General features: G+C 42.1%; 9 protein-coding genes and 4 non-coding genes across 16 annotated transcripts; 9 read left to right on the top strand and 4 right to left on the bottom strand.

Moving 5' to 3' along the window:
* Positions 1–4036: 4036 nt before the first annotated feature.
* rnaseh1 (ribonuclease H1) lies at positions 4037–8105 on the bottom strand. 4 transcript variants are annotated; one of them, XM_070925816.1, is made up of 9 exons: positions 8000–8105; positions 7598–7699; positions 6769–6893; positions 6154–6333; positions 5777–5876; positions 5528–5582; positions 5312–5396; positions 5031–5155; positions 4037–4319 (listed from the first exon to the last, which is right to left on the bottom strand). In XM_070925816.1, exons 2-9 carry the CDS (start codon positions 7660–7662, stop codon positions 4236–4238), a joined length of 819 nt encoding a protein of 272 aa, XP_070781917.1. In that variant the 5' UTR covers positions 7663–7699; positions 8000–8105; the 3' UTR covers positions 4037–4235. The 4 variants fall into 4 exon arrangements, with proteins under 4 accessions (XP_070781917.1, XP_070781916.1, XP_070781915.1 ...); XM_070925815.1 differs by lacking the exon at positions 8000–8105 and having other exon boundaries at positions 6154–6325; positions 6779–6893; positions 7598–7888; XM_070925814.1 differs by lacking the exon at positions 8000–8105 and having other exon boundaries at positions 6154–6316; positions 6761–6893; positions 7598–7887.
* Positions 8106–8241: 136 nt separating this feature from the next.
* On the top strand, positions 8242–13894 carry rps7 (ribosomal protein S7). The gene is made up of 7 exons (XM_070925786.1): positions 8242–8261; positions 8956–9041; positions 9600–9671; positions 10071–10214; positions 11477–11541; positions 12515–12665; positions 13784–13894. Exons 2-7 carry the CDS (start codon positions 8967–8969, stop codon positions 13859–13861), a joined length of 585 nt encoding a protein of 194 aa, XP_070781887.1. The 5' UTR covers positions 8242–8261; positions 8956–8966; the 3' UTR covers positions 13862–13894.
* Positions 9742–9961, top strand: LOC139302742 (small nucleolar RNA SNORA73 family). Its single transcript, XR_011598917.1, has one exon. It is a non-coding gene; the product is annotated as a small nucleolar RNA SNORA73 family (small nucleolar RNA).
* LOC139302754 (small nucleolar RNA SNORA73 family) lies at positions 10907–11126 on the top strand. Its single transcript, XR_011598928.1, has one exon. It is a non-coding gene; the product is annotated as a small nucleolar RNA SNORA73 family (small nucleolar RNA).
* LOC139302753 (small nucleolar RNA SNORA73 family) lies at positions 11907–12126 on the top strand. Its single transcript, XR_011598927.1, has one exon. It is a non-coding gene; the product is annotated as a small nucleolar RNA SNORA73 family (small nucleolar RNA).
* On the top strand, positions 13170–13389 carry LOC139302752 (small nucleolar RNA SNORA73 family). Its single transcript, XR_011598926.1, has one exon. It is a non-coding gene; the product is annotated as a small nucleolar RNA SNORA73 family (small nucleolar RNA).
* Positions 13895–14196: 302 nt separating the features above from the next.
* Positions 14197–50831, bottom strand: cnksr3 (cnksr family member 3). Its single transcript, XM_070926291.1, has 22 exons — positions 50802–50831; positions 38032–38195; positions 32687–32889; positions 31774–31861; positions 30081–30122; positions 28112–28231; positions 27696–27755; positions 27436–27504; positions 27097–27246; positions 25374–25504; positions 25098–25279; positions 24073–24159; positions 22891–23187; positions 18948–19018; positions 17920–18135; positions 17577–17650; positions 17257–17328; positions 16633–16688; positions 16277–16359; positions 15965–16187; positions 15414–15586; positions 14197–14766 (listed from the first exon to the last, which is right to left on the bottom strand). Exons 1-22 carry the CDS (start codon positions 50806–50808, stop codon positions 14590–14592), a joined length of 2745 nt encoding a protein of 914 aa, XP_070782392.1. The 5' UTR covers positions 50809–50831; the 3' UTR covers positions 14197–14589.
* Positions 50832–69199: 18368 nt separating this feature from the next.
* Positions 69200–88483, top strand: LOC139302732 (serine/threonine-protein kinase D3-like). The gene is made up of 17 exons (XM_070926446.1): positions 69200–69329; positions 71622–71753; positions 73831–74006; positions 77584–77773; positions 77962–78039; positions 78628–78790; positions 79166–79289; positions 80009–80086; positions 82369–82645; positions 85504–85556; positions 86220–86292; positions 86494–86600; positions 86866–87027; positions 87260–87358; positions 87468–87735; positions 87816–87901; positions 88310–88483. Exons 1-17 carry the CDS (start codon positions 69215–69217, stop codon positions 88481–88483), a joined length of 2355 nt encoding a protein of 784 aa, XP_070782547.1. The 5' UTR covers positions 69200–69214.
* Positions 88484–91467: 2984 nt separating this feature from the next.
* ndufaf7 (NADH:ubiquinone oxidoreductase complex assembly factor 7) lies at positions 91468–98605 on the bottom strand. The gene is made up of 10 exons (XM_070926447.1): positions 98430–98605; positions 97990–98150; positions 97505–97585; positions 97221–97331; positions 96477–96690; positions 96245–96303; positions 95725–95838; positions 93703–93846; positions 92627–92800; positions 91468–92127 (listed from the first exon to the last, which is right to left on the bottom strand). Exons 1-10 carry the CDS (start codon positions 98509–98511, stop codon positions 91906–91908), a joined length of 1362 nt encoding a protein of 453 aa, XP_070782548.1. The 5' UTR covers positions 98512–98605; the 3' UTR covers positions 91468–91905.
* Positions 98606–99824: 1219 nt separating this feature from the next.
* On the top strand, positions 99825–109636 carry cebpz (CCAAT enhancer binding protein zeta). The gene is made up of 17 exons (XM_070926445.1): positions 99825–100007; positions 100655–102138; positions 102675–102906; positions 103172–103331; positions 103523–103614; positions 104620–104673; positions 104777–104879; positions 105040–105099; positions 105196–105262; positions 105869–105975; positions 106239–106299; positions 106402–106601; positions 106851–106892; positions 107175–107270; positions 107384–107448; positions 107640–107721; positions 109039–109636. The coding sequence occupies exons 1-17, from the start codon at positions 99885–99887 to the stop codon at positions 109197–109199; spliced, it is 3189 nt and encodes a 1062-aa protein (XP_070782546.1). The 5' UTR covers positions 99825–99884; the 3' UTR covers positions 109200–109636.
* LOC139302734 (protein CEBPZOS-like) lies at positions 108224–112191 on the bottom strand. Its single transcript, XM_070926448.1, has 4 exons — positions 112087–112191; positions 110750–110867; positions 110598–110642; positions 108224–109317 (listed from the first exon to the last, which is right to left on the bottom strand). Exons 2-4 carry the CDS (start codon positions 110865–110867, stop codon positions 109235–109237), a joined length of 246 nt encoding a protein of 81 aa, XP_070782549.1. The 5' UTR covers positions 112087–112191; the 3' UTR covers positions 108224–109234.
* A 3040-nt stretch (positions 112192–115231) lies between these two features.
* On the top strand, positions 115232–117836 carry LOC139302262 (hepatocyte nuclear factor 3-beta-like). Its single transcript, XM_070925909.1, has 2 exons — positions 115232–115306; positions 116706–117836. The coding sequence occupies exons 1-2, from the start codon at positions 115232–115234 to the stop codon at positions 117834–117836; spliced, it is 1206 nt and encodes a 401-aa protein (XP_070782010.1).
* A 13785-nt stretch (positions 117837–131621) lies between these two features.
* On the top strand, positions 131622–134264 carry LOC139302494 (uncharacterized). Its single transcript, XM_070926200.1, has 8 exons — positions 131622–131726; positions 131936–132259; positions 132394–132666; positions 132784–132855; positions 132955–133041; positions 133141–133169; positions 133391–133501; positions 133822–134264. The coding sequence occupies exons 1-8, from the start codon at positions 131690–131692 to the stop codon at positions 133948–133950; spliced, it is 1062 nt and encodes a 353-aa protein (XP_070782301.1). The 5' UTR covers positions 131622–131689; the 3' UTR covers positions 133951–134264.
* The last annotated feature ends 7980 nt before the right edge of the window (positions 134265–142244 follow it).

The raw sequence follows: 142244 nt of genomic DNA, 5'->3' as shown, positions 1-142244 counted from the left end.
AAATTAGATATGATCTCAGGATTGGATATTAACTCTGAAACTTGGACGTGACCTCAACAACTATGACATGAGCTCTGCAGTTTAGACATGACATCAGCAGCCTCGGCGACTCGGACATTAACTCAGAGACTCGGACGAGGCCTCAGCAAATTAGACGGGACCTCAAAAAGTCATGACATGATCCCAGAAACTCCGGACATGACCTCAGCTTGAAAATGAACTCAAGAGACTCGGACGTGGCCTCAGTGACTCGAAGCTCAGATCAGCAACTCAAACAGGACCTTAGAAACCCAAGACAGGATCTCATTGACTTGACCTTGGAGACTTGGATATTAACTGGTTTGGACATGACCTCAGAGACTCGCACATGAGCTCTGCAACGTAGACACGACCTACGCGAATAAGACATACCTCAGCAACTCCAAACATGATCTCAAGAAACTGAGCTTGAGGTTGAAAGTTTAAAGCCGGTTGAGTGCGGTCAGAAATGTGCTTTGTTGCACCTGTAACCACACCCAACAGTGATGTCACAGGGTCCTGGAGTACACCTGTACATCACTGCAGCAAGGTGAGAAGTTAACCCACTGGAGGTCAACAGAAACCAGATTTTCAGGGGGTGTTACACTTGGCAACTTAACTCAACAGTTTGGACGCAAGCCTTGCAAGTTAGACATGACCTCAGTGATTCAGACATGACGTCAGCGACTCGGCCTTGACCTCAGCGACTTGGACATGTGCTCAGCGACTTGGCTGTGACCTCAAGGACTAAGTCATAAGCTAATAAATCTGGATGTGACCTTGGCGAGACCGCAGCAGCTGAGATATGATCTCCGTGGCCATACAGGACCATGACTCTGAGGCAATCTCTAACTTTGTGGGACTTGGACTTTAGCGACTTGGCTACAACAGCAGCATAGTCTGGGCTTATTTTCTGTCAAGCAGCTGAATGTCTGCACGAAGTTCTTGTACCCCATCAAAACTGCGAGCACTTTAGTGAACATCCCCCGCTCGGTGTCAGACGGTTTGTGGTGTCAGAGAGTTCTTCAACCCCGGCAGAACATTCTGGTTTATTTTAGATACTGTTGGTCTAAAAATTGACAAAACCTCTTACTGAAGTGTGAGCAGGATGCTTCTAATGTCTGGTTTGTTAAGTTTCTTTACAGTTTGCTCGGTCTTCTTCCCCTCCAGCAGGGCAGCGGTGGACCAATGCCAGAGCTCCGTATGCCGAGGAGACATGTGTGTGTTGAGGAGGAGTGCTAACGAGGCTCAGCCAGCGAGGAGGTGAAGCTGCTGCGGGGTGACCTTTGACCTCCAAGAGGCGCTCTCTCTCAGACTGGGTTGCCTCTGGCGGGGTCGTGGCACCCCACGCTCGCCGTGAGGCAGCGGTCGAGGTCAGAGCAAGGAACCCCGAGCCTCCGTCCTGCCGTTTCCAACATCGACACCTACCGATCGACCGGCCGCAGGAGGACGGAGGAGGACGGAGGAGGAGGAGGAGGAGGAGGAGAGCAAGGGAGGCGGGGGGAGTCTCTAATTTATCTTTCTCTCTGTTTCCATCAACAGAAGCAAATCATTTTTTACAAACGCGTACAGCAGGTCTGCCGGAGGGAAGCAGACGAGAAGCAGAAGAAGAAGAAGAAATACTCAGATACTTCACTAAAGTAAAAGTAGTAACACAACAATGTAAAAAAAAAGCACTGTCAGAAAAATATACTTAAAGTATCAAAAGTAAAAGTATTCATTATGCATTCATTGTATTCATTGTTTTACTGATGCAATAACGTGTGCTGTTGTAGTTGGTTAAGGTTGAGCAAATTTGAATTACTTTATAAACTGTTGGGAAGTTTAAACTTCAAAATCCCCAATTTCATGAAGACATCTTGCATATAATTTCAAATTCTCCCAAACAAGTGAAGCAATCTGTCAGTGCAGTAAGATATTCAACCAGTTTTTATTTTGAAATTTAAAAATGCGCCTGTAGCTGAACAAAACTTTTGTTTTAGGAAATAATTGAATTATTATTGAATTATTTGGAACATAATTGGAATTTGCGTAGGTTGGATCTTTTCAAGACTTAAAGACTGAATTACAAACTAAAATGACTTGATATGGAGATTTTTTGCACTGAACTTTGCATTATATCTTAGTAACGGACGTTTTGTATAATTAAAGGACAATATTTGCCTTTGTAGTGAAGTAGGAGCAGAAAATAGAAATACTCCTGTACAGTACTTGGTTACTTTCCACCACTGACAAGAAGTAAAAAGAGGAGGAAGGAGACAAAGAGGTGAGGAGGGTGAGGAAGGAAGGGGAGGAGGAAAGAGAAAGAAAAGTGATCCACATTTTACTCACAAGTATTATCACATGTATTATTATCTGAAACTTTTGGAACTCAACTACAATTAGAAATAAAGTTGTGAGGCAGAAAAAGCAGCTCAACGTGAGTTTGTAAAGATGGAGCCGTTAGCGGGTCAGCACAGTTTTAGAGTTAAAAGAAAACATGCACCATATCTTCTTTTAAGCTCCACTAATTCATATTTTGTTTGGATCAATGGATCAAATGTCTAACTGTAATGTGAGAGGTGAGAATTATCGACAACTCTGCAGCTTTTTAACCTCATGATTTTTGCTTTATGGCACATTTACTGTTTTGGTTCAGTCTCAGCGCTCTCATCAACGTCGTTTCCAGCAGCAACAGCAGCTGTTTTCATCAGACAAGCTCTGATAAACCCACTGTACACTCCCGACCCAGCACCAAACAGCAGACAGACACAGTTGGAGACCAGCTGGAGAAGAAAGTGGAGCATCCAGCAGCTAAAGAGACAGATATTTTTCTCAGAAGCCGGTGGAGAACAAACCAGAGCTAAACGAAGACTTTTAATATCGGACTTATATTCATCAGGTGGACACAAACATGGACAAGTGTGCCGAAACAACTTCATAAGGTGACATGTCAGGGATCGCTGTGTGGTGGTAAAACAGTGAGCAACTTTAACGTACTGTAGTGGGGTTGAAAATGTTGCCTAAAGTTCAGAAGATATAACCCAGAGTGCAGACACTGTCTGATTTTTCCTTTACAGAATCTGCTATCCTGCACCTGACCTAAATATAGCATTGGGTGTGCACACAACTATCTCTCTGTGCCAGGAGTTAATCTATTTCTATCTCTAGACATCTGCTGTATCTGTCACCACACATTAATATGTCATACATTGAACAACTGAATTGTTATTTCTTGGCTCTGTTGTGATAAAAATATCGGTTACTAAGTCTTTTATTTCTGATGAACACGATTAACATATTAGGCAAGCTAGAAGACATTTATATTGCTGTCTTCTAGTACTGAAATATAGGAAACAATGTAAGTTGATAAGTTTGGTTTATTGAAGAGTTCTTGACATATGAGGTACTTAGAAATGTTATATTACTTACCTGTAAAGTGTTTTTTGTTGTGTTGTTTATTTCTTTGTTTATTCATTGTTGTTTTTGTTTTTGTGAGCGGGAATGATTTTACCTGTTAATGCGGTGTGAGATTGGATCCCAGAGAGAATAGCTGCTGTTTGATGACGCTAAAGGGGATCTCAGTCTTCTTAAATAAGTCAATCAGTATTCAAACAGGTCCTTAAATAAACCCTGAATCCTCGTGTGTGCTTTATCTGTCTGGGCTCTCACAATGTCCTGGAGCTCCTCCTGCTGGACGACTGACTGTATTACAACTACACAACTAAAACCAACTCATATTTTCCTTCTTCCCCAGATCACACTTCCTTCACAGAGTGCTCCTGTTTTTAGCTTTTTAGTCTCATCTCCCTCTTCCTTATCCTTCCTCCTCTCTCTTTGAATTTCATTCACCCTCCACAGTCTTCCTCACCTCTGCCAATGCTGCTTTCCTCATCTGTTTCGCTGCATTCTCTCTCATCCCTACTCTCCTTCACTGCTTTCTTCAGAAAAACAAAAAATAAAAACAGCAATCTTTAGAAGGAACCCCGTACTGATTGACTTTGATTTCATGCTGCATCACAAAATACAAAACAGGCGGTTAAAGCAGAAACATAAACTTTATTTAAAGGCGGGAAACACAAATTAAAAATCAACATTTAACAGAAAAACACACTAACACACCGACTCCCCCGCCTGAGCTTCGGTTTAGTCACAAACGCTGTATCGAAGCTGACAAACCAGAGCGAACCGTCCTGCAGCAGATCTCTCCAACCGTCTCTTTCTTCATGCTGCTGCTACTATAAAGGCTTCGCTGCTCCTTCTCTCGACAGTCTGTCGGCCTCCTCGTTGCCTCTGTAGCCTGCGTGACCTGGAATATGCAACTGGAGGAGGACGAGGAAGAATCAGTTTTCTGACCTGGTAAGTCCTTTAACATTTGGTGTTATAAACTCCAGTTGAACAGTTTATATTCTTTGTCATCTCTTCCGTCTCTTCATCTTAGAGGGTTAACACTAACCAGATGTTGGATGATGTTTTGCTCTTTAACCACTTGGGAGTTATTATAATTACAGGTTTCCCCTCTTGTTGATGTCAACATTCAAGTCGTAATTAAAACTCGTGTTTTTCCCAAAGCACTGATACATCTGACTTCGCACTTAATAATAAAGAAGTGCCTGAAAAAACAAACAAATATGACTTCCTTGAGTTAGCTGAAGTCCATTGTTTAAAGTAATAAAACCCAAATGTAATTTTATAACCTCAAGATTTTGTGACTCTCGCTCACTGACACCCCCTTTTCACTCTCAATGTAATGTGCCTCTAGCGCCCCGTGTGGCCAAGTGTTGTGAGATTGTTGTGCCTTTCCAAGGTGAAATCAGTAAAATCACCGCCTCACAGTAGATGGTGCTAGACTGCAAAAACAAAACCTTGAATAAAGGATGGCAAGCGGCACAGAATCAGGCTGATAAAACTGTGTTGTCTTTCTTCTGCTCTTCAATCTCTTTATTGGTGTAATATCAATTTAAAAAATCCTTATGGGTTCTCTCATCCTGTCAGGCTTTTTTTAGGGTGAAGTGATGCAGGCTGATATTTACCCAGACAACCTCCAGCTCTGCATTCAGCCTGTCCAGCTTCACAAAGTCGTCTTTGTTGATGATCTGACCTCCAGATTTCAGCCTCCAGCCATTCAGCTTCCAGTTCTTCACCCAGCTGGTCACACCTGCAGCAAAAAACACACCACAGACTTGAAACCCTTCAACGTGAAATTCAAAAACCTGGACCAGTCACATGTTGGAGATGAACATGACTTTGATCAGAGTTAAAAATAGTACATTTCATGTTCAGAAGCCAGTTGGGTTTTTTTTTTGCATCTCACCATTGATCGTAAACTTGCTGTCGGTGTAAAGAACCAACTTCTTTATGTTGTTCTCTTTGGCTTGTTCCAGCGCTTTGCAGGCTGCCTGGTTCAAACACACAAACAGTGAAGACACTTAGTGCAGCAGGTCAGGAGAGAGGTCATTTATTTAATCTGGCTTTTAAGATTTTAAGAATCTGGCACTTCTGCTGAGATGTGATGAGACTTGAGGCTTACCTGTACTTCTGCTCGCTGGTTGGTTTGTCTTCCATGCAGCCGCTCTGCAACATTTCTGCAGGAAAGCAGCCATAAATGTGACAAATTAATGGATTTATGAGTTTGCAGTTCAAAAGCTAAAATTATTTAAATTGAGGTGTAATTCAGTTACAGTCTAAAGTTGTCTGTTTACAATGTGTGTGTGTGTGTGTGTGTGTGTGTGTGTGTGTGTGTGTGTGTGTGTGTGTGTGTGTGTGTGTGTTTTCTCACAGTGGGTGGTTGCAGCCCCAGTACACTCCGATGCCGGCTCGGGCGCCCTTCCGTCCATTGGCCGAGCAGCAACCGTCAGTGTAAACGACCACAGCATCACCTGCGCAGAGGAAGAGCAGCTGAGTGACACTGAAGTGAAACACAAGAGCCTTCTCGAGTTCACGTTTTACTCAACATCCCCATTTTCTCCATTTGCACTTTTACAGAGCACAGTTTGTGTTAATTAACAGCTAAAAGGATCCGTTTACAGATTATCCTCCTACGTTTCTGATCAAAAATGCCTCTATTTCAATTCAAGTTGGACAAAGAATGACAGTAAAAGCTCCACATCACAATTCCACATTTATCTCGTTTCCACAGACGTTTGACCATCTTACCCATGTATGTAAATCCGTCTGTGCTTTCTGAAGACGAGCTTTCTGACTGTTTGACTCGTTTGGGATGGGACTCGGCCTCCTCGTCTGAGTGACATCTCTTCTTACCAAGAGGAATGTACTCCAGAGGCTCCGGGCCTCTTTTGGGAAGCAGAGTGACGTCCGACTCCACAATCTGAGCCACTGAAAGCAAAAAAACACATCATTATTTTTTGCATCTTAAAGTTTTGTAAAATGCACCTTTTAGAATTTGTACCTGTCTTATTTCAGTGATTGTCTGGAGGTATTGAGCCCTGATCCAGAACTGTATACTACGTATCAAGATCCTGCATCCTGCATCTCCCAGAACTTGGATATTTCAGTCACAGAACCGCTCATAAGATTTGTTGCAGGATAAACGTTGAAAGTACAAGTAACACAAAACAGATGTCCATGCAGGACCGTGATATGCAGTACACCGTCTTGTATCAGGGCTAGGAGGGACTGAGTCGAGTGTCAAGGGACAATAAAGCTGACTGTAGGAGGATTAACCTGCTGCTGGGATCACATTTACAACCTCTAGAATAAGTTGTTTATGGGAGGCTGTGCAGAGGAAAATGTTGATCTGGACCAGCGTACCGTTCTTCACCTCTGGAGCTGTAGAAAGTTTGTCTCCTCTGAAGAACGCCCAGGCATCTCTCTCTGATGCAAACTTCTTGAAAGAGGCGGCTGGAAATTTGTCCACCTGGCTCTTACATTCATCCCTAAATAAAAATGAAAAAAATATCATCAACAATTTGTTCAAGAAATCTGAACAGGGAACTTTCCCAGACCTCATACATACTGTACATTTCTTCTTCACATGCGTACTGAGCTGAACATTATTCTTGATTAGTGCAGATGTTGTGTGTGATCACAACCAATCACACTTTTAACAACAGAAAATACACACCTATACCTTTAAAACTCTTTATTCTGCACATCATTCTATTGGACATGTTTTTGTCATTTCTTCCAATAAAAAACCCACATACCCCAATTGAGTTTGGTGCACCAAATCTGAATTACAATTTTGTAATTGTTTTTCAACAGCATCACAGATCATCTTCACACTCTTTTCAAATCATTAGGGTCTTTTAACAAATTCAGAAATCAAATACGTTGCACAAATCACACACGTCATCCTTTCATCCAATGTTTTGATGGAGAAAATTAATTATCATTCAAACTGTTGGGTTGCTCGTGTATTGCTTCTAAGACGAATTTAAGAGATGATTGTTTTGATTACAAAACTCTTTTAACTTATCTTTTAACTGGTGTGTTGTTTTGCTGAAAATCAAGGAGACGTTGAATCAGCTGATATCTGAATGGAATTTGGCGTGTACCTCCTCTCACTAAAGATAACGCACTTTGAATTTGAATTTCTTACAAACAGATGTGTTAACATTCAGATGTATTTGAGTCTCACCATGAACTGTAGACTCCAGGTTTGAATCCTTTCTTTACTGCGTAGAAAAACTTGCCCTTCGCCATGTCGTCGGCGGAACTGCAAACGGTCCTGCGTGCTACTCTGAAAAGACCAGTCAGTCTAAACATCACTGTCTGCCAAGGAGCTGCCGTGAAGCGGAGGTGGCTAACATCATGATGTCAACTTTAACACGATAAAATATCATTAAGTCTGACTGGTCAGTGTGTGTTTTGCTATGAAACCATAAAAATGTGTGGCAAATTCAGAAGCACGGTATACGCACACAGCCAGTAAACGATATCGAAACTAGCTAGTGCAGTTATTAGCTAGCTAGTTTGCTCTGAATAGCAAGACACATAAACGCCAAATAAGTATTCCTAATAAACATAACAACAGTATAACCTCAGCTGCAGGTCTTCTATGTCCGGAACTAGGCGTTTATTTAAAATGTGTAAAGCGCTGCAACAAAGAAATGACAAGCAGAAAGTGATGTTGACAAGCCCAACAGTTCACCTCATCTGTGGTCTCACAAAACTCTCGCGATGTTCTTATGACTACAAGCGTGGTCTCCAACAACTCTCGCGATATCAACATGGGTCGCCCGCATTGGATTAATACAACTCTCGCGATGTTCCGGCCTCTTCCTTGGCCGTCGTTGACAGAGGTTAGTCGTGCCATTCCTCACTGGACTGGGTTTTCTTTTCCAAAATGTACCTTTATGTTGTTTAATGTTTGGGCTTTCCTACCGTAAAGCATCATAAGTCTCTGATACCTTAGATTATGTGGCTTGCGGTGACGGATGGCTGTTTTATATCACAAAATGAAGCGTAGTAGAGATGCTCCGGTGAATGGGTTCTTGTAACAGGGAGTAGTTAGCAGGCCGTGCATGTGTTCAGATAGCAACTACAGCAACGACCAGAGAAAGTTGTAGACGGAATACACGAAGCTCTGTAAAAGAGTCGTTTCATAAATAACACTTGTTACTGCTGTTTGCCACATGCCACACTCCAGCTAAATTGTAGCAGAGATAATTGACAGCCGGCTAAGTTATCTTAGCTAGCTAACGTTCCGTCTAAGCTAGCTGTAACTTATTCTGGCTAACCTGCAGTTCGTTTTCAGGGGCTGAGAGTCGTGTCTTTATTTGGGGCTGTAAGTTTGTGTTTTTTGTCAAATTGTCTACTATATCGACTGTCCTTGTGAGTCAGCCTGATGCTCCCTGTTAGCATAGAGCTGGTTTGCCTGTAGCCTAGCGCGGTACATGCTGGTTTGAAGGAGCTCTTCCAGGATTCGTGTTAAGAGATGCCAGACTACTTGTGTGTGTATATATGTAACCCACATATCTTTATTCCTCTTCGCAGAGACAAAGGCCATGTTCAGTACCAGCGCCAAAATAGTGAAGCCTAATGGCGAAAAGCCAGACGAGTTTGAGTCTGGGATCTCCCAGGTAAGAGGACCAGGTTTCAGGTAAAATCATGTTTAGTCAACTGTAGTTCTTGTGGAGCTGCAGGTAGAGTGACTGTACAGTAATGTCCACAGAGGGAGATAGATAAATCACTGTAAAAGTCAAACATGTTGTCTTGTTCTTATGGATTGTAAAACACTAATGTTAATCCAGAAATACTAAAATCCACATTACTGGTATTCTGCTTCCCTTATTAATGAGGTCAGTCTTAACTAAACCAAGTATGTAATAGTTATATAATCAAGATATGTATAGAAACAGAATTCAAATCCAACAACTAGAGTTTAAAGTGTCTGTTAGAAGTTGAATGCTGAAGGGAATTTGTCTTATTCTACTGGACTTGTTGAGCTTGTCACTGATTTTAAGTAGGAATTAGATTCTACTCAGTTGCATGTAAATAGAAATGATATACAGAATAGAAACTGCTATAGACAAAGTCTGCCCACACAGACAATATTGATAGATAAGCTGCTGCAGCACATGTAAATGTGTCCAGGGGTTGTGAACAGAACAGTGAAGATTTGACTTGTCTGCCTGCAGGCTCTGCTCGAGCTGGAGATGAACTCTGACCTGAAGGCTCAGCTGAGAGAGCTGAACATCACTGCAGCAAAGGTAGGAAGTTTACAGGAGTCTCACTGCTGAAGCATTTCCACTCATCCCCATCTCTTCTTGGAACTGTGATCCGACGTGGACATCCAGCGAGTTGCTTTCCTGGCTCTGTCCTGGTGGCGTATGGGAGCGTAGCCTTTGGGCTGAGACGTACAGTCCCGTTCCACATCGTCGGAGAGAAAGCTCTGTCCCCGGCCGCTGGTCGGTGAGGACGGGCGTCCTGCATATTCCTACATCTTCCCAGAGTCCTTTTGGGGCCGTTACTGGGGAGCTAAACCATGCAGTGCACATTGACTGATATGGATGTTTTTCTGCAGTGACAAACATTCACTGGCACTTGCTTTGTGTTTGTAATAAGTAGGGATGTTAATGTCATTAAGTCTGTTTTTGTTTTGCTTTTAGGAAATCGAGGTTGGTGGCAGCAGGAAAGCCATCATCATCTTTGTTCCCGTTCCTCAGCTGAAGTCCTTCCAGAAGATTCAGGTGCGTCTGGTGAGGGAGCTGGAGAAGAAGTTCAGCGGAAAGCACGTGGTCTTCATTGCACAGGTGAGGATGATGTCTGCCTCAGCTCCGCGCACCTTGAATATGGATACTGCAGGGTTGTGTGGTGGGGGTCTTGGCCAGTCCACGTGTTTTATGGACTACTTGAAGGCTAATGATCTTCCCAAGGGTGTGCTGTGGGGCCATTTTGGATGCAGAAGCTATTGCTCCTTGTAAAGCCAGAGTGGGGGCTGCATCAGTAGTGGAGCTGTCGGTGTTTACTAAATTTCAGAACTTGTCGGCTTTGTCCAGATTTTCTTTTTTACAGGAGTTGATGTCGGTTACACCCACTTATTTCATAAAATGAGCGATCTCTAGATTTGGGATTGGTGGGGTTTCTGCTGAGTAAACCTTGCACATTGTAACTGATGGGTAGAAATTCTGCATCTTCAAATTAGTTATTATTATTATTATTATTATTATTATTATTATTATTATTAAAATGAACAGTGTGGGAAATTCATCCCACTTTTCCCACTGAAAACCAATTGAATTGGCTGTAATTATCTCAAATGTCACAGAGCTTTGAAACAGAGTTCCTGTTTATGGATTTTCTCCACATGCAGCAGTCAAATTTGGTTTATTTGACTTTCAGTAACAACTTGCAAGAAAGTTATCTAGCACAACAGAACCTGCAGTAAGAAGGGTGAAGGGGATGATGTGAAATTGGTCTCCTTGTGTTTGTCTTCACTGTTTATCCGACGTGGACATCCAGCGAGTTGCTTTCCTGGCTCTGTCCTGGTGGCGTATGGGAGCGTAGCCTTTGAGCTGAGACGTACAGTCCCGTTCCACATCGTCGGAGAGAAAGCTCTGTCCCCGGCCGCTGGTCGGTGAGGACGGGCGTCCTGCATATTCCTACATCTTCCCAGAGTCCCTTTGGGGCCGTTACTGGGGAGCTAAACCATGCAGTGCACATTATTTGACATCAGGGTTCGGCTGATATTGGCGATTAGTTTAGTTTGAAATTGATTAGCACTTGTCCAGAAACAGTTTCGTGTTCATGATGAAACTGTTGAGATAACATTTTCTATTAAAATATTTTGTTTGTGTGAGCTGTTTTTAAATGCAGACAGAAGTAAGGTTGAGACTGAAGCTGTCGAGTAAAACATTAATATCTGCAGATTATGTCCAGTATTTACCCTGAATATCGGTCTGACCCAGATTTACTTGGTTTATGATTTTGTTTCCTTGAGTTATTTGAGTTTCAAACTGTTTAAAATGTTTGTAAATGTTGAATGGAGATTAATCAGGCAATGATTGTTTTTCAGAGGAGAATTCTGCCCAAACCCACCAGGAAAAGCCGCACAAAGAATAAGCAGAAGCGTCCCAGGAGGTGAGTAGAACGTCTCAGTTTAATGTCACACAGAGGGAGATTTATTCTTGTTACACAATGAAAGTAATCAGGAGTTTGTCTGGCATGTTGGTTGGGATAATATCTCTTTATAGATTTGATTTTCCTTTTCTTGTCTTTACTACTACACTTTAGTTCAGTACTTCACTTCAGCAGCTCTTCAATGTTTTTAGAAAAGTCTGAACATCAAATGTGACTATTGAATCCCTGTGAAGGTCTCTAATACAGTTTGAACATTTTAGTTTTGGCAAAAAGGATTTCTTCATCTTAAAATGGCTGACAGAATAACTAGTTGACAAATTGAATCTGACAGTTGTGATCATGTGAAGTATAAACCCAGTTTTTATCCGACGTGGACATCCAGCGAGTTGCTCTCCTGGCTCTGTCCTGGTGGCGTATGGGAGCGTAGCCTTTGGGCTGAGACGTACAGTCCCGTTCCACATCGTCGGAGAGAAAGCTCTGTCCCCGGCCGCTGGTCGGTGAGGACGGGCGTCCTGCATATTCCTACATCTTCCCAGAGTCCCTTTGGGGCCGTTACTGGGGAGCTAAACCATGCAGTGCACAAACTCTTTATCACGAAACTGTAATTCAAATAGTGTTTCTATATTTTTATTTTTAAAGTTAAACCCAAAAAGTTGAGTAAATGTTATTTACAACATGTTTTCCATTTTATTAGAAAGATGTTTGTAATTTGACATGAAGAACTGTCACAGTGAACATCATGTAGCTGCAGCGAAACAAGTAAAACCTGCATTAATATTTTCTCTCGGTCACATTTTAGAAGATAGAACTGAGAGACTTGGCATTTTGTGCTTGATAAATGACTAATCAGAATATTTGCACATTGATTTTATGTTCATCACTTAATTGTTTCAGGTTTAGTTATTTAAGCGCAGACCGCTGAACGCAGGAATGTTATTGGTATTAATGTGATTTCTTTGGTTTCCTCACTCAGCCGTACTCTAACCGCGGTCCACGACGCCATCTTGGAGGACCTGGTGTTCCCCAGCGAGATCGTGGGTAAGAGAATCAGAGTCAAACTGGACAGCAGCAGGCTCATCAAGGTCCACCTGGACAAGGCCCAGCAGAACAACGTGGAACACAAAGTAAGTTCATAAAAACAGGCGGATTGGACGTGTTCAGGTGACACGATTAGGGCTGCAACGATTGATAGATTAATCATTTGCTCTGTAAAACGTCAATCGTAAATCCTAAAGACAAAGGTGACGTCATTAAATGTCTTGTTTTGTCCGACCAACTAAAAGATATTCAATTTGCTAGAAAGCAAGACCCAGAAAAGCAGCAAGTTGTCACGTTTGAAAACCTGGAACCATTAACTTTGGAAGTTTTGCTTGATAGTTGCAAATGAATTTTGTTTATCAATGACTGATCAATTAATTGGCTAATAGTTGCTGCTCTAAACGTGAACATCAGGGTTTGGTAGTGACGCGCAGTAATAGAAATCTTATTTGTAGTGTTTCATGTTTCTGGTCATCTGATGATAGTAATGAACCAGGAGTGATCAGATCAGCTCTTGGCCCACAATAGACCAGGTTTTAGAAAGCAGTCACCGCCCAATCAGAAGAGAGTATTCATGAAACGGTTTTTATCCGACGTGGACATCCAGCGAGTTGCTCTCCTGGCTCTGTCCTGGTGGCGTATGGGAGCGTAGCCTTTGGGCTGAGACGTACAGTCCCGTTCCACATCGTCGGAGAGAAAGCTCTGTCCCCGGCCGCTGGTCGGTGAGGACGGGCGTCCTGCATATTCCTACATCTTCCCAGAGTCCCTTTGGGGCCGTTACTGGGGAGCTAAACCATGCAGTGCACAAACTCTACATCTCGCTGACATTACATTGACTCAATATAATGTCGTCCAGTACAACACCACATGTAACTGTGGCCTCAGTAACTGCATTGAATTGTACAGGTGTACCTAATAAAGTGGCCACTGCGACATTTGCTGCTTTTATCTTCTCTAATGTGAAAATGTCCGTTTTTTTATTCATGGCATTACAGATTGGCTTCCTTTTTGTCAGGCAAATGGAAGACTGGACTCTGGTCATTTGTCACTTTTGAAACTCTCGTAGAGTAAATGAGGAATGATCAGCAGAGGAATCTGTAATTTAAAATGTTTAGTTTGAGTCCTTTCAGTCAGAGCAGTGGAACTCTTGATACTGGTTGATGGTGTGAATGTAACTGGTGTGATGTTTCCTGTCGTCCTTCAGGTGGAAACCTTCTCTGGTGTCTACAAGAAGCTCACAGGCAAAGACGTTGTGTTTGAATTCCCAGAATTCCAGCTGTAAATGCAGATGACAAAATAAATTTGTTTACTGTCATTATTGTTGCTGGTTTGTCTTTTTTTAACTTTCCCGTACAGAAAATCCTGTGATTGTTGGTGTGATTACAGGCACTAAGGTTCCCTTTTTTGGGAGTGTTACCCCTTTTTTCTTTAACATTTCTAAAAGTGAAACTTTCTCCAGTCTGATTCAGCTGCAGGACTTCAGCCTTTCAATTCAAACAGGCGTTATTCACACGGGAAACAGACATTTACATTGCCAAAGCATGTGAATAAAAAACAAGTACATGAACAGAAGAAGTGTGATTTTATATACACAGATAAGTTAAAAACAACTTAAAATAGAATAAAATACTGCTTTAGTATTTCCTCTGGCCAACATGTGAATCTTTGTTTTGAGGGTCAAAGTTTAATTGAACAATCAGATGTCTGACACAAATATTAATTTAAAGAAACTGTTTGGATACTGTACAACAATAGTGATCGTGGAGCAAATGAGGCGACATATTGGACGTTAAATCCTTCAGCTATCTGGCAGTGATGGTAGAAGTATTGGGATCTTTTCAGTAAAAGTAGCAATACTACAGTATGAAAATACTCTTATTACAAGTAAAAGTCTTTCATTCAAACTATACAAAATATTAGTATCCAAATATATTTAAAGTACCAAAAGTAAAAACTAATTATGCAGAGTGGCGCATTTCAGCATCATGTCGGGGAGGTCCAGCTTGTTAATCAGGCGTGAACGTGCTCAGGAGGTCTCAGCTCTGCAGCGCCTCCTGCTGCCTGGTTGCGTTGGATGATCTCCTGCAGCAAGAGGAAGTTGGATTGCCTCCACTTCCTGTACGTGAGCGCCGTGAGAGTCTGGGGGGTCAGGATCTGCTTCACCACCAGCAGCTCCGACTCTTTGGCCTAAAGGACAGACATACAATCTAAATGAGCTTTCCTCTAGCGCCACCAGCAGGTCAATGCTTGTCCAAAACTTTGGTTTATGAACAAATACCGGCAAATCTACATTCCCATCAGCCTCAGCTCTACTTTGTGTTTGTCGCTACTTAGCAAGTGTTCGCATGCTAACAGCTAAACTAAGATCGTGAACCTGGTAAATATCAACTGCTAATGTTAGCATTTAGCTCAAAGCTAGCAGGTTGCAGACGCTCTTGTTTTAGGAAATTTAAAGTTGAAACAATCACAGGTGAAAGTCTATAGCAGAGAGCAACGCTGCAAATTTAAAGTAATGACGCAACAGAATGGAGATATTTCATGCTTTTAGTCAAAATGTCTCACAAATACAAGAGAAAAGTTATGATTTCATTGACTTTATTACACAAAAGTCAAACAGGCGTGAATGTTGTGAAATTACTGTAGTAATTAAAAAGTAAAAGCAGCAAAGTTTTACTGAAACTTCACTGTAAGCTCAATCAAATATACAACATAACACATAATACGTCCACTGGCTTCAATCCAGACCGCCAGGTGAACTTTATTGTAACTTTTCTCCTGTCAGGTTCACATGATCACATGATGATTGAGATCATTTTCCTCGCTTGTCGGCTCACCTTTAACGTGCTGCTGAGGATCCTGAGCAGGTGAAGCTTTTCGTTGACTTTGTCATTCTGACATCGCCTGATGAACGACGCTCTGAAGTCCCTCGGACTGGACTGTCCAATCGGAGACAGGCTGGCTGCCTGCAGGTGGTTGTAGAGACGCTCCATCTCATCAGGTGGCTTCTCTGGAGAGAGAAAGAGGTCAGAAACTTAAAAGAAGTCTTTATCATTTCACTTCATAACACTGATGTAGTCAAGATGGCCAGTTTAAAAACAAGGATTAAAATCGATGCAGCAGAACCAGAGAGATCGTCTTGTTCCTTGTCAAAACCGGTTGCCTACATTACCCACAATTCAGCCCCAACGACGCTGACCCAAGTGACATCACTGGAGGACATTCATCAGACTTCACACAGCTCCCTCTGAGACACTGAAGGCTTTGTGCTACTTTTAAAACATGAGCCGTAGAGCTCCACAACACCTGCAGACGGACTTTTCAGGGTAAAATCGCTGGAGTTCCCCTTTAAATCAGCAGTTGCTATGGTAACCAGGTGTGGTTTTACCGTGGACGACCTCCTCTTCTCTTTCTTCTCCCCCACGGAGCAGAGGGAGGGGCACTTTACTACGGGCTCCATCTGGCCCGCGGAGGTCCAGCCAGGACAGGCGTTCACCGCTGGCTGCAGCTGGTCTTCTTCTTCTGTTTCTACTTAAAGTCCCGCCCTCCGAGGTGCTTCTGCATCTGCTCTCATTGGTCGAAGACTCACAGAGAGGCTGAAGAGCGTCTCCCTGTGAGGAGGACAGTACGGGTTTTTTAACAGACTGTGTGGAGGATTTGAATAAATGTCCTCGGTTACCCTTCACACATTGTTACTCACGTTTTCAGCTTCTGCCGAGTCCAGAGAACGGGAAGTCGACTCACACTCTTCACCTTCCTCTTCGCTGCCCTCACTGTAGCACTCTGAACACAGAGAGGAAGAAACAAGTGAAGAGAGGAACGACGGAAGAAGAAGGGACCGCATGAACTAAGAAAGGACGAGAGACTGAGATGGAGGGACAAGAAAGAAAAGAGAGAGGGGAAAAGGCAGGACGAAAGAATGGATGAACGGTTAGAAGAAGAGAGGAAGACAATAAGAGAAGGAAATAAAGGAAGGAAGGTTTGGAAGAAGAAAAGAAGTCGCCACAGGAAAGATGTGAAGAGGGGACCACAGTAGGAACAGAGCTCTGAACTGACCTTCAGCTCTGATCAGTTCACATGGCTCAGCTGCTTCTGACAGTTTACTGATCCACCTGCAACGTTCAGCATGAAACACAGCACAGAACAAGAAGCAGAAGAACCACATCTGCATCTAATGTGGGAACAAAGAACCGTCTGAACTATTGAACTGTTGACATCAAGTTGGTTGTTTATGGCGCCGCATCTCATTTCTTTAAAAAAAAAAAAAAAAGCGCTATCAGATTTTAGTTGCTTATTTGGGAGGGATGCACTTCCTGTTTCTGATGACATCCAGCTCTTGTTCCTTTTGAATGCACTTATTTTAAGTCGCATTGCGCGCTTGACGTGCTGAAACAGCATCAGAGGTCGTCTCTGATTGGCTGTTCAGAGGAGTGAACCTGTGATCACAAGACTCGGAGCCTACAGCTAAAGGCTAACATCGGCGTGCTAACATGGTCACGATGACCATGTTAGCGTGTTAGCATGCTAACATTTGCTAAATTTGTCATTTTCTTTGCAGTAATTTGGTCATAAACCAAAATATTGGACAAACTGAAATTTTGAGGTGACGATGAAACATTAAGGAGTCATAAAAAGTCATTAGACTCTTCCAGTCCTACTAAGATCAAATCAAATACTCACTTATTCATGTCTATGAAGCTCTCTGCAGCAATGAAAACGGTCACCACCAGAGGATGACTTGCTGTTATGGCACTGAAACACAACACTGAGCGGTTAATAACTAATATATCAATCTGTAAACTGAACGAAGAACGAGAGAAGAATAGATTTGTCACCACCTAAATGTGACTCTATGATTGAGCAGGATGTGTTCAGTATGTTTATACTCGCAGAGTGAAGCGAGTCGAGAGCAGCTGACAGTTTGACTGTCTGTGGTTCTCAGACCGGCCTTCGCTTCATGTCGCCCAGAGAAAGACAAACAGAAACCAAACACCTCGTACTGTTTCTTCCGGCAGCGTTTGGCCTGCTCGATGGTGAAGCCGGACAGGTTGATGAAGCCTTCTGCTTTCTCAGCCTGCAGCGAAGAGACATAACACCTCAGAGATCATCGTTTATATATTCACACTCGTGCCTGTAAATGTGAGAAACACGTTCTCGGTGGTCTCTTTCCGATTGTGTCACACCTTTATTACAAGAAAGCCCAACCACAGTTAGACGAGTTATACCATCAGATAAGAGCAAGAAGTGACAAACAATTAACTCTAACGAAAGTGATTAAAAACATCAGACCATAAAGCTCTAAAAAAGGCTAACAAAGGTTAACAAAGTCTTGCTGCGACTCACCATCTTGTCGGTGTACCAGTACAGAGAACTCTTCTTCAGGACAAACCAGTATCTCTTCCACTTGCTTCTCAGGAAGCTGCGGCCCTCCTTACTGCGGAGAAGCCAGCCCTGACAGTCCAACACCCCCAGATCTTTGACCGAAACCCGCCGCCGACTCATGGCTGCAGTCGACCCAGAGGGGGGGGGGGCAGATAGTGGGTTCAAGTGTAATTCACCCTGAAGTGTTCAGAGGACAGAGGCAACTAGTTAAGGTGCACACACATTTTTAGATTCAGAAAATATCATTATCCCTAAAACATGCTTATCCCCAAGTAGAAGTAAGACAAAGGTTTTTGTTTGTTTGTGTTTGGATGTATTCACACATTAAACCTCTGCTCCCGATCAGCTGCTGTATGACACACGGCTGATGAGAGGTGTATTAGCTCGGCTGTCTTTTATCTTGGGTTCTTGTTGGAGTTTCCTGTTTATCTGGGTTTCTCGTGTATCTGTTCGGTCACATTTGTAAATAGGGTGCCGGCATTTTGACAGCATTTTGAGTCAGGTCAGATATGTCAACAATCATTTACTCCTCCGTCTACAGACGTCCTATGTTAGCATGATAGCGTTCGTTAACTGAATTAACGGTTGAAGACATTTTCTGCTGGAGAGAACTGAGCTGAGAGGTTTGACAACAGTTTTTAGTTTGGAAAAAGTCTTAATTTACCCAGAATTCATTGCAAACTAGCAGCAAATTAGCTGGTGAAGATTGTGTGATATGATTGAAAGCTCCAGAACAGCTTTGTAAAAACACTTTAGATCAGGTGTGTCTTCCAATCCTCTATAATTCACCCAAATATGAAAAACATATCTTCTTACGTACCTCTCTAGTGGTTTCTAACCATGCTTATAGTTTTTTAATTTTCCATGTTTTTAAATGTATTTCTGCCTAAGCCTCTGTACGATGGAGGGGGATAGAAGAGGCCTCGCTGTCTACATTAAAGTGACATCTGACATTTGCCGCCACAGAAAGCGTTAAAACGAGGTCTTACCTGCTGCAGTCTGGACGTCTTTGCAGCCGACTGACACTCAGCAGAGGAGGAACGACAGTTTGTCAGCGCTGCTGTGAGACTTTATACTCCGCGACCTATCGACCCACAAACAGACCACAGAGACAAAATCACACTCGCACATACATACATGCATATACCCACACCTTCCTTCCTGTTTCACATGTTCTTCATGGTTCTTCTGCTCTGTTCTGTTTCTCAGAGACTCTCTGTTCAGGAACTTCCTCATTGTTTTCTAGAAAATAAAACATGTATGCAGCTGCTGTCGTTCGAACAACCTCTTTATTCAGCAGACGTCTCTTTTTCTATTGTTGTCGCTGCCGAGACGTATTGAGATTTCAGCACCTTTGACCCTGATCTCACGCCAGCTGCCTCTAAACTGCCTACAGCAAACAGCAGCTTCACACATCTGTCTGTGACTTCTGTCTTTCCTCTCTGTACCTGAAATGTAATGTTAGTTAAAGTTCATGTTTATTCTGTAGCAGAGACCTCGGAGTCATCACTCAGATTTTGGCTCATGGCCTCATTTAAAAAGCTGTGGTGTTTTTCAGATCTACTGATTATGATTAAGGGGAGGAGAAGAATTCATGCTAGTAAATGTGAATCCGTTGGGATCAATGGGAATAAAATCCTTCATCAAGTTTTTTTACTTGATTTGACAAAACCTATGTTGATTTGTCCTTTTACTTACAGTAGCAGACATTGTCCACTAGATGGCGCCATTAGCTTTAACGTCGTCATCTGTTGCACTGCTTACCAACCTATTTGCTTGTGACCCCTTACAGCCAAACTATGTGTAATCTCAACCCTCATCACAGGCTAAGATTTGAATAGTTCAACCAATGAGTGAATGTCCTTCCTCAAACCGTTTCACTTTAAAAGCTTTAAGAGATTTATTCATTTTTGTTCCTCTTTACTTTCCGTAAATGATCTTGCAAACCATCGCGGGGTCCCAAACCCCAGACATGAATTCCAGTTTACCATCTCACCAACAACAGCAAAGAAAACACATTATTGACTCACCGTAGATGGATATTTTTAGTGTGATTCACCGATAGTTTGAATGTATTTGATGGATTTTAAACTGAACTTTACAGCCAAATAAATATAATTTGAGGTTTGTTTCATTAATATGGATCCTACATGCAACCCAGTGTACTCACTCCTTAACTTATTAAACACTTTGTTTCTCACCTTTTAGACTGTAAAGCCCCCTGAGACGAAGTAAAAGTTGAAATCTTTCAAAATAAAATTGCACTTTATTTTTTTATATTTTTCACAAAGCATCACAGAGGCGTCAAACTGCAGAGCTGTGGAATAATTCAGATTTACATATGAAGAATGAAACCAGTTACAAAATAGATTCAAATGATGATACATGTAGTTTGGCAAAGTGATGCAAACAGGATCATCCAACAATAAACAAGTGAAGAATTTTAATTTTAAAGTGAGACTACTAACTTTTGCTGAACAGCTGCAACTGTGGATACAAGTGGTGATTACAGGATGTTGGCTTTTCCTACATTTCCCATGATGCTATTCAGCCCTCATTAGGTGATCCGACGGAGTGAGTGGAATGGGATCATAAGCAGAAAATAAAGTCGGAAAACTGATGCAGTAATATCCGTCTAGTTTGCTAACATTAGCCACCATACGCTACTGGTCAAACCAGACCAAGTAAGGCTTTAGCAGAGTTATGAATGAGTGTTATGAATTCAGTAAAGGTGTTTCAAATTAACAATTTTATATTCCTTCTTTAAAAAGTTGCATCGTCTCACTTTAGACAGAAATGTGATGTTCAGAAACCAAAATTCTAAATATTATCCAGCACAGATCATACGAGGTCGCCCATGTGATATTTACAGTTATTACACTCTGATAATCTCTTGTACAAACTTTCTGAGCTCTTGCGTAATGTTTTGTTAGTATAAAGGCACCAAACACGAACCAGAAACACGCTTTACAAAAGAAAACGGAAGGAGCTTCTCAGATTGTAAACATCAGAGGATCCAAGACGCCTCCCTGAGGAACTCCTTCAGAAAGGTTTTCATAATGAATATAAAGAAACCTCAAACACACAGGAGTTCTCCAAAGAACCTTTAGAAGAACCACTGAAGTTTATTTAGAGTGCAGTATGAGCCGCACCTGAAATACATAAGATCAGTTAGTTTTACCTGAAGTTTTAAGCAGCTTCCAGCAGACCTGCGTCAAAGACAACTCTGCCAAATGAGGGCAGTAACAGTTTTCAGAATAAACTCAAGTGTAGGTTTGAGATTTAGAAGGTGAAATCTCTAAAGGACAACATGGCAGTTTGGAATTAAACACTAAAATCTCACTCTTAAACCAAAATGTAAGTTGGACAACATTTTCTCTTTGTGAACGTGAGCTTCACCAGCTGCTGTGAGACTTCATGTTTACTTCAGTTTGATAAAAACTGTTTTTATTTACAATAACCTTACGACTGCTTTAATAAAAAGTATGTAAGTCATAAAAAAACCCTGTTGGTAAACTTTGTGTTGATTAACATCATATTAATGCTCCCTGACTGAAACGATTCATTATTTCTCCTAAAAACAAGTTTATATTGTTATTACTGTTGTAACGAGACTTCCGTGAAGCTTCAGAAATATTTCGTAATGATGTTGAGATATACTGATTTTCTTAGATAAATCTGGTCTGCAGTGATAAAATAAAAACGCTCTACAAAACATATTTACAAAACAGTAAAAGTCTTGACACGAGAGGCACGAACGGCTCCTGAGATCGAGAGGAAAAGGCAAGATGATGCAGCAGCTGTGATGTTTAGAAATGCTTCACCATTTTTAAACTACAAATACACTGAGGTTTGATTATTCGCTCTTTAAATCTGAAACCGATGTCAAGGCCTTGAATCGCCTTACTTTTTTGGGGTCTTTTAGATTTTACTGATTCTAATTCTGGTCATTGATTCTAGAGTCTTAGAACTCAAACAATAAAAAGACACCAAAATCTGTTGAAAACAAAAACCAGCTTCGTTTTCAGCAGAATCAGGCTCCCATAAACAGACATTTTGAGGTATTTTTTTGAAGGGGTTAAAAGTAAAACTATATTCAGTTTTCATGCACGAGCTGAATGTTTTCCACTTGTTTTTCCTTGAGTTTGACGTCCTGTATGGAAGCTCAGCAGGTCCAAACTGTTGTTTTCGTATATATTAGAAAGGTGGTTCTAATTCAGAACTGGTGTAGATATTTCCATACTTCTTTGATGACACTGCCTACATACTTTCTATACCAGACGTTGATGTTTCAGCAGCTAAATTCACCTCCTGAGTGTCTTTAAGGCTTGAAGAGAGATATGTTTTCAGACGTGTTTGTCTTGAAGAGTCTCGGCTTCCAAATGTCTTTTCAAAATACTGTGAGAGACGTCACAGACGTCCATGTTGTCATTCAGTCTGTGGATGGACCAGGTGATCTGCAGCAGTCAAACTGTGGGAAACATTCGGATCCAGCAAACTGTCCATCATGTCCTGAACTGGATCCCAGTTCACAAACTGGAGTCAGCTACTCGGTCTGATGCTTATCAGTTTAACCTTCTTTGACTCTTCAGTGTGAAGTTCATGGTGATAACTGAAGCTTTTAAACTGTCCTGGTCTACGTAGGAAAAAGCGACTCATCCAAACACTGTTCCTCTGTGATGCTGATGTTTCTTTGCTCTGGCGTTGACTTTTTCAAACTTCCTCCACCATAAGACCTTTGGTTCATTCCAGAAGTTGGTTTTCAATGAACTGCTGTATCACAGCTGCTGAAGGCCTCGAACACAGACATTTAAAACCCTTTTTCCTGTAGACGTCCTGAGGATCCGGCTGAGAATACATGATCTCCTGCAGGAGCCACGTGAGAAGAACTTAAACGTCTTATAGAAAACCATTTCAACCACGTTCACTGGCTGAGCAGCCTGAGACGAGCCAGCCAGCCTCCGAGCAGCGACGTCGACGGTTTGGTTACAGCCAGAGGAGGAGAAGCAGCAGCCGAGGTGGAGGCGGCAGACTTTTTGGACGCCGTTTCCTGGTAAGGGATGGTGGCGCTGTTGTGCAGGTCTGCGTTGATGAAGCACTGGCTGCCTCTGATGTGGTCGACCCCGCGGACAGTCGGGTGTCCTCGGTACGGCAGAGGGAAGCATGGCTCCTCCTCTGTGATGGTGCTGATTCCCTCGTTGCTCAGATATCTGTGCAGAACGTCCTGTCCTGTTCAGACGAGACGAGACGAGACGAGACGAAGCGTTAACAAGTCAGTAAAAACTGGAACTATTCCTCAAATCACTCTTATGTTTTTAATATCAGAGGATCTCCTGGTTTAACTATTCTTTATGTTTGTAAAGAGACAGTCCATGATTCTGTAATAATGCCTTCAAATCACAAAGTGCTCCTCGTGCTCACTGTCCATATTCAACAACAGTGAGCTGAGAGGAAAGTAATCCCTCAACGCACCTCAACTGTAATCCCCCTTTAGGTTTTACACCAGAAACAAGGAAACCAGATTCAGGTGAAAAGCTGTGGGTTGAAATATCGTTTCTCTTGGAACAACAAATGAGTATCAATTAGTAGCTTTTCATGATTCCAGTAACACTTCAACATGAATCAGGTCTTTGTTCAAAGATCATGTGACTTCATTCAAGAGATTAAGAAGAAAATAGAACAAAAACAAGACATTACTAGAAGCTGAACATTTTAAAAGATGAAGTCATCACAGCAGCCAGTTAATTCTTCCCTTTCAGCGTCAACGGAAAACAGTCCAACTCTTAATGTGTCTTTGTTTAACTGCTCGAGTCCATTAACAGCCTGCTATCTTGGACAAACTGCCCACACACACACACACACACACACACACACACACACACACACACACACACACACACACACACGGTTCCTCAAGGTGAAGTGCTCCAACAGCCGACTGAACTGATACTGAACTGAGATCAGCGCCGTCGATGCAGCGGCAGCTCTCAGGGTTAATTATCGACAAGGTAAAAATTCAAAGCACGCTGCAGCCCGTTAAGTCCTCAGCTGTTAATGAGCCAGACAGACGGCCGTCAGTGATAACGCTCAGATTACAGGACAGGTGGAGCTTACCTTTCCTACCGGGAGCCCCGGGCCTGGAGGAGCGGTCGGACACACCTGAAAACGACTCCACCGGCATGGAGACGGGTCGAGGTCTAGCTGCAAACCAGAAACAACACGAGTTAAAGACCTGCGACAGGATGCAGTGGAAAACATGCACGTGCAACTCATGATGCATCTTATCTGCTCCCATTAGTCTGAACTGACCAATAAAGTTTTTTAAATCTTTTTTTATCTTATCTGTCATTTTTTGTTTTGACTTCAAATTAGATTATTTTCATGCTTGAATTAAAAAATACCTGGGAGAGACACTCTCTTTCTTGCAGAGTTAGATGAGAACACAGATACCACTCTGATATCTGTACGGTGAGCATGAAGCTACAGCCAGTTAGCTTAGCTTAGCACAAAGACTGGAAACGGGGCAGCTAGCCAACAAAATACACCCACCAGCACCTCTAAAGCTTTTTTAATCTGAAGTGTAAAAACTATAACTTGTGGTTTCATGGAAGTTATATGTTGTGACGTCCTGGACTTGAGTCATCACTGTGCAGTTGCCAGGCAACGAGCAGAGATTCAAGGAAGTCACTGTTCAAGTTTTGTCTTTGTGCTAAGCTAAGCTAACCATCTGCCGGCTGTAGCTTCATATTTAGCGTTCAGACAGGAGATTGGCATCAATCTAACATCTAACTCTCCACAAGGTAGCAAACAAGCAGATTTCCCAAAATGAACAATCGTTCTTTTAAAAAAGATGAGACCGGAGTTTGTCAACCTCTGGGACAGGACCCATGTGGGGTCACTTCTTTAAAATAAAATACAAAAGGTCACCACAGTCAAAGTCACATGACAAGAGAACACTTTCTCTAATTGTTTTGGTCAAAATTAAAAAACAAGTTCATGGGCTCAGAGCATCACGGGACACAAAGGCTTCCACAGAAACCAGAGAAGAAGAAAGATTTATACATCCTTGGGTACACTTGGTTTTAGGCTTAAAGTTAGAATTAGGTTCAGGTTAAGGTTGAGAATAATTTATCACTCACAGCGTGTGGAGGAGCGCTGTCTGAGGCACACAGCGATTGGCTGGTTGAGTTCAGGTGGGGGGCCGGCGGACGTCCGGTTGTCGTCGGCAACAGTGAAGCGTCGCCGCACGTCTGCGTCCAGAAACGAGTTCGGAGACTTCGGCCTCATTTTCACACCTGGAGACACGTTCATGTTCGCGTCTCTTCAGGGAGGGACAGAGCGGGAGGAGGAGGAGGATCACTAAGATGATGAAGATAAACGAACTTCGTCTGCAGGTGAATCAGTCTGGTACTCACAGCGGGACGTAAGGTGCTGCAGGGGGAGGAGGCATGTACAAATCCAATATGGCTGCCTTCCCTCTCTTCCCAGGAGCATCTGAGGTTTCTGGCTGTCGAGATCTGCAGAGACCCGGAGCTCCCTGAGAGGTCTGGACACAACGAGAGAAATTATTAAAAACTTTAATTATGGAAACAAACAAAACTTGACACCTTTGCTCAGCAGAGCTGTTACCAGCATCTCCGACACACAGCAGAGGAGGTAACGGCTCCTTTAAGGCCGTTTATCATAAAACAACAGTAAGACGTTCCCGCTCGAGAGGAGAAACAGCGGACGAAGCTCTTTGGTTTCCTTCCTCACCTTCAAAGCTTCTGTATTTCCATAAACACAGGAACTTCACTCAGCTCCTTTTCTGCTTCGTCTGTGTTGCAAAAACACGTCTGAAGGAGTTTAAGACGCAGCTGGAAACGGTTTCTCTGCTGATTAAAGATTTATTCTAATTCATTTAAAGACAAGTCTGATGTATCTTCTTCCTCTGAGCCATAAAAAACGATTAAAAACACATGAATGAGCCTCACTGTGTCACTGGGTGACATGCTCCTTCATCACCATGAACACACACACTGCAGTTTATTTTCCTGCTGCCCCAATACTCACGAGAGCAGCACATGTGGATTCATCCGCCGCTGAAAATAGTCCCCAACAAAACAAACAAACCAAAAGAATTTTATAAAACTGAGAAAATCTGGAACCAGAAAATGTTTTGCCTTTTTTTCTTGACAAACATCTTAGATGACACATTTATTATGAAATAGTTGTTGTTGAATGTTCTGATGATTGATTAATCCAAGACTGAGCTTTTCAGCAGTTGTCATTTTTGACATTTTATAGAATAATAACGATGGATTAAAAAGTAATTGTTTAATGAATCAACCGTGAAAATAACCGTTATTTTCAGGTGGTGACCGGGCTGAGTACAAGTAGTGGAGACGGTGATTAACGATGACCTTTGAACTGAATGGTGGGAGTGACGGTGAGGTAAAGACAGACTGACTTCAGATCTGTTTTGATAGCCGAGATTAGACCCCGAACGCATCAACCGGGCTGTCGAGGGGCATTTCAGACGCCTATCTTCCCTAAACACACACATCCTGGACCTCAGTCAACACAAAACCCCTGAAGGCGCTTTGGTGAATTCATAATTGTGACATTGTGCAGTGACGAATGAGTCACCTTCCAAAGAGGTCTGACACAACGCAGCCTGATGTTTGGAGTGTTTCCTATCCCATTTTCTCTCCAGGAAAAGGGAAGAAAGGATCCATTGTTCCCCCACACACCTCAGCAGCAGCAGCAGACTGGGTGGCTGCTCACAAACACAAACAGCTTCACTCAAAGCTACGATGACGGACGCAGAAAGCACCAGAGGGGCGCTTCATTTACCCACAGGAGGGTTCCTGAAACAGTCTGCTTCACTCTCATACAGTGACGTCAAGTCACACCTGGGAGCCGACAGCTGCTGGGCGTTCAGAGCCTGGATCAATAATCAATCTGTCAATAAACATGTGAAACCTGTAGCTACTTTAAATAGAAACGCTACAACTACAGCTCATGTTTACGTGTTAACGGCTCCTCAAATGTCAGCCGCACAACCACAGAACAACCAGCGGCTCCAAGAACTTCTGTTAATTATTAATGATAATGAAACGAATCAGGAGGAAAGAAAATGCAGTGGGGGCAGCTCACCTGTATGCGCGGTGGTTTCCAGCGCAGGTTCTTCAGCGGAGCGGGAGCGAAGCCACCGCATGTTCCAGACGGCCTCTTCTTCACCACCAGGACGACGCCTCCGGACTCCGCCCTCAGCTTCTCCACCAGGTGCTTCAACTGCCAGCCCACCTGGACCAATCACAGACCAGAGCTCTGAGCACTAAACGGTTACATTTCACTGTGTGTCAGATAAGGTGGAATAGGTTTATATTGGTGTGGTGCCAGGCTAGCTGTTTCCCCCTGTTCCCAGTCTTTATGCTAAGCTAACTCACGGTCTCCTGGCTGTAGCTTCATATTTAGCATATATTTTTGACTCACCACGGTCTGTTTGTTGACCTGAACGACTTCATCTCCAGCATGAATCCTCTGGGTTTTATCTGCAGGAGACTGAACAGCAGAAGTTTTACTCTCGTTAGAGGGTCAACTGAAGACACCGATCGAACACAACAGAGACTGGAGCACACCAACATCTCTTCTACTGTTTCAGTTTCAACCTGAGAAACAATCTGGAAGTGTCACAAAAAGCCTGAGATTGTTCACATGATCTGAGGACCGGAGACTAAATGTAGCACACTCACATTCTCTGTAGTTCCTGTGATGACGTGAAGGCCGTCGTAAGTGGATTTGATGTAAATACCCTGGAAGATTAAACACATGTGAAGGCCTCAGTGTTTGACAACGTATATATATGAGTCCTCTATATAAATAACCTCTTGTGGTTTCTCTATAATTCCTCGCTGCACTGGTGGTTGAGGAGTTTTTCTTTTGGACCTCCATCTGTTTCTGTTTTCGACTGAGTGCTGATTGTGGTTCATGGTGAAGCACTAAAATACCTGTTTGTGTTTCTCAGGGGAAGTCGGGTTGAATTGTGGGTTTTCTTTTTACAGTTCTTGGTACTCTGACAGTGATGTCCTGCTGATACAGTCTGAATGTAAATGATGATGTCCGTCCTGTATTTGTGATTGTGTTGTTTTATCGTATATTCTGAGCTCACCAGTCCCTCCCCAGGCTTGATGTTGGTGATGTGCACCTCCTCCAGACAGGCCATCTCACTCTTAAAGGGGTCAGAGGTCGTCTGGACCGTCTTCTCACAGATGCCGTTCAGAGATCGGGACTGAAAAAACAAAAAGAAGCTAAAGTTACATATAGAGCTGAAACAATTCGTTGATTAATTGGTCAGTTGATCAACAGAAAATTAATCAGCATCTATTGATAATGGATTCATAATTTGTCATTTTTTTCACACGAAAATGCCAAATATTTGATGGTGTCCAGAGAACTTGCTTCTTTTCTTGGTCTACTGCACATTTAATTACACCTTGAACTCGAAGATATTGTGATGGCATTTTTCACACTTTCTTGTCACGTTTTTTAGACTAAACTATCAATCGATGACTCAAAATAATTTGCAGATTAATCAATAATGAGAATGATCATTAGTTGCAGCCCTATGTAACTAACATATATGACTTGAATAAAAGTCATCAAACAGGCTGGACTCATGATGAGGTGGTGGAATGAAAAGCACATCACTGTGTTTGTACTGAAACACTTATTTGAATACTAAGCGGGTTTCACGGCCTCAGGGAGCCATTAAACACCTTTTTAGAGTCAGACTTACTTTTCAAACTATAAACTGAAATCAGAATGGGTGTGTAGGGTTGATCTATTATCATCTGCAGCACGTGGTGTCATGCCAGTTTCTATCTCCCATGGTGACGAGCATCCGTCCTGATGAGTTTAAAACGCTGAATCACTAAAGCTGTCTGTCCCTGACCTCTGACCTCTCTGTGGAAAGGGACAAGATGAATGTTGCAGTTGTTGGTTTTGTTGAACAACAGACGAGAGGATCCTCCAGCAGCCGGAGGCCTCATATTATCATTATACTGACTAGACACTCAGGCCTGAAGCTCAGCAGGGGGTCTGAGGTCACGGGAAGCAGGGAGGTGATCAGGAAAACACAAACCAGCAGGAAATTACAAGTAAACTAGAAAAACATGCTGCTCAGGAGAGTTTATGTCTCTGCGGTGGACAACAGAGATTTTTATAAACTAATTCTGTATGCACACAAAACTTTAAACCACACTGCGTGGGTTTATTTGTTGTCAGGGCTCGCGCTACTTTATCTGTCTTTGCAGTGTTTCCCTCTTTGTCACCTGGACAAACAAACTGAACCAAAGCCTTTCGCTGAGTATTGAATGTGTCACTGCTCAAAGAGACACACCATGCTGTTCGTTAGAAGTGAGAAAGAGTTTTAAAAACTACAGAAATAGAGATAGACACCAGAAATATAGACAATTCATCACCAACATCACAACATATTAAAGCACTTCTCATTGTTCACAAGGAGTCATTTTTTCCAAAACCAACACGTACATGAACTTTTCTACACGTCCTGCGCAAAGTGTGTATACCATCATGTAAAATGGAGCAATGTGTGAATGGGTTGCCCAGAAGATTGCTATCACTCTCATGTCTCTACGGTAGATATGAAGCTGGAGCCAGGAGACGGTTAGCTTAGTTTAGCTTAGCATAAAGACTGGAAACAGAGGGAAACAGCTAGCCTGGTTCTATCCAAATGTCTGTCCCGCAGACATTGTGTTGTGTTCAGTGTTGATTTATGCAACTAAACTAAAACTTAAGGACTCATTAGAGGAGAGTCAGAGGTCATGAGGTCACATTAGAAACTGACAGTCAGGAGGGAAAGTGATTTCTGTATTCTGGGAACGAGAGGACGACCAACAGGAAGTGTTATCTAAGACAGGAAGTGGACAGTCCTGAGCTGAATAAACAAACCTGCAGATTTACACACACACGGGATGCTCAGTACAGGACAGGAAAAGGAAATGTGTGTTCCACTGACTGTGTGTGTGTGTGTGTGTGTGTGTGTGTGTGTGTACACATGCTTCCGATTAGCATCTTCAAACATCCAAACCAGAGGCAAAAGAAGAAGCAGTACTCACCACTTCCAGAATCTTCTCCTCAATCTCATAAACAGTACAGTCCTGCAATTAAAGAGACAGACAGACTGACTGACTGACTGATGGACATCACACTGCAAGACACTAAAAACTGTCCAAACTTCTGCATTTTCATCAAGACAAGCGGGTAATTCTGCCCATGAAATAAGGTGACTCCTGTATCAAAGCACTCGTTTCAGTTCAGACAGACGAGGAATGAAACATTGTTGGAAATCCGGCGTCTTTATAGAAAAATGAATAACATGATGTGATTTATTTCTAGAGCTTCCCTCTGATGTTGTGCTTTTATTTTGAAAAAATTAGGTAAAGCAAATAATCCATGAAAAAGAAGGAAAGAAAGTCACATGATTAAACTCTTTGACCTCCCAGACTCTTTACTGGTTTCCTCTTTTCAAACAGACAAACTAACAGAACTTCAGATTTGAGTCAACTTCATAAACTTTCCAAAGACATAAATGTGTCAGGCTGTCCTGAGATTAATTCTAAACTCTCATATTAACTCATGTTGGGTTATTTTAGGCTTCATGTCCTTAGGATTTAAAAAGGGAGAGTTTTCTACCTGACAGTGTACAATAATTAGACAATAATGTGAGGAGAAAAATCCTGGTTAATCCTGAATAAATGTGCTCTTATTTACAGAAATGTAAATGAACAAAACATCTGAAGTCTTCTATCTGATGGGATGTTGCATGCCTTGGACCAGGTTTGTGCCTCTCAGGTATTTTCATTACCTTCAAGTCACTTAACAACACTCTGGAGATGAAATATATCTTTCAATTTTAAGGGGAATTTAAAGGGAATAACGGGAACATTAAGAGTTTATGTTGTCAGAATATTAGGACAAAGTCTCTCACACACATCACATCTAATATACAGACACACACCAGAAACAAACTGTACTGAAAGAAAAGTTTTGCTTTAGGAAAGGTAGAATTTTGAGTCCATCATATCAAATGAGACAGCTTTCCTTTTCAGAAGTCTGTCTGTGTGAAGAACTGCGAGTGTTGTAAACAGAGACGGGATGGAATCAGCGGGAAAACAAATATTTGAGAAATGACAGCCTACAGGAGAGTGAAACCAGAGGGAGGGACCGCGAACGCCTCCCAGAGACACCGAGAGGATTCCTCCTGCGGTCGGTGAAATAACAGCTCCCTGTAAACGGGCTGACAGGATGATTGCATGACAGCGCGGCGGGGAGACGCCTCAGCGCTGCACCGCACTCTGCAGTCGTGTGTTTTCATCTACATGTGTGTCAGCAGTCAGGGGACGATGGGATGCAAGTGAACAACTCATTTATAAAAGAGAATGAATGGAAAAAGATTAAAACTCCAAAAGACTACCAAGTTCAAATGTAAAAACTCCCTCTGTTTGTTTTGGTAACACTGATATCTGACAAGAGATTCATCATCAAAAGGACTTTGTAGATGTAAACAGTAGTTATCTGGTTCATCATCATCATCATCAAAGCCGGAGAAGAAACAGTCCCAGTTCATGACCGTCTTCCTTTCTCTGATGTCTCTTCAACACAGAAAACATCTGATTCATGTGATTCAGCCTCAGACTCAGAGGTGAAGTTTCAGAAAGTCACTCAGCTGAACTTCAGGTGAATCTGAAGGAACGGAGCAGAAACAGCAGCTTCACTGCAGAAACCGGAGGATGTTCGAGCCTCACTCACCTTCTGGACGGTGGAGGTGAGCTCCAGGCACAGCTGGATGATTCTGCTCTTGGTGGAGGTGAAGTCGCTGGTGCTGGTCAGAGGAGTCCTGCACAGAGAGAGCGCTGGTGATGTTACACCTTTCCTCCATTCCTTTTTTAATCATTATTATTTTTGGGGCATTTCATGCGTTTACTAGACAGCGATAGCAGAGGACAGGATTTGAACTGGTGAGGGTCAATCAAGTGGCGGCAGCTAATTAAGGTTAACTCCATCAGCAGCCCAGTTTCAGGAGTCAGACCCTCCCATATAAGCCTTTCTGCATATCATATCCATATTTCAAGCTTTTCATAGTTTTGGAGCCAGAGGGTCAAACTAGAAGTTGCAGTTCGTGAACATTAAAAACTGCAGCCACCAAAAGCTGATTACACATCTTATATAAATACTATACTTACACATGCTGAAAACTGAACATTAGATTAGATTCCAAATTATGGATTTGATATTAGATTCAGATTCGATAAAACGCAGTTGAAGCTCAAGGTGTTTTTCAGACACGCGACAGATGTCAGGTGTGTGATGGGCGTCAGTGTTTGTGTGAAACAGCTGCAGAGAGCTGGAATGTTCTTCAAGCTGATACAAGTTGAGAGAAACTGAAGGAGTCAAACAGCAGACAGACAGACAGACAGACAGACAGCTGACATGTTAACAAGGCCCAGGACTAATAACTGTGTGTGAGACAGTGAGAGTGCATTTTAACACTCTGTTGATTTTCTGTTACACACCTACTGAATCATAAACTCTGCTGCAGCCAGCAGCTCACCACCTCCTGCCTGTAGCTTTACATGTTCATAGTGAAGCTGTCTTAAAAGGATGTGAATCAAGAGGGACAGAGTTTATATGCCTTGTATGTACTCAAGGTGTCTGCGTCTACCTGTCCAGCCAGGCCAGCAGACTCTTGGCGGCTCCGATCAGCTCCACCACGGCGGCCAGGAACTCGTTGGAGGGCTGATGGGAGATTTTGCTGTGGTAGGCCGGGTTCTTCCTCCGCTGCGACACCGAGCTGCTCAGGTTGTGGTGCGCCGCTCTCATCTTCCCCACCAGCGTCTTCAGGTTGTCCGACTCCACGCCATAGTTCTGTCCAAAATAAAAAACACAATCAATAAGTCACCAATATACAGGGATCTTATATGTTAAAGCTGCTCTTTGTAGAATTATTAGCAGTCGTACCGGTGGTGTTTTAAAACACCTGAAAAATGGATTCACGCCTTTTTCAAGCAGATAAGACTTTTCTTTTGCATCATTCCCAAACCAAAACCCTCTAAAACAGCTGATTCAGACCTCCGCAGCAACATTAACGAGGTGAAACAAGACGAAGAAGGAGGAGGACTTTAGTTCTACACAAGCTGCACTGACTTCCATTATTCTTTATTTAGTGATTGTAGAATGTTTAAAGATCTGAATCAGATTCAGGGAACCATCGAGCTCAGGTAAGAAAACACAAACCTTCACATCATACGCAAGAATTAAGATTCTCATGACCCCTGATCAACAAGACCCCACACTCCCTAACCAAAACACACACACACATTCCTACAAACTAGTCACCATGGCGATGATCTGACCAAAACAATTTTCAACCTCACTCGAACTAAATCCAAACCCAAAGTGAGACGGTGTGACACTTCACAGGAACAATGATTATAATCAATAAAAATTAATTTTCAATAAGGACTCTTTGGTTACCATGGTGACAAATGGACAAAAACAAAAGTTGCTTGATTTGTTAAAAATAAAGAGTCAGAGTGAAGAGAGATGCTGCTGGAACATATCATGCTTTGCTAAAGAGTCATTTAAATTAATTAATCAATCAATCAATCGATAATCAGAAGTGTAGAGACACCAGAGGTCTAACACCACACAGTGTGTGAACTCCTGTGTGCATCAGGGCACATTTTTCCATTTTTCCAGACTTTTGGATTAGCAAAACAAACGTATCAATAACTGCAGACGATAACATGTTTGTCCTCACAGATCTGGGATTAATATATTGTTATTAATATATTAATGTATTAATATTATCTGTCTGTCAGCTGACAGTGTGAACACGCCCAAGGCAGCTCAGATGTTTGAGGCGCTGTGGCGCTCAGAGCCAATAAAAACATCTGCAGCCAAACTGACATTCACCTGTCGACCGCCTGTGAAACTGAATCTATCCCCCTTAACAAAACCTGACGCCTGACGACGAGTTCAAGTCATGTTGGAAGTAAAGTGATCTCATGCTGCAGGCATCAGACATGTCAGCCAGAAAAGAGCTCTTCAATGAAGTTAGACTTCTGTTGAAGTGAAACAGGCAGCGTCAGTCTGTTAATCTGACCAAACACCATGTGAGGCTGACTTCGGACTTGGAACCAAAGGATCCAAATAACAGTAAAAGATTTTATACTGAAAAACTGAACAAAGATAAAACAAAATGTCTTCAAATAGTTTGTTATGTCTGACCAACAGTCCAAAACATAAAGATGTCACATTTACAATGAATTTAAAACAGAAAAAAGCAGCAAAGAAGAAGAGAAAGTCTGTAGAAGCTGAAACAACAACCGGCATTTCATGACTTTTCTGACAATAAACTAATCAATTAATTGTTTCAGCAGCACTCTGATCATACCAGACCTGTCTTTAATCAACAATAAACCTCACAACACATCTCACTGCTTGGTTTGTCATATTCAAAGCGTAATTGCACCCCAAACATTTTTCGACGTATTCAGACGACTTGTTTTGTCAGATATTCAGTTTACTAACGTTTATGACAAAACAATAATCAATAAACAAACAATAAAATGTCAAATGTTTGACATTTTTGCTTGAAAAATTATGAATTCTACATGTGGGATCAGATCGGTTGACTTGAAGTGCGGCTCTGAAACGTAGCTAATTTAGCCTAGCTCGTAACGCTAACGAGCTTTCACAAAGCGCCGGTCGAGCCGTCATACATGATGCTTCTGTGGCAGTTAACACAACACAAGAGCCCTCAGATAAATGTTCACTAACTCTGAACACAGAACGTGTCTCAGATGGAAAACTGATCATCTGACAGCCAACGGAAACTGCTGCTGGAACAAAACTGCAACAGCTCTTCCTCTAAATGCTGTGTGTGTGTGTGTGTGTGTGTGTGTGTGTGTGTCAGGGGAAGGGTGGGGGGTCTTTCTGACAGGTGGGTGGGGTCACATCTGTTTCCTGCTCCACACCAGAGAGCAGGAAACTCAGCTTTGTTCTGCAAAAAATATCCACAACACGTCACCTGACCTTCAATTAATTTTACAGGAAAACTCTCCCTGAGGCTGATGTCCATTCATGACTCTCTTCAGTCGTTTCAGTGCACCTTCAGGGTGACGTCAGGTCCAAGTTCTCTCCAGAGGTCATCAACAGTAGGTGTCCTTTGAGCCGACCGACTGCCCTTTGTTCTGTATTTGGGTCTCATAATGACACCTTAAGAAGTCAGTGGGATTTGGTCAAAAGCCCTGGAAAGAACTGACAAGTGAAGCTCGAGTTTAGAGTATTTTGTCACAGATGACTAACTGAGGTCAGGAGTCTACGAGCATCAGCCAAGTGTCCACCACCCTCGTCCCAACAAGGGTAGGACGTGTGTGGGATGCTTTGGTGACCTGGTGTTTCTATGAAAATCAATGTAATGATACAGATGTTAAAATGTTATTTAACTGGCCATTGGTAATGATTCAGTGTAACTCTGTGTCATCGATACGCGAGCTTGGATGTTGTGGAAACTGTCCACAGGTGGACTGGAATAGACTCTGGTTCCCATCCATCCTGAACAGGATGAGAAGTTGAGGGAAAAGATGGATGGAAATACAATGTGATGGGTGGTCCTGAGTCATTCATTTTCTCCTTAATGACTAAGCAGAAATGTGGACCCTGATGCTGGACCAGTTGGAAACCACTGACCTAAACTGAGGTACCAGAGGACAGTCAGCTAGAGTGGATCTGTTTTACCTCAAGATAATGTCCCCCTCTTATTTCCAACAAGCTGAGTCATATCAGACACACATTTATCTCCCCCCATTAGCACATTTTTCACTTCCTGATTAAATGACGGGCAACTTTCACACTGTAAAAAATGTCCCTCTTTACCATCATTCAGTAAAATAAATATTTTTCCTTGAAATGTCGAAGTGACAAATCAGCACGTTTCCAACGCAGAGATTTTATGATCCTGGTTCCCTGAAGTAATCTGCTTCTGCACATAATGTCCCGGTTCCTTTAGGCATTTGAACAATATATCTTTTAAAGCCTTTGATATAAACAAATATCTTGAAGTAAACATCTGCCAGTTGTTGTATTTTGCTGCTGCTGCGGCCAGTCGTCCTTTTATTTCCACTGTGTGTCGGCGGTGACAGCAGAGTGTCAGGCTCCATTTAAAAAGGCTGCTGGATCCCATTCAGCTCAGTTACACCATTAAAACCTCAGCACTGACTGTAAATCCTCCTTTTCACTGTGACACAGACAGTCAGAGCTCATAAACAGCTGACTGAGGGGCTCTGTCTGCAGCTCAACACACTAAATGTTTTAAACAAGAACTTTGTTGGTTGTCATGGTCTTCAGCAGAGGTCAAACATCTTGAAATAAACATCTTAAAAACATGAAGGCATTCTGTGAAATTCCTCATTTGCTTTTTAATATGCAGTATGCATTTTGGTAAAATATAGTAAATTCACAGCAGACTGCCACGTTTTACTTGTGTCGATCTAAAATGTGGTTATTTATGTTTTCATCGTCCATCTCTGATAGACTTGCAGTGTTTTCAGGTAATCTAGTTGGTTTAAGGGATGTTTACCTTGAATCTTATATAAATCAAACCATTATAAACGTGTTTGTAAGTTGGGAGAAGGTTGTCCAGCGATTTTCAAGATCATTTCGTTTGAGTTTGAACAATGAAACAAACATTAAATGCATGTTTCTTAAATGTGAGCACAATTTCAAAGGAATTTCTAACAGTGCAGAAGTATTAAACCCAGCAGTGTGGACGTGTTGCCAGATCTGATAAAGATTTAACAGAGTGCATTATATTTACATCAGCACATTCTCTGGCACGAGACCCGACCGCAGTATAAACCACAGCTATCAGACCACGTGATGGACACGAAGCAGCTTCATGGGCCGGACGCTCACGTTCAAATTCACACATTTAGAAAAGATGTTGTCAGCAGGAGAGCTTCATTTCACATCATAGACAGACGAGGAGCTTCTTCTGGTGCTCAGATACTTTCAGCTAGATAGCAGCTAACGACTCTCATCAGGAACAAACATCTCTGAAACACAGAAAATAAGGAGAATGTCTCCAACACAGTCGAGCTGCTGCAGGTTTCTGATGCTTCAGGTTTTCTGAAGTCTAAAAGATTCAGATAACTTCATGTCACTGTTGAGTGAAGCTGCCTTATGCACATTTATCTGGGGTGTAACAGAACACAGATGTTTGGGTTTGGAACAGGACGTAGAATAACTTCTGTCTACATCTCAGCATGTGGTGAACAGAACTGTGAGTTTCACCCAGAAGGCTTCAGCAGTTTGTTGTTTGTTGACTGTTAGCTAAACCATGCTAGTCAGGTCAGCCCAGCCCATACAGCTGGAGTCATCAGGACAGCGAGCACCAATGAGAGGCCAGTAAATTATAGCACTGAACCAAAAGATTGGACAAAAACTGTGTGTCAACACTGTTCAAGCCGAGTCATGTAACCGTATTTGTCTGTAAACAGCTTCATCAAACATGTGAACTCATTACAGAGAGTCAAACACAAAGTCCTCCTCGCAGCATTCAACAGGCCACGACTGCAGATTCAAACCAAGACAAAGCAACTGAAGAGTCGGTTTATCATCTGTGATTTAATCATAACACTATCTAGCTTCAGTAGCACACAGACTGCTAATAGCTAATTCAGCATAATTTTTTCAGGTGAAAATTGGCCAAAATGTCAACAAATACAGGGTAAAAAAAACTCAGGTTGTAGCCCACAGCTCACTCACTGTCGCCATGGCAACATTACACTTCCAGCTTTCATCCCCCAAAGCATTATGGGAACTGTAGCTCCAAAACGTAGAGCATGATTATCCCAAAGAGAAGTAAGAAAAACAATAACAACAGGAGGGACAGGTTTCAGTGTGCTTTCACTGCACTAATACTCATCCTGAGGAAAGACCCAGACAGTAACGAAAGATCCACTTAAAGTTTGCAGCGATGCGACGCTGTGACGGGTAACTGACCAGGGCGCAGAGCAGATCCACGGCCTCCAGCACCAGCTCCTGGTGTCCGACCCGCGACACGCCCAGAGACAGCAGCTCCTGGTGGGACATCCGGAGCAGCTTCTCCCCGTCCACCTGCTGCTGCCGGAAGGACGGGATGTACTGCTGCAGGCTGTCGTCCAGACCTGAGGGACAGACGGAGACACAGCACACTGAGAGGGGACACCAAGGAGAGAGTACAGAGAGAGAGAAACCTCGGCTTCACAAAGCATCGGGCTTTCTTTAGGCTGTTTTATTGACAGCGTTTATGCATTAACAGGCAATGAAAACATATGTACAGTACACAGTTAGCAGTAGGGCACAGCAGGAGGAATTATTATGAGAGAAAGTAAATGATACTGAGACAGAGTTTCAGTGAAAGTCGGCTCTGTTATGATCCATTCAGGTTTGACAGCAAACAGAGCTGCTGAGTCAACACCGACATATTGACTCTTCCTGCGGATCCATCACTGTGACGGCCAACAGCCACCTCGCCACACCTCCCCTCAGGATGGACGGGATTCACACAGACAATCCTACCGTCCTGCACACAGAAGCTGCCAGGTTTCCCCCCTTATCTCTTACATTCATCACCATCAACTGTGCTACGATCCACTGCTAAGAGAAGTTACGTTTCAGCCCAATATCACTGCAAAGCTCCAACTGCCATCTTTATAAGACTGAAGATGGAATCGTCAACAGAGATATTTTCAGATGGAAACTGCTAATATCCAAAATTCAACATCTTTATTAAGTCAACATTAGTGCAACCTCATTAACATCCATGTGTAATATTTAAAAAGACATAAAACAAATATTTCAATGCTGATTTTATGTCAACAGGGCAGACTTCAATGAAAAACATGAAAATTAACATGAAAAAGCACCAATGTTTAAGTATTTTTGTCTTAATAAATCCATTCTGCAGGACTAGCAAATAAACCCTGGACCGTCTGGACCGTCTGGACCGTCTGGACCCCACCTTCAATCCCTGTGACCTCACGTGACCTTGAGCGAGACACCGCCTGCTCTGGCGGCGCCATTCTGCGCCCGACCCCGAACCGCGACCTCTGACCTCTCTGTGAAAGGCAGCAGCGGGAGACGAGATGAAAGAGTTCTCACCGCTGGATCAACAGAGGAGCATCGGCCAACATCCGCCACATGCTCCTCCTGACACACATCAGCACATGAGAGGCATCTCGGGTCGTAGTTTCAGGACGTGTTTGGTTTGTAAAGACTGAGACACTAAAGAATGTGTGAAACTTCACACTGTAGCAGGTTATCAGTTAGAACAAGGAATAATCTGAACTGATATAATCAAAATGATTTCAAGTTGTCCATTTAGATTTAAAGATAAAATCCTTTTACACAATTTACACCAAACTCTGGATAAATAATCCTTAATTTAACAGCAATCAAACTGCCTCAAACGTCAGGTAAAAGTTAATAATGAACATTTAAATTGTAGCGTGAAGATTTAGAGACACTGCGCTGACATTAAATGTAGACACTAAAAAAGCATTTCAGCAAACAATAGTATTGATTCAGTAACAAGCTGCCATTTGAGTCGCGTAGAGCGACAAAGCAACACTGCCGATGGCTCAGTGTTCGACTCCCACTGAGTTATCCTGAACTAAAAATACATGTTAGTTTGAGAAAGCTTTCGCACAGACGCGTCCACCAAATGGCAGATGTTGTGAAGCGCTCAGCGCCGGCCTGGACATCAGCTGGCCAACAAAATGCCTGAGCTGGTGTGAACAGCGGAGAAGAAAACAACTGCCCCTGCATGAGGTCATTAAAGTGTCCCGAAGAAACTCTGACTCCCGTTTGTCTTCAGACGGACACGCAGGACGACAGATGGCCGACACTCACGCTGACAGCAGGGAGGAACATTCCTCCTTAACTAACTGCTGATGTGACACCTCTGTGTTTCCACCAGCCGACACCTCCGACACTGATACACCGAGAATAACACGCCGCGAGAAAGTCTCTTGGTTTACTCGTTAAAACCATGCAGGGAAACAAATGAGCCTGTTTAATGAACCACTCTTGGCAGAAATCTGCATTGTGGATCAGCTGAATTGTTCAGTCAATCAATAACCTGCAACATTTGACACGTGATCGATCATTTAAGTCATCTATGAAGCAAAAATGCAAAATATTCTCTGTTTCTGGCTCCTCGAATGTGAATCTTGTAGTTTTATTTGACACTAACATGAATAATTTGGAGGTTTTGGCATTTTTCAGTATTTTCTGGCCAAAAACAATAAATCAGTTAATCAGATGGCAGATTATCTGATCATTAAAAATAATCATTAGTTGCAGGCTTAGCTTTTACAAACAACAATTCATTATTGATAGATTGATTGATAAATTAAACATTTAAAAAATAAAAATTATAACTTTGCATTACCAGATGTCCAACAGGTACCGTTTACTTACTAATTCTGTCCAATTAGCAATGAAAAAACAAAAGTCTTGAATTTATAATGACACAAAACTAAGAAAAGCAACAAATGGCGAGTTAACATCGGCAGCCCTGAACTTCCATACTAACAATCTCCTTCTTCGTTAGTTTGTTTTGCTTTCTGCTGGAGTTGAACTTGTGATACGAGTCAGAAAACATGTTCTGCTCCTGCAGCTTTCTGGAAAGATGCCCAGTCGCAAACTTCATGATGTTCCTCAGCTTCCTCGGGGAAATCTTCAAACTGCCTGGTTTGATGGTGAAAACACTTTTCAAACTAAATTCCCGTCATTGTTGTTTGTCAGAGTTTGTGGTCAACAGGAATGTGTTGGCGACAGCCCGGATCACATTACTGACACCCGAGGAGGCCGATAATCTCCCAGCGGCACAGCAGGGTCGGCTAAATGTCACGCGACAGCCAAATCACCTGCTAATGAAAGCATGACAACGCCGGGCCAAGCCTCCCTGCAGAGCACACAGGCCTTAACAAGCAAATCTGAGCTCCTGTTGAGCCTTTACATGTGATGCTCCTTCAACACCAGCAGAAAGGTTCAGCTTATTTTGACATTTTTTAAATAAATCAAAGTGCACTGATCGATAATTCCATCGTTAATATTCTTGAGACTAAGAACAAGGTTAAAGACATCATTTACACAGTGGAGTAAGATACTTGATCCCAGCAGGATTAACCTGAAGTATGACATGAAAACGCCTCAGGAGTCCGGCACAGCGCCAACATCCAGAGCTGGATCCAATGTTCTCGTGAGAAACAAAATGTTGTTAATTTATGTGACAGTTCAGACATTTTTCTCATTCTGCAATTTGAACATCACAGGTGCTCGGCCCAAACTCTTGGAAAGCGGCTTCAAACGTCTGGCAGACGGCGAGAAACGAGCGGGATCACCGCACCGAAATACTGCCGAGCGCTTCGTGTTTGGCTTCAGAGACGCTTCTCGAGCTGCAAGATTAATGACGCACAGCCAACTGTGTTGGCAAAAACTACTCAGACTTTAATAAACAAAGGTTTCATTCATCATGTCATTTTGATGTTTTAATTATGTTTTTGAAGCATTTAAAAAACTGTGTTGTGCTCTGCTCATATCCAGCCACAGTCTTGAAACAAGAATCACAAATCTTCAATCAGTAAAATGAGAACAGGTCTCCATATTTTTACCAGTTTTAACATTTTCTTTCAATTTTGTTTGAAAACAAGTTGATCTGCACTGTAAAACATTGAAACCGTATCATTACCCACATTTTATTTTATTTTTTACAGTGTGTATTGAGATCAGGTTCAGACTCAGATGATGAAATATTCACAGCCTGATCCTGTTGTTGTTGTTGGGGGGGGGGATCAGCAGATCAGCTGCTGAACCACAAGCTCAAACACACTCACATTTGAATTGATGATTTGCATGTTGAATGCGATTCACACAGTACGTCCTGTTGTGTCAATAACTCTGCAACATGACTTCAGAGGATTAGTGTCATTCAACACCGACGATGAGTTAGTCCGTGCTGGTTTTAGTCTTTTCATGGGGTTTGTTCAACATAAAAATGTAGAATACCAGACTTGAATCTCTACAGTGTGTATACATCACTGACTCCATCATAACATGCTGACTTAAGTTCAGCAGCAGAAACTCTAACCAGCTCTGAGTTCACATGAGCCCCCCCCCCCCTGTGTTTCAGTCTGGATCTTTGCTCTTTGTAAAGCACTTTGAAAGCGACCCGTTTGTTGACAGAGCAAATTCGACTCAACATGAAAGCACGTTGGAGATACTCTTTAACATTCACAAGGTTCTCACTGACTTCCTGTACAAGTCAGGAAACTGCGCTTTCTTGATAATATTGTAGTGATAATTTACACCATCAGAAACAAGTGGAAATGTCTCATGATTTTAGGATCCTTGTGGACAGATAGACAGACAGACCTGCAGTGCTGTTTCAGGAGGCCCAGTTTCCACAGTTTACTTTAGTCACACACGTAACAAAAGTTAATTTCTCCGTCCGCGGTCTCGTCTCCGACCGGTCTCATATTTGCAGACGACTCTGGGCCTCTGCCCTCCAGTCAGTCATCTGCTGGTGGGAAACTCTGTGTACCGACAGACCGACAGACCGACAGGCAGCAGCAGCAGCTCGGGGTGGGAAACTTTTACTTTTCACAGCAACAGTCAAACCGCCGGTTCACCTCTAAACCCTTCAGACTCTGTCGCTGCTTCATCCAGCTAAAGATCAGTAACCTGCCCAAATGTCTGTTACCGGGGGAAGAAACAACTTTACCAAACACAAAGTCAAGCAGTCCTTATTCATGGACAGGTGATTGTTTTCACAGATGTTTATATCTGATATCAGCCAATAGTTTGCCAGCTAACATGGCCCAATATGGATGCAGCTGATCCGAGAGGCAGCTGTAACGCATGAGGATTACTGTGGGATCACTCTGTCACGCACTCTTTAATGGACTTAATGAACAGGCCGCAGATTTAACTGATCAGGAACAACCCTGCACTCACATGCTGACGAGCATACGTGTTACCACGGTTACCAAATGACGTACAACAATATCTAACAGATAATTGATATACAGATTACTACTGTACCCTACAGCCAGATAGAAGTCTTAACTCTTGAATTCAGCTTATTTTTAGGCCTCTGATGCATCAGTTCTGGTCGATCTCTAAACTTCTCTTCCAATAACCTGGACTTTGTTGACATGGTTACAGTTATGGAGCCATCTCCTAAATTCCTGACAGTAACTCAAAGTATTTATGATAAAGTGGGTTTGCTCTTCCGGCTCCGGTCGAACACGTGAGGAGCTGCAGGTGAAACTCCAGCTGCTCATAAACACTCCAGTTAATCATTTGTCAGAAAGATCAAAACAAACAAGACATTCGGCCTCATTTTTACAGAGCGGGGCGACGAGGCGTCCCACCCCAACATACATAAATCCTTCTCACTGAAAGGGAACATGTGAGGCATGTTTGTCCTATTTATTAATGCAAAAATATGAAATAGTTAATCACATATACTACAGCTACAGACACTGCTACTATTCTATATCACACACACACACTTGTCTTTACTTATTTGGTTGTATAATAATGTTTATAACTTTTAACTTAATTCAGTTTTGTCAATTAATTTATTGTTGCAAGAATTCACAAATATTTAGAGGATCATTTTATTACTTAATGCAGCTCAGTTCAGTTCTTTAGTTTGTCATGAGACTCAAAGTGCTCGATAACATTTTTCTGTATTGTGGAACTGTCCCGGCACGTGTCGTGTTGTTGAAGCACAAAGACGGAGTTCGGACCCGACACGCCCACAGCTGGGGGCAACAAAAGGAATATTTACCCCACCTCCATCACAACAGGACAAGGGTGGAGAGGAAAAGTGGCAAAAGAGCACTGAGGCTATTCATAGCTTCACTGGGCCTCTATAAAACCCTCTATCACACACACACACACACACACACACACACACACACACACACACACACACACACACACACACACACACACACACACACACACACACACACACACACACACACACACACACACACACACACACACACACTGGCCATTCATCTCATTGGTACAAGCCAGCGGGGGGGAACACACTCTGTCCAACAAACACTATTCAAGAGGAAAAAGGATTTCCTTGAGCAGATTTGTGCTCAGCAGTCTTATAAAACTAAACAAACAGGACTTGTGGAAGTTCACTGTGTGCAGAGCAGAGAGAGCTCTGATCCCACAGCAGCTCCCACTTCAGCCACTAACAGCGGGACACTGGTGCTGAGCTACTGGGATGGATCCACACTGCCAGAATGAAAATGTCTGTCCAACCGGTTGAGCCGAGGTACAGGCAGGGATGAATTTGTTTTTTTAAAATCAGAATTGCAAATGAATGTAAATAACACAACAGAAGACAAAATGAGACGCCTCAGCTACACTTTTATCACGAGTGGGACATAAATCCTGTCGGGGGGGGTCACCGCAGTCATCACAAAGTCAAAAGACATTATACAGCAATTACATGAGGAACACGTCTCAGTGGGAATACCTCCTGCTGTGATAACTGCGGTTATATCACTGTATTCGGTTACATCATGGAGACCAGTCCTGCAGGTTTGAATCGTTCAGTCCGTCATGACGTTCAGGTTGCTGGAGTCATTAACTCTGACGCAGGTGCAACAAATCTCCCAATCTGCTTTATTAGGATCCATTAATAAGGCGTTCCATGAATCATGCTGATATAACTGGCAGCTCAGTTCCCACAAAATGTCTGACTCACATCAGCAGGAGCACAGCAATAACTCCGGTCTCAGTTTCATATCATTACAATTTAAAACATTGAGGTTTGTTTTTTTAACGACAAAATAAGCAATTTGAAGACATCTCTTTGGGCTCAAGCATTGGGCATTTATAGACAAAACAATCAATACATCCAATAATGATTTATAGAAACACTGACCAAAAAAGGAACAGTCACAGCCCTGATCCAGAATATTTATTATTGTCGTGAATTTGGAAAGAAGACGCTTTGAAATCAGGGCAATCTGTCCGTTTACATGCACACAACACGGGTGGAGTCTCTGAGCTACACCTAGATGGTTCAAAGTGGAGTCATTTAATAACGGCTCATCACGCTGGACCTCTCACTGAAACCATCACCAGCACTGCTCTATGATCCTGCTCAGGTAGCGACAGGAACTAGTTTCACTGTAACTACACATCCCGTCTTCATCAGAAAGCCGTCATCACTTTTTAGATCGAGGCAGCCATTGTTTTCAGTTCTTCTATGAAAATCAGCCTCTGCAGCGTGGGACCTCACTGATGCTCAGGCCGTGACATCAGACAGATGTTCTCCTCCCACTGAACAAACAACCACCCCTCATGCTCCGGTTCTGATGGGAACCTCATCACGTGGGCCTCAGTTTCTGTTATCTTGTCTTGCAGGATGAAACGCTGCTGACTTGGATTCAATCCAGCTGTTGATTTCAAACACACACACCTGTCTGCCTGCACGCGTGACGTGAGTCTCGACGGCCACAGGTGTTTATGGAGGAGGAGCATCCTCAAAACGCAAAGGACTATCGGTAGAAGGAGCCGGGTGCAGTTCAGGAAGTCAGACCTCATATTCAGCCGTTTCTGTGTCATTTAATGATATGAACACCACCGAACAAGAGACGTCATTTTGATATTTTATAGACATGTTTTAAAAAATGAAGGCAGTGCTGTCTGATGCACATCTGGTGGTCAGGTGCAAAGGAAAGATTCAATCATGTAAAAGAGTTTGAATTCTTGCACACATCCAAATACACTGTCTCAATTCAGGGATTTTTAAAATCAATTATTGATGATGTAATGTTTGTGATTTGACTGCTTTCACCGTCCTGCTTCTCAAAATACAGCAAATACAAAAATGATGCAAAGTGAACTTCTTCACTTCAACTCAACCAAAGGAAACCTTGAAGTGGCTCTTATTTGGATTTTAACATCAAGTTATTTGCGGTGAAACTGAGACTGTGCCGTCATCGGTTTTACACAGTTTATGATGGGAGGGTTCACTGATCAAACCAGATTATAGATAACAGATGTTTACAGCTGTGTGGGCCTGTCTACAGCTAGAAGAATGTACATTGTTTAATTAAAATACATCTCTCAGTCTGTCAGGTGACCTTCCTTCCTTCACCTCCAAAATAAAAGAGGAGCCGGCAGGAAGGTCTTCAAACTGAGCTCTGGCTGCTCTCCACTGTTCACCATTGTGAGATAAAACAAGTTTATTTTGACAACATCAGGAGGGTCGAAGAGTCAAAGTACACGATAACAATCTGATTTTACAAACTGTCGGCTTTCACGAGGCAGAAACTAAAGTTGTGTTGGCGGTGAAGAGTTTTTATTTGACCGGGGGTTTGAGAAGTGTTACAGGCCACAGAAATGTTGCATGTTTTCATAGAGACAGACAAAGATTAATCAGATTATTAGATTTTAAGACGACTGCTGAGAGTAGAGCTGATATTTGTTGAATTAATGTCTATTTACTCTAATTAATTCTATTAATTCATTTTGTACATTTCAAAATAAGTAGACACAAGCACACACAGGGCTCAGCAACACTGACAAAAACTGAGTACGTAAATCAAAATATTTTCATTCATAATGTCATGAGTCTGTGTTTTGGGAAGATATTGACTGAACACACGAGAACATTTGGAGAAACAATAACTGTTGTTTGGTTGTGACGGACTCAGACAAGCGCTGACTCCACATCCACTTACAAACTTTTTCTGGGGCTTTCAACCACATCTCACAGTGTTCATCAGGGAATGGAGTCTATTTCCACGGTCAAAGAAAAACTCATAATATCACTTTAAAGTAGAGTCTGATCAATAATGGACTTTTGAGGCCAGAACCAATATTGATATTTTGGCATCTAATATTTTTTTTTTAAGTAAATGATGACATGAACAAACATTTTTGAAATCTGCAATAAACTATCAGTAATATTGGCCCTACCTGGTTCAACTTACTAAACTCAATAACGTGAAGACATTCCTGCTCAGTGTTGTTGCAGTACAGGAAGCTCTTCCAATCTATCTCCTCGTTTACTGGCTGTATTTCTGCCGTATTCATTCCTAACCTGTCGTCATTTAGGCTGCGATGTGCGACTGCACCTGCCAGACGAGCAGAGAAGTATGTGGATTTGTCTGAACACGCTGAGCTACAGCTGTCTGATCAGTTCGCTCCAGCAACAGGGACGATTCAAAACCACCAAACCACCACGCAGAGACTCACCTGAGAGCCACAGACCGTTCAGATGGTATCAAACGTTTCTGTGGACTGAAACGTGTCCAGGTCATTGATAAAAGCTGCCACTGAATGCTGATTGGTCCTGTTTATTCTGATCAGCTGATCTAAATCTGGAAATGGGTTTTTATACATCTGCTAGTGTTAAGAAGACACTAAAACACTTGTGCATGAGAGCTTTGGAATATTTTGCCATGTGTTTTTGGAAATTTCCAAATGATACCAGGCCTCAAGCTTAATTTAACACATTTTACACTGAATATGAAAACATAACTTTCCATAAGTAGGGATGTTCTTGATGATTAACTGTGGATACAAATGAATGCTTAATAGCAGTGCTGCGTTTGGCATCCAGCTTTGTGAATATGCCTCCATCAGTCCAGCTCAGGAGACGCTGCTGAAGTGGAGGCAGAAATGTTTTCTGTCCTTCAGTCTTTGTCAGACTTGTTTTTCAGTCTAAGTTAGAACGTGAACATTTCTTGTCCTGGCTCAACTATGAAGTTGACACATATTCACTGACTTCCCCCAAAGAATTCATGGAATTCCCTGATTCTCCCTCTGCAGCATTACACCTCCAACTTCTATGATATTCCAGGATTATTCCAGGATCTGTTTGTTTGTGGTGTTTGAGGTGGAGCGGCTCAGTGACAGCCGGCCTGTGGGAACCAACTGCAGACCAAACAGGAGGATTTTAACGAGACCGACTGAACCTCCCATGAAAAGAACCTGTTGCTTGAGTCGTACAAGGAGAGTGAACACACACACACACACACACACACACACACACAGATACACACCACACACACCCTCACTGCCTACAGCCGGAGGCAGCAACCTGCTCTGTAGTCACACTGTAAATACCACAACAGGATCCAGGTCAAAGACAAATTCAGTTTCTATGAAAGAAATAGTGTGCGGGAACATTTTCAATGTGTCTGCTTATCACTTTAATGATCATAAAGTTATTTTATCTTAACATGCAGGAAACATGCACAACCTCAACTTTCACTTAATGAACCACAACAGCAAAGTACACGTGCAGAATCTAAAATGAACTGTTGGATACCAGACTATGTTGAGAAAATTCACCCTTTAAAAGTAATATTCTATATTATGAAAGCACCAAAGCCAACAGTGACTTGAGCCTGCTAACATGTAGGAGCTGAAACTATCAGTTGGTTTGTTGACAATAAAAAAGTAGAGCCAGCCTCATCCTGTAATCACAGGAGCAAATTATTACAATAAAGTGAGATTTGTCATGAAGCAAACAATAATTAGATGATTTGCGTTTGTTTTGAGTTCCAACTGAATGTTTGATCATGTTTGGATATTCTCTGATCAGATACCTCCTGCTTGTTTTTGTCTGAATGTGACGGCAGAAGGTTTGACAGGAAACACGCGGAGAGAACGAGCGTAATTGAGCCGTCCAGGTCATGTGACTGACCCCTGCGTGTTTTCATGCAGAACAACGGCCTGATAGTTCGATCTGGTTAAACGGCGCCGCTGCCGCAGTAAAGAGTCACAGTGACCCTCTGACCCTCGGCGCGGCGGGAGGCCGACCTTTGTCAAGAGCTGCTATTGTCTGGGTCTTTATGGACCGCCAGCGACACTCAGCTCTGCATTGTCTCTGCTGCTAAATGACATGTGTATTGGTATGCTTTTGTGTGTGTGTGTGTGTGTGTGTGTGTGTGTGTGTGTGTCTGGGCTGAATGGACACTCACTTTCTCACAACAGTAAATTCAACGCGTACAAAAATGGACTGAAGCCGCAGAGATGAACGCCGACTGTCAGAGCTCCACAATGAATGAGTGACTCAGATTTACGATTTTAAGTTAAAAAAGAAGAGACGTCAGAGCTTTTCTTTAGGGTTCGGTATCATTTGAAAAGTTACCTACGATACCTGAGTGACTGTAACGACACCAAAACCATGTTTTAAATGTCTTACTTTGAACATAAACACTTTGTTAGCGCCAAGAAGATTTTTGCACATCTTGCAAAAATGTTCCCAATATTTAAATCATTAATTTCACGAGACGTTTTCCAGGTCACCTGCTGCGGTGTGTTAACCATCATTTACTTTTCAAATGAAATAATAATGCACTGTTTTGTTTTAGCGGGCTTCACAACCGATCTCAGGGGGCATTCAAGAGCTTTCGCCAGTCCAGGGTGTTCAAAATGTTGCAAAAAAACAAACCAACGCAATATGCATTTTCGACTTAACTTCTTCCTTAACACACAATAAATTTAGGGGGCTTGTTACACATATAATAATTTCTACAGCAACATCATAACAGTGCTGGATGGATGGGAACCCTGTGCAGCCTCCTGATAATTAAAAACAGCTCTTTATCAAACCAGAATTATGGCCCGATTGTCACTTTATGGCTGATCTGATAACTGGTCGGGCCTGTTTATTGCTTAATGACACACTGTAATGAGTGTGTGTGTGTGTGTGTGTGTGTGTGTGTGTGTGTGTGTAAATCTCATCCAGCTGCCACTCAACAACAGTTTTTTTTCTCGTCACCTGTGCAGCTGCACTGAGAGCACAAACAGAACAGTAACAAAGGTAAACAAGGGAACAACCTGCAGCACACACACACACACACACACACACACACACACACACACACACAGCACAAGCCAAACTAACCTGGACAGCAGTTACATACAATATATGTTCAACAGGTGCCAAAGAATTCTGCCAATTTTAGAACAATTTATTTTTAAGCAAATGTCTTGTAAACAACATGTGACATCGACACCTCAACCTCTGATATCTCAACGTGAGGTATTTGTCCCAAAACTCAGGTGAAACTCAGAAAGGTCGAGGGACACTCAGCCCCAGCTGTGACATGAAGGCACAAACTGGTCACACCTCCAAGATCCAAACACACAACCTGCTGGACTGACGGGTCTTTTAACGGAACAACGAGCCTGCATTTTTAATTATGACCAACTGACAAAGAGTTAAATTTGCCAACTTAAGAACATTTCTTCAACTAAAGTTATGTGAACATCGCAGTGATATAAACCCCAAAGATTTCCCCAGATAACACTGGAGTGTTAACCTCCATGATATAATAACTCTACACCATAAATGTGTGATATACATGAATATACGTGTAAAAATGACTGATCAGTGACTGTAACTGTTCTATTTGTATTTTAACTATTTCATCTATCTTTTAAAATCGAATTTATTCGATCTTAATTGATTGATTTACTTTGAATTCCTTCTGTGTTTGAACTGTGCTAACTTATGTCGCGCTGCCTTACAAACAACAACAAAAACAGTGTTTCCTACTATCTGTGGTTTGTTGGCTGCTGAAGGACTTTTAAAAACTTTCCCTAACAACGGTTCTTACACCGAACAGCGGGCGGACAAAGTCCTGAATGAGCCGCTAACTGCCAACAACAACGGGACCGTTAGCTCCCCCAGCAGCGAGCCATCAGATAACGTTTGGCGGTCTTACCTCTCATCCAGTCCACCACTTGTTGCGGGGTCCACTTACTCACAGCCTCCATTTCAACAAGGGGGGGGGTTAAATGATCTCTCGCGACTCCAAACTACCGAATTAAACCGTTAATCAGACATGATGAGCTCGGACTGACGCACGGACACAGACACGGTACCGACGCTCCGCCGCTCACTGACCGACGCACCGACTGACTGAGCTCGTGGAGACAGTTTACGGGCTGAACACACGAGCCGAACAGCGCGTGGGGCGGGTGTCGGGTTACCGAGGGCGTTAACCACGCCCCTCTCTCACCTCTCCTCCAATCCCATAAGAGTATGTTGATGCTTCCTTCAGGTGCTGTGGGAACGATGGGACATCAGAAATTCAGGAGGTTTAATAGTGATCTGAATCAGCTGCAGTGGTCAAGTATGTGTATGTGTATATGTACACATATATATACAAGGACTGACTCCGGTTTTAAGTTGCTCTCAATGTTACACACTGAAAAGGACAAAAGGAAAACAAACTGAACAAAGAAAGATAAAACAAAACATTATGCACGTAACTATTGTGCACGTACAAGTAGGTGTAAATACTATACATACAATGTCTATATATGTCTATAAATACAGTGTCTATGTTCTGTAGATTGTAAACAAACACAAATAGTTCAAAGGAATAGATATTGAATGGATACATGAAGAGGGTGGTTATGTACAAAATTTATAGATGGATGATACCTTTTGTAGTTTAACCAAGAGATTTTTACTTGTTTTGTATTTGGTCTCATGTACATTGTTTTTTGGTCTGATATTAATGCTTTTATAATTGATCATATGCTTCCTGCATTTGTTTTATGTTTTGATCATGGGTTGTTTAATTTCCACGTCTATGCCATGAAAAAGTCTCAGCACTACTGTTTTATTAACCTGATAATTATCTTTGTTAAATTCCACATTCATAACAGTAAATTTACCATCTTTTAAAGACACAAATGGAATAATATCTGCAAACAATTCTTCTTAAACTTGCAAATGTATGTGGTGCCTTCAACGTGTCTTTTATGTAATTTCTTTTAATTTTTACTGTAATAGAAAGAAAAGAGCAGCCAGCTTTAAAACTTCACAATAGAAAGACTTCTTTAAGCTTTGCACTAAAATGTAAGTTGTAATAAAATTATTTGGTTTCTCCTTCTCTCTCGTCCATCTATCATCTGCTGAACTCACATCCATCTTGATGTCATTTGTTCATTTGCATGTTTCACTTTGGTAACATAAAGTGCACGTAAAGACAGATGAATTGAAGTATGTAAAGTGTTAATCCAGCCCGGCCTTCTCTCGACCTCTGTATCAAACAAAACCTTCAAATGGATTGATTATCCCATTAAAGATGCCTCTGTCGGCCTCTAATCAGATCTTTCATCTTCTGAGCGCCACAGCAGCTCTGTCATGTGTGCTGGGTGTTGGCTTGTTAGGCTTTTTTGGGGTCTGCAGACGTTTCCCATGGGAAGAGCACATCAGGACTCTGAACTGTGCTGGCTGAGAAGTAGAACTCCAACTGTGAGCCAAAACACAGAACATAGAGAATGCATTATTCATCGTAATCCGCTATCTGAAAATGTTGGACAGAACACACAACAAAAATGTAAATGTAAAAGTTTGACCCAAAAGTGGATCTAGAAGAAATGTCATGGGGTGACCAAAGTACAGTAAGCAAAACCATGAGCAATATCTTTCATCCAACCTTTAGTGAACTCATTTAACTTTACATTAAACACCAAACAGTGAAATAAAACTGAAAGAAAATGGCATTTTCATACCAATTACACATTGGCTTACCGTGAAAACCACAAATCATTGATACATTCCACCATTACTGAGACTCTAAATAATGTGGTTCCCACCTTTTTTGACTTCTGACCTTTGAAAACAAAGCAATGTTAAAATGATCTCGTAATTCACATAAAAAAGCAAAGATAAAAGGAACATAATTTTCCTGCTTTACAAATTATCTCATGAACCCCTTAGATTTGTCTTGTGACCCCTTGTGTGGGGTCACGCTTTACTGCAAATTGTATTTACATAGCCCAATATTGAAAATCAGCATACAACACCCTCTGTCCTTAGACTCTCAATTCAGATGAGGAAAAACTCCCCCAAAAAACTCTTTAAGAGGTAAAAATGGAAGAAACCTGTAAAAAACAATAATCAATAATGTTATTCTGTCAAATACTTATTATTATTATTATTATTATTATATTATTATTATTATTACAAATACTAAATGTAGCAATATACAATTCTAGCATCATGTATCCACGTTTCCCTTGGACTTTTAAATGCAACATATGTAAAAATAAATAAAAAAATAAATGTAAATGTCTGACAGCACCTGAATGCAGCATTATGAAAAGCTGATGTGGGCGGGTCTTTCTGCTCTGATTCTTAGTAAACTTTATAAAGCGTCCAAGAAGTCCAGGCTCCTTTAAATCTTGATGCAGGAGATGAAAGGTGTGTGTGAACGGTAAGAAAAGAGATGAAATTCAGTTGTACATGTTGTACAAAGGGCACCTTTTGTTCTTTTAGTTTTAGGCACGACCAGCTCTCTCTGATCATCATCTCCAGGTGTTATTCCCAGCTGTTGGCTGGCTATAACATACACATTTGAAGGTCTTAATCCAGATACAAACATTTCTAACATCATCATTACTGAATTAATGTGGCACATTAAATGATTTCCTGATATGAAGAAAGCATGAGCCTGTTGCTTTGAGTCCACATGAATCCACTACAGCTGATTTGTAGAGAAACATCGCCCTCCTTTGACATACATCAGTAAAAGCATGGCCTAGTACAAATGCTTTCTCTCTAATAATATAACTACCTGAATATAAAAACTTGGTGTTTCTCTTGTAATGCTCTTGATTTAAGGAGGGAAATAAGAAGTAACTTTTATTAGTTTATTAGTTTAACCTCTGTCACGCTCTCCTTCCCCCAGGTGACCTTTGACCTTCAGTTTTCATTGTGCTCCTGTATGTGCGATGTTTTCTTTTAATCCTACCTCGGAAAACATTAACAGTCTCTCGGCCTCAGGATTCCTGTCAGAGGAGGGCTGAACCGCGGTAACTGAGAGCTACAGCGCCGCTCTGGACAATAGATGCAGATAAAGGTGCCCGAGACTGGAACAATATATGTTATTACACACACATCAGCTCAGGAAAAGGCCTGGTGGAGTTACTGCAGTGTTGGAGAGCTTACATAAACTTTACTCAAGTAATAAAATCTGTTTTTGTTAAATCTCTGACTTTATACTCCTACTGCACTACATCTCAGAGGAAAATATTGTACTTTTTACTCCACTATATTCATTTGATAACTTAAGTTACTTTACAGATTTAGATTAATAAAACAAAATACATTCAAAAAATTGTCATATAATATTATCAATGAGGAGTAAATAATAAGCTCCACCTTTACCAGCTGCAACATTAAAGTGATCAACACATAATCAATCAATAATTATAATCCAATAATATAATATACATATTCTGAAATGGGTCATTCTGCATAATGAGTAGCTGCTTCTGCTGATGCTGGTATTTTTTTGGATGGATGACATTTAGTTTGGGTGATGGAGTGGTTTCCAACAGGAGGTGGCGCCACAGATTTATCTGATGAAATTCAATGAGGCAATGCTTGTCTATGGTTTGAAAGATGTATCACTCTGAGGTATAAACAGAGTCATAATTTGAGGGAACGATTTATAAGAAAAGTTCCCTCAGTGTCAGTTTGAGTTTGTTTTAGCACTCACTCAGTATGTATATCACGTGAATTTCCCATCTTCAATAGTATGTTTCAAACTGCCAGCACACACAGTAGTATCAGAATGCTAGCTAGCGTTAGCTCAGTTTCAGTGAGTGCCTCTCTCATCATATTCAAGCCACAGAGATACGCAGTTGTTAGCTTAGCTTAGCCTTGGTCTGTGTAAGCTAACGTTGAGCTAACACCAGTGGTGGAAGTACAAGTAGTGATACCACAGTGTAGAAATACTCTGTCCTGCATTCAGAATTTTACTTTATGAAAGTACTTTGTACAAAACAAGGTAAATATAAATCGTGTATAAACAGTTCATATTTATAAGTAACATTAAAATAGATACATATATTGATCAAACTTTTTGATAAATCAGAAAGTTTTTATCAATATATCTATAAAACTTTTTGAGTGTGGTTGGTCTACAAACTGAAGCAAAGACAGAGACGTTAACTATCACCGGCTGCCATCTTTGTTTGGATTAGGGAATAGTTGCAGTTTGGCAGACAAGTTAAAAATCCTCTTTGACATGCAGTGGATATATTAATATCTTTTTTTATCCAGATAAGGAAAAGTCATTCTCAGGAATCTCAGGATTCTGGAAGTACCTTCAAAACCGTGAGGAGTGGAAGTGTTTTGTGTAAGGACTTTTCAAAGATTGTGAGCTAACTATTTTTCAGAAAAACGGATGCTAGCTCTGTGACCCGGGACTAGTGTTAGCTGAGCGCTAGCTAGCGTTAGCTGTGGCGCGAACTTAACCTACAGACAGCTAAAGGTAGCTAGTTAACATTTGAGCGTAAAAGTGGACCCTTGAACTTTGAAACAGTAGTTTTTTATCTGAAGCTTTCAACTACATATCAGGGTTGGTCTTCCTCAGTAGAGCGAGTTTGCTAACTTTAGTTGTCATGGAGCTCAGCCGTCCTAGCTCGCAGGTTGAGCTGTTGCCATGACAACTAAATTACATTTAATTTATTAATTATCATTACAAAAATAACTTCTGGTCCGTTTTACATATTTTGCAATTTCAAAGGCGTTGCCGTTTTTACACTCCAGCTAGTTTGTTCTGTTTGGTTGCAGAGGCTCCGGTTGTCCGGTCCCTGGAAAATGCCGTCAGAGTGAGTCCTCTCTCCCCGTCGCTCCTCCTCCTACCCCCCCGGTGTGAGCGGTAGTTCGTGTCTGAGTGTTTTGTCGCTGTGATAATCAGATCCGCATGAAGCTGGAGCTGCTCGGTCGAACCGCTGCTCGTCCGGGAAGTTTGGGGAGAAACGAGAAAAGAAGTCTAACGGTTTATTCTACCTGCTTTTACTTCTCCCTGCCAGACCCGGGGGGACCGAGTGCAGCGGACCAACCGGGACTGTGCTCGTTAAAATTCAACCGTGGAGCGGTCCGAGCTGCCGCTGGATGGGACTTTAACGCACATTTTTTCTTCTCGTTTTCTGCGCCGATGGAAGCGGAAAAACCGCCCTGCTCTCAGAGGTAAAGATGCCGTTAAATTTAACTAACTGCACTTTTCATGTGTGTGAAGGCAATAAAAACAAGCCGCGGGACGACAGCCTGTTGCTTTATGTTCAAACTTTGTACAGTTACAGTTTGATATCTCTCTCTGAGCGACAATCCAGATGTGATCCGACACATAAGGTAGGTATACACGTGTGTAAATCAACCGAGCAATTATTATTATCATTATAATAATTATTCATATTATTAGTATTTATTTATTTTATGTTTTGGTGTTGTATTCGTTGTTGTTCCCCGGGCAAATACAGGTGAGTAGTATTAAGTTTACAGTAGTACTCAAGGTCACAGGGTTAAAAAGTCACATTTATGTTCATCATCATGAGTCACATGGATTTTAATGTGTGTTACTGAACTAAAATCCAACATTTTCCTTTAAAATCAGTATTCAGGAACGAACCATGATATGAACATTTGTTATAGTGATCAAATTAAATAATCTTGCTAGGTATGTCCAGGTAAACTCAGACTCGCTATGTATGATATAACATGGCACCCCTTCCTGTCTGTTGGAACAGTAGAGGCTTAAAGGGTCCATTCACCCAAATTTGCCTAAGAGATATGAGAAAATGTGTTTGTTTGTCTATTTTTTGGGAAGTTGGTTGACCAGAGCTTTTATTTTGTCAGCAGATGTTTTGCAGCAGTCTCACGAATCAAAAGTAACCATAACGTTCTTGCAGATTTATAGTTTCTGCAGCAGAAAGCTTTGGCACAATACATGGTATGATATTTGGCACTATTTGAAATGATACTATGCTACGATGTGATATGATATAGTTCTTGCAGTAATATAGAAGCCTATGTTAAATTTATCCAATAAGCTAATTTTACTTGCCTCATTAGAGCACAACTGATGCTATATATTTGACTGATGCCATTATTGATATTTGAGGTTACATTTCTCTCAGCCTGAATGTGAATTTGAAACAAGGTGGTCGCTGAAACGGAAAGTATGACTAATCCAGAAAAAGGCCAACAGGATGTTAAAGTTCTAAATTCTAGAAATGAGCATTTTTTAGCCACAAGTTCCTTCACCAGAATCCCATTCAACACAGAGCTAAATTTGTCTTAAATAGAAACAGGGCTTCAGGGCTAGCAGATATTTAGATATTATTAAATAAATTTGAATTTTCTTAGAACATTTTTGATGTCGCCACAATTGTTTTTAAACATAAGTTAGTTTGGTAATTTTTGTAATAACTTTTAAAATGGTCAGAAGATAGAAATACCGTCATACACAATGAAGTCTTCACAAATTCACCTACTCAAAAGGACATGACGTGAAGGATGAAATGAAATGTCATGAAGTGCAGTGAGGTCATTAAAGGCTCTTATTTGCTAGATAGGGTATGACAAACTTCTTCTTCAACATGTTTTCTTTGATTCTCAACAGATGCAGCCAGTGACAACAGTAAAGACAAACTACTGATCTGCAGAGCTTCCTGGTTGTTTTTCTGCTCACAACATGATCCACAGTCCCACCCAGCAGGAGCCCTGAGGATTTAACTCTTTAAACTTTAACTTCCCAGAATCCTGAGCTTTTACGTCATAGTTGACTTTGTTCGTTTCTACCTCAGCGATGCCCGGCAGCGAGAGGAAACCTTTCTTGCAGGATTTTAGTGGTGACAAATGTGAATCGAGGCAAACAAGGGGAGGGAAGACCCTCGGCTGACCAACAAACCAGACGCTTTCTTTTGGATGTCGTTCACCTGCGACGCCTTTCTCCCGCCTGGACGACGTCACAGATAGCAGCCAATGTCTGCCGACAACAGCCCGCTGCCACCGCCGGCCTCGCCGCGATCTTTCCCCGTCTTCCCTCAGCATGCGGCCCCACCCACCCCGTCGCCGTCCCCCAGCCCGCCCGCCACCCTCTGCAGCCGGCTGTCCAACGGCAGCCAGACGGCCCCCAGCCCCACAAACTCACGATGCTCCGTCCATGGAGTCTCCTTCCTGCTTCAGATCGGACTCACCAGGGAAACGGTCACCCTCGACCCCGGAGACCACTCACTGCCTGCTGTCAGGGAGCTCGTCTGCTCCATCGTCGATCAGAAGGTACGTTTTGCTGACTTTATTTTGGCCTGTGATCTTTGATGTGCTACATTTCAACTGTGAGATTTTCTTTTTTTCAAAATTCCAAATTTTCAATATTTTGCCCAAGATGAGAAAAAATAAATTGGAGAAGTTTTCTTATAATTATGGCAAAGAATCTCTAAATTATGTGATAAAGGTCTTGTACTAATGATGTAGTTTTCTTGTAGCAATGAGATACAGTTCTCTTCTTTAGCTTCATGCTCTGTCTCACCAGAACAGCACAGTGAAATTCTTGGCTAAATATTTGGCTTTTGAGGCCTGGTGACGTACTGACTACTTGCAGGGTTTGGGGGGTTGAACTACTGTATCTGGTGAGCTAACCGCTAACACACTATCCAGTCGGGAACATGACTTAGCATCTCGTAACTACGAGAAAAGACTTCAGAAATATGATACCAAAGATGAACACGCTAGAAAACATCACTATTTATTGTTCCAGTTCAGTTGATCTAGTCTTGGACGCAGAGTTTTGCTGAACCTGGTTCTCATGCTTCACATGTAGTTCAGGCATCTGCTCTCAGCTCGACTTAATCTCTCACCATCTACTGGTTTAACTGCTCGTGCTGAACGCACCACCTGTGTTTGCTGCACTGAATGCATTTCCCGGCCCTCCACCAACACACAGACTCTTTGCAGCAAACCCTGTTTGCAGTGCATGACGATGGAGAGAGGAAAACACGATGATGCTCTCATTTGAACTTCTTCCAGTAACTCCCACTGTTGTTTCTGTACCAGCCTTTCAGTGATTGGTTGGTTGGTTGATTGATGAATTGATAGATTGATGGGACCGGCTTTCCTGTCAGTGTTGGACAGACTGACCAACTTTACCTTCCACATGCATCTTTGTTGTCACACACTTTCACTTGTCGTCTCTTGTCACTGGCTGAGGAAAAGACTTTTTCAGCGGGAATGTCACTTCCTGGTTGGTCTTGCTGTGTCAGCGCTCTTCACTTCCTGTTTCACAGCTGTGTGTTGTGTTGAAGGAGCAGCAGGGTGGTCCGTTTGTTTCTCTGTGCTGCTGACCGTTGTCACTTTGTATGATGAAGGTGTCTGATTGATAAACCCGGCCGGTTGAGAGGCCTGTCAGTCATGACAAACATGTCTTTTTCACGGAACAGTCATTTTTAAAATTCATACGAAGATGCACTTTAGAAGAAGTTAAATTATGTACTGAGAGCTGAACTTTATGTGGATAAAATGAACTGAATGCATTTTTCTGGAGAGAATTTGGGAGTTTTCCCATTCACTACAATTCATCTGTGTATTTTGGTCCATTGTCTAGTGGCCATTAGCGGAACTGCAGCTAAAAACACTTCAAAGCTCAGGTGTGGTGGCTGCTGCTTGGAAAAGCTGCCACGATTGTAGAATCAGCTGGTGGTGACGGAAAGTTTAGTGGGAAAATGTCAACAACTCATAGAGTTGGAGCTCAAACAGCTGTTTTGTAAAGGGTCACTGGCCAAAAAAGTTGGGAACACCTGGTTTAATCTTTAACAATATATTAAATGATAAATTTATCATGTGTGTTTTTATATGAACTCTTCTTCTGAAACATAAGTACCTAAAGCTGTCGGTACAATATTTCATTCTGAAATGTGGTGGAGTTGAAGTAGAAAGTAGCAAGAAATTGAAATACTCAAGTAAAGTACAAGTACTTACGTAAATGTACTTAATTACTTTCCACTGTGACAGATGTTTGTTTTTGGACACGGTGATGTTACGTAGAATATAGCAGAATAAGCTACTCACCAATTTTCCTAATTGACCTAAAACCCAGAGCAGAAATCTTCAGCAGGAACCTTCAGTAGGAGAACACGGTGGAACTAGGTCCCAGTTTGGCCTACAAAATGACATCATCACTGGAATTGTCCTCTTCCTGCTTTTGTGTCCACATCATGGAGCTGTGAGGTCCGTCTGTGGGTGGATGGAAGCTTCAGGTCTGATTTACTGCTGTTATGTCACCTCTGTGTGTGTGTGTGTGTGTGTGTGTGTGTGTGTGTGTGTGTGTGTGTGTGTGTGTGGTGGGGGGGGTAAGGAAGAAGGGAAGTCCCCCCCCCCCGTAGGTTGCCACACTGACCACCCCCAATGTACACACACACACACACACACATCCATCCTAGATCGTGTAATGAAACTCTTTGCTCAATGTTTTCTGTATCAATATTGACTCAAATGACTTAATGAGTCTTTTAACCTCTTTTAGGTCTTTGTTTTGGTTTAACAGCACATTTACTGTCCAGTCTCGGCGCTCTCATCAACGTTGTTTGCAGCAAACAGACAAAGTTAGATAGATGACTGGTGACAAGTGGAACATCTAGCAGCTAAAGAGCCACATGTTTTTCTCAGGAGTTGGTGGAAACCAAACCAGAACTAAAAGGAGAGTGAATATTGGACTTGCATTCACCAGGTGGACACAAACATGACTTCTGTTTGCTAACATGTTAGCTAGAGATCTTTTCGACTTGAAACAAATGAAAAACTTGCAGCACGATTTATTTTCAATAAGCCTTCGCTGTTAATTTATTATTGAGTGACCATCGTTATGAAATCAGATTTTTTAGCTGAGAGTAAGTCAAGCATCTCACAGCTGATAGATTTAATTAAAATGTTTGTTAGATAAGATGGATAAAAAAACAAAAGACATATAAGTTGTACTGATGTTTTGGGATTACTTTACGGTTCTTTCTTTTCTTTTCATTCAAGGTCACGATTTCTCATTTCTCACTCTGATGTATTTATCCCCCAGAAAACCACAATCAGTCCGAGAAACTGAACGTGACTGTCATGTATCATTACTCAATCCGTGTGATAATATAAACAAACTTTGTCTTGGTTCATTTTGACAGCAAATAATTCTGTAAATAAAAAGTGAACCCCTGAACCATCAGTTAAACCATAATAACAGCATCTCTCTCTGTTGTCCCCGGCGATGTGAGGCACCCGTCCTCCACTCCGCTGGTTTCCACGGTTACCAAGGCCAGGCGGTGGTTCAGGTGGAGAAGTGAATGATGGTGGCAGAGAGAGAGAGAGTCAGTGTTGTTGAATGGACGCTCGACCCGCCTACATAACTTTTAAATGCTCTGATAATGTTTTATAGAAATCTTGTATCTCCAACTTTAATTATATTTTCATGTTTTTAATGTCAACTGAAGGATTTTACACTAACTACTTATATTTCCACTTCATTATTTATTTTTTGGTTATGATTTTACAATAAAACACGAAAGTCAAAAGGAAATAAAGGGCAAATAATAAGTTTATTCAGGTTTTCCAGTTTAATTGTGAGTGAGATGAAACCTTGTGAATGAACGTTAAAACCACATTATTCAGGCTGAATTTAGGTTGTTTCCTCTGGATCTGGATTTAATGGAGATTTGAGGTTTTCAGCCGAAAGCAGCCATTATCATGTACCTGACATCCTGCTGGATTTACAAGGACACACAGTGAATGAGTTTTCTCTCTCTTCTACTCTCTCTCTCTCTCTGCTCGATTAACGAAAGAATGACTGGGCTGGTAGTTTAAAACGTGGTCTCATGAAAAGGTTCTTAGTTTAAGTGGGAAGAGAGGAACTTTGTATAAAGAAGCTAAAACTAACTTAGCAAAGGTTTATGCGCACTCAGTTGGGCTAAAAGCTAACGTCAGCATGCTAACATGCTCACAATGACTATGCTAACATGCTGATGTTTAGCCAGTGTAATGTTTACCATGATCCTTTAGTTTAGTGTGTCAGCATGGTAAGATCTGCTAATTAGGACTATACACAAAGTACAGCTGAGGCTGATGGGACTGTGTTCGTTAGTTCTGCAGGTATTTTTATCATAAACCTTTTTATTTAATGTGCGTTTTTATGAGTGATTTAATGTTAAGTAACCAGGTTTAATCTGGTCATTTATTTTCTTTTATGTTAGACGTTGAATTAACAACCATTAACAGTGTCTGTCTGACTCTCACTGGCTCTCTTTTAACTTTTTAAAATCCCGGCTTAACTTTTCATACTCCATTTGTCGTCTCATTAGACTACAAATCCTCAGGAAAGCACCACATTTCCAGTGGAACTCTGGCCCTGAAGGTCACACACAGCTGCTGTCTGAAACTAAATGGTGTTATAAAATCACTTTTTATCCTGTTACAGCGTCTCTTTAAGTTCAGTGACCCGCTCTCATTAAACTGTCATTAAAACATTTTGTGTGAATGACTAAATGCTAAAGTCTTAACAAGTCTCAAGCTGCAGTTCTTCTAACAGCCACTAGAGGCAGTTACAGGAGAACTTGAACTATATGTAACTAAATCAAAAGCCACAAACTTCTTTCTAGAAATACAGTCAGTAACTTTATTCCACAGGACTTGAGAGTCTTGCTGGCTGTAATTGAAGTATAATGATGCAGTTAGCTTGTTAGCTAAACAATCCATGGATTTCCTTTTCAAGTTTGCTAGTGTCAACCGAATCAAATACTTACTATACTATACAGTAATGGTGCTCCCATTCAAGAGTAGAAAGCAGCATAAATTTAGAAATAAGAGTATGTACAAAAATAGGAAAAATAAGAAATAGAAAATAAGTGAAAAATAAAAGAAACAAATATATACAATAACAATGTATATGTATGTATTGCTCTGTTGCGTATGTACATATATGTATTGCACTTGTGACATTTAAAGAATAAATAATATGAGGTAGTGGTTGCTGACAGAGGTGAAATAAGTCCAGAATCAGTCTGTTAATTCTGAGTGTCAGTGACACTCAGAGGGAGGAGTTGAACAGTTTGATGGCCACAGGCAGGAATGATTTCCTGTGGCGCTCTGTTGTACATTTGGGTGGAATGAGTCTCCCACTGAATGTGCTCTTGTGTCTGACCAGTACATTATGGAGAGGAGGTGAACGGCAGGGTACTGGTTGAAAATATTAGATTCTAGAAGAAGAATAGAATTTACCTTCCTGAAGTTTGTTTTCTTCAGCTTTTTGTCCACTATTGAAATTATTAACTAGGTAAATTTTTCTCCTGAGTTGAGCTTTGCAGGCTGTAGGCCCTTCAGCCCCCCCAGCTTCACCTGCTCTTACTGTACCTGTCGTTCTGATAAGAACCAGGAAACGGGCTAGTTTCCGTCTCACTGATGTCATCTAATCAGAAACAGGAAATAGCTTTGGGTTTAATATTTACTTTGCTCCGTCTAACGGGTCGAATCTAACCAGGATATCTGACGCTCATTTGCATCCAGATTGTCAGCTGGGGTGACATCATGTAAACGGGTCACCAGGTCTGTCTGCTGCGGGACTTTAAAGGGCCGTTACGTGTCTCATGACCATAATGAGAATGGAAAAAAGTATTTAGATCCTGTTTATTAAGAAATAAGATGTGTGTTAAGCAGCTGTCTCCCTGTGGTCACCATGTGACCTCTGAGGTCACAGTGGGCGGGAGAGGTCGTCACTTCCTACATTAACAGTTCAATTTGATCTCACAGGGTTCACACTGAAGTTAGCTTCAGTCAGGTGACGATTCCTTTACTTTTGCGTCTTATTATCACTATTATTTTTAAAACTAATTAATGATTTTTTTCATCCAGAATATCTTATGATGAGGTCAACAGTGAAGAAAAGCTTTAATTTCTAATTTTAAGAATCACTTCTTAATCAGTTTTCCACTGAAGTTGAAAGGAAATATATTCAACGTGTTTGTTAAACCTCAATGAGACACACATTTAGGTGAGAAACATGGAAGAACTCCACAGGTCAACTTTAAGCATTTCCCCCAAAATGATCTTTATCTGTTGTAGTGAAACATTATTATCTGATGCCATTAAAATCTATATAATGCTGGTGTTTGTTTTACTAATAACTACAGTAGTATAGTAATATAATTAACAGATTTCTGCAGTGAGTTTTCCTCAGTTAGTGCCACACCTGCTGGGAAACTTCTTTATTTCTCAGTAAAACAGGGTGGATGTGTCCTTCCTTCAGCTGGACTTTGCCGTTTGTTTTCTTCCTCTGTGGTTTTTGTGCCGCGTATGTGTTTTTAGTTTTGGTTCCCTGTTTTGTCCCTAGCTACCAGTTACCGCTGATGGTGACTTCTGTATACATTCTGCATTAAATCTGTTATCATGGTTTGTGCCCACACTTCAATCAAAGCCTCTGTGACTCTGAGCTGGCTGAGTTTCTGTGGCATTGATGGAGATGATTTCTTCTGTGTGGTCGTGTTGCTGCTGAACGAATCCAGAGGTCACTTTAACACACACACTCACACACACACACACACACACACTGAGGTGTCTGAGGAGGAAGTACTGTATGTTGTTGTGGTCACAGTGACAGATGTAGAGCATGAGGCACAGTGTGTGTGTGTGTGTGTAGGGCAGTGATTTATTCAGTGTGTGTTCTCCTGATAGTGATGCTGTAACACTGAGGAGATGAACTCTCGTCTTCTCCCTCTGTTGGTCCACAGATCAGATCAAGGCACTAACATGGTCGTGGTTCAATTCTCTCTGTGGTTTTGATTCTAAAGGCATCTTGACCCTTTTTACGCACGTTGGTCCAGACTGAAATATCTCCACAAGTACTGGATGGATTGCCGTGACATTTTGTACAAACGTTCAGGGTCCTGACTTTTCATCTAGCGCCATCATCCGATCAAAGGTTTAATTGTCCAGTACTTCGATTTATGACCAAATACCTGCAAAACGTTCCCATCAGCCTCAGTAAAAAAAACCTCACTGTTAAAAAATACTCAGTTTTCTGTATTGATGAATCACATTTGGAGATTCGTGTGTGTGTGTGTGTGTTTTCATTTGTAGCTTTCAGCACTGATTTCAGCCTCTAACGAGTGGATGAATGAAACTCCCACACACTCGCACACTGACAACCTTGACCCACTCAGCGCCGCTTCCTGTTGTTTCCTGAGCGAGGTGACAGAGCGAGCGGATGCAGGGAAAACAGGCGCTCTGCTGTTTACCTTCATATTTCCCATCAGTCCCTTTTAGCGTCGTCGCTCCCGGCTAATTGCACGCGTACGGCGAAAGAGTTGAAGAGTTTTATTGGAGCTGAAAGGCTCTTAGCCTCCTGCAGCGGAAGACAACGGCTGTTTTATCTGTTTGTGCTCTTCTCTTCGCTGCCGGCTCGAGTGTTTTTATTGGCTGCTGTTTGTCAGTCTGTATTAAAAGAAATGACACCTGTTTTCATAATTTCGTACTTATTTTAATAATAATAATAATAACACCTAATCATGTGTATCTTTAACGCTACAGCATATCCTGAGAAATAATTTGATTATCTCATAACAAATATAAATGAATAACTAATTAATTCAAGGTTTCCTACAACATATTATTGCAGAAGCCTCTAATCAAGACCACCCCCCCAAAAGTGAGAGGAAATGATTACAGTAAATGAGGACCTAAATAGATAGTGAGAAAACGATTCGGCCCGGCAGGTGAGATCGATTACATGTAGAGTTGATTTAGTTGATTAATCTGCAACTATTTTGATAATCGATTAAACATTCTACACTTCCTGTTTCCCATTTGTGAGGATTTGCTGCTGATAGTAAACTGAACCTTGAACTAGAAAACATTTTAGATGGACTTTTTTCACAATTTTCTGGACATTTTAGAGATCAAAAAATGAATCAGTTGAGGAAATAACCAGCAGATGAATCATTACTCCACAGAGCGACAGTTTTGCTAGCATGGCTGTAGAAGTTATTTCGCTCCTTTACATCACATATCAGAATTGTTGTAAAATTCGGAAGCAATTCAAGAAATAGGCCCAGGAAGTAATAAGTATAAATCATGTTTTAACATAAACTTCATGAAGCTGTTGTGTTTTTTGTGTGTGTGATTGTGGACAGGATGTCGAGGGTGCTGTCCTTCCTTTTTAGAACCAGGATTACTGGGCTCCATGAACACTTAGCCTCACTGATAATGGCATGAGAGCTGCACAGATTAAGAGGTGATGGATACCCCCCGCCCCCCACCCCTGGCCTGGTAGAAATATGGCCTGAAGTTACAGAGACAGCGACCTCTCGGCCCCCTGCTCCAGCTCCTTCATCAGGGTCAAAGGTCGCGGCAGGGCCTGGAGGTTTTGGCCTCTGTGACCCTGACAACCAAAACTAGATTGTGTAGTCGACAGAAATGTGGCTTCAGTTTGGTGAGAGAGAATGTGAAGGGATTGTGTGTGTGTGTGTGTGTGTGTGTGTGTGTGTGTGTGTGTGTGTGTGTGTGTGGAGGTTAAGCCTGGTTAATGGAGGATTAACCATAAAGAGCGGATCAGTGTGTATTAAACACACACTCTTGTCCATTAACAGAACTCTTAGTGTGTTTCTCTGCTCACCTCAGAGAATACAGCAGCTGACGGCTGGCTCTAACGTGATTGGACGGAGCCCAGATGTGTCATCATGGCAGCTGAACAGAAGTGTTTTCACTTCTGGTTCAGACCTCACTCAGTCCGCATGGAGGATTTTTTTTCCAGTTTCGTGCTTAGTCATGGTTTCATAGCTGCAGAATGAGAGGACAGATACAGAACTGTTTGTCTTTTAAGCAGACAAAAAAAGAGATGGTTTAATGACTACAAAGACACACAAAACGACTACAAAGACACGCAAAGCGACCACAAATACATGCAAAACGACTACAGAGAGACACAAAATGACTACAGATATAAAATGACCTCAAAGAGACACAAAGCAACCATAAAGGGATACAAAACAACCACAGTGAGACACAAAACGACTACAAAGACACACAAAACGACTACAAAGACACGCAAAAGGACCGCTGAGTGTGCTCCTCCTATGTTGGGGGGGTGGGGGGCCTCTCACATGTCTGTGCCCTTCTAATCCATTCATGGGCTTTAGTTTGAAGAGGGATCCCATCACACGTTGGTACAACTGAGCTCGTCCTCAGCTGCTGAGAGACCTCCTCCAGTACAGAAACAACAGAGAGACTGTTTCCTCTCTGTTCTTTGGGATCAGACTGTCCTTTTCCCTGTTTCCGTCTGTTGTTTATTTGTTTGAGCGCTGGTTTGTAGCCACGTGGCTAATGACTGCTGGGTGTCAGTGACAGGACCTCAGCCATAATTCATGGTGGATGTTCTGTGTGTGTGTGTGTGTGTGTGTGTGTGTGTGTGTGTGTGTGTGTGTGTGTGTGTAGTGTGTGTGATCCGTACAGCTTCTGCCTCGTCACCTGTCGGTTGGGTTTCCTGCTGTCAGTGAGCGCTGCAGGATACATGCTGCATGCTACCTGCACACTGCTAACATCCTGCTAACACAGAGAGGCGCTCAGGGCAGGAAGCTGCTCCACCTGCCCGTCTGCAGGCTGCAGAGATGGCTGAACCCCAAATCCACTACACACACTTTACCATAACAACATACACCGTTCACCACGCCATGAAAGAACTAGTTCGACAGCGTTCGCTTTGTTTGACAAAAAAATGTGCTCGCATTTAGTTTAAGTTTAGATTAAAACAATATAGTCAATTTAATCAAAATTGTATCAGATTTAATCTTTTCTCACACATTTTCTGATGTTTTGTTAAATTGTATGGATGAAATCTTTACAGTTCATCAGGCACTGGATAGTTTTACATGAGACTTTAATTCTGAAAATTTGTGACGCATTTAAAAATGCAGTCGTACCCAGGAAGGTTGAATCACATGAGGGCACAGAGAAACACCCTGAAAGAGCCAAACTAATGATTTACTACAAATCATAAACTTAAACTTAACTTTACATCACTGCTAGCCATTTTGCAAACCATGCTATAGTGTTTTAGTTACATAAAAATGCACAGAAATTAATTGAATGCTCTCTGGAAAGTAGAAAAACTCTTTTCAAAGATCTGAAACTCTACTGCATCGTTACAGGTAAGTTTACATCTCTTGGTTTTTAAGGGAACTGGCTCTGTTCACTTGTGATACACCTGACGGCCCCTTCGTCCACGTTTCCACATTATATTTTAAGTTTTATGTCACCTGTCGAGTAGACGAGACACAGACCGAAACATTTGGCTGTGAAATTGTTTCTCACTGTGGATGGCAGGAGAGTTGCAACAGAAAGAGAGAAGGCATTATATCTGACGAAGACAGTGACCCAGACCTGAACCTGCCATCACGTGGTATTTAACAAACTTTGTTTTAACCAGAAAATCAGATCTTTAGACACAGACTGTAACATGGTGGTTGGCTGCCTGCAGTGGAAACCGATTCAGCAGCAACATATTTCAGCAGCGTTGGTTCTGCTGGAAGTTTCCCCGTGTGGTATTTCTCTGAATGTGTTTCCTCACACATCATGCCTTCCTCGTATGAGAAGGTTAGGTAATGGTTAACTTTAGGATCAGGCTGGACCCAGACGAAGGACAAAGTCATGAAAATTACGTAGAAATGCTGTTGTTCATACTGGACATCATTAGAGGGGTCAAAGGTCACGGGTTGGAGCAAAGCCTTCAGCCTCACCTGCTGTCATCTGTTTGATTTGAAATGAATCGTGAGTCATGTCTATAGCGCCACCCTCAGGGCAAACTCACAACTTTGTACACAACATGTCTCATAGTCTAACAGAACAAATGCTAAAACACACATGTTTTTATATTTCTGGCTTGATTGATTGGATAGTGGCGGTCCTTTTGAGGCCAATTTATGATTTGGGGCTATATAGATATAAAACGTACTTTATTCAACATGAAAATCTCTTGATGTGTAATTTTTACAAGAGAGATACATAATGGTAGATTACAATAACGGCAAAATAAAACAGAAAATGTATGATATCACAATATAAATCATATATATCCTGCAATAAAACATGTGCTATGCTACAGATTTCTAAACTTACCGGGAACTTCAGTTGTTGTTATTTTTCTCTCCTTTCTGCTCGTTGTTTTGTATGTTCAGCTTCTGGGGATCTGTTTGTGCTCAAGTTATAACATTTTCAACTCAGCAGTAACTTCACTCTGAGTCTACATGAATCCCTGACCTCCTCTTCCTCCCTCCTCCCCTTCCTCAGTTCCCTGAATGTGGATTTTTCGGGATGTACGACAAGATCCTGCTCTTCCGTCATGACCTGAACTCGGACAACATCCTGCAGCGCCTGACCTCAGCGGAGGAGATCCACGAAGGCGACCTGGTCGAGGTGGTGCTCTCCGGTAAGAAACAAACTCTCAATCAATCTATTGATTGCCTTCATCCTCTTCATCAGTCTAATTAGCGCCCTGCTTCTAGCTCCTGACCCCTGATATCAGGAATACGACCACGACCAGCATCAGAAGTCCACCTAGATTAGGAGTAAATAAATAAAGTGATATGTGTCTAATCTTTATTTGGTTTCATGTCAAACGTATAGATTTAGAATAACAATTTACAACATTTAATGTTTTATTAAATGTTATTAACACTATTATTAGTACCGTTATTATTTATCTGTACACATTGTCTGTGCAGGTTGGACCCTGTGACCGTTCAGCAGTTGGAGAGTCTCTGCAGGCAGTAACAACTTAAAGCGCTCCATATGTTTATGTTTTTATTGTTTGTTTTGTCTCAGCTCTCTTGTTAATCCACCTCTGAGTGAGAGCGGTGAGGTCGCCTCAGATCTGGTTTCCTCCACTGCGGCGTCGCCCCGGGTCACCCTGCGCGCTCTCACCATAATATTGTGTGTAGGATTGTCGTTTCCTGAGTCGCGTCGACAGGTTGGGCTGTAAAAACTAGAACTGACACCTTAACAGCTGAACACCCAGATGCAGAGCAGCGGCAGGTTTAAATTACACGGGAGGAAGAAAACGAAGTCACAGCCTGAACCGCACTGGGCTCAAACCCACAACCACTTCCTCCTCCTCTTTCTCCCCCTCCTCCTCCTCTTCTTCCTTCTCCTGCTGCTGCTGCAAAACTCTGCAAGGCTTATCTAGTTCATGTCTCTGTTAGTATGTCTGCCTCTCTCAGTAACAACTCATACCTGACTACATGTTTTTTAGATTGTCAGATTCTGAGAGGAGGAATACCAATATCATTCTCTGGCTAACAGGCCTGAACAGGCTCTTAAGGTCAACAGAGGGGTCAACAGGTTAGATAACTATCTGACTGTGCTCCGACTGTGTTATTTTTATTTGTAGCAGAGGGGTAAGCATGGCTCGAGGGATGGTCCAGACTGAAATATCTCTAATATCTCTCAACTATTGGATGGATTTGGTGCAGACATTCAAGGTTCCTAAATGATGAATCCTAATAACTTTGATAATCCCCTGACTTTCCCTCTTGTTCCACAGTGAGGTTCACATTTGTGATTTTGAGTGAAATATCTCAAAAACTATTGGATGGATTGCCATAGAATTTGGTGCAGACGTTCATGTCCCCCGCAGGATGAATCCTCATAACTTTGGTGATCCTCTGACTCTAGCGCCATCATCAGGTCAAAACTTTATTTTGTCCAATACTTTGCTAATTAGCAAATGTTAGCATGTTAAACTAACATGGTAAACATGATACCTGCTTAACATCATCATGTTAGCATTGTCATTGTGAGCATGTTAGCATGCTGATGTTAGCATTTCGCTCAAAGCACCGCTGTGCCTAAGTACATTCTCACAGACCTGCCAGCATAGCTGTTGTCCTAATATTAGCTTCCTCCTCTGTTATCCAAAAGATAGCATCACAAGATACTGTAGTTATGATCTCTGTGGATGTCCTGAGGCAGTGATTAGGATAACAATCAGGGCTGATCCATGGATCACAATCATGTATGTAAATCCAGATCAATTTCCAGTCCTTTGTCTATTGTATTTGTTTATTGTGCTCCAGGTAAAACAGCCTTGTTGCGCTCTGTTTGGAACTTATTCTTAAAATACAAAAAGTGACATTGCTAAGGTGGGTTGTCCTGCGGTCGTATCACACGCTCTTCATCAGCAGTTGGAGTTTCCCCAGTTGTTTTGGAGCACTTTTCTCGTCCATGTTGGCCTAAAAGCTGAGACCTTCAAGTTCACTCTTGGTCTTGGAAACAGCAGTTGACGGAACCCTCTCACCACAGGGATCCGCTCAGTTCCTGTTCTGGAGCTTTCGACCGTATCACACGATCTTTGACATGTAAATTAACTTTCATTCATGTGTTTTTTGTTCATGCTGAGGACAAAGAGAGGCAGTCAAAGTCCTGTTCAAACCTTCCAGCTACAACAGATCCACACACACTTCTCTTATATATCTTGGATGTTATACAAAACACTACAAGCCACTATGAAGAATACTTTTGGCGTGTAAGGAAAGATGTTATACAGATTACGTTATATTTCAGGCCTGGACTGGATTAGTTTTACTAATTTAAAACAAGCCTTCTTTAGACTTAGTCTTCCCCAGATCGGTTTCAGTATCAGTAGGACATTAAAGAATGGTTCAGCTGCAAACGTCCCATGTTGTCGTCTGTTGCCTGACTGCTCTGTATTTGTTGGTTTCAGCTCTCGCCACAGCCGAGGACTTCCAGATCCGACCTCACGCACTGTACGTTCACTCCTACAAGGCGCCGGCCTTCTGCGATGACTGCGGGGAGATGCTGTGGGGGCTCGTCAGACAGGGCCTCAAATGTGAAGGTAAGAATGTGGTAACAAGATGCTGCGAGGCTGGGGGTTTTACTCCTGCTGGGTTATTTAAGGTTATGGTGACTCTGTGCTGCTGTGGTTTACACCTGCAGTCACACGCATCCTGAACGAACAGGCTGCATCAAACTGAAAGAGAAGCATATTTAATTAAAATGTTGGCGGCATCACAGATGGATTTGAGATGCATTTTATGTTTCAGCATGTACAAGGTTTTGTAATATTAACAAGCTACAAGTTTCATGCTGCACAAGAAAGGTTTCATTTCCTCCAATAGGGATGCAACTGGTTTAAAGAATCCTCCGCTCCTGTAGATCAGTACACCTGTAGATCTGCAGCTTTCACTAATCTAAACACTGTCGGTACAAATCACATTCAGCTGCCTGATGCTCTGGGCAACTCTCACCGATAATTAATACAAGCCACACTAGTGAACCAATAGGCAGTCATGCCTTTATACTACTGGAGTAGACAGAAAGTCACAGTCACTTAAACACTCCACACACTGGTCAGTGCGTACACTGCTACCTAGTTCCAGCTATCATCTGTAGAGTTGGTACATTTGCTGTTTAAACATGGACTGTATAAACACTCCAAGAGTCAAATTTGCGCAAATAAAGCAAGGTTCAAGGTCACAACACACCATGTTATTATTGGAGTCAATAACCATGTTTATCCTTATTTGGTTTATTTTTTGGAGTTTCAGGGGCAGCAGTTCCTGAACGACGTTCATTATCTGACTCGCTGCTGTTAACATGCCGACACGATCTACTACTAGTGTGCAAGTCAAATGTGATTCTGTGATTAGCTGGTTAACAAGTTGACGTTATGTAAACACGGGATGAACTGACAGAAACAGCCACTCACAGGGCCGAGGACCTCCAATATGGCCGCCACAGGGGGACATCACCTGAAAGCTCTGTAGCGACTACAGAAATACTGAAACACACTTTAGCATATAAACCCAACAAAGTCAAGCAGGTGTCAAGCAGATCAGATTGGGATTTAGGCTGCCTGCAGTGACTCGTCGGGGCTCAGCCTCGGCTTTGAATCCTACGAGTCAAGGTCCAGGCACACGTCCAACACACACACACACACAGATTTTCACACACTGGTGTTCGAGCCTGAAAGCTGCAGCGACTGTACAGCAGGATGTCTTCATTGACTCTGGTGACTTCCTGCAACTATTTTTCACATCTTTCAAGTCTTGATGTCGGCGCTCAGAAACCTCTGAGTGAATCTTAACTGTAGTGATGCCAAGCAGAGGAAAGAGACGCTTGATGTTCTGAGCAGCCGAGCGGCTGTCAGGACAGAAACACAACTTCCGCTTATATAACTTGTTGAAACGGTTAAAAAGCGTAGTTTTGAAATAATCCGCAGAAGAAGACTTTTGTCGTTGGTGTAAATCTAATTTTGTAAACAACCTCACTAACCACATCGGGGGCTCTTTAATATTCGTGTACCTGCAGTCTGAAAAAATTCTAAACAAACAGACAGTTTGGGTGTCGAGGTCCTTGGTTCAGATCCTGCTCCTTTCTGCTGCATGAATAAACCATTTTATTGCACATCTCTTAATGCTGTTATTCAGGCCCTTTATTTATTCAATCATTTTATTTGACAAATTAGACAGACATAGGTGTAACAAAATATACAGACAATAAGACAAAACAGAGGTTCTGATTTGAATTTGGTTGTTTTTGTTGTTACTACGTACAGATGTTTCATATTTTTGAATGCATGAATGAAGTGTGTCGTGTATTCATTTATACGTACGTGTGACCAGAGGAATGTGCAGGTATGTGTGAGGAGGAGGAATACACTTACATCAACAGCACCATAAAGAAATAGTTTGACGATGCACCAGCAGATTAGACTGGGTGGTCAGGGCACCTACACAAAGGGAACTGGGATCTAGGGGATTATACGTCGTCAGTTAAAATGTAGTTCTGTGATTTTAAGCAAAGTTTGGCCGCACAGAGTGAGTTTCTACTGACTGACGCTGCTGGCAAGCCCAACAACAGGAGGATAAAATGAAATGACATAACAGTTCACACTCTTTTCTCCTCTTCAGGATGTGGACTGAACTACCACAAACGGTGCGCGTTCAAGATCCCCAACAACTGCAGCGGGGTCAAGAAGAGACGGCTGTCCAACGTGTCCCTGCCGGGCTCCGTCATGTCCATCGCTCGACCCCCTTCCACCGAGTTCACCCCGACACCGCAGGAGGAGGTGGGTTTACGTCAGTCAGTCTGATGAAGCAGGCGTTCACAGGTTCAGTCAGCTTTACAGTTGATGTGTTTATTCAGCATTACGTAATTGTTACAACTGCTTTAAACTGCTATCAAATATATGTTTTTCTTTTGTACTTCTTATTACACCCTGCACTGTTCATTTTATATCACATTCAAAAATGTTTTTAATGCTTTTGTTGTGGTGCTAATATAACACCTGCAGTATCTGATACCTAAAATTGTACTATTCTCAGTATCTAACTTACTTTTACTAATTGTTTTGTTCATTGAACACAATATAAGTAATGATGATGTCGTCTTAACACAAGCAGCTGTACGACAACATGATTCCGGACAAAATGCAGACTAAACTTACAAATAATAATAATAATAATAATAGTACCACACAGCAATAAGAACCTGACTTGTCTTTGCCTGGGCTGCTCCGGTTTCCTCCCACACTCCAAACATGTGCCGGTCGGGTGACCTGGAAACTCTAAATTGCCCGTAGGTGTGATTGTGAGTGTGAACTGTTGTGAGTCTATATGTGTGTCAGAATGCACCCTGCCTCTCGCCCAGTGCATGCTGGGATAGGCTGGATAGGCAAATGGATGGATGAATGGCTATAAGAACACAGGGAACACGTTTTTATCAAATCCAGATCCATGTCATAGACTGACCCCAAATGTCAGGATCCTTCGAACAGTCTGAGTCTTGTGGCTGGAGTTAAACACATGCTGATGAGTCGTTAGTGAAGTGAAAGTAAGTTTAGAGATTGACAAATAATGAATGACGTGAATGAAAACAGACTTTCCATGCTAGCAGATCTATATTGTGCAACCAGTGAGCCATTTCCAGTAGTAGTAGTAGTCTCTCTCTCTCTCTCTCTCTGTCTCTGTCTCTGTCTCTGTCTCTCTCTCTCTCTGTCTCTCTCTCTCTCTCTCTGTCTCTCTCTGTCTCTGTCTCTCTGTCTGTCTCTCTCTCTCTGTCTGTCTCTCTCTGTCTCTCTCTGTCTCTCTCTCTCACTCTCTCTCTCTCTGTCTCTCTCTCTGTCTCTCACACACACTCTCTCTCTGTCTCTCTCTCTCTCTCTCTGTCTCTCTCTGTCTCTCTCTCTGTCTCTCACACACACTCTCTCTCTGTCTCTCTCTCTCTCTCTCTCTCTGTCTCTCTCTGTCTCTCTCTCTGTCTGTCTCACACACACTCTCTCTCTGTCTCTCTCTCTCTCTCTCTCTGTCTCTCTCTGTCTCTCTCTCTCTCTGTCTCTCTCTCTGTCTCTGTCTCTCTCTCTCTCTCTGTCTCTCTCTCTCTCTCTCTGTCTCTCTCTGTCTCTGTCTCTCTGTCTGTCTCTCTCTCTCTGTCTGTCTCTCTCTGTCTCTCTCTGTCTCTCTCTCTCTCTGTCTCTCTCTCTCTCTGTCTGTCTCTCTCTCTCACTCTCTCTCTCTCTGTCTCTCTCTCTGTCTCTCACACACACTCTCTCTCTGTCTCTCTCTCTCTCTGTCTCTCTCTGTCTCTCTCTCTCTCTGTCTGTCTCTCTCTCTCACTCTCTCTCTCTCTGTCTCTCTCTCTGTCTCTCACACACACTCTCTCTCTGTCTCTCTCTCTCTCTCTCTGTCTCTCTCTGTCTCTCTCTCTGTCTCTCACACACACTCTCTCTCTGTCTCTCTCTCTCTCTCTCTCTGTCTCTCTCTGTCTCTCTCTCTGTCTCTCACACACACACTCTCTCTCTCTCTCTCTCTCTCTCTCTCTGATGCCTGGAGGCGAACCACTGGATTTTCCATCCCGTTAAAACCAGTGAACAAAGTGAGTCACAGTCAGAGCTTCACACTGGAACAAACAAACTTTTGTCAGCTCTGTCACACTGTTATCCACACACACACACACACACACACACACACACACACACACACACTCTCTTTGAACCATCAGAACACAGAGAGTAAAGACCTTGATCAGGCCGAGTGAGCTGTCTTTTAACCAAACATCCTTATAAACATGCTAACTTCTGCTCTTTGCTGCTGTTGAACTTAAAGATAGTTCAGCAACAACAACACACACCTTTTTAAAGGGTCAGCTCAAGCCATTCACATTCAGTGTGTTCACTTTACCAGGTTACTCAGAGAAAACAGACTTTTTTATTGTTTGTTGTCTTTGGACGGAATTCTAGTAAAGTATATGGACGCATCGCGTATTTGTTTAAAAGCGGATTAGAAACCCGGTTGCTTGTACACATGGCAAAGAAATCTATTTTACTGAAGAAAACCGACTGTAACCCAGTTTCTTCCATAAACTCATGGATCGTTTTGGTTTTAGGTGTCGATGTTTTAAGGTCTTTGCCACAAATCTTTCTGCTGCTCAAAACATCTTTTAGTTTTTTACAATATATTTTTCTCATTTAATAAAGATTTTGAAATGCCTGAAAAAACAAAACTCTGAGTTAAAAACTACCTACATTTAACTGAAGAAGAAGAAGTTCTTCGTGATAAGAGGAATAATGTTCATGACAAGTTTATGAAACTATTAAAAATGTAAATGTCTTCAGAGGAACTAATGCTATATTTTAGGCAGAAGATTTCTGCCAATCCTAATTTTGACTTTGTTAGGTGATGAATCAGAGTGTGATGTGAGAAGGTGGATTATCACACTGTTCTGTACTAATTCAGGCCCATTGTGTCACATGCTTCCTGCTCTTTCCAGGACTGCAGTCTATAAGCTGCACGTTGTACAAGGACAGCCATTGTTCTAGTGGATAGAAAAGATTTCATCTGTGCTCTACTTTCACGACGAGGGAACAATTCTCCAAATCTGGTGTCTCAGATGAACCTCCTGAACCCTGATTGTTCCCTTCATTTCCCTTCAGGGAGAAAAACCTTTTTCCGTGACAAAAAAAAAAAACATATCATCTGCAGGTCTTGAAAAGTCTTGAATTCACTTCCCTAAAAAAAGGAGAAATCGAGAATTTAATTATTGAAATAAATATTTTCTCTTACCTGCTGTTGGCAGTAATGTCAGTGATGAAATGTATTTTGGGCTCTCAGGAGACTTTATACATCTATAAATTAGTAGGAAAACTATTAAAAAGTCAATTTAATTATTGAAATAAATATTTTCTCTTACCTGCTGTTGGCAGTAATGTCAGTGATGAAATGTATTTTGGGCTCTCAGGAGACTTTATACATCTATAAATTAGTAGGAAAACTATTAAAAACTCAATTTAATTACCATTTTAATTGTCGTTAATTGATTAATGATAATTTTACTGGGAGTTATTTTTATATAAAGCTGTGAAGTCTTGACAAAAATGTGATATAAATAAATTCATGTACTTATTGATAATCGTAGGCCTTATTGTCCCTACGGGCTCTCCGTCATTCTTTGGCGGGTGTGACCTTAATTGTGAGCACAATTACGTTTAACGTTTAAGACAAATTTAAGGGAGCAAAAATGTTTTCTTATGTTAACGTTTATGACAAAATGACATGATGATATGAGTGTGTTTGAAGTTCTGAACACAAACATACAATCTCCTAATTTCTTTACCCTCCTTTTTCTTTTCTTCTCCTCCCTCCTTCCCTCCCTCCCGGCTGACGCAGCGCCCCCTCTTGGGTGCCGGGAAGCGTAACTCCCTGCTGAGCGGTCGTCCCATCTGGATGGAGAAGATGGTCCTGGGTCGGGTCAAAGTCCCTCACACCTTCTCCGTCCACACCTACACCCGTCCCACCATCTGTCAGTTCTGCAAACGTCTGCTGAAGGGCCTCTTCCGCCAGGGGATGCAGTGCAAAGGTGACGACACACACACACCAAGAAAAATCATCTAAAGGGAATCATTTGGTCTTATTTCTTTATGAACATGTGTTTGCGTTCATTGGCCTGACACAGTTCTCACCAGATGATGAAGACTTCACTTTTTCTAAAGTGGATGAATGTTTGATTCTGTATTTTTTTAATTCTTCGTATCTTTCCTGCTGCAGATTGTAAATTTAACTGCCATAAGAGATGTGCGGTCAAAGTACCCCGAGACTGCCTCGGTGAGGTCGACTTCAATGGAGGTGAGTTTGTTTAACTTGTTACTGTGTCCACACAACACACCTGTACACCTGTTATCCTCACTGTAATGTATATTTACAGTGAAACAAACACTGCTTCTGTTCGTTTTGATTTATGTGTTTTTATTAAAGTGTGAGAGATCTGTGCACAGAGGCAGCTCTGTTGTTAACTTCCCAATAAAAACATCCAACTTTACCGACAAATCAGTTTGGTAGCAACAAATATTGTATTTGTTACTGAGAACAAAGTTTATCTCTCAGACAGAATCATATCTTAAGTTTAAAATACTATATAATATACACTAAAGGGTGCCACAGTAAATAAGCAAAAGGTCATGAAGGGAGCTGGTTTAGAACATATTCGACATCTAGCTCCTAAAAAAACAAACTTGTATTTATTATATTTTCTGTGTATTATTACTGTTTTCTCTTTATTTAAACAGCATTTTCCTAAACAAAGTTACTATTTTATTTACAACAAAATTAAAATAAAGTTCATTATTGTTTATTGTTTCTGGAGAGAATATGTTGTCCATTAGAGGAACTGTGGCTTAATGAAAGTTAGTTCTCAGACTCTTTGTGCTTCTGCAGAACCAGCCAGTCCCAGTCCGGACTCCGAGGCGACGATGGAGGTGGACAACTGTGACGTCAACAGTGACGGCGGTCACAGCATGGACGAGCAGGACGACAAGCTCTTCTTCATCGAGGGTCCCTGCACGGACGAGAAGGACGACGAGACGCTCAGAGCCATCAGGTGACGCCGGATCCTCACGCACATTATCTGCTTGTCGGTTCAATATTATAAAAGATGGAAACTGTAAACTTTTAGCTGCCAAAATAGAAGAAGTATCATTTGATTGGCTTTGAAGGCTTTAATCAAGCTTTAAATGTGACACCTCAGAATGTAACTTTTGACAGAAGAAATAACACATTCCTCCTTCTTCAGAATTATAACTTTTTGTCGCAGTTTGAGAGGCCACAGTAAGTTTGTGTAAAGAAGCAGAATAAACTTTATTTATTGTTCCTTTAAGTCAGTAAGATGTTTTCGTTATTAATCATATAAGTTGTTGCAGTTCCTAAAATGTCTGTGTTTGTGTTTCTGTGGGTTTTTATATTTGTTCATGTGCAGCCCGTCCACCAGCAGTAACATCCCTCTGATGCGCGTGGTTCAGTCCATCAAACACACCAAGAGGAAAAGCTCTACGGTGGTTAAAGAGGGCTGGATGGTCCACTACACCAGCCGCGACAACCTGGTGAGAAGAGACACAAAACATACAAACACACACAGGAAATATAAACCTTTACCCTGATAAACATTCAGCCCTGTAGTGGTAGCTTTAGTAGTTATAGTGGAGGCCCACCACCTCTCCTGAACTGGAGACTCTGCTAATATCAGAAGAAGTTATTACACATTAGTTATACATTAAGGAGGTAAGTAACATAAGCTTCAGGGGAAACAAAAGAAAAGGCAGAAAAGGCCACATATTTATTGAGTGAATCGTTAAAGCCGCCATCTGGAAACTACATCTGTAACGAGACGAGATGCGTCAGGATCTGTCTGGCAATAACTGATCGCTCGATCACGTCGTACATTCGATTCGAGGTTATCAATGACGGCAGCTTGTCACAATGTCAGGAAGCAGCAACAGCTTCTGAAGGGAAGTGGTGGAGTCAAATGTCTCCGTCAGTCACAGTGTAGTGACAAGTAGAAGATGTACCTAAAAGTTCCTTAAGATTTCAGTCCCGGTCGCTTTGGCGACAGGCGTGGTTACCGTGGTAACAGCAAGTGCGGTTTAATACTACAGCAAACACTTGTTGAGCTGCTCCGCTGTCAGTAATACAACAGAAGAGGGTAGTTTAATCTATAGCGATGCATCATATTTTATAAACTGATCACATGTTTTTAAGTAAAATCTTTAGAAATAAATCTCTAAAGTTGTTTTTATCGTGATGAACTTCTTTGTCTTTGCAGAGGAAGAGACATTACTGGAGGCTGGACAGCAAGAGTCTGACTCTGTTTCAGAATGAAAGTGGAGCCAAGTTTTACAAGGTAGGAGACCCAGTCAGCTCAGATCTGGTTTCAGCTGCTCGGCCAAACAAAGCAGAAGACTGAAGGGGGGTCAGGTTCAGACAGCAACATTCACAAGACCTGAACACGCGTCACTGTCTGATTATTCACTGTAATTATCCTGATCAGGTTGTCGAGGTGTTTATCCACTGAGGAAAGTTTAGAAAGAAAAATATGTGAAACAATTAAAGTGTCTTAGTTAACTTGAAATTTTATCTGCGAATGATGTTTGTGATGACTTATTTTAAAGGACTGAGCATGGAACAGCGCTGCTAACAGAAGAGTTTATGTTTGATATTTCTAAGGTTTGGTCTATCAGTGTGATTCACGGTGGGAATTTCTTTTCTGTTGCGGTCCCTCTGATCCACAGAGGAAGGCTGAGCTGTATTAGGATCCAATATTAAGTATTATGTATTAGACCGCCCCTGGTTGTTGCACCCTCGGCTGTGGCTGCTCAGGCTCCTTAACCTAGCTCTCCACACTGAGTTGAGACAGACAGTAGTTGTAAAGATGACAGAGCTTTGGCTGAAGCTGTCCCTGTGATTGTGGCTGTAACACTAATTACATGCAGGGGTTGTGTGTGTGTTTGTCTGTGTTTGTGTGTGTGTGTGTGTGTGTGTGTGTGTGTGTGTGAGCGCAGTGAATCGACCTGGTTGTGCTGGCTGAACTCCTGTGGTGTTTTGGTGACACATCTATCACATCTGATATCAAATCCTTTCTTGGCTAATGTTGATAGGAGCAGTAATGTGTACAACTAACATAGCCATATATCCATAGGATCAATTCGACCACAACTGCAGCCGTGGTCATTAATCAGATCCACAGCGTCAGCCAGCAGACGCAGGCAGAGCTGCTGCCGCCGTGAGTGAAAGTCAGCGGCTGTTTACTGTCAATAAATGTGTCATGTAAAGTGTCACATCACCTTTCTGTGGTATCTGCAGATCGTTCCCCTAAATTGTCAGTGTATTATAGCTGGACTGGACCAACACACTAACTGTTCCTGTTATCAGGGGAACGCAAAAGTAGTTCAGATAAAATAATAATCCCACCATGACCCTTTGGGAAATCCTCACATTCAAGAAGCTGGAACCAGAAAATGACTGAAACTATTTTCTGTTGATCGACTGACCTGTTAATCACCTGTTTCTGCACAACAAGCATCATCACTGTTGCGATAGTTGCCTTCAGTTACTGTCTTGAGTGCAGATTTTGAGTGGTGGTTAAACTGGGGACCAGAACCAGCATGTTTGAGCCCACCTTTTAGAAACCTGGATTTTCTGTGGCCATGGTATGATGTGAGATCAGGAATTAAACATGAGGCTAAAGGTTGAACTCAAAAACTCAGGTGGCAGAATTTTATTTTTTTGATCTAATTTTGAATTTCCAAGAAGGAAAATTTGTTTGCTCGAAATATCACATGATCACATGTGAATTCAGGTCAGTCTGACTGCAGCTCTGTTCATTCTCTATCGTGTTCCTCTCTGATGCTCCACCTCCTTTCATCTCGTGTCTGCCAGCGACCTGTTGACCTTCACCACAAAGCGCTGCAGAAACCTTCCTTTGAAGAGAAAGTGAGAGCGGGGTGGGGGGGGGGGCAGAGATTTGAGGTGGTTTTTGGGGCCTCGGGTCGCTTCCCTGCCGTCTCTCTGGCTCGTCGCCACGCTGCCTCGTGCCCAAAGCGGCTGAGGCACGTCCTGCCTTTTAATCAGAGCGGCAGGATGAATAGATGATGATCAGAGTTCGTGGTTGGGGGTGAGGATGAGAGGGGGGGTGAACTTGGCAAAACACAAAACGTTCAGCTGACACTGAGGGGCATGAAGACACCACTGGGCCGATCGCTCTCCTTTATATGTTTGATCTGGCACGGTTAAGGGTTTTTGCAGGGGTGGAGGGTATTTTGGGGGTGGGGGGGGGGGGGGGTGCACTCTGCCAGAAAAGGAAGGAAGGGAAGTTTCAAACACTGAAATTCAAAGAGCGTCTCACAGTTCAGCAGAGAGAGGAGAGGTGTTAGGATGGAGGGAGCTGGGAGCAGCCACCGGCTGAAACTGAGTCCTGTGTGGAGGCTTCTGATTGGCTGCAATGACTCTTAAAATGGTTCTAACAAGAACGTTTTATCAGAACTTAAAGAGAGGAGTGCAGTGGTTTGGATTTCTGAGGTGAAAGTGGAGGTACGTCCAACTGAAAGAACATTTTTTGATTACTTCTGTCTTTTATGTGACCGGATTCTAAATGTTCTATTTGACTTTCTATTTGACAAACTACAGGAGATCCCCCTGTCCGAGATCCTCCAGGTGGAGCCGGCGCAGGACTTCGGCAGCCTGCCCCAGGGCAGCAACCCTCACTGCTTCGAGGTGATCACAGCCAACATGGTGTACTACGTCGGGGAGGACACCGGCGGCCTGCACCACAACCCCGTCCTGGCGGCGTCCGGCGTGGGGCGGGACGTGGGCCACAGCTGGGAGAAGGCCATCCGACAGGCGATGATGCCCGTCACACCCAAGGCCAGCGTCGGAACCGGGCCCGGCCAGGGGAAGGACCACAGTGAGTAACTGCCAGAAACAGCCACTTATGGAAGTATCTAAAAATAACAATAAAGCTGAGGCTCAAAGTGCATTTTAATAAATATTCACCAAAAATACCTGGATTTTTAAAAAGAAATGGAATCAGACCCTAAAAATGATCCCTGAGGCGCTCCACGAGTTGTTAAGGCTGCAGGGCAAAAACTTGCATTCTGATATTAATATATGCACATATTCAGATCTTTATTAATATGTAATGTTTAACAAAAGGCAGATTTTGTTTAATGCGTATTAGAAAGCCCTCCCCATTGAGCTTTACGAGGAATTGAACCCACAACCCTGGAAATGTAACTGCGTGTCTTTAACCTTTGACACAGGAAGTGGAGTCAAATCTCAAATCAGATTAGACTCTGATATGTTTTTATGTTTTTAATGGATGTGTGGATTTGTCTGTGAAGAGCTTCCAAATATTGTTTCAGGAGACAACTGTTATACAACCCCACCACCTCCGCCCGCCCACACACACACACACCGCCTGCTGACATTTTAACATGATTGAAGGGATTTCAGAGGATTTTCCGCTCTGATTCATCTCAGGTTAAAGTGTCTTTTTGTCTGAAAATAAGAGTTTCATCCCAAAATGTGATCTCCTGCACTAAATACCTAAATGGACGTCATGGACCATTAACAATCATGGCAGCCGCTCATTGTTATAGGGGAGCAGTCAGCTGTGTTTTCCACCTGTTGAGTAATTAATGTCGAGCTTCACTTTCTTTCCAAAAATAGATGTTTTGTTTTGCAATGAAATTACGGCGACACACATCAATAAGTTAATGGACGGATGATGTAACAAGGCTTTTTGTTTTGTTTTTCATCTCAGTGACAAACAGTCCAACAGTGGACCTTTGTCACAGTAATAATACATAACAAGAGTCAAATAAAACCAAAACAATGACAGGAATTACAACAACATGCAATAACAACAAAGCAGGCGAATATTAAACTACATTATCAAACCCACTGCAGCTCTAATACACATATAGTGGTATCAATAAAGTTACATAAACTCTGAATAGTGATCAGCAGACACGCAAACACTAATGCTGCGTTCACAGGCAGCGTGTTCTGATTTGTTTATTTCACTTTGACTCTGTTTCAATATTTAAACATCAAAACGAAACATGTAATGTAACCTTGAAATAATCCGATAACATTTCATTATTAATGCTCATTATTATGAAATGTCACTTAATCCTGCTTTTTTCACAATAACAGGTAATTTGTATTTTATTTCAGCAGTTTTTATTTTATAACGCCATAAAGGTCATAAACATAAAGGTCTTCTTTCAGGGAACTGTGTTGGCGTTAAAAGTGAGAATGTAACTATCAAAAAACTGTACACTTCACGCTTCCTGAAGATGTTTCACAATAAAACCTTCCAGGGATGGGAATCGATTCTGCTCCGTCTCTTTAAAGGAACATTTTGGGAAATATGCTTATTTGCTTTTTGAGTGTGATTAGCCTAGACTGGGAGCAGTGGGTAACAGCTAGCCTGGCTTTGTCCAAAGCTAAGAAATACACCCACCAACACCTCTAACACCCACTGATTATCACGTTGCATCTTTTTTGTTTAATCTGAACACAAACAGAAATGTAAAAACAACAATCTGTGGTTTCAGGGGGAATTATGTGCAGTAACTGTTTCTTGTTGAACGGCAGCTGAGTGTCCTGTTGTCACCGTGAGGTTGCCAAGTCATTGACCATATCTGGCAACCCTTGCTATAGCTGAAGATGCTGCATGAAAGTACAGGGCGGATACACTGTTTGTGCAGAAATGCACCACACAAAACCACACTGGACTGCTGTTTCCAGTGTTTATGCTAAGCTAGGCTAACCACATCCTGACTCCATCTCAGTATTTAACGCACAGGCATGAGATTGATATTCATCTTCGCATTTAACTCTTGGAAAGAAAGCAAATAAGCGTATTTTTGCAAGCTGCTATAAAATGGAACTTCCTGCACGTTATTCAAAGTAAAAGTCTTCCAGGTTTGGGAATGGATTCTGCTTCTTGAACCACTGGAAGACTTTTAATGTGAAACGTGTGGAGGAAGTGTTGCAAAATACCAAAACAAACTATACCAACAAGTCAGCAAGGAAAACATATATTTATTACTAAAATATGATCATATATTAAATGCGAACTAATAGCCTAATAACTGAGGTTAATAAAGTAAAGTCAAGAATGAACAGCTGACTACAGATCTGGACTTCCACAGTTTACATTTCTGTCGATAAAGTTCCATAATGATGACCTAACAGATGACCTGGATATCAACAGGCTGCCTACCTACAGCAGACTGCTGGTATTGATCGCCGAGGGATGACACGATCAGACCTCAGCCAGCGATCTGAAATCAATATCAGCTTATCAGTGGAAATTCACTCTCAGCAGCGTGTCTCCTCCACACAGAACGCGCCCTCGGCTTTTTAATGTCAGGCCGAATTAACACAGCGCGCAGCAGTTTGTGACGCTGGGAGAGAGTTTGCTTCATATGCACATGTACAGATACTTAAACACAGAGCAAGAGGCAGGAAGTAGAGGCTTTTATTTTTGTGAAATCTGGAAAATGATTTCATCCCGGCTGGAAACATCCTCTGTGTTCTTTCATCACGTGTTGAACAAACAAATCTGTTGGTTTGATCTCAGCTGGACATCTCCTCCGTCATGTTTTAACAAACAAGGAAACGTAGGAAATGAGATTTTAATGATTTTGAAGGTTAGAAAAATAAAACCTCACACGTCTCTGCTGTAAGTGTGTGTGTGTGTGTGTGGCTTCTACATTTATATACTGTGTTTTTTGTCTTGTGTCTCCTCAGAGGATCTATCGATGAGCATATCAGTGTCCAACTCCCAGATACAAGAAAATGTGGTAAGTCATCACTCATGATGTCTTCTCATGTTACAATTATTCACTGAGGTTATGACAAATGTCTCATATGATAAACCAAACCCTTAAATGAAATGTTCTGTGTTGAATTTAGTTTAGTTTTAGTTTTCTCCAGTGTCTGAAGATTTAAACAAATTTGTTCACTTACAGAGTCCTAGAGCGACAAAACGTCTTTCAAAATTATAATTTAATAATGTTTTTAGCGTCAAGTTCAAGAAATAAGCAAGACTGAAGTCTATGGGGTTGCCATCGGCCCTGTGAGGCTGTGATGTTCGTCATTACCGCCAGTTAGAATGTAACTTAGCATGTTCACATATGTTCAGTTAGCATGTTAGCATGTTAGTCAACAATAAGCTCAGCTCAGCCTGATGGGATTCATCCTCTGGGGACATCAATTTGAATGGACTCTGGGTGCCTGTTGTGAGGCTCACAATGAATTTACTCCCCCATTTACCTTCCTTACTCTGAAATGTATTTATGTGACATTTGTCCCTTCTGGGCCTCCATAGTCACTGTGTGGTGTTGATAAACAAAGCATATCAACACATTCATCTTCTAGTGTCACAGGTGTCACTAACTAATATTTATGTTCTTGTTTTTAATTTGACGACATGTGAAACCTTCTCTGATCTCTTTGTCGTTCAGGATATCAGTTCAGTGTATCAGATCTTTGCTGACGAGGTCCTCGGCTCCGGACAGTTTGGGATCGTCTATGGAGGTGAGACACGAGGCAGAAAACTTGAGATTATAGCCTGATGCGATCACGTCACCCTCCTAAATCTGCCAAAAAGGGTCTCACAGCATTTTGTTAGATCACCTGTCTGAAAACTGATTCCACATCAGTCTCTCTAAAGTTAGCTGAATTACAGATGAATAAAAGTATCAGCAGAGAGCTAAAATGTTATCCCGTCGTCTGCAGGTAAACACAGGAAGACCGGCAGAGACGTGGCGATCAAGATCATCGACAAAATGAGGTTTCCCACCAAGCAGGAGAGCCAGCTGAGGAACGAGGTGGCCATCCTCCAGGTACGACACGCCGACTGTCAGCAGTTTGAGACAACATCTAATTAAGTGATATAAAATCATAAACGCTGTAAAACTCCCTGATTTAGGAAGTTTAAACTCACCTTAAGACATGTCAGTGCATTCAATGTTATCTGTCTTTCCTTTTGATTTGTTAAGTTGAGCAACTTAAAATAAAATATTGAAATAAATAAAAAGAACTATGTTTAAATGCCTCAGCTGTAGTTTATTGTTCTTGATTTTAATGTTCCCCTCCTGTTTCCAACAGAACCTCCACCACCCGGGGATCGTTAACCTGGAGTGCATGTTTGAGACGCCCGAGCAGGTGTTCGTCGTCATGGAGAAGCTTCACGGAGACATGCTGGAGATGATTTTATCCAGTGAGAAGAGCCGTCTGCCCGAACGCCTCACCAAGTTCCTGGTCACACAGGTCAGCGAAAACCAGGAACCTCAGAATGAACCAAACCTCAGTCAAAAGATATTCAGTTTTCAATCATTTAAAATCGTCACACTAAAGAAGCTGTAACCAGACAATGTTCAGAGAACGGCCTCTTTGTTTTTAAGACCACCCATAAGATCAATAATCGTCCAGTCAGCTGTATGAAGGATTCGTGTTGATCAATCAGCTGTTGAGTGTTAGCTTGTACATGTTGTGTTCACAGATCCTGGTGGCCCTCAGACATCTCCACTTCAAGAACATCGTCCACTGTGATCTGAAGCCGGAGAACGTTCTCCTGGCCTCGGCAGAACCCTTCCCTCAGGTGAGAACAAATCGTCTTAAAACTCGATTGATTGTCTCTTTTCTTTCCGTTCTTTAAATGTTTGCTGGGACTCGGCAGTAGTCTCACTCTGGACCCTCTCGTCCCGCAGGTGAAGCTCTGTGACTTCGGCTTCGCTCGCATCATCGGGGAGAAGTCGTTCCGTCGCTCGGTGGTCGGCACTCCGGCCTATCTGGCGCCCGAGGTGCTCCGCAGCAAAGGCTACAACCGCTCTCTGGACATGTGGTCCGTCGGCGTCATCATCTACGTCAGTCTGAGCGGGACGTTTCCCTTCAACGAAGACGAGGACATCAACGACCAGATCCAGAACGCCGCCTTCATGTACCCACCCAACCCCTGGAAGGAGATCTCGGAGCAGGGTAAGGGAGCGCCTGGTCTGAATGGACAAAGCAGATCTCCTCTGTGGATTTTGACGCTGAGTGTTTGTTCTTCCTCACAGCCACAGACGTCATCAATAACCTGCTGCAGGTGAAGATGAGGAAGCGCTACAGCGTGGACAAGTCCCTGAGCCACCCCTGGCTGCAGGTAAACAGACTGCTTTTTACTTTTACAAGGCTTTGGAAACAAAAACTAAAAGTCAATGCTGATGGGATGAATATAGATCTGAAACAGCATCAAGGAATCAGCTGTTTGTGAGAGTTATGATCAGGTTACTCAGAGAAATCAGTCATTTGATGTGTTTACATGCACTGTATTAACCTGGTTACTGTAAATCTGTGTATGCATGCAGCAAGTCAGATAAGTCTTTGTAATGCACACAGCCCACTTACATTAATAACATGGCCAAGAAATCGACTTTCTCCTGAAGAATCGAGCTGGAGAAGGCAGCCGATTGAGACAAATGTGTTCAGGGACTTTAACGGTGGTTCCCTCGGTTCGGCTTTTGGAGCTGCTTTCTTTTTGTTTACTGTTGCTGTTCTCGTCATCTTGCAGGACTACCAGACCTGGATGGACCTCAGGGAGTTCGAGACGCGGCGAGGCGAGCGCTACATCACCCACGAGAGCGACGACGCCCGCTGGGAGGAGTACGCTGACGAGAGAGGCCTGCACTACCCCAAACACTTCATCATGTCACCCAACCTGGACGACATGGAGGAGGACCCCTAGAGGCCCCCGGAGGGTAAACCTTTCCTACCAGGGACCAGCGGATCCGAGGGGTCAGCAGGCGCTCTGGAGTCCATGAAAACTGTCACCATGGAGACCGCAAGCTTTCCCAGAGACGGCACGGGATAACGTGCGGCGGTCAGGCAGCTGCATGAGGACACTGTGCCAGGCTCACTGCGGCGATAATTCAGGTCCAGAGAATTTTACTTTCAACACATTTTACTTGTTTCACTGTGTTTTTCTACAAGCCATAACAAACACCCTGTGAGCCAAAAGCTGGAGGGATTTTTACCCCCAGAATTCAACATTCAATAAACGTCTGCACCGCCAGTCAGCTAAAAACAAATCCAGAGCCTTTATATACGTTTTCAGCTCGAATAGCACATTTTTATGACGTTGTTGGTATTTTAGATCTCATAAAGCTGTGTAGAGATGTGAGGCTAACTGGAACTCAGAAGAAACAAACATGTTGTTATATACTGACTATAATGTTCATTAATGTCATTGTTCCGTGTTGGGAGGTCTTTGCACTATTGGGAAACTCTTTCAAAGGGGGAATTTCACTGATAACTTCTGGTTTGTTCATCTGCAAAAGTAAACTTCTTCCTAATCTGTTTCATGAGGACTGAACTGTAATGTTGATTACACACCAGAAAACTAAACTACTGATGGATGAAAACTTCCTAACGACTAGTGGGACAATAATGAAATAACGAAAGGACGAAAGGTTACCGTCCTCTGTACGGTGGCCTTTTTAGGACATTTCAGCTCTACACAGATTCAGCTTTCTTCAGTCTGAACTGTACTTTGAGCTTAATGCTAATGTTACCCAACAGAATATTAACATGCTTACAGTGTGTTAGTACAGCGTGTTAACTATTAGATATTAAGGGAAAATTCTATTTTTTTTTTTTTTTTTTTCATAGTTTTTGTAGTTTGACTACAGATAATGCTATATTAACAACCTCCACTGATTCAGGAAACATTAGCATTGTCACACAAGCTTGCTAACATGCTAAATGTCAATGTGTTAAAGAACAATTACGGTATTTTTCAACCTGGGTCTTATTCTCATAGTTGTGGCTGTTCTGACGAAAATGTCATGCTAACTTTGCACTCGCCACCTGCATTGTAGTCATTTGGAAAACGTGACACTGGTCTCCGAGTCCAACACAGAGATATTAGATTGCAAATTTCCCTGCTGAGGGTTTAATAAAGGATTATCTTATCTTATTAGCTTTTATAGCTAACTGCTTAGGGATCTACTTCCAGGACTATTTGCTGGCTAACCTAACTAGCACAGTAATGGTAGCATGTTAAAATGCTAAATGTTAGCAGTTAAACACCAGCTAGCATAATGTAACGTTTAGCATCTTAGCGTGTTAACAATACCCTGTGAAATGGTGTTTAGCATTGAGCATGTTAGAATTTTAACTTGCTAACATTTAGCATTCAAGTGTACCATGCTAACTTTTAGTGTGTTAGTCATTAGCGTCAGAGGTTTTCTAGATCTATGACCCGTCTCACACTTCCATCTCAAAAGCCACAAACGATAACTGATTGATTTGTTAGTGATATTTCAAACAGTCAGAATTATTTTCAGACTCATAAAACTAAATGAAAATCAACTGAAGAGCAGACACCAGGCTGCTGCATATAATACTTCTGCAGAGAAACAAATTCAGAGTTATTTTCAGAGTGATTCTTTCTGAAACTTAGGATGAAGACGAGCTGAGGATCGTGCTGCCGTTGTCCGTCTTTGTCTTTCTGTGGAAACCTGCCTGAGGAAAAAAAAAAAATACTGAACTGTAGAGTTGTTGAACCTGATCTGACTCCAGCCTGAGAATTTATTTTACGTTTTATATTTTTGCAAGAAATGTTGTGTCATGTGGATGATTTTGATGAGAGAATATTAAAGCTGAATGGTTTCCTTTCAGGAAAATCTCATTTTACATCCTGGTTGTTCGACTGATGCTCTTATTTATAGCAACGTATGGAAGCAACAGTAGATCCTAAACATTATGTTCTGTGCTGGAGAAGGTTTGACGACCAAATAGTTCCAGGAACACTAATTAACATCAGGAACTAAACGTCCCCTTCATTTGGTTGTTAAGATTTAACTCTTTCAGGTCCGGATGATACAACAATCACAGAGGAGTTTGGCGCTTCAGTATCGATCAATCAACCAGGTTACATTCATATAATTAGCATTTTTGTTGGGAAATGTGGAATTTAGAGGCTTTATGGCATCAGTGCTGTTTTTTGAGAGGAAACGGCAAAAAAGTTCCTGCTGAAGGCAAGAAGGAGTTTAAGGAAAGGAGAAAAACTGTTTCAGTTTGAGGATTTTGTACAAAATCACTGACATGACAAATCTTAACTTTTACAACATATTTCACCAATTTCGCTCAGGATAAATAAAGTTCTATCTTTTCTTATCTTAGCAATATGTTTGCTTTGAAGTCTGAATCTCTTTTTGGTTTCAGCTCCTTTTTTAACCTTCTGAATCTTCTGGTTAATAATTTACCATGTTCAATATACAAAGAACATTTAGAGATCATGACTTGCGTCTAATCCCAAACTAAAGTCAGATTTAATGCAGAACCCAAGCTGTAGTCTGGTGGCAGTTTCAAGGCGAGAAACTTTTTAAACATCTTCAGTTGGAGTTTAATTAATAAAACCCGCTAATTTCTTCCAAATGCATGAGTCAGACTCATCAAAGCAGGTCAGAAAGAGCAACACAGACCCTCCTGAATCAGAGGAAAAGCTGATAACGATCCGCAGCAGGATGTTTGGAAACGATCATTTAATTACCAATCCTGAACATGATCGCCTCGCTCCGCCGCTGCTCTGGAGGATGGCTGCTTGTTTTGGCAGCGGCGACCCCCCCCCCCCCCCACACACACACACACACACACACACACACACACGTGTAACTGAATCTTTTAATTGCTACCGGAGGAGCGGCGGGCTGGTTGTGAATGGCTGCTGCACAACTGTGAGCTCAGCTAACTGCTTCAAGATGTGGACGAAGGCAGACGGCAGCGCGGCGGCGTAGCAGGGAGGAAGAAGATCCTCCTGCCGCGGGATGACCTCCGACCTCAGCGGGTGTCACAGTTTTCTCTTGGTGTCAAGTGTCGGTACGCTCTGAATCTTAAGGGCCGGGAATCTGTTTGTTTGGCAACTGTGTCACCAGTTGAAAAATACACGTTTTTGTTTTTATTGTTATTTTCTTGCATTTTTACATCAGAACGTCTTTTACAATTGACATCCAGAGAAACTGTATCTTTAGTTCACTTCATGTTGGTACAGGCTGCAGCAGGTTTCTCTAAATTAGAGGCGTGCGCTCTGTCATCAGACCATGACCTTCTGAAATATCCCGTAATGTCTGTCCGAGCTCCGAGATCATTTCCAGACGTTTATGACCCTCAGGAGAAGCTGAGCTCTGTGAATCCGGCCACAGGCAGCGGTGCCGGGCTCTTCTTCTCCAGCTTCAGCCCCTCTGGTTTCTTGGGTTTGGCCAGCCGGCTGTGGTGCAGCAGGCTGAAGAAGTGGAAGCGCTCTCCCATCTTGGCGGGGTTGGTCAGCATGTCGTAGCTGCCGATCAGCTGCTTCTTGGTGGACGCGTCGCTGCAGTTCCTCAGCAGAACCTGCAGAGAACCAACAGGGGAGTTAAAACCTCTGAAGGTTTCTGCTCCTGAACTCCTGGACCAGTTTGTTTCTCAGTGAATCAGAGGCTCTCTTTAATTCAACTGACACTTATTACAGATATATCAGATATATTTATATATATTGATGTCACTATAAACATGGTTCAATAAATAACAAGAAATGTCGAAGATGTTTGAGGTCATTTGGAAGTGAAAGTGTCTCTAAAGTTTGTTCACCACAGAGCAGTGACAAGTAAAACTGTAAAATGTCTCTGCACGTCACACTTCTTTAAAAACAAAATGGAATGGGTCCCTGTCAATATATGTAATATATAACCGCACTGCTGGCTTTGTCCTACTATATATAGCCAAAGACACGATATACAGTTAATATAATGATTTCTCTCACTGCATGGCCGTCTGGTGAAAAAGTGAATAAATGAATGATTAATAATCGTGATCACAACCAGCTGGGCTTCGGTCAGGCCGTCAGACTCACCTGCAGTCGGGAGTCGATGCCCATGTTTTTCAGGAACGTCCTCTGAGCGACGGGTCCCAGACAGGCCACGCCCCCTCCAGCCACCCTCCGCAGGTAGCTGAAGTCCACGTCGGCGGTGAGGTCGGCCGAGCCGGGGGAGGACAGGACGTCATGGAGCTGGTGACCTTTAAAACCCTGACGAATAAAAAACCAAACAAACTGGGGTTGAGCCTCAGACGTTTCCATTTTCTTTCAGTTTCCCGTCAGTCTGCTGTTCCTTCAGTTCTCTGAGCCAACAAACCTTCACATGCAGCAGTGAGACGTCCTACCGTGTGATTAAAGCACCATCACATAACTGCTCGGAGTTACATGGACATTACATGTTCACATAGTTATATTTAGCATCAAGAACTCTGCAGAAAATGCACATTTACAGGAAAATTGACTCATTTTTGGTAGTACCGCTAAAACTGAGAGAATGAAAATGTCGGAGGAGGAGGAGGAGGAGGAGGAGGAGTCGGGGAAGAGGAGCGGCGAGTCCATCGACCCTGGTTTCCTCTCCGCCCGCAGCAGACGGGCTTCACTGCTTCCTACATCTGTTTCCTTCAACTACAACCGTTGAGAAGACCGGACTAAATGTCCAAACTGTCCAAAAAGGTCTACATCTCAAATTGGTCCTCACAAAGACAATAGAATCACAAGAGCACAAAATCTGTAGGATACAAGTGGTTTCTATGTGTGAGATGTTAGAGGTAGTCAGCGTCATGACGACAGGATGCCAACTTGGTGTCCTCTTTATTAGACCTGTTCAGTCTAATGCAACCAGGAAGACGTCTTTCATGATATAATGTTATAATGATCATAGAGGAGTTCATTAAGTGATGTGTGAAGTGGACTGCCTTATATTCAGAGGTGTTTCTAATATTCTGCCTCCATGTATGTAAAAAAAGTTCAAAAGATTCTACATAATAAATAAAATATATAATCTCTTAATGTAATCCAGCTTTAACTATGACGGACGCTGTGAGCAGGGCTGCATCAGGCTGTACAGGTGTACCTAATGAAGTGGCCACTGAGTGTAAAAGTGTCCATCTCACTCTGAACGTGTCCGTCTTGGTTCCATCGTGTCCGTAGTCGGCAATCAGCGCCGCGCCGCCGTCCTCTGCGATCCGCCGGGCCAGCTGCTGGACGATGACTCCGCCCTCTGCACACACCTCCACGTGGTCCCTCCTTTCACCTGCCTGACACACACAAACACACACAATGTCACGTTTGATAATCCTTCCCCTATAGCCCCTAACCAACACAACTGAATGCCTAACCCCAGCCCTAACCTAAACCTAATTTTAATAGTAATCTTAAAACCAAGTCTTGCCCTTCAATGTCCTCACAATGCAGAGATGTCCTCATTACGATGGTTAAAACTCAAGCCCACACACACACACACACACAATAACTTCATCAATAATAAATGACTTCACGCTCAGTTCATCTCTGCTGGAGACGCCGATCACACTAAACGCACAGTCAGGCTTCTGACTTTTTAAGGTGGACTGAAAAACTCACTACATTTCATTCATTTTGATAGTTAAATAAATAGAATCAATAAATAATTTAAGCCATTTATCAATGAATAACGTCAAACCTCCAGAGGTTCCAGAGGAATTGTGAGTAACTGTAAATTGAATATTTTGGGGTTTTAGGCTTTTGTCAAACAAAAACAAGACATTTAAACATGTTATCTTGAGCTTTTCACGATTATCACTAATGAAATAATCGTTAGTTGGAGCTTCTGGAGCTTCTGGAAACATCTCGTTATCAGAGAAACACCTCAACAGAACCAAAAACTGCTCTGTGCATCACCACCAACAGCTGCTTTTCTGAGTTTCTGAGTGAGCACATCGCACACTAAGAACTCTCTGGATCTGGAAACAAACCGTCGTTTTAAATTTTAAAACAAAGACGACCTCAACGAGACGTTAACCCTTCTTTTCTTCAAACCTGCTCTCTAAAGTCTCGTGGTTTGTGTCTCGTTCGCTGAACTCTGAGCTCCAGCCCTCAAACTGGATTTAAGATCAGGTTCTTCATCCAAACGGACTGATGATGATGATGATGATGATGTCAGGCCTCTGGCAGGACGTTCAAAGTGTCTGAAGTGAGCCAGAGAGGCCAAATCAAACAGGCTGCGAACGTATAGACGGGATAAACGTGGTCAATAAAAACCAGATGGAGGCTGTAAAACAAACCTCAGAGTATCTGAGGAGTTTATTTCCACAGAGTTTAAAAGATTAAAGACGCTCTTCGTTCTGTACTTTGAGGTTAAACTTTTAAGTCTTCTCAAGTTAAGTTCAACCGCCTCTGCTTTAAAAAAGGTCTTGACATTTGTATTTCTAGTGTTTTATGAGCGAGTGTAGCTTCTTGTCACGTCCTGTTTTGAAGGACGTCTGTTTGTATTTCAGTTTCAGTCTGAATAAGAAATATCTGAATATCACCTTTTCTTTTCATCACCTTTCACACATTTCTACTTTAAAAAGGTAAATATCAAGACATGAGGCGATGTCTGGAAACAGAATTCACACACATTTCTAAATGCCGAATATTCTCTGGTTACAGCTTATTTTATTCAGTTTTCTATCATTTTAAATTAAATATCTTTGGACTGTCGGTCGGACAAAACAAGAGATTTCAGATGAGACACTATAGGCAGTTAATAATAGATTGGCTTTTTGTTTCAAGCTGTCTTTGTACGTTCACTGTAGAAAAGATGTCATGGGAGGAGGCATATCCTGGAGGATGTGCGAGAAATCTTTAATTAAGGGATGATATTAGAAGTATTTCTACAACAATTAACTGGAGGCGTCCTCGTTGATCAGCCACTCGAGGAGCCTTAAAATGTTGCTCTTGAGATTGAAAGTTCATTCTTGACTTTGAAAACCGCAGTTTGCAAAACAGTCTCACCACAAGGTCCATTTAGTAGCTGTTCTGGAGCTTTCCATTGTATCACACTGTCTACATCAGCTTTGGACTAAAGGACCTCTCTTTCATGTTCTGGTTCATTCTTGACCTTGGAAACAAGACAGGAAGTCCTGAAACGGGCTCATAAGCCTGTGAAGCTTCACCTGTACCAGCGTGGACGAGGCCAAAGTGGGAGACGGCGCCACGACGAACCTCAGCTGGTCCTCCTTCTCTGGGTCGATGTCCACCATCACCTCCCTCCATCCTTTCTGCGTCCTCTACCCAGAACAGACAAGCATAAACTTTATTCTAGGTGTGACAAACCAGCTGTAAGAATATCACTAAAATAACTATTTCATTTCTTTTCATCCTCTCAAACAGGAAGAGACGCATCGTGGAAACTTGAAACTTTGCTGGATTTTCAGTTCAGTGTGAAAATAAAAAGCCACTGCTCAGAAATTCACACTGAAACTAAAAATATCGACTGATACTGTTCATTTTGCTCATCACTCATCATTTTCATGTGTCTTTAGATATTGTTACCATGTGAGGTTTTGGCGCCATCTGGTGGTAATATAATATAACATAATATCATATAATGTCAGCAATGCAGGCCACTGCAATCCGAGGACACAAAGCGACACAACTTTCACCAGAAAATGTGCCATTTTTCTACATACAAACCTGAAATTTGTGGATCGGCAGAGCGTCAAAGAACTCGTGAGCGAGGAAGATGCTGAATCCTGTGAGAAGAAGAGAGAAACTGACTAAGATAATTAAGCAGATGACAAAAACGTTTTCAGCTGGCAAATACATTTTTACTTCCTAACTCTTCTGGTTCCTCATTCGTAAGTAAAACGAGTAATTTTACATTTTAAAATATGTCAAGACAACCTGTGGAAATGCGCTGGTGTACCTGTGGGGACGTCGTCTAAGCGATGGTACCAGGACACCGGCAGCCCGGCAGCGGTTTCCCCGCGGCGGTAAACCGGCTCATCTTTGGAGTCCGCCTCCAGGCTGCGGTTCTCGGTCAGATTCTGGGCCTGGAGACGACTCAGAGCCGGACTCACCTCGACCAGGTGGAGGGACACCGCGGCCTCGCCGAGCACAGACCGCAACTGACTGAACACCTGCAGAGAAAAACACAACACAGAAAGAAATATCACTACTTCATCATACAGGTGAACATTACAATAATGTAAAACATGTTCAGCATCAGTAAGAACACAGCAGAGAGAAATTAACTTCGAAAATATGTTCAATATTATGCCCCTCTCATGTTTGTGTGGTAAATTTGAAGCTACAGCCAGGAGACGGTTAGCCTAGCTTAGCACAAAGACTGTAAACAGGGGGAAACAGCTAGCCTGGCTCCATCCTATCAGCACCTCTTAAGCTCCCTAATCAAGACGTTATATCTTGTTTGTTAAATCTGTAGAAAAACTGACTATTTCTTGGCCGCAGTAACTTCCTGGAGTCTCCACTGGTTGCCTGGCAACCTCACATTGAGGACTAGACTCCAGGAAGTCACTGCATGCTAAAAGCTTCACACCTCTAATGTGTGTTGAGGTACCCATCTGTAAAACTCTGTAACAGACTGTGGATGTGATGATGTTCCCGGATCAGCGTGAACTTCTGCTGCTGTACTAAATGAAGTTCGTACTCTGAGGACGTCACTGGCCAACGATCCTTTTCCTGGTCCGAGCTCCACCAGCTGCAGCTGTTTGGGATGACCTGCTCCCATCCACTCACTAATGATCCACACGCCGAGCAGCTGGAAGAAACATCGAAACATGTTCAGACGCTTAAAACCAAACAAGGTTCAGGTTTCAGGTTTTTCAAAATATGGAAAACTGTATAATATGGGTTGAGTGGAGACATCATTTAAAATAAAACATTTAATCTCAAATTAACTTGTGTAATAATCTGAGAAACATGACAGCCCACCTCTCCGAAAATCTGACTGATTTCTGGTGACGTGATGAAGTCTCCGTCAGGTCCCAGCATGTTGTTCCTCACATAATAACCCTGAAAGATTTAGCGTGACGTATCATTTTACACTTTTCAAATCTTAAACAACCAGACTCCTACAGCGTTACTGACAAAACACTGAGATCAAAACGTGGCTTTTAAAAGCTCAATAAAGCTAAATATCATCAAGAATCAGAACACTCACTGTAATGAGAAAGCACCGACAGTATTGCCAAACCCACTGAGAATCAACACACACTAGTCCTGAATTGAGTTAATAATAAATCACTTGTCCTGTAAAATGACAAAACATTTACTGACATGTTAATATATATGTTTATATCATAAAAGAAAACAAGCAGTAGCGCTGACGTAGGGCTGAAACTAATTATGGTCATGCTGATTATATTTTATTGATCACTTTGGGTTAAAGGGATTACAGACAGATGATTAACACGTACCGTCACAGGGTTGGTCAGCACCTCTCTCATGTACTCTGCCACCGTAATCGGACCTGTGGCTTTTATTTTGGAGGTCAGGTGTCGCAGCATGGAGGGTGGGGGCTTTTCCTCAGCTGTTGGAGGGCTGCAGAAGAGTCTGGTCTGAGCTGCTCGCCATCGCGCTGTCAAATACAGACATTAAAATAACATTTTAAAAAAGTACAAAAAGACAAAACCTAAATCTTCAGTGAAAAACAATACATGAAAGATTTCTCAATAATAAGGGAAGCACCTAAGAAACAGACCAACAAAACATGTCAAATAAAACCTTAAATTATATCAAATACATCCCAGAAAACAAATATCACATGACATGAAGGTTTGAACAGTGTCTCATAGCATTTTATTGTACAAGTGAAATATCAAATCAAAAGCATTGATCAGATCATCACTGCACTCACCTGCTGCTGCTGATGTGTTGACAGTTTGAGTGAAGACTCTGCTGATCAGCTGCTGAGTTTTAACACCAAAACAAGCCCTCATTCTGCTGCGGGTTCGTCTAAATACAACGAGGACGCTCCTCTGGTGTTTAGCTTGGTATCACTGTTCAACACGACCAGTGAAATTAAAACGTAACTTTAACTTCAACCACATGGACCAACTCTGCGCTCTGCCCTCTGACAGGACAGCGGCTTGCCTCTTAGCATTAGCCACGTTAGCTACAAGTACGTTAACGCTCAAAGACGAACGGAGCCGCAGCCGGAAATAACGTTTTAGCTTCGGGTGCAAACGATAAAAATATACATATGTTCATTTGTGTCTGTCGGTCGTTTAAAGTTGCTAAAAGCTACAAAGCCCTTTGTATAAGAGCGAAGTGCTAACACTAACTGAGCGATGAACGTTAACTAACCGCAATGTATATGTATATAGATATAACATCCGGCTGACCTTTCATAATAAAATACCTTTTGTTGGACATGTTTGCAGTGCCAAACGTAAACAAAACATATCGTTTTTAGAAATAATTTTAAACAAATCTGAGTCAATCTGAATCTTTGTGTCTATATTCTTTAGGTCAGATACCCAGAGCAGAATCCCAGTATGTAAAAAAAAAATTAAGGAATAATTTCCTACACAATGGCCTACATGTTGTTCCAAAGCCTCATCTACACTTCTTTACAGATGGGTAATTCGGTGGAAATGCTTAATCATTTTCATTTTAAATAATTCACTTTTTGTCTAAAAATCAAATTTTAAGATATTAAGTCTAAAAACCACCAGAAACAACCTTAAAATTCAACATGTAACATGTGTGTAGATATAGAATGTAATAGCAGTAAAAAAAACAACAACAACTTTATAGCACCTTAAGTACATTAAAGACATAGTCGAAGCTCAAAGTATTCTACGGTAAGAAAATAAGCAGCAGGAAATGTAAACCGCAGTTAAAAAAGAAATGTACGTGCTTCAGTTGCATTTACTAAATTATTTTGAAAGACATTTCCTGTATTATCAAGTCGAATAACGGGAAGCTTAACATCTTGAAGGAACGACAAACTCTGATTGGACGTACAGTGGTGACGTAGTGGGAGAAAAAGTCACGTGACATCAACAGGCGGAAGTGGTTCTTCTTCGCGGTTTTTGTTGGACTATTTGGGTAGGTGTTCCACAACATTTACATAAAAAATAAACAAAACGGCAGTAATGCTTCATGTAAATGTCCCGTTCACATTTCCATTTTTAATTTAAAAAACGTAGCATACGGAAAATGTTTTCATGTACGGAAACGTTGACGTGACGTCGCCTTCCACTTCCGGGTCACGTCTCCTCATGCTGTTGCAAGCATGGCTGCGAAAAACAAGCACCGTAAAAAATCTAAAGCGACTAAAGTGACATTTCAGCCGGCAGAAAACGACATGGAGGCTGAAAACAGCGGCGGGGAGGAAGATGGAGATTTAGCAGCTGAGGAAGGTGAAGACAGGACGAACATAGAAGAAGAATTCAACCTGGAGGAGGTTTTAAGGCTGGGAGGAACACAGGTGAGTTGACCAGATTAAACCTCACTATAGGCACACAGCAGGTTGTCTTCTGAATAAACATGGAAGTGTTGGAGGGTTAACAAACACACTTGTTTTAATGTTTAGACTGCAGTTTATTTGTATTTTTAAGGTTGACAAATAATAATTAAGGAGGTCACTTCAGTGTAAACCATCCTCAGTTTTTGTAAGAGGATCGTCAACTGAGTTATTTAACCTTTTGTTTCCGTTTTCATCCATGATGACAGCTTAACCAGGGCTGCAACTAACGATTATATCCATTGATTAAGCTGCTTATTATGTTAATAATCGAATCATGTATTAGTAAGAAAATAGTGAAAATTGCCCACCACAAGTTCCCAGAGCCCAAGATTCATTTATAATAATATAACAGAGAGAAAATCAGCATGTGGGGAGCTGGAACCACAGAGTGCTTACATGGATGATTAATCCATCATCAGAATAGTTGATGATTAATTCTGTCAGTTGATTAATTGATTAATCAGCTCATAGCTGTCAAAATAGAGCACATTGCTCCGACAGATGAATTACAGGTGAGATCCATTAAGTTGCTGTCAAAGCATCACCGAGTCTTTACAGACCTGTAAAGCAGTGTTCAACAGTGTTGTCCTTCTCTTGTCCGCCTGTAGGCCGACTACATCCTGCTGGCCGGTCTGGACGACTCCAACGACCTCGTCGACGGAGGAAAGAAAGGAGCGATAGACGACCTGGAGGAGGGCGAGCTGGAGAAGTTCATCACCAAACTGGGCATCCGGGCGTTCGCCGGGCAGCAGGTCGTCGCAGACGAGCCCGAGGGCGACGCTGCAGACGCCGACGAGAAGGAAAGTAAAAAGGCCAAAACCAAGGACGCTCCAGCCGAGGAACAAGCATCCAGCGCCCCGCAGAAAGTCAACAACCAGAAGGCGAAGAAGACCAAAGACGCTCAGACGACCGCCGGGAAAAAAGCCAAGCAGAACGTGAACGTGTTTGAGTTTCAGCAGAGACAGGTCCTGCTGATCAAACCCGGAGGGAAATGGTTCGACCTAGAATACGCCGCCGAGGGCTCATCGACCCCTCAGGATCCCTCTCTGGTGTCCCAGTACAAGGCGCTGGCCCAGCGGCTGTTTGAGGCCGAGGTGGAGCTCTACAAGAGCAAGAAGATCCTGCAGAAAGGAGCCAACTCCAACTGGATGAAGACAGTCGTCTCCTCCGGCGTGCTGGCGGACAGGATGGCGGCCATTACGGTTCTGATCCAGGACGCTCCGGTGCACACGGTGGAGCACGTGGAGAACCTGGTGTCCATGATGAAGAAGAAGGGCAGCCGGCGGGTGGTGCTGATGGCGCTGGAAACGCTGAGAGAGCTGCTGCTGTCCGACCTGCTGCCGGAGGACAGGAAGCTGCGCACCTTCGCCCAGCACCCGTTCGACCAGCTGGAGGAGAAGGCCAGCGGCAACCGAGACGCCCGCGACCGCCGCCTCATCCTCTGGTACTTTGAGCACCAGCTGAAGCACCACGTGGCAGAGTTCGTGGTGGCCCTGGACTCGGTGGCTCACGACACGGTGGCGACCACCAAGGCGAAGGCGCTGGCCACCGCCCACGAGATGCTGTGCAACCGCCCGGAGCAGGAGAGGGCGCTGCTCATCCAGGTGGTCAACAAGCTGGGAGACCCCGAGTACAAGACGGCGGCCAAAGCCTCGTACCTGCTGGAGACGCTGCTGCACAAACACCCCAACATGAAGGTAGTGGTGTGCTGCGAGGTGGAGCGCCTCATGTTCCGGTCCAACATCAGCCCGAAGGCGCAGTACTACGCCGTCTGCTTCCTCAACCAGGTGATGCTGAGCCACGCCGAGGCCGAGCTGGCCGCCAAGCTCATCACCATCTACTTCTCGTTCTTCCGCTCCTGCGTCAAGAAGGACATCGAGTCGAAGATGCTGAGCGCGCTGCTGTCGGGCGTGAACCGGGCGTATCCCTACGCCGGCACCGGGGACGAGAAGGTGAAGGAGCAGCTGGACACGCTGTTCAAAGTGGTTCACCTGGTGAAGTTCAACACGGCCGTGCAGGCGCTCATGCTGCTCTTCCAGGTGATGGACTCCCAGCAGACCATCTCAGACCGGTACTACGTGGCTCTGTACAGGTAAACCACCCTCACCTGTCGGGGTGTCACCACTGTCATCACTGTCTGATTTTGCGCTTAAGATCATTTTCTAATTTCTGGCTGTTAAATCCTGGTAATATCAGGTTTTCCACGCAGGAAAAGTCAGAGAATTTGATTGATACTTTGGGAAAACCAGGTTTTTACTTTACTGCACCAGACAGTCCCTCCAGGAATTTACAATAAATCAAAATCCAGTGAATCCCAGCAATATTTCATGCATTTTTTCCACGAAAATGTAAACTGTAAGAATGCTCACTGTGTTTAAAAATAACTGCACTTTTCCACATAGAAATCATCAGATTCAGAACCACTTTAATGAGCCGCAGTCGAATAAATTGCAGCAAACAAACGTCCTTAACAAATCAGGAGGAGACAACATGTTCAAGTTATAAAAGCACTTCGTTATGGAAAGTTTCACATCATTTAGTCTGAATGTGTTTAACATCAGACCTCCGTGATGTTGCAGAAAGCTTGTTAGATTTAAGAGAACCTTTTGTTGTTGTTCTTCTCTGCAGGAAGCTGCTGGACCCCGGCCTGTCGTCGTCCTCCAGACAGAGCATGTTCCTCAACCTGCTGTACAAGTCTCTGAAGGCCGACATCGTGCTGCGGCGGGTCAAAGCCTTCGTGAAGCGGCTGCTGCAGGTCAGCGTTGAGCAGAACGCCAGCTTCGCCTGCGGAGCGCTCTTCCTGGTGTCAGAGGTCATGAAGGCCAAACCGGGCCTCAGGCTGCTGCTGCAGCAGGACGAGGTGAGAAGGTCGCCTGCGTCGCAGCGCTGGGACTTGTTTTTGTTTATTTTATAACAAAATCTGTGTTTTTTTATATACATTTTATTTAACAACACCCCCCCACCCCTCCTCATTATTTCCTGAAGCCCAACGTGACGTCTAAGATCTTCAGTTTACCGTCACATCAAACAAAGAAAAACAACAAACAAATAGTTGCCAGTTATTTTTCTGTCGATCGATTAATCTGATAATATATGATATAATTGTCCCTGCTGTGTTCACTCAGGACGGGGAGGAGGAGGAGTTCAAAGACCTCGCTGAAGAGAATGATGATGATGATGAAGAGGAGCGCTTTGTGGACGCCGACAAACTGGAGGAAGGAGCGAGCGCAGAGACGGAGGAGGCGAAGCCAGCGGCATCATGGGTACATCACCAGAACCTGGAAGGTCTGTGAGATTCATGGTCAATACAGTGTGTTGCTGTTTGTTCCGTCACAGAAACTTAACGTAACCTTAACGTTCACGTCTTTGCTGTAGTTTGTTTCACCTTTTGGCTAAAAATGATATAAGATAAATATCAGGTATATAGAATATAACCATGTTCCATGTTGAATATTGATTTTTGTGTTTATTTCCAGGAGGGAAGAAGAGCATGCAGAGTTATGACCCGCTGCACAGAAACCCGCTGTACTCCGGCGCCGACCACACGACGTTATGGGAGCTACAGAGGGTGAGAAGCAAGCAAACAAACAAACAAACAAACAAACATAGTAAACGCAAAGGTGTCGACTCACCAGCGAAGCTCTTACTGAAATGTCAGCAGGCTGCTGTCGTCTGCAGAGGTGCGGAGCTCTGTGGTGACACATCAGCCTGAGCTGGTTGGGAAGTAGTGATCGGAGTGTGTGTGTGTGTGTGTGTGTGTGTGTGTGTGTGTGTGTGTGTGTGTGTGAGAAATAAATATTTATATACGTGTATACAGTAAACACAGTTTATTAGGTACACTGAGCTAACGCTCCTGTAATAAATCCTCCTTCACGGAGGTTTTAATGTTCAGCTCCGGATCATGAGAGGGGTTTCTAATATTACAGTATATGATAGTATATATATATATATATATATGTCATGTGAGAGCTACTACAATCACATGGTATTCCTCTGACAACACACATAACACCTACTATATAATAAATATATATATATGTATATATCTCCACAGTTAACTAAATTTAGTTTATTTTCCTTCCTGATGAGAAGAAGGAGAATTAGTTCTTAAGTTTCAGTTCTTGCTGAACTGATTTATTAATTTCAGCTTCTTGCAGATGTATCAGCGTCGGTAAATAATAATAAATGATAATAAATTGCAGCACAGAAATGACAAACGAGGTTAGAGGTTATTTAGAAACAGCGTCTCCATTGAATCGTTTGTCCACATGTTGATTTCTACGCTTGTTATTATACACATACAGGATCGCTCAGACTTTTAAGTTACTATTTTTTATTTTTTCAGCATTTTTTATTGCTTTGAATGAAGAATTCCTATTAATTTGTCCTGATATTTTGGATATTTACAACAGATTTCGCTGTTTATTATTTAATTGCATGAAGGAAACAGAAATGGAAGACATTGGATATCTTAATATGACAGTTTGGCCTCACTGGAGTAGAAACAACAATATGACAATAATAAAGAGTTTAGTTTGGGACTCTGGCTCAGCAGTCTGTCGTGTCTCTGCAGCTCTCCCTCCACTTCCACCCGTCGGTGTCGCTGTTTGCAAAAACTCTCCTGCAGGTAAGACTTTGTGTTTTATACTTCAAATGTTTCATCACGTAGGAACAACGAGCTTCGGTCTCTGTGACATTCAGGATCAACATGTTGTATCTTGTGTCCACAGGGGGGGTCCATCCAGTACTCCGGGGACCCCCTGCAGGACTTCACCCTCATCAGGTTCTTGGATCGATTCGTCTTCAGAAACCCAAAACAGCTGAAGGGAAAACGTAATAACACCGACTTTATTTCATTGTTCGTTTTATTCAGGTGTCTTTGTTCTGTGTCTGTGGTGGAAAACACGACATGGAAGGCAGATTAAAACACATTCAGACAATGATCACACACGTTCTGACAGTCTGTATTTATATTTAATATGTTTTTTCGTAGAACACACAGCCGCTGCGGCGCCGACGCCCAAACAGAGGCTGCCTGTCAACTGTTTACCAGGTGAGCTTCAAGGAAAATCAGTCGCGAAAAATCTCCAGTTAGTGTTGTTTTTCATTGTTTAATTCTGTTTTATTTTGTTTTCTGTCTGTCTGGCAGTGAACTCTGAGGAGTTTCTGTCTAAAGACGAGGGTCAGATCCCTGTGGATGAAATCTTCTTCCATCGGTGAGTTCCAAACGATTCTGCACAGAAATCATTAACAAAATTAAGCTTTTATTTCTCAAAAGGAGGAAAGTCTCCTCCTGCTCTCTCTGACCACCTGTACTGTGTTTTTAATGCAGCCAAATTCATGATTTAGTTTCTCTCATGAATATATTTTTCTGTTTCTGCGGCCAGACGACAGAACAGGTTTGTTCTCAAGCTGCTGAGCTTTGACATCTTCAGACAAAATACAATAAAAATACAGTAAACTTATACCAAACTAATAGTAAACTGACATTTAAAACGAAAGTCAGAAGGTTGTCATGTTCAATACGGCTAAAAGGCATCTGTTACCATCTAAATGAGCTGCAGACGTGTTGAAAAGAAATTTAATTTGTGGTCCTGATTCCCAAAAGTCCATTTTTACTTTGTTTGATCTCCTTCAGACTGACTGCGTCTTTATTATTATTATTATTATTATTGTCACATTAAAAAAAATCTTGCTGATACTGATGATTGATCCAATATCCAATAATCAAACCATCACATGCGTTTTGGTTCCGAAGCCGTTCTGTCGCAGGTTCACTCTCACTGACGCAGCTCGTGATGTTTGTTTTGTTTCCTCGGCAGCTTCTTCAAGAAACAGCAGCAGGAGAAGCGTCTTCGTCGGCCGCGAGCAGACGCCGATAACGAGAGCGTGGACGACGTGGACGACGAGGAGTTTGAGAAAATACTCGGTGAGTCGAGACACTCGGTGCAGCTGCAGCAGGTCCAACTGAAGGACTGCAGAGGTTTTTCACTTCACGTTGGCTGAAATAAACTACCAATAATGAAACATTAAACTAAAAGTCAGCAGAAGAATTAAGACTTTTGTGCTTTTACTTTGAAATTTAAGGGTTTAACTTGACTTTTTTTAAAATAATGATAATAATGATCTCTAAAGCTCTGTTTTAAGCCTCTCTGAATCTTTTGGTATTTCTGTGACTTTGTTTGTGAACAGACTCCTGCGAGGGAGACTCGTACTTCACGGACCTGGCCTGTGATGATCTGGACTTTGCAGGGTGAGTCCTCAGTTGGTGTTTCTGTTTCATACGAACACAAACGAAGCAGACAGCTGCATTAACATGTCGACGGATTCTTTTCGTTCCCCTCCTGCCTGTCAGTAACGTGAAGGCTAAAAAAGGAAAGAAAGACGCGGAGGACTCGGACTCGGACGTGGACGACTCGGACCTGGACAACCTGGACGACGAGGAGATGTCTCTGGGCAGCATGGACGAGGAAGACTTCGGAGACGAGCTGGAGGAGGAAGGAGGAATGTTCATGGACGCTGATGGAGGAGGGGAGGAGGAGGATGATGATGAAGGTAGGGAACAGTTTGTAGTTATGCTTCACGTGTTACCTGCAGATTGTTTCCGTACTCCATTTTGTATATACGTTTAAATTTAAATTACACTCATGTCAATAATGTTGGTGCACATTCTGGTCCAGGATCAGTGAGTTTGGCTGTTTCAGGGCTCAAACCTGTGACGTCACCGTTACGGGACGCTTCTCTGATCTGGATACTAAATCAAACATCCTCTTTTTTTAAAAATGTGTATATTTCCTGTTTCAGTTCCGGAGCTTGACGATGACGATGAAGATGCTGCATTCGGTGGTGAGTTTACATATAAACCTTCATCGCAGTTTCATCCCGTTACAGACTTCATCGCATATACAGCAAGCACACACACACACGCACACACACACACACACACACACACACACACACAATGAGAATATCAAAAGAATAAAGGTAAATACGTTTGTTCTGGTCACATCTGTCTAAATTTCGTGAGCTGCTCTTTAAAAACGTCGTCAGAGAATTTGTTCCTATTGAAGAAGATGATGAATCAAACTTTCCTGCTTCAAATACAAAATAAAACGTTTCTCTCTGCAGAGTCAGACGATGAGGACGGACCCCCAGATATCACTCCTCGCACCAAGAAGGGCAAAAGGAAATCCTCAGAGGAGCTCGACTTCTCTGGATCTTTAGGTTGGTTCAATTTAACCTAAAGACCCCCCCCCCCCCCCCCCCCCTCCCTCCGAGGTTTGAAGTTTATCGACTCGATCTAAAGCTGTTTTATTGATCGCTGCTTCTTCTCACAGGTTCCAAACAACAGAAGAGGAAGAAAGGAAAGAAAGATGGAGCCATGTTTGCTTCTGCTGAAGAGGTGAGATGATAAGGAGACAGCTAAAGATCTACCCCACCCTCTGATATCTACTCGATTTTTCAACCTCTTAGACTCATAAAATGTCCAAATGTCTCAGACACGAGGTTTTAAACCTTCCAGCAACAATAAACCTGTATGATAAAAAATCTGTTTGTCAGATTTGAAACTTGATATTTTCTGTTGCTTTTCAGTTCGGCTCTCTGTTGGATGAGAACGCTGGCTCCAAGTTCGACAACATCGGAATGAACGCTGTGGCCAACACTGACAAAGCAGGTGAGACACCTTTCAACGTGTTTAACATCTCGACCAGAGGGGGGGACCAGAGGGGGGGACCAGAGGGGGGGACCAGAGGGGGACCAGAGGGGGACCAGAGGGGGGACCAGAGGGGGGACCAGCATCATGACAGACTGAAGGGGCTGTATTTTAATCTTCTATACGTCTGTCCAACAACATGAGACAGAAATAAAGGAAACAAAAAGGAGGAAACAGAATCAAAACTAGAAAGAAAACGACCTTTTTATAGTCTGGATGAATTCGAGACACAGCACCTTCATCCTCACAATTCTCAGTTTGTTTATGTGGCACCTTTCAGACCTTTTCTATATCAATAGATGATGATGATTCCTGCTTAAATGAAATGTTTAGTTGCATGTGCTGAGATTTAAAAACAGTGCAGGTTTGTCTGATAAAGTATATAAAAGGTCTCCAGTAGAAATCTTCAAACGTCATGTTGGAGAAAGAAGACAACATTATTTGTGTTTATTCAGTTTGCTGGATACCAGCCAGGTTTAATAAAACTTCTCCACAGAGACAAAAATCACAACAACAGTCAGCTACAACAGACAAACATCTCACAGCTCAGGAGCCTCGTTCAGAAAGTCTTTGTGGATTTATATTCAAGTGTTTGTCAACCAGAGCCTCTTATTTCTGTCTGTCGGTCAGGAGAACACTTTTACTCTCCAGCTGTTGGAAAGATCTGAAACACGGAGCGCGAGCGTCCGACAGCTTTCCAAAAATACTTCACTTGAAAAAAAGGAACAGCTGCTGGAGGGTTGCACTTCTAGTTGTAGTCCATGTTTACCAAAATGTTGTCATGGCCAATCTGTCAAAATGAACTAAAATACGAGGATAAGACTCTGGTTGACGAATGCTGCAGCTTTTAAGAGAAGTCTGGTGATATTCTATATATTTTTAATCATCAACAAATCCCATGAAAAGGAAAACACATCACTGAGCCTCACTGTTGTTTCCTTCATCACCATGAACACACACACTGTCGTTTATTTTGACTCAATCCCACCAAATTTGGATTCATCCGCCGCTGAAAATAGTCCCCAACAAATCCACAACACAATACACGTTTGTTTTAGGAACTGAACCTTTTCAAAGACGAACATCTTCAGTAGGAACCAATGAGTTTAGGACTCGCTGCCACAGACAGAATAGACAGACGGACTAACTGTTTTTCATGGCTTTGTTGACAATAAGGAAAATATTCAACAACACCGACCGCATCAGATCCATGAAACCCGGCAGTGACGTGGCCGTCCTGTCCACGTCTTCTCTCACACTTCCTGTTTGTCCCCGCAGGCCTGAAGCAGTTGAAGTGGGAGTCTCAGCGCGACGACTGGGTCCACGGCCGGGACGCCAAGACGCTGCGCAGGAAGAAGACCGTGTTCAACAAGAAGATGATGTTCGGCCGAGCCAAGGCAGGAGGCAGGACGTTCGGGAACAAGAAGAGGAGGAAGTAGCAGCCGCCGTGTGTTGGTTGTTGTGGATTTTTCCTTCAGTCCTGTTTGGCCGACCAGGCTTCGTGGTCTCTCTCTCGGATGCCGTGGACCCCCGCCCACTCGTTTGACTGGTAGTAAACTGGGAGGAGACAGAAACTGGTTTTAACGGGATGAAAGACGGCGCCGTGATCTGAGGAGGAGCCGGGTTTTGTTTTTTTGTAAAATTAAAGACTTTGGTAAAGGGGACATTACGTTGTCATGGTTACATGTTTCTGTCAGCAGATGATCATGTAAACGTTTACCAATTTAATACAGAACAGATTTATCTTGTATCTATTGTAACACTGTTCATATTCATGCTGCTCCTGATGCAGTTTATAGAATAATATCTACTTTGTAGACTGCAGACAAAAATGCCCATATTTTCAGTTCTGATCAATTAAACAAATTAAATATTGTTTTTTTGTCTTTTCTTCATCTATGACTAATTTATTATTATTAACATTTTTGTGCCTTCATTAACAAATCTTATTAACAAATAAGATTCTAGCAGGAGTTTTAGTTGAACAGTTGAAATGTTCATCTGTCTGCAACGCTTCCATCAGAATGATCAATTATGTCTAATAATTAGTTATCACAAAATGGCGCAGGGCACCCGGAGCCTCTGCTGTGATATTTGTTTTGTATTTTAACTGTCACAATAAAGAAAGCTCAGATCAACATTGTTAAAAAAAATGTTGTGAAATTTTAACCTGCAGAGGCTCCACGACTAAACACTTTATATTACAGCCAAAAATAGTCGATTGACAGAACATTAAATCTTCAATCTAAAGATTTTGATCATCTATTCATCGTTATAGTAACAAAATGTTCCCAAGTAAAACTGGCAAAAATACCTCTGAATTTTGGATTGTTGGTCAGACCAAACAACAAATGAAGACATCATCTTGGTCTGTGGGAACTTGTGATTTTCACTGTTTTCTGACATTTTATGGATCAAACTATTAATCAAGAAAATATGCAGCAGATTAATCAATAATGAAAATAATCATTAGTTGCAGACCAGTTTATATAATGTTCCGGGTGTAAGATTTATGTAGGCCGACAGTAACCTGAGATGTTTTCTTTAAGAGTTGAGTTCAATGAATCCGATCTGTTCAAAACAATAATGTGACTCGTGTATTTCCCTCACTATACAGATCAACATGGCGTCAGTTGTTATAACAGCAGGTTTAGTGATAAAACCTGGATAACTGACTGGTTTTAAGGCTCATAAACATTTAACTGGTAGCATCTTGAGATATTGTATTAAATGTCAAACACCAACAACACCTTGTAATTCCTGAATTTGGTCAAAATCCAATTGTAACACAAAGCACATTGAATGAAAATGGAGGATAAATGTTTTCATCTGCTCACCTTCCAGCACTGATGGAAACCTCCTGTTCATGGTGCCCCTGAAATCTGCCGGTGGGGGAAATAAAACATGAACTTTTAGAAGACATAAAAGATATAAAGTCACTTGTTCTTCAGTCTGTGATTATTTCATCATCATAGTTTTATCCTGATACCTTGACTGTTGTTCATCACGTGAAACAGACCGTACGCCCCGAAGACGCCCAGCAGCTCCAGAGCGATCACTCCCTTCATGAGCCTCTTGGCCAGAGGTTCCAGAGGTTTGGGAGGCATCTGAGGAGAGATCGACACATACGAACACAACTTTATTAACACTAACAAGGAAAACTGTTCAGTGTAACAGATGACCACTGTGTAAAGACTGAGTCACACTAACTTTGGTCTTCTGTAATAACAAGATAAAAAGCAAGAACATTTAAGTGAAACCTTTTTCAGTGGAACTACTTTCTACCAAAGCAAATTAGAGGGCAAGAAATGATCAAATACAAATATATGTATTTTTAATTACAAAAGCTGTTGACAGTGATGTATGTGGATTATAATTTTGAAATGTTTAAAAGGTAGTTTTGGGCGAACTCACCCTTTAACATCTAACTCTTGTGTTTTATCCTCTGGCCAAATCAGTGCACATTTATAACAAGCGTCATAAAACCCACTTGTTTTTTTCCTCCTTTGAATGCTGCTCTATAAATCAAACATTATTAACGGGGGCTGAAGTATGTAGCCAATGAATCGATTAGTTGATCAATAGAAAATAAATGGCCCCCCTCTTTTGATAATCAGTTAATTGTTTAAAATCAATATCAACCATTCTCTGGTCCCAGCTTCTCACATGAGGATCTGCTCATTTTAAACTGAGTGTGATGTGAAGAAGAAGATGTCACCTTCACCTCTAAGAAGCTGTGATGTGGTGGTTTCCCTCAATTTTCTGACAGATTATAAAACAATTTATTGATGAACTGACTTGAACAATCAGCCGATTGATCATAATGAAAACAGCCGTTATAATTATTATTATTATTAGTACGTATTAGTCCTCAAATTAAAGATGTAGTCATTTTCAGTGGCGGTTTGCAATCAACTGAAATTAAATCATATTGACATTATTTCAGCCTCATTTGAGCAAGCATGCAAAATGATTTGAGGCATTTTGTTCATTTTATTCATTCTTAATTTATTTGATTGTTAATCCTTTTATGTCATATTACTACTGCTACTACATTTTAACCCTGATTTAACCCATGTAAAACACTGTCTAACTTTGTTTTAAATAAAGGTTAATAATTAATTTTACTACCATCATTACAAGTCCTTGAGCTACCTACTAACGATGATATAACACAACCTCCACCCGTTTTCTGTCATACATTTGATTTGATAAAACATTACAAGCTATTAGCTAATAAGTTAGCAAACAGTTTTAGCCTTCGTGAATGAACTGGAAACCTCTTTAACTTCCTGTTTACGGTCTCTTACTCTTAAACAAACTTACCTTCAGGTCCGCGGTGGAGAAAGCGACTGAATGAGTCTTTAGAAATAAATGTAAACAGTTAAAGTTGCTAAAATTACTCCAAACGTCCTCTGTCCTTGTGACGTACTGCTACAGCTAACAGACGGCTACTTCCTGGTTACGGAAGCTCGGTTGGTACAAACCATCGACAACTGCAGCGACTTTTTCGACGGTCTCATGCAGCTATCAAAAGGACTACTACTACTACGAAAAGCCAAGTAATAGACCTAATAATAAATAATAAATAATAAGAAAGACAACACAAACAAAACACAAATTACTGAAAGGAATCAGGGTGAGAGATAAATACATTCATAAATAAATAAAGTACCAGTGAGTGGGGTAGTAACTGAGTGAATATTTATCTCATTCGCTGTGAAAAGATGATGAGGCCATTTAAAAAATGTATGTTTATAACTGAGGTCTATTAAAGCAATATGAAAGACAAGGTTCTTAAAAAGCTTTTTGCCTTCATACTTAATGTTTTGTCTTTTAAAACATTCAGCAGAAATTACGTCTCACTTTGTGATCTTCAAACAGGTGAATCATCTCACACCTGGAACCTCTCTCGTGTCCAAACTACATATACAACATCTATTACTTTGTTCTTTATTTTATGTCACTAAAAACAGAAACATAGAATATTAGAACTGACTTCGTTCAGCTGCAGTTGCAGGAGCTCACCAGTAGGTGTCAGTGTGGTCACAATGTGCAACACAGCTCTCTCTGAGGTTTCAGGTGAGAGGAAAGGTCAGTCAAACCTGATTTCTACCTGCAGAAACTAAAAGAAAATAAGCAGATTTACCTGTAAAACGTCTGCAGAGTCTTCAGTGCATTCATTCATAAAACATGCAAAGAAAACACTACTTAAGTGGACTCATTAAGCTGAGAAAACACCATTTTGTGGGTGTTTGGAAATTAAATTTCCTTCGTGTAGACTCAGTGTTCTCTCAGGTGAGTGAGCACCTGCTGCAGGTTTGATTCCCAGTGTTCAGTATGTGGATGCTGCGGGCTTCTGCTGCTCCCTCTGGACTCTCAGCAGACCAACAGCTGCACAAGTCTAAACTACGAGACAATATTTGTTCACCTGAGGCACAAACGCGTCAGTTTACAGCAGCAGGTTGAAGTTCTGGTGGAGGAAGAAATAATCTGACTGGCTGTTTAAAGATAACTTTTATGTTTCTCAACACAAACACATCATGTTCCTGCTGCACCACTGCAGATGCACGTGTTCAGTTCAGTGCAAAGAGTTCATTTAGAAAACCTATTTAAAACTGCTCTTTATTTAGTGAATCAAAAGGACCATTTCTGCAGTTGTTTTTTAATCACTAACTCATATCGTGAGCATATTTTAAACGAGTTAGTCTTTACTTTCAGTAGAGTTTTGCACCCAACATGGATATTTCAGTCCTCTTCCTCCTGCCTGACACTCTCTCTGCCTTGTGTGACCCTTTGAGCTACACTGGACCACAAAAGGAGAAAATATTTTGGGTTGTTTGACGTCCACACAGGGAGGACGATCTGTGTGTGTGCAGAGAGCACGGTGGTCCGACTTCTCTTGTCCCTTCACCTCGGCTGTGTGTACCGTCTGTCCTGTCGTCTTTTCAGATTCATCGCCAGGTAAATACACTCAGTCAGACCACAAACAGCCGAGGAGGAGGAGGAGGAGGAGGAGGAGGAAGATCCCAGACAGTCTCCATTCAGCTTGTTGCTCCTTTAGAACAGAACAGGAATAAAACCAGTTTAAGTTAAGCAATATACAGAGATCATTTTCTAGATCTACAGGAGCATAAAATAGACCAGAATGCATTGCAGCAGGGAGACACGGGGGGGGGGGGGGGGGGGGGGGTGATTGAAGGAAAGTAGGTTCACTGAAAAAGTAAATTTCACACAGCATCCAAAAAATAAAAAGGGAACAATTTAATCATGTGATAAGATCGAAAGCTCCAAAACAGCAACTAAATGGACGTTTTCAAAGTTAGAACCTTCAAGATTTTCATGCAATCGAACATTCGATGTATTTACAGTCTGTAATTATCTGTTTGATAGTTTTCATTATTAGTGGTGAAGTTACAGCAGCGGTGGAAGAAGTACTCAGATCTTTTACTCAAATAAAAACAGTAATACCACAGTGTAGAAATACTCCAACTTCAACATTTTACTTAAGTAAAAGTACAAAAGTATTAGCATCGAAATATGCTTAAAGTACCAAAAACAAAGTACTCATTATGCAGAATGAGCCATTTCAGAATAATATATATTATATAATTGTATTATTATTAGTCAGTAAATAGTCACTAAAGCTGTCAGATAATTGTAGTGAAGTAAAAAGTTCGATATTTCCCACTGAGTATTTGTGGAAATACAAGTACTTCCAAACTTGAGTAGTGGGTAAATAAGAAAATAAGTTACTTTCCACCACTGAGTGTATAATGTGATAAAAGTATGAAGTTACCCGAAGTTTGAGGTACTTTCTACTTCTACTCCACTACAGATATTGTACTTTTCACTTCACCACATTTATCTGACAGCGTATGAAGAGTTCACATGATGTTTACACAAGTACAGCTGAAACGATTAGTCGATTAATCGATTAGTCTGTAGAAGTAATTCATGTAAAAACATTTCATGCTTCCGGATTCTCAGACCTGAAGATTTGCTGCTTTTCCTTTGAATGCTGATAATAATTGTAATTATATTATTAATAACGCGGAGCATTGTGAAGGTGTCACTGCGTCATTAATGAAGTGACAGCTGATTAATTCATAATGAAAATAGTGCAGTATTAGTACTTTTACCTAAGGGTCCGGGTACTTCCTCCACCACTGCTCGTGCTGAGGTGCTGAATATTCAGATCAGAATGTGAGCTCGAGGAGGGATGGAGGGAGACATCTGATTGGATACTGGCTCCAGCAGCAGCGCGAGCGCAGGTGCCAGAGTCACTCACTGAGCAGGAACCGTCCCCGGTCACAGTCGGTGCAGCTCAGGTATGAGCCAGTCCCGGTCCTGAACAGCCAGGAGACACCGGAGCGTTACCGGCTGCCCGCTCGGGACAGGAGCGCGTTCTCTGTTTGTTTTCCCGCCTCGCGTGGATCTGGTCGGATGACTTTGTGTTGGCGCGTGAACGATGCTGAGCGCCGTTAAAATGGAGGGAACCGAACATCCGGACTGGAGCGGCGGCGGCTACTACGGAGAGACCGAGGTCCGTGCACTTTACTCCGGGATGAATCTGAGCTGAGCTCCGCTGATTATCCGCCGGAGTATTAGTCCCGGGAGGACGTTAACGGAGCAGTTAACGGATCAGAGACGGATCGATATTTCAGATAAACATCGAAATTAACTTTATTAAAAACAAACAGATGTTTGTATGCAGGCCTCGTGCTCGTCTGCTCATTTTAACAAGGCGACACGTTTTAAACTATAATCTAATAATCTAAACTACATCTTTAATCTATAGTTTACAGTTAATAACATACATATTCATTTATCTTGTTGCTATATATTAGTTTTATTAATTGCTTATAATTCCTTTTTGACTTCACGTCCGCAGTGTTTTCATTCTTCACACGTCAAGTCTTTATTCTTCAACAGTAAACTGAGAGCTCATTTTAGTTAAGTGACTGTAAACTGCGGTGTTAAATGACTCCTGACACAAATGTAGATATACTTTATTAATTCATGTATTAATAACCAAATCACTTCAGCTCAGGGCCGTAGACACTGAGGTCTCAACATATGGGGAGTTTTTCTACAGTTAAACTCTTTTTTTAGGCTGATTCCGGTATTTTAGGGAGCATTTAAACCTTCATACTGAGAAATAAAAAGATTGCAAGTCCATCATTTCCTAATAATTAAGAGAAATAATAGAAACACGCAATTAATTACAAACAACTTGGAGGGAAAATCTGCAGAAAACAGGGTGGTTTTAGGTTTGAAGGACTCACATTCCTAAAATCCTGCTCTGCTTCAGTTTCTGTAATTATCTCCACATGATAACTGTGGTCTCTTTGTTGGTATTAATATATTATTTATTATATTATAGAGTTTAATACAGATGATGCAGCAGCTGTGAAGCAACACAAGGAAAGAGGGGATATAAATACCAGTTTATTGTGTGGTTTCTCTGCTGCAGCTGGATTTCATCAAATACAGACAAACATATTTCACCATGTGAATGTGTGAAAGTTAATATGAGCTTATTAACAGAACCGCGTTGAATTAGAACAGATTGATTTATTAATCTCTGGTCACTGGCTGTGTAGAAAATGAATGAACTGTAATACAGGTACATTTCATTAATGTTGAGCTGACTATTTTTCTTAATATCATTCATCATTTAAGTCATTTGTTTAAACAGAAATAACGAACAGCGCGTGTTCCAGCTTCTGAGTTGCTGCTTTTAATATAATGATAATTAAGTTAATATTATTTTGGTTTTGGACAAAACATCTGAAGAGTCAGCTGAGGGTTTTGGGAAACTGTCAGATGTGATTCATGCACGTTCATCAATACATTCATTGAGCTCATTAGCAGACATATTCCCTATTATTAAGCTGCATTAATAAACAGTCTTAATAACCTGCACTGTCTCTGTGTTTCAGTGTTACACCGCAGCGGGAAACATGAACTCCGGTCTGTCCATGAACTCCGTGAGCAGCTACATGAGCGCGCCTGGCATGACCGGCACCGGCCACATGAACGCGCACTACGTGAACCAGGTCCACCACACTTCGATGCACGCCGGGGTGTCGCAGAACCCCGGCGCGGTGGTGCAGGCCGGAGCCGGGATATCGGGCCTGGGCGCCGCGCTGCCGCCGAGCATGAGCCCCATCAGCCCGCCGCCGTACGGGAACATGCCGGTGATGAGCCCGGTGTACGGTCAGGCCTGCGGCATCAGATCCAGGGAGCCCAAGCCGTACCGGCGGAGCTACACGCACGCCAAGCCGCCCTACTCGTACATCTCCCTGATCACCATGGCGATCCAGCAGTCCGGCAGCAAGATGCTGACCCTAAACGAGATCTACCAGTGGATCATGGACCTGTTCCCGTTTTACCGGCAGAACCAGCAGCGGTGGCAGAACTCCATCCGACACTCGCTCTCCTTTAACGACTGCTTCATCAAGGTGCCCCGCTTACCGGACAAACCGGGGAAAGGCTCCTTCTGGGCCCTCCACCCAGAGTCGGGGAACATGTTTGAGAACGGCTGCTACCTCCGGCGGCAGAAGCGCTTCAGAAAGTCCGGTACAGGTGAGAAGGAGGCGGCGGGGAAGCCGGGCTCGGGGGGCGGCTCGGTCACCACCGGCAGCAGCGGCTCCGACTCCCCGCACTCCTCCTCCTCCTCTTCCTCCCCTCCGTCCTCAGACCTAAAGGGAGCCGGGGTCGACCTCAAACCGCATCGGGCTGAACTGTTGCCCCCAAGCCCCGTGCGCGTGCCCTCCCCGCTCGCGCACACACAGCACATGTTCTCCCACCACCACCCGCTGCTGCTGCACGAGGCCGCACACCTGAAACCAGACCCCTACCACCCGCACCACCACTACTCCTTCAACCACCCGTTCTCCATCAACAACCTCATGTCCGACCCGCAGAACCACAAACTGGAGCCGGTGGTGCAGTACGGAGGCTACGGCTGCCCGGTGTCCGGGGCGCTGGTTGCGGCCAAAACCGGCCTGGATCCGGTTCACACCGACACCAACTACTACGTGTACACGAGGCCCATCATGAACTCCTGAAGGCCCGTCACGTGTTCTGCCGTGTCTCGTCGTTTATGTGTTTGTGTGTTTGTGTGCAACAGATAAAAGTCTTTCTATGAAAACTGTCTTTTTATGTTTTATTTAATCTAGACTAACCTCCACGTGCTCTGTGTTTTAAAGGCTTTATTTTAAATCAGTTTCATGTTTGTTTGTTTGTTTGTTTGTTTGTTTGTCTGCAGCTACAACAGAAGCTCTGATTGGGCTAATAATCCAAATGAACAGGAGTCACCGGTGAACAGCCGCGTTAGTCTGTAGCCGGCTGTATGTTAATATGTTAATATGTTAATATGTTAATAAATGTATTTATCAGCTGCAGAGTCACAGACACATGAACGCATCAGCAGATAAGAAGAAGAACAAAGACACGGTGAGGAGGTGAAACGTCCTCCTCTTAAAGATCATCAACATCAGACACAAGTGACGTTTCACAGCAGATAACAGACCTCAGGTCAGCCGGGACATTTCAAGAACAATAACTTAACAAGAGGGACACTTAATAAGTCTAATTGTCTCCTTTTTATAAGCAGTATTTTATTTCCAAATATAAATATGATGACAGCTAAACATGAAAACATGCAGAGCACCAACAACAGTTCGTCACTCCTGAATGAAAGCTGAGCTGAAGTCGTTATTAAAAGCTAAAAATGTCAAACTTTCTCTGAATACTCGATTATTTTCTTGATTAATCGTCTATAAAATGTTAAGTGAGAAAATGTCAGTCTGTCAGAGATGAAAACTCCAAAAACTCACATTTATGAAGTTTACAGTGATCATTTAAAAACAGGAGAAAAGCAGCAAATTGTCACATCGGAGAATCAGAAACTAAAGAATGTTTGGATGTTTAATCGATGACAGTTTCTGACTAATAGATGATTTGTTGAGTCCAGGATCTTCCTCAGAAGTCCAGACTAAAACAGTCCTGCTTGTATTTTAATTAAACTGTCTGTCGATCTCTGTTTAATGGACGGATGTTCGTGCTCCCCAGAGGATGAATCCTACTGACTTCACTATTATTAGACATTATTTCCCCTTTTTTTGACTCTTTAATGTTTCTTATAGCGCCACCATCAGCTCAAATCATTCATTTGTCTTTGTCAGCCTCAGCTGTGCTTTGTGTTTATTACTTTATTAGCTAATCTCATGCTAACATGCTAAACTAAACATTGTACCTGCTAAATATCAGCATGTTAGCATGCTGACGTTAGCATTTAGCCGTGTACAAGTACTACTATTTAAATAAATACATGTATAAACAAATACTCTTGACACAAAAACTCACCAAAAAGAATAAGTAATTTGTATAATTAATAATAAAGTTAACAAGGACAAAGAGACAACAGGAAAATGTCCCGATTTTCCAGAGATACTCTGTTGTCCTAACAACAACAACAAAAGTCCAAAGATATGTTGATTTTTTTTTTATCTTGTTAAGTGAAATTTTTAACAAAAGGTTTATTTTCTATTTAAAAGTCTTAAAAACAAACATTTGAAATCTGAAAGGACTGAATTTAGTGAATTAAATGAAGACGATTAACCTTCAATTCAAATATTCTGTTAATCTTGTTTTTTCATTGTTGATGACATTACAAAGACAGTGTGACAGGATTCTGGTGTATAATCTTAATTGTAATGAGCGTAAACATTTTTATTTTACACATATTTTCAAACAGACATCTAAACGTGGATTCATTTTTAATAAGCTCTAAAAAAAAACAAAAAAACTAGCAGTAAACACAGACTACATGCTTCAGTGATAATCAATCCATCTGTAACCACAGAGCCAATCCATGTTAACCGACCGTGATGTTTATCTTTCACAGGCAGACAGACGCCTGATGACAAACAGATTATTATTATCATTATTATTATTGTATGAGAGATTTACAGTTTACAGGCCAGCTCAAAAAGTCCACCTCCTATATCTTTCTGGAGCTTTCTACCGCTCATCACAGTCAGCTATGACCACGAGAAGCAGTTGAGCTTATCAGATTTTTGTCACGTATTTTAATGCACTTATTGTGAGTCTTTGTGGACAAACGCGTCTCCCAAATTAATATGATGTGACGCAACATTTGTTCACAAAGGTCAAGAGGGAACTTCAAAGTGTAAAATTAAAATGAGCCGCAACAATCAAGGAAAATAACCTTCATATTGTCTTATTAGTGCAGACTAATCAGCCGAATCAACGCAGAGCTGGTCTTAATCTCTTTATATGATTGTTGGCTATTAAACAAAACTAAAATATCGTATGGCTGCAAGCTGAATGCTTCAGCTCGTTTTAAACTTACGTTACTATTTATCACTGACAGTGGGGGGGGGGGCCCTTTACTTAAGTATTACTATTTAATGCAACTTTATACTTCTACTCCACTACAATATTGTACTTTTTACTACATTTATGTTAACACTTAATCATATATAGTTATTGAAAACATGATACATACTACGGTCATATAACACTGAGTCATTCTGCCGCCTAATGAGTACTTTTAATTTTGATACTTTAAATTAATTTCGTTGCTACTACCTCTGTACTTTCACTTGAGTAAAATTTTAAACGCAGGACTTTTATTTACAGAGTATTTCTGTGTATTTCTGCAGTGTGTTATTGCTATTGTTTTTAAAACAACAAGTAAAAGCTCTGAATACTGGTAATAATGTGTATGCTTTGCAGTTTTGAACGTTATTTGCTCACCGCTTTGCACAACTAACAATAAATTTGTGTCAATTTTATGGTAAAACTTGAGCTTGCTGCGTCTGACACTATTTTAGTTTGATAGACATAAAGGTAAAAAAAACAAACAGTAATAAAGGAATAAAACTAACTCACAATAACTCACTGATAATCGGTAAAACTGGGTCAATTCTGACCGAGTGATTTTCAATTTTTCGTGTGCATTAATTGCATTAATAGCAGCAGTAATGTGAAATGCACTATGAGCAATAATACCCGTTACTAGAACAATGCCAACAGCTGCCCCAAATACTCACTAGAACACCGAATGTGGATTTATCCGCCGCTGAAAATAGTCCCCAACAAATTATAATTTCCTGCTGTTTGAGTAACGTTTGATAAAAAATCATTTAGGGAAATTATTGAGTCTTTTTTAAAAAAGGAACTATATATTAGTGTTTTTAAAGATTAAAGATGTCTCAGACAGGAAGTCAGAAAGTATCGGGAGCTTATAAAATCACAGCATTACAAATAATTAACCAACCGAAAAACTTCTTTATGTGTAAAGTAGTGAAAGTAAGATCCACCTCGACCTGCTAGAATTAACTCAACAACAATTCTTCTGCTTTAGTAGCTGCACTGGTGTTTGTGTTTCATCAGCAATCTATTTGGTGCTCCAGCCCTGTGGGGGAGTCTATAATATTCTTATAATATTACTATAGTTTTTTAGGTTTTGCACAGCTCCACAATTGTCAATCATTTTGGTTAATAATCCGTCTTTCCCTGTGATAGTCTGGTTTGCACCTGGATCACTCCTGCAGCCTCACACTCTGCAGATGTGAAACATCATCTCACAAACAAAAACAGCTTCTAACTGGCTTATCTACAGTATTAAGTTAGTTTACAGCCCGGCCTATAAAGGCTGTCACAGTTGTGTGCACATGCACAGCATCTGTGTGTGTGTACTTGTATGTCTTGAGGAGTAGTTCCCGTAAAAAACAAACACATTGCACCCGGGCCGTCATTCCCAGCTGACACCAGTGCACAGAAGAGTCTGGCTGTTGCAGGAATTGAAGTTGACCTGCACACTACGGGTCAGTTTTTTTTAAAAAACAGCACCTCAGCCGCTCGGTCCGACTCTCATCATAAAACATCAACCTTTTACTGAGGAGTGACACTTTATTATGAAACGGGATTAACAAGCGGAGCAGCAGTGAAACGACACTGAGCAGGTTTTCATGAGCCTGTCAGAGGAAGAACGTCTACAGACACGACACGTTGTTCATTAACTTTACACACAGGATCAATGCGTGACGGTCAAACAGACACTACAACCTTTCTGGTGCCAGAGTTTCAGCTGAGATGTCATTCACCACAGCCAGGACTTAAAAGCAAACACACCAGTTTAAGTTATGATAGATTTAGTCGTGCAACTCTCAGCTCACTAACATGTGAAACAGAAATGTTCTGGTATTGTGTTTTCTGTGATGGATTATCTGGCTCTTGTGAAGCTGTATTTCTACTTTCTTTTGCATTCAAGCGGTTGAAGCCATGAGAGGTCCGCTGTGTGTAAACTGATGTTTCCTTGTTCCCTTTAAAAACCAGACTCGCAGTCTACAGCGACGCTAGCAGCTCTGCAAGGCACAGCTGTGACAAGGCATTTCATTCAAAACTGTAAATGTCTACCTCATGTTGGCACTAGAGGAAAAGTCAGGGGATCACAATAGTCAGTATGATTTATCCTCTGGGGAACATGAACGTCTGTACAAAATGTCATGGTAATCCATCTGACCAGTCTGGACCAAAGTGGTGACAAGCTGACATCACCGTCCATCCAGTGAGTCGAGTCGCCGGCCGTCTGGGGTTTGGATATTTCTCTCGGTGTAAACATCATAAAGCCTCAATGAGGAACTGGAACAAGATGACGCAGAATATGCACACGTGTTGTTTGATAGAGAAATGTAACTTATAGGGACATTTAAAAGGGAAAATGAAGTCTTGAAGCGGCTCATTCCCATAAACAAAAAGGCACAGAGCGGCGTTGAGGTGTGAGGAGGTTCTGAGGACTCGCCGCCTCGCTGAGCGTCTCTGTTTGCTTAAGAAAGCAATCAGCCTGTTATGAATAATAATGACCTTTTTCTGACCAAGAATAATGGGAAGGCTGCATGCCGAGCGACTCGAGGTCAGAGCTTAGCCAGCGATGCCGTGTTTGGACAAGGAGCGTTTACCACACACTCACACACATGCATACATATGAGGGATGTACTAACGTAAGCTTTGTATGCGCTATTATTCCTGCAGTCTTGTACAGAACCTCCAAGAAATGAGAGCAGGGGGCCTTTTAACACCTCATACAGTAGACTGACAAATGTGTTTATTTGCAGTAAATATTAAGCTAATTTCCAAAACTGGATCTCTCAAATTATGTAATTTCCACTTGTTTCCACCTACGATGTTTATGTTATTATTCTAACGTCTTTAATCTCTTGACACGCACCATGTTGTGATTTTATTAGCGGTTCAGGCTGAAATCTCTCAACAAATGTTGGATAAATTGATACTGAATATTGTACAGACATTCATTGTCCTCAGTGGTTGAATCCGTACGACCCCTGAAGTGAAAGACAAAGTAAAGACCAGATTCCCGTCAGTCTCAGCTGGACTCAGCTGGAGATAAATGCTAACATGCCAAACGTTTGAATATTACACTCAGTGCTAAATGTTGCCTAAATGGAGCTTAGTGTGTGGTCATCCTCCTTTCACGACATGTCACCACCATGACCGTTCACCAGATTACTCAGGCTGAACATGCAGTCATTAGCATGCTAACAAGCTTAGCTGCTAAATGTTGCGTACTGATGTTACCATGCTCACAGGATTAATGCTACATGCCAACTGCAGGCATGTTAACATGCACAACTTCAGCTCAAAACTGAACCCAAAGGCAGCTGAGGGTGACAGATAACGCGGGGGTAGCCTGCTCGAGTCGAGCTGAGCCGTTAAAAACTGTGTCCATGCAGCTAAAGCGGGCTACACCTGGACCTGGACACAAGTCCAGCTTAGACGGATGAAAGCTGAGCCCACAAGCTGAACCACAGACCTTATTTCAGGCATCTAACCAAAAACCCAATAAAAAAAACCCATCGACTTCGAGACGAGGGAAAAACTAATTTCTGGGTTTCAGGACTGATTCCTGCAGCACTCTACTGCAACCGAACAGAGGATAGACCCGCAGACCCTTAGGTAACAACACAGCATTACCTCTGGCGCCACCCTCAGGACAAGAGACCCACATTATGATGCAAACAGAGCAGGTTTCAAAACTATTTTGCAGATGTTTTACGTGGTAGGAAATGCTTGTTGGGCCATAAAGATAAATTAAAGAATAAAGAAAAACTGAGAATAAATGTAAAAAAATGCACTTCCTTCAGAGGGCATCGACATCCTTTTTTGTTAGGATGGCATTCCTCTAAAGCTGCACTATATATGTGCGTCCTCTCCTCTCCTGCTGCTGTCAGAGCATGTGTACGCTGAGTAAACCTCCACATGCCGATGACCATCTTGCTCATATTTGCGCTCGGCTTTATCGGGTCCTCAATTGGTTTGAAAAGAGGAAAACACTGCTGACGGAGTGAAAACCAGCAGACGTGTCTTGCTTTAAAGGGCAGGGACTGTTTTTATTTGGATGTCAGAGAGACGTGACGCCATGCTGCTGGAGGTGGAGGGGAGCCGGACCGCAATCAGAAACAGCAGGATGCAGAACACCATCACCTTCCTAAATAAGCGCTTCTCACGTGCTGTTGAGCACCTTAAGCTGGGCTGCTGGGAAAGTGAGGAGGTTACTAACTCCCACGTGTCACGTGACTTCCAAACTACCCTAAATAAAACTGTCCCTAAATTCCTGCAGTAGGAGGTTACACCTGCTAAACATCGGCATTGTCATTGTGAGCCTGCTGACGTTAGCCTTTAGCTCAAAGCATCGCCCGCAGAGCAGCTAGCATAGCTGTGGACTCTTAGTCTTGTTAAACCTTTGGTTTGACTCTTGTTCATGGCATCTCATCATCCCCTGATTTTTAATATTTATCCTTTCTAATTGAAGTTAGATATCAGCCTTCAAAGTCCAACATGAAGCGAGCCCTCGTCTCCAGGAAGTGCTGTTGTTGCGGGTTGCTGCGTGTCAGAGTGTGTTGTCCCTGACTTGCAGCCACCTGTGTTTGCTCAGCAGCTTTCCCTCGGCCGGGCAGAGTGAGTGGCAGCAGCCAGATAACCCGAGGCTGCGGCCGTCTGCAAAGGCAGCAGGTTTTTAATACAGTTAATCATCATCTGTGCTCCGCTTTGTTCAGCAGCTCAACATGGACGACGAGGATCTGTGGTGTTTTGTGTTGGCTTCAGGAGAGACACGAGGCCACAAGTCAAAAACCAGAAGCTCTCATGTTGACGCTGATTTGTTGTGTTGTGGGATTTGAATACAGCTTTAACTACCCACTGACACACACCCTAAAAAAAACATAAATTAATGACATCATAATAAAAAATGTCATTCAAAAACTTCATTCATTTAGTTATCTAGCTGTAAGCTGAGTTTATATAGACACGTATTTAACATTTCATACACAAAGGCCATTCAGAGTGCTAACATGTTAGCAAACAGTTACCTCCATCCAGCAGACATTCATGTAGAGTCGTGTTTGTGTCCACCTGATGACTGTAAGTAAAGTTAGCTCTGGTTGGTCTTCACCAACCCCTGAGGAAAATATCCACTTTCTGCCGTCTGGTGCTGGCAGGAAGTGGCCTGTGGGTTTATTAGAACGTGCTTACTGAAAACAGCTTAAAGCGGTGAGACTGAACCAAAACAGCCAAAACAATGAGCTGAAAGACCCTAAAAAGATCAGAACGGTCTGATGATAATAATATGGGATCACAGCAGCCGCAACGACCCGCGAGTACTGAGTCAATACTACATTATTACTCAGCAGTACTCAGTAGGGGTTACAGTGATCCACGACAGCCAGGGGCGTAAAGTGGGGGCGCTAATGGCCCCTTCCATACTTAATACTCCACTACTTCCGGCGCCCTTGCTCAGACCGCATCCAGCTTCGAACCCAGGAGCTGATGGTCAGGATCAGGATCAGGATCTCAGAGCCTTTATTTTGATCTCAACTACACACCTGTAAAGTTTCATGACTGCATCTTGCAGGTTGACAAAATGTGTCCACAGACAGACAGACAGACAGACAGACAGACAGACAGACAGACATATAAACACCACACACAGACTCACGAGGTGAAAACAACACCAGCCACACGTCGTCACGGCTGGTAAATGATTAGTTGATGAGTGCAGCTTTGAGTCTTTTATCTTCTGGAGGTTTGTTCCAGCTCCGGGGTTCGTAGTAACTAAATGCTGCTTCTCCATGTTTGGACTCATCAGGTGATCTGAGAGGCAGAGAGAAAGATGAATTTTGGTCCTAAATATTGGAGATTTATAGAATGAATACACAATAAGTTAAAATCCAAGGATAGATATGTACTGATTTCTTAGCAATGATGAATTTTAATTTCAGTTCAACTTTAATTCTGTATTAAGAGTCAGTGGAGGGTAACCTCACCTCTCTTGTAGTCAGACATTAAAATCTTGTCAAGTGCAACTTTAGAGATCTTCATCTTTGATCTCTGTAAAAATACGTCAAAGTGATGAGAACAAACAGTGAATTCATGGTCTCTCTGCAGAGGGACGTCTTTGAACCACAGATACTTAAAAAAAAAAAGGAAAAAGAGAAATCGGGTCCATCTTAGATAAACAGCAGTTTGCCATTCATGGAGATGTACAATGACGCTTTCTTAAGGTGAAAAGAGCTTAAGCGTCAATCTGGATGCCTTTCAGACCTCCAGCCCGGCCACCCAGCGAGCTCTGGGTCTGGGAGTTTGGGGTGGGGATAAAAATTGGCGGGGCAACGGTCAACTACAGCTAAACATCAGAGTTATTGGCCTAAATGTCGTCTTCATTCTCTCACATTTGAAGTGTGGAAACACCCGATGAGTGCAGAATATCAGGCTGAATATTTAGCTGCTTTAAAGTTGAACTGCAGCGCCACGTGCGGCGCTAAACTCAGCCAACCGCCTCTACGTCAACCAGCCAAATAAAACAAGTCAGAGCAGGTCACCTGACGGTACAGTTCTACAGAGAAAAGGCTTTAAATGACATGAAACCAGTTATATGTAGTGTTGTCTAATAGCTGGCGATGCAGACCCGCCACAACAAAAAGGCGCCTGAGACGGCGCCTTGATTCATGGGAACGCCTTGGCTCTGCCTTTGTGGCTGCTCCTCCACTGAGCAAATACTCCAAACTGTTCATTCCCCGCCGGCCCTTTCTCTCCTCCAGCACATTGTTTGTGCCCTCGCATTTCATTCAGGCTGGGGGGGAAGATTGCTCTCAGAGCCACTGAGCAAACAGTGGAGAAAGGAGCCTGCCATCTTTACTCTGTTCCCAGGAGAACTTGCCTTTTTTTATTTTTTTATTTGAGCTCCAAGCTGTCGAGCTGAGCCGAGAGTTTGATGTCAGAAAGCTGAATTAATTGCTTTAAGCCAAAGGGGCGGGCCACCCATCACCAAACGCTCCCCGAAATGTTTTATTGGAGATTATTAAAGCTTTCCTGCTACACAAGGTGTACAAATATTGGGCAGCAGAAAGAGTCCAACTCTGTTTTCAGCCCTTTATTTATGGTTTTATCATTTCGAGGAGGAACATGAGGATGTTTTTCTTGCTCTTAGTCAACAGTTTTTAAGGATTATTTTGGTTGTGTCTTTCCTCCAGAGACAGAGACAGAGAGAGAGAAAGAGCAAAGGACCACACCAACATCTTAGCATGCAGGAGCCCATTTACAACAAATCATACACTTTACATAACAGCATTTAACTTCAAGCAACTGCAGAGGCTTGTAGGTCATGTTGCTGTTGTGTGATACGGCATTTCAAAGTGATCTGAAAAGTCTGCCTTAATCCCATCGTTTTCTTCTTCTCCTCATGTCTTGTCAAACAAATCTCCAAAGAACTGGCTTCACATGTAATATTGTTTTAATTTGCAACCTTAAAGGGCAACTTGGTATTGCACTGCCATAAAGTCGGGGTACCCAAGAGACAGGTAAATAAAAGGGTGGTCCCAATGGAAGCAGGTGAGGCCGAGATATCCTGACTTTTAGTCCGTGGTATGGGTCAAGCTCCAAAAACACTGGATCCTACACTTCCCATAATGCAGAGGTAAACGGAGACCGTCTTCCCAAGAAAAACAACATCAGTCGTTTCAGTAAATACCCCAAAACAACATGGTTATTGTTGTAAGCATGACAACGAAGGTCACCTAAAATGATATTCTGTTGTTTAATTTGAGAAATTATCTGGATTATTATCTTTATTATTATTATCATTTGCTAAATGTGTCTCAGAAACCACAAGACCTACAGCAACCAAACTACGGACAGGTTCAAAAACGTACCCACTAGTCAAAAAGAAAAAAAATATACACATCGACTGACCTCCTGGTGGCGCTATAATAACAACTTTCATGTTTTTGCCAATAACTTCAACATGATAAAGAGCTCATTCTGCATACAAAGACCTTCTCATTAAAACTATCTTGTGCTAAAATCCCTGCTGCCATGCTTCTGACCTCCACTTAACATCCCAAGCAGGGTCATTCAATGTAAAGCACACAGTGGGATGATAAACACATCTGTGCTGTGTGTTATCAGCAGATTAGTGGCTCTTTGTTAACGAGGCTGCAAACACTGAGCGAGCTATCAAAACTCCTGAACAATGGATCTGAGAGCACAGAAGATAAACCTGCATCCTCTGGGGTTAAATATTAAAGGAATCCATCAGTTTGTCTCCTTAAAAACAAGGAAACACAATTTTCTTTCTACCAAATCCAAAAACCTTGTGTAAGTTTCATATAGCTGAAGAACTAATTTATTAGAGTAGGACTCCAAATGTTGCCCTGTTATCTATAAATGAACTGCGATCACTGACAGAAATAAAAAATTATTTACTCCAATTTTTAAATGGAGTCTGGTGGTAATTTTGCATTCTGGTTCTAAAAACAGTATTATTCAAAACCAAATCTCACAGTGAGCCAAATGTGATGATTTTACCAAGAAACCAAATAATAGCAGAGTTCCCTTAGTGCTCGAAACCAGCTGGTAAGCATTCACAAATTTCCACAGTTTTACAGCTAACAGGATCTAAAGAAATGATGGTACTAACTCACCATATGTAAATAAAAATGAGCAGAATATGACTGGAGTCTGGTGGTAATTTTTCAATCCTGATAAAGAGAAAAATCACATAATTCCACCTCACATCAGACAGTGAAACTCACACAGGCTGATCATGGGAGTTAACTAAGAAAATACATTATGTGAGCGAGCATCTTCTCCGGTTTAACCTTCAAAATCTTCAAATCTTCAAAGGATCACAGAGAAAAATCGATCCAGCTGCCTCCTTAAATGACAGGAAACCAGCTGCTTTATGCACAACGTCCCCAAAGATTTGTCTGGCAGGTGTCATGTCAGTCAGACTCCAGATGATGCTTAGTTAACTTTAAAAGGTGGTGGTGGAGGTACTCAGGTAGCTTAGCTTTGAGATGAACACAAACCTTGCCAAGGACATGATTTATCATCTGAGGGCACAAGTTCAGTTTACAAAAGAAATATATTGAGTTCACAAATTAGTTATCAAACCCTGCATCGACCGATCACTTTCCCCATTTGATGAAGCATCAGCAGTGTAAGTTAGCATGTTAGCGTTAGCAGTTTGGACTGAAGCCTGCCTGCTGTTTGCTGAAGAGACACAAAATGTGAGAGAAGAAGAAAACTGGATTTCCAGATGAACGGCGGCTCGCTGAGCCACAACAAACAGTCTGTTTATCTGCTGCTGCTGGAAAACATTCAGTGTGCACACACACACACACACACACACACACACACACACACACACACACACTCATGTTTCCATCACTTCAGAGGACATTAAATTGACTTACATTAATTTCCTGGACACTTACAATAACCACTAGCCTAACAGTAACCTTTAGGAAGGCGAGTCCCCACAATGTGACAGTGTAAACAGATTTATGTCCCCACAACATGAGTAATACATGCTCACACACACACACACACACACACACACACACTGAACTTTTAGTTTAACTATTAGACAAAAAAAAGATCTTCAGATAGTATGTAGTAGTACGTAAACAAACCATTACATTATAAAACATTAATAATTTGGATTTAGTTTTGTGTGTTTTCATGTGGCTTTTATATGCTAAATGGGAAAATTAACATACAATCATTGAATTATTTACAGTATATCTTCTCTCTGCAGTCTCCTACTGACTTTTTAGTTTGTTTCTAGTTTTTATATTTAAACGAAATATATTTAAACCTGATGATCTATTCTTCAACTCACCTTCTGCATGCTGTATATACAGTATGTAGACATGTATTCATGCATATACTGCACATAACCCCACACTTCATGTATATAAAGTAATCTATCTGTATGTTCACAGTAGTTCTATGTTTAGTTTTATCTTCTGTGCCATCAAACATTTTTTTAGGGTTATTTGACCTTAATTTGAGCAGGATGGTCTCTTGAGGACAAAGCACTTTTGTTGAGAGAGAAAGGGGCTAAAATATAGCAGACGAGTGGCGCCATCTACAGGCCAGGATGCAATACCACAGTTTCACTGCACTGAGAAGATAAAATGAGCTACTTTTCAGATACAAGTTCTGTTACTTCACTTCAGTATTACAGGGGACTGTAGCTGTAGAAACCCTGTGATGGCCACACATGGTAATATAATCCCAATTCACGCTGTCTCACCTCATTCGTCTTGCAGGTTAATGTGATTTGCAGTCAACAACACTCAAACAATTTACATCACAGTTTGTTTTGATTTGTTGTCATATGAATCATTTGTTTGTTTGTCTTTGAGTTACCGTGGTTGTTGGGGGAGGTCCCGTCCTGGTCCAGCAAAAGGCGTGGCCGAGGGCTGAGGACTCTTACATCCTGGAGCCGGCTCATCGGGCAGTGGAGCATTTAGCAGCTAAAGAGCCAGATGTTGACCTGAGGAGTTGTTACAGGTATAAAACAGAGCTAAAAGAGATTCATCAGGTGACACAAACACGACTACAGTGAACGTTAATGCTTTTGTATTTATATCTGGTTTCAACATATACAGTATGTCCTATATGTTTTCACTTTTTTTTGTATGTCCTGTTAAGTTATGGAATCAGATTTGTGTCAATATAGTCAAACAAAACATCTTAAATATCAAACAAAAATAAGACTTTGAGAGAGAATAAAACTCACAGAAAACAGGCAGGGTTTTTTTCAGGGCTGCGTCCCCATTGGCTAATGAGTTTTTGAGTGACAGTTTGTTGTTCAATGCAGTGCAGCAAAACAACGAAACATCTAGTACAGCACAGACAACATATATGATCAATACTTACGCTTTAATAATCTTGTAGGAATCCGGTAAAGTTAGCTGGTGGGTAGTGAATGCTCAGTGCTGCTGTCCGTGTCCACCAAAACCAAAAACTGTCTGTATAAACGGACAACGCGTCTCCTCTTCCAAAGGCCAAAATATCGTGGATACTGGTGCTGCCATCTTGCCCTGGTGACGTTATTTGGAGCCATGAATGTTTGTACCAAATTAAAGGCCAATCCTTCCAATAGTTGAGACATTTCACTAAGAAACAGAACAAAACATCACCATATTCATTAGGATTCATCATCTGGGCAGCGCGAATGTTTGTCCACAATGTGATGCTTTATTTGTGCTTTAGCTCAGTGTCCCAACGTCTAATGTCCAACAACAACTACATTGATCAACACAGGCTCGTCATCGCTGAACTTCCTTAAACCTCTGAGATGTCTCCCTCAAAGTTGAAATGTTACCCACATTCTTACCAAAACACTTCCTCTTCACTTCTCAGAAACAAAACACTAAGCTGAAAAGAGGAACCAGTTAGGTAAAAAAGGTTCAAGTCACTATGAGAAAGTGACACAAAACAGAGAGTAACTGCGGCGTCTCTCTTAAAGAGTTCAGAAACGTTGACAGTTGAGGGCGAGAGAAGCAGATTCAGATGGATTAACATGTCTTTATTTGTGATACTGGTGCTTCTGTTTACAGGTGAGGATATACAAATGATATCTACATCACGAATACTATTTAAGTAACTAACTCTAACTTGAGTAAGACAGCCAAGTTTGCTGTTTGTTTTGAACATGTTGTGTTGAGTGGATTCTTGTATAAGGAACATTTTCTATTGTTTGTTGTATTTAATGTTTCCCCCACACAGAAATATCTTCACATTTTTTATCTTTATGTCTCATCTTCAGCAGCTGTAACTCAACAGAAGCCACCCGCCTTCACCGTCACTGTCAGAGTGGGAGATGAAGTCACTTTGCCTTGTGAAAATGTGATCAAATGTGACAGAGCTTCTTGGACTGTCAGTCGTCATACTGGGGCAACATCACGAGAGCTGGTTAATCTTGGACAGATTATTCAGGATAAATCCAACAGGCTGAATGTTACAGAGAACTGTTCTCTGGTTATTAAAAATGTCACAGTGGAGGATGTTGGTCGTTACTCCTGCAGACAGTTCAGGAAGTCGGGACGACAAAAAGGTTCAGATGCTAATGTTGTTCTGTCTGTTATTAACGGTGAGTATTTATCATAATGTGTTCAGCTCAAACTGTCTTTTTAAAACAATATACTGAAACATTACAACAATTATGATCACAGTGTTCATTTCACTCTTGTTGTCTTTCTCTCACAATGTCTCCATCTTCACCAGTGGATCCGTATCTAGGCAATGATACGGTCACCTTTTTCTGCACTGTGTTGTCATATGATAAGTGTGAACACACAGTCGAGTGGTTGTATGAGAGCAATAAGGAAGTCTTGGAGCCACAACAGTTTACCTGTGCAGCCACTGTGACATTAACAACTCATCCTCTTAATCAGGACTCAAACTGTACTGAGTCCCTGAAGTGTAAAGTGACAGAAGATAAGAGCCGACAAACGCTGCTGAGTAACGTGGACCTCCAGTCCTCATGTGAGAAAACAGGTACATTTGGATTTAAGATTATTATTATTCTTTCTCATTTAGTCTCTCTCAGATTGTTAACATGAAGTATTTAATCACCATTTGTTGTGTTTTCTTATTTCACATCATATTCAACAGAATCAAAAGGGATCACAACAGAGGGGAGAAACAAGACATCACCTGCAGACGAGGAAACTACAACAAAACAAGGTAGTGACTTAACAGCTTACATCTCTCTCTGTCTCTGTCCTGATGAATTCTCTCATATTTTAGCTTCATGATGTTCAACAGAACAGAATTTCTTTCCAGATTGGTGGCGGTTCATCTATGTGTTTGTGGGTCTAGCAGTACTCTTAATAAGTGTTGTTGTGGTCAACATATGGAAGAAAACTAAAGGTGAGAGCAACCACAGATGAAACTGTTATAAACAAGACGTTCAGATAAACCTGAATTTCCACGGTGGAAACTAAAGTCGACCCTTTTTTGTCTTTTCAGGGAACAAAACACCGATCTATGAAAACATTGTGAGTTTTAAACCTTAATAATCAAATGTTTTGACTTCAAAAAGCAGCGTTTGTGGTAGTTCTAGTATTGACTCTGCTCAGTTACAGCAGCAAAGGGACCAGTTTTACTGACCTTTAGCTTTGAGAGAGAATTTAATAGACGAATCTTAAGACATTATATGCATATTTGCAAGTATCCATTGATTTAAATGGAAAACTGTAAGTATAGTGTATTTTTCCAGGGACTGAGCTTGAACCCTGCAGTGACTCAGCCTGGTCCAGAGAGCAGGCAGGACATGGTGAGAACAACGTCGTCAGGAAAAGTAATGCATGTCAGCAGTGAGGGCTACCAGGTTTGTGAAAAGGTACATAGTTTATGAACTCAGCTAAATCAAAAGCTAAAGTTAGCACTTTTTCACAATGACAATGCTAACTATGCTAACAATGCTATATATATATATATATATATTTGGATGTTTGAGTGTGTTGTGCTCATGCAGTTCTACACTGTGTTGTGGAGCGTCACAATGGTTTGTGTTGTGTTTATGTATGTTGTTTGTTGTTTAATGTCAGGATGCTGCTTTGCTCTGTTGTCTTTCACTGTGTCAGATTATGTTGGGCCGTATCCTGTTGTGTCATTTATGTGTCCTGCTGTTCGCCTTTTCTTTCAAAGGTTGGAGGTGAAGATGATGATGAAGGCGACGCAGTGACTTACAGCACTTCTTCTGCTGGAGCCTCTGCTGACCCCAGCGACCTCTACGCCACCGTGAACAAACCACACTGTGCTACTGATGTGTATTGACACCTTTAGCAGAATTGTATCTGCAGTCAAAATCCTGCAGAGCATTTAATATATATTATTTATATATATATATAAATATCACATTAATGACATTGTTATTGACACATGAAGTTAAACACAAATATTTAAAGCTCAGCTGCATCTGGTTGTTATTTCTCTTGTAATATTGTAGTTTTACATTTCATGTGACCACATTTTTTTCTGTTACAATTATCTTTTTATCTATTTATTGCTTTAAAGATTCTTTTTCAGAGATGAAAATGTTCGTCCATCAAAGCTCATGCATTTTGTGATTAAAGATTGAGATGCTTTTACATTGTGTTCTGTATTTGTAGAGAAATCAATTAATTGAGTCAGTTTCAAAACATTAACAGTGAACTAAAATTGATATTTTCATAATAATAACGAGCTAGCTGGTGAACATAGTGGAGCTACTAAAGAGCCAGTTATTTCCCTCAGGAGACCAAAGAGTTAAAGAGAGTGAATATTGGACTTAACATTCACCAGGTGACACAAACACGACTCTAAATGAATGATAATTCAACGGCTGAATGTGTAAATAAGCAACTGTTTGCTAACAAATTTATGATGATATGTCAATGTTGCGTCCACAACTTGTTTCTGCTGCCCTCCAGTGGCCACAAAAATCTGTTATTGCAGGCTTAAAGTACACTACTCTGGAGTTTTTGACCACTAGTGGTGATATAGAGCAATGTTTTGACGTGTTTATATCTCATGCTGTAGTAGCACAAGGACAGTTTCAATTATTTTCCTACAGAAGGAGGAAAAAGAGGAGGTAGGGAAGGAGATGAGGGATCATTTGAAGGGAAACTGATCACTCCCTCAGTCTAAGATTTCCTCTCTCATTCTGCATTCAGCAGCATGATGCTTTCTGTCTGCCTTCCAAAAGGGAATCTGGGAGAGAAATCCCTTTAAGTCGGTAACCCCCGAGAAGTGATCGCGGGTGAGACGACTCGTTACGACGACCAGCTGCTGTGTCAGACTTCCAAATCGAGTCTTAATGTTCGAAAGCCTGCAAGTCCTTCTCTGCCAGAGAGAGAAAAGCTTCTGTAAAGCCGCCAGCCTTCCGCTCTGCTCGCCATGCTTAGCTGCCGTGACCATATGTGCAATACAGAAAAGCTAAATATAATGGAGGTTGACATCCGCAGCACAAATTCCACCTGACTCACCTGTGAATAATCACTTGGCTGTTTGGGACATAAAGTTTAATGAATGATGACTACAGCAGAGCATTTTATGGCAAGTGATATGTGAAATTTACAAGAACCTGGACTCTAAATTCTGTCCCAGCCTGTACCATTAAAGACTGACATTAAAATGTATCCACGTCTTCCCCAAATTGGCGCTGCTAGGAGTTGGCGACGTAGTGACTACTTGCGGCTCTAGCTGGTGAACTACTGTAGCTGGCAAGTTACTATGCTATACATGCTAGCAAGGCTGGAAAATGCTCATGAAGCAGTTAATTTAGAAAGAGCTACTGAAGGGAAACAAATAGCTCTCCCAGTTAGCGGCCTTGCTAACTGTCATTTAGCAAGCTAGCACCCTTGTCGCTGACAGGACAATAAATCCACACAGATTCATTTTAAAGACATATTTGTTCCACTGACTAATGTCTTTTGCTGTTTTAAATATTGGTGTGACTGGGCCTTTACTGGTGGGAAATCTCTTTCAAACAGGAAGAGATGAAAGTTAATTCTATTAGCTAATTCCAATATCATGCTAATGTTAGCATTCATCTACAGCATTTACCACATTTCTTTTCCTATTTCACTCAGAAACTGACATCGACAAAGTCCAGTTTGGACTGATGGCAGCCTTATAGCCGAGGGTTGACGACGTAGAGCTGAGCGTGAAATGTCCTAAAATGGCCACCGTACAGAGGAGAAAGAAAGACTGTAAGGTCATTTTGTCATGTGGGGAGTCAGCAGGAAGTCAGTCTACGGGCCCCAAAGATGCAGAAGAATCAGAAGTGCTCGTGCCCATTTAGCAACTTTCATTAGAATTTGTGGGGCGCCATCTTGGAACACAGTATCCAGTTACCTTATTACACCCATGTTATAAACCCTCCTGATTTAAGTAATAATGCAAATGATGAAAACTACAGAACAACATGAACATGAATTAATGAATTGTCCAAAATAAAATCAAACAACAAAACATTAGCAAGTCTTTATTGACATAGTTACATGATTAAAAAGACGTGCACATATTGACTGAACTGGTCTTCCTCAGGGTGACATCTTCATTCCCTCCATTGGTTTTTTTTAGTGCTCTTCTCGGCACGTTTTCAGTGAGATTATCACTAAATCATAGTTGAAGATATCTTAAGTATAAATGCCTCCAGTATGCAGTATACTGGGCCCAACTAACAAATGATGTGGACTGGAATAAAATCCTCCTTCGGTCTGTTGAGGTCAGTGTCTGTTCGGCCGTCCAGTTTTGGGTCCAGAACATTCCTTTTGGTTACTGCGTTTGTGAGCTTTGGAGTCAATATATTAAATAGTACCAGAGGGAACGTGCAATGTATTGCACCCTCGGTGTGCTCGCCGGCCAAGGCAAACATACAGTGGGAGGTGTCTCTATGTGGGTCTGAGGATTGTGTAGATGACTGGACTGTGTGGTCTGGTTCTGGCCGAGTACGAACCCAGAATTTTCCTTACAGGCCGCCGGCGCGTATTCATGGCCGACCGAAAAGCTGAAGCATCAGATGAAAATGTTTTCAGAGAGGGTCACCAACTCGCGTTGGGTGGACAACGTTTGTTCAAACCCACAGGGCTGTGTTTTAAATTCTAGACGAGGACCCAAATGTTTCTAAATGCACCAAATATGTCGACTTTTGGGGAAATGTGTACAAAATGATGCCCGAGCAAGCTGGAATATTTGATGAAACGTTTGAAGCTTCAATCAGGAGTGAAAGACTTTCTTTAAATGACAGAAACACAGAAGTTATACTGCAGGATTTAAAGATTAAAGCCACTATTTGTAAACTAATTAAAAAAAAAGAAATCCAACTCTAGCGCCCTCAGTGGTGGTATCAAAAAAAACAGCACACTCACAGTTTGTCGGTGACCCACGTGAGCATTTTCTGATCTAACATCCATGCGGTTAAGGTTTGGTTAAAATGATGGAAAGATCGTGGTCATGGTTAAAAGAAAACAACAGTGACAGACAGAGGACTTGTGTGTGGACGTCACACAGTGGTTTCACTATGAACTGTCACTGTTTTAAATGCAGGCGCGACCAGACCTGAGTTAAAATTAGAGGCTTTTATAACTACAATGTGGCTCGCAGGCAGCTACCTATCTGTTCTGTATCAGAAGCTGGTCCACCGGCTTTGGTCCACCGGCTTTGGTCCACCGGCGCACCGACGAGGCTCCAAGTGTCTCAGACAGATGATAGATGTGAAACTTTCCCTCCGAACATAAACACAGTCAGTGTTTTCAGCTGTGGACGATCCGGCCGGGGGGAGCACAGACCACTGCAGAAGGAACTTGGTTTTGTTTTCCACTATTTTTACTGCGTCCACTAAAACTCCCGGTTGGATCGTTTTGGGCTGATAGCGCTCAGCCCTCACAAGATGTTTCTGGCTTCTCCTGCAGGTAGACCAGAGTTAAATGTTTCGTATCAACATGCTTTTTTAAAACTGCAGCACGTTATGTGTCACTAGAAAGAAAGTTATTAACTAAATGTTCCTCCTTTTTCATTAAAGAAAATCTTGAGATTTCGGCCCATAAATGACTGTAATTATTTATTATATACCAATACTAAGACAAATATGTAAGTACAGGGAAGACAAGGGAATGTGGAGTAAGGGTATAATCTGGGTTAATGTACACACAGCCGACATCATATCAGCCTGGAGTCCAGAGCACAAAGTTTTATCCTGTATTTCCCTCAAACACAGTGTTAAAAAAGTTCCGTCTTCGTTGCTCTACAAAGTCAGATCCCTCACATTGACATGTAGGTATGTGTTTCGTCACTAGGTGGCAGCACTCTGCAGGGAATTCTTTCGCTTTTCGACTCAACAGACAATAAACGCTAAAGAAAACCAGGCATCCATCGTGCTGTGCACTCACAGTTTCAGCCCTGCTGTGTGTTTAAAACAGCCTTTAATGTTGTTCACATCAGGCACTTTAAATACTGCGTATCTGTATGTACAAATACACTTTTTACCCCCCTCCTCTCCTCACTGAGCAGCTGTGGTTCTGAGTGACGTCTTTAACTCTAATTTAACTGTAATATTTTAATATTTTACTTATATTAAAAATCTGAACTGACAAAGTCAAACATTTTAAAAAGATGTTGCCAGTGAACATCATGCAGGCAGCAGTCCAGACCTGCTCTGTATGAAAAGTGCCCTGAGATAACTGCTGGTGTGATTTGGTGCTATACAAATAAAACAGACTTGAATCATCATCTAGGACACAGGAAGAACCACTTTGGCGACTCCATCGGTTAATCTGTTGTACTCAAGATATTGAAGATTAATGAAGTGAATTCCATTGATTTTCAATTTTGCGCCACCATCAAACTTTCAACAAAACCCCATCATCTCTGTCTGCTGCGTGTCTGTCTGCTGCCTGTCTCTCTGTCTGCTGCGTGTCTGTCTGCTGCGTGTCTCTCAGTCTGCTTCGTGTCTCTCTGTCTGCTGCATGTCTCTCTGTCTGCTACGTGTCTCTCTGTCTGCTGCGTGTCTCTCTGCTGCGTGTCTCTCTGTCTGCTGCATGTCTCTCTGTCTGCTTCGTGTCTCTCTGTCTGCTGCGTGTCTCTCAGTCTGCTGCGTGTCTCTCTGTCTGCTGCGTGTCTCTCAGTCTGCTGCGTGTCTCTCTGTCTGCTGCGTGTCTCTCTGACTGCTGCGTGTCTCTCTGTCTGCTGCATGTCTCTCAGTCTGCTTCATGTCTGTCTGCTGCGTGTCTCTCTGTCTGCTGCATGTCTCTCTGACTGCTGCATGTCTTACATACATGTTTAATATGTTTAATATTTGAGCCGACCTGTGAGACTATTTCTGCCTCTGAGAAGCCCCCCCCCCCCCCCCCCCGCTCTCCTCTTTATTAGCCTGTCTGTTGTTTTAGCAGCAGAGAAGAAGAAAACGAGATGATCCAGATCTCCATTACTCCACCATGATGTCATGAAGTCAGCTCCACCCGTGTGTGTTATTACTTCTGCCTGTTGTGTGTAGTGAAGCAGCTCAGCCAGCGATTGGTCGTCTTTGATCTCAGCCTCACAACGTACCGCCGGTCTCCGAGGCCTGTAACTGCACCCCCGCCCTCTGACGTCAAACCAAGACCTGCCGGTCCGCCGTGACCGTACACGAAGAGGACCGCAGACAAAACACAGGGCTGAGAAATCCCACTCCCCCAGATCTGTCACTGTCTGTCTCTGACCCCCCCTCACCTCTGGATGGGGACCCAGCACACCCAGAGGACCACAACCGCTGATGCAACGGGCTCAAGGCGAGTTTGGCAGCCATCTTGTTTTTACAGCCTCTCCATCTCCATCTGGTCTAGCTGCTCGACACGCAGTCACTGTCAAAGTGAGGCTGCCAGAATGATGAGCAAGATGTAGAGAGGAGCAGGGTCACAACATCGAGACGGAAAGAGAGGAAACTGAAAACTTGTCTCTGGGTTTTTAACAAATGCTCTTATATAGTTGAAGGTACGTCTGCAATGACGGTATGAAATGTTGCACGGGTTGCAGCTTCAACCTGACTCAGAAACAACTGAGAAGTCGTCCTCGGAAACTGTTTGTAAAAAGGCAGGCACTTTAAAAATAACACTTGGCAGGTGATTGGATGAACCCTCTGTTTAGCACCGTCTATCCTGGGCTAACTTCAACCCATCAGATCGCACAGAAAAGGAAACACAACAACAAGTCGGAGGAACTGTGGAAGCTGGCAAGCAGTCAGTGCAGCTAGCTACGTAGTTAGCATGTGGGTAGACGACGTAAACATGAAAGGCACTCGCTTCTCGCAATAATAATTCCTCACAGGACACTGATTGGTCTTGAAGCCAGACAAGATGGATTCTCGAGTGATCTCGCGAATCCAGTCGTGCTTGACGTGCCGAGACCCTAAACCTGTCTGGTCTCATGTGGCGTGAGAGTGTAATCCACAACCTGGAGGGACAATAGGATAGGGGAGGGGACTAACAAATCAACTCCAAAACACACCAGAAACCAGCAACGGTGCAACCCAGACCCGCAAAAAAAACAGGCAATATACCAACATAACAACATGGACCATCAGGACCATGTTTACAAGAGGAAAGACAGCAGTAATGAGGGGCTGTCGTCTGAGGATGGAGGGCTGTCGTCCATGGCCTCTAAGTAAGTAAGTAATGGCTGCAACTAATGATTATTTTCTTATACATTGACAAGTCATGTATTTAAATGAACTCATGAATCGTTTTGTTTATAAAATGTCAGGCGTCGTCTTCTTCACGTGACTCGTTGTGTCCCACCATCAGTCCAAAGATGCAAAGATGTTTAATTTACGATGATATAAAGTACTTAAGAAGCTGCTTGAGAAATGACTCAAATGATTGTCACGCTTGTTGATGACCGTCAATAGACTAATCAATTAATTGACAGCGGTTAAGTAATTAGTTGAATTGATATCAGCTGATATTTGAGAGCATACTCTGCACATGTATCGTCTATCAGTGTGTGGATTTTGAAAAATTAAAAACACCCACAGAGTAATCTTAACTCAAGGCCCACTTACTATGATTTTTCCGGAGCAGTCAAGATGGTGGGATGATTTCTTGTCTTCAGGCTCACGCGTCAACGTGGCTGTGAATGTCAGAAAATTCTCGGCGGGACTATTTCTTTGCGTGGTTGGATGTTTTCCATGAGCGATGGCGTGATTATCTTGGCCATTTTCACATGCCAGCCCTTCGTCCAAAACGCCCGAGCGTCCCTGAGCTGCAGTAACTCATCTCGGAGGAGATTTACGGCCCTCTGCTGTTGGGCCACAAGTCACAGAGTTGGAGCTCAACCAACGTTGCTGTAACTTGTTCAACGTGTTTATTCGAACATGCAAGAAGATGCTCGTCTGTTTCAAGCTTTGAATTTTTCTCTCCTGTACAGAAAATGTCTTCGTCAAGCTGCTTTCGTTCAAACACCCACACACACACACAGTCCTCCGCCTGGTTCACAAATTTAACAAGTCGGACACGAGCGACCTGTGGAAACAGTAACTGCTCTCTGTGGACCCGGTTTCAGCACCAGCAGGGTGGGTGGTCCGTCCACATTTCTCCACCACACGTCACTTAACGACGACTGCAGTTTGTTTGACAGAAGAAGAAACATATCTGCAGATGATGGGTGAGTTTAATGTGAAGGTACAGTTGTTTATGTGCTGTTTCACATGGAGATGCTCTCGTCATCACAGAGACACAAAGGTTTTATTAGAGCTCAGCAGGGTGTCGTCTACGTATGGTCCACCTTTACATTTAAGATTCCTGACGAGTCACTGTTTTTACTGCAATAATCCAGGATAATAATCTACCGACTCTGTCCTCAGTGATAAACCATCACAGACCAGAGCTGCATCATGTTAGAGGACGTACAATAACTTTTATTTCTACATGTAAATAAACAATAAAACTGGGGCGATTTGTACAAATATAGTCCTGTGAATGTACTAATTAGATTGAAAGAACTAAAAAGCAGCTTAGCAGGCTATAAGCCGACTCTACAGTTGCTCATGTGGTGGAAAGGTGATGATTGATCGATCAGTTATTGTAGCTGCTTTCAGTTTAGTTATTTTGAATTGAACGTCATTTGATTTTCCAGCCCTAGTTGACATATTTGTACAATTCTTGCAAACTGATATTAGTGCGTTTCTTTCCAAGTCGTAGCCTCGTTGATGGCAGTCCGACACCTGAAGTTACTGCGGTTAGTTGATTGACTCTCGTTGTACGTTGCACTTACAGTACATACATTAGACACTCACCCCCTGGTCCAGCGTTTAGTTACCGTCCTGCTGATTTATGAGATCAACGGCGCCGTATTTCTGGGCTTCACTGGCCTTTTTAAAACCAGTGACATGCAACGTTGCATCAGAGTGTCACCGTCCTCATCTGCTGTTGATCAGCCGTCTCTTTTAATGTCGGACGGGAGGTTTTACTGGTGCTCTCCTCCCTGCAGAGCCTCCAGGTGTCGGGTTCACCTTCAAAATGTATTTACGAAGACATAATGATCAATTACAGACGAGTTAAAGGGACAAATTAATAATGTAAGAGCAGCTTTTAAAATAGAATTCAAAAAAAGTC

This window comes from Enoplosus armatus, chromosome 19, assembly GCF_043641665.1.
Source record: "Enoplosus armatus isolate fEnoArm2 chromosome 19, fEnoArm2.hap1, whole genome shotgun sequence".
NCBI lineage: Eukaryota > Metazoa > Chordata > Actinopteri > Centrarchiformes > Enoplosidae > Enoplosus > Enoplosus armatus.
The sequence above is the reverse complement of the archived record's forward strand: the minus strand, read 5'-3'. Positions and strand labels throughout refer to the sequence as shown.

Coding starts and splice junctions, on each gene's coding strand:
- LOC139302734 (XM_070926448.1), bottom strand. CDS start 110,867: ATGCCTCCCAAACCTCTGGAACCTCTGGCCAAGAGGCTCATGAAGGGA. Junction 110,643..110,749: donor CGTGATGAACAACAGTCAAG/GTATCAGGATAA, acceptor CCCCACCGGCAG/ATTTCAGGGGCACCATGAAC. Junction 109,318..110,597: donor GTTTCCATCAGTGCTGGAAG/GTGAGCAGATGA, acceptor GTCTCCTCCCAG/TTTACTACCAGTCAAACGAG.
- LOC139302494 (XM_070926200.1), top strand. CDS start 131,690: ATGTCTTTATTTGTGATACTGGTGCTTCTGTTTACAG. Junction 133,170..133,390: donor CACCGATCTATGAAAACATT/GTGAGTTTTAAA, acceptor GTATTTTTCCAG/GGACTGAGCTTGAACCCTGC. Junction 133,502..133,821: donor TCAGCAGTGAGGGCTACCAG/GTTTGTGAAAAG, acceptor TTTCTTTCAAAG/GTTGGAGGTGAAGATGATGA.
- cebpz (XM_070926445.1), top strand. CDS start 99,885: ATGGAGGCTGAAAACAGCGGCGGGGAGGAAGATGGAGATTTAGCAGCT. Junction 104,880..105,039: donor AAAACAGCTGAAGGGAAAAC/GTAATAACACCG, acceptor GTTTTTTCGTAG/AACACACAGCCGCTGCGGCG. Junction 106,602..106,850: donor GGAGGAGGATGATGATGAAG/GTAGGGAACAGT, acceptor TTCCTGTTTCAG/TTCCGGAGCTTGACGATGAC.
- rps7 (XM_070925786.1), top strand. CDS start 8,967: ATGTTCAGTACCAGCGCCAAAATAGTGAAGCCTAATGGCGAAAAGCCA. Junction 9,672..10,070: donor TGAACATCACTGCAGCAAAG/GTAGGAAGTTTA, acceptor TTTTGCTTTTAG/GAAATCGAGGTTGGTGGCAG. Junction 10,215..11,476: donor ACGTGGTCTTCATTGCACAG/GTGAGGATGATG, acceptor ATTGTTTTTCAG/AGGAGAATTCTGCCCAAACC.
- LOC139302262 (XM_070925909.1), top strand. CDS start 115,232: ATGCTGAGCGCCGTTAAAATGGAGGGAACCGAACATCCGGACTGGAGC. Junction 115,307..116,705: donor GCTACTACGGAGAGACCGAG/GTCCGTGCACTT, acceptor TCTGTGTTTCAG/TGTTACACCGCAGCGGGAAA.
- cnksr3 (XM_070926291.1), bottom strand. Junction 27,756..28,111: donor TCAAGCCTGGGGAGGGACTG/GTGAGCTCAGAA, acceptor TTAATCTTCCAG/GGTATTTACATCAAATCCAC. Junction 16,360..16,632: donor TGAACTGATCAGAGCTGAAG/GTCAGTTCAGAG, acceptor CTCTGTGTTCAG/AGTGCTACAGTGAGGGCAGC.
- ndufaf7 (XM_070926447.1), bottom strand. CDS start 98,511: ATGAGGGCTTGTTTTGGTGTTAAAACTCAGCAGCTGATCAGCAGAGTC. Junction 96,691..97,220: donor TGGCCAGTGACGTCCTCAGA/GTACGAACTTCA, acceptor TTTTCTCTGCAG/GTGTTCAGTCAGTTGCGGTC. Junction 92,801..93,702: donor CCAAGACGGACACGTTCAGA/GTGAGATGGACA, acceptor TTTATTCGTCAG/GGTTTTAAAGGTCACCAGCT.
- LOC139302732 (XM_070926446.1), top strand. CDS start 69,215: ATGTACGACAAGATCCTGCTCTTCCGTCATGACCTGAACTCGGACAAC. Junction 77,774..77,961: donor CCAGGGGATGCAGTGCAAAG/GTGACGACACAC, acceptor TTCCTGCTGCAG/ATTGTAAATTTAACTGCCAT. Junction 82,646..85,503: donor CGGCCAGGGGAAGGACCACA/GTGAGTAACTGC, acceptor GTGTCTCCTCAG/AGGATCTATCGATGAGCATA.
- rnaseh1 (XM_070925812.1), bottom strand. CDS start 7,725: ATGTTTAGACTGACTGGTCTTTTCAGAGTAGCACGCAGGACCGTTTGC. Junction 5,877..6,153: donor AGACGGATTTACATACATGG/GTAAGATGGTCA, acceptor TCCTCTGCGCAG/GTGATGCTGTGGTCGTTTAC. Junction 5,397..5,527: donor ACCAGCGAGCAGAAGTACAG/GTAAGCCTCAAG, acceptor TGTTTGAACCAG/GCAGCCTGCAAAGCGCTGGA.